The sequence below is a fragment of the Salvelinus namaycush genome, chromosome 9 (assembly GCF_016432855.1).
Source record: "Salvelinus namaycush isolate Seneca chromosome 9, SaNama_1.0, whole genome shotgun sequence".
Classification (NCBI taxonomy): domain Eukaryota; kingdom Metazoa; phylum Chordata; class Actinopteri; order Salmoniformes; family Salmonidae; genus Salvelinus; species Salvelinus namaycush.
Window position 1 is genome coordinate 48,331,134 of NC_052315.1, and position 144,179 is coordinate 48,475,312.

General features: G+C 44.0%; 2 protein-coding genes across 2 annotated transcripts; both read right to left on the reverse strand.

The window, feature by feature from the left end:
- Nucleotides 1-11,996: 11,996 nt before the first annotated feature.
- Nucleotides 11,997-96,643, reverse strand: met (MET proto-oncogene, receptor tyrosine kinase). The gene is made up of 21 exons (XM_039001589.1): nt 96,366-96,643; nt 91,276-92,518; nt 69,046-69,237; nt 64,789-64,950; nt 63,839-64,015; nt 62,593-62,753; nt 61,885-61,990; nt 61,469-61,605; nt 61,137-61,301; nt 59,682-59,784; nt 38,242-38,460; nt 35,538-35,687; nt 26,509-26,665; nt 25,942-26,082; nt 24,893-25,165; nt 22,190-22,270; nt 20,646-20,827; nt 20,294-20,403; nt 19,874-20,039; nt 16,432-16,568; nt 11,997-14,283 (listed from the first exon to the last, which is right to left on the reverse strand). Exons 2-21 carry the CDS (start codon nt 92,515-92,517, stop codon nt 14,046-14,048), a joined length of 4,299 nt encoding a protein of 1,432 aa, XP_038857517.1. The 5' UTR covers nt 92,518; nt 96,366-96,643; the 3' UTR covers nt 11,997-14,045.
- Nucleotides 96,644-120,588: 23,945 nt separating this feature from the next.
- On the reverse strand, nt 120,589-134,517 carry LOC120054156 (caveolin-1-like). Its single transcript, XM_039001590.1, has 3 exons — nt 134,412-134,517; nt 133,325-133,495; nt 120,589-122,602 (listed from the first exon to the last, which is right to left on the reverse strand). Exons 1-3 carry the CDS (start codon nt 134,445-134,447, stop codon nt 122,261-122,263), a joined length of 549 nt encoding a protein of 182 aa, XP_038857518.1. The 5' UTR covers nt 134,448-134,517; the 3' UTR covers nt 120,589-122,260.
- Between the last annotated feature and the right edge of the window lie 9,662 nt (nt 134,518-144,179).

The following is a 144,179-nucleotide window of genomic DNA, read 5'->3' on the forward strand; positions in this document are numbered from 1 at the left end:
TGGTTTGTCACTCCTCTTACCTCTCGGTAAGGACACCTTTCAGGAAGACGACAGGACAGACTGGGCACCCCTCCATGTCCTTCCTGTTGTCATGGGCTTGGATCTCCGGCGCCTGAGGACCCATGAAGTATGTCAGGAGACGTTGCTGGATAAAAGAGAAATAGAGAAGTGATGTGAGGTGTGTAAAGTGTGCAGGTGTATTGCTCCAGTAGAGCAGTGAAGCAGTAATCTGTTCCTCAGAGATGTTCTTCTGATCAGTGCACATCAGCTGGAATGACAAGATAACAAATGATACAGTATCTAGTTGAGAGGAGATGGCAAATTACAGTACAGTACATATAGATGACATAACAATATCCCCGCATTAGGTTTGCAAAATTAATGTTCCCGTAATTCCACGGTTTTTCAGAAATCCTGGTTGGAGGAAACAGGATTCGCTGCTTATTCCATCCTGATTCCGGGAGTCCTCCAACTTAGATTTCTGGAAAACCTGGGAATTTGGGGGAAGTTACCAGAATTTTGCAACCCTAGACTGTATTGTTTTACGCTTATTCTAATCAGTACAGGTCCTTCTCGACTGTATTTGTTTCTTTGTTGACATGAGAATGCCCGTTATTAAATAGCCTACCTACCATATTGATCTTTCTGTTATCCATTGGGATTTGACACTGAGTTGATTTGGTTACTTTTGTATTACTGATAGGAGAGCATGTGACATGTTTCATGCATGTTAACATTAGAAGCCTCCTCCCTAAGTTTGTTTTATTCACTGCTTTAGCACACTCTGCCAACCCGGATGTCCTAGCCGTGTCTGAATCCTGGCTTAGGAAGACCACCAAAAACCCTGAAATGTCCATCTCTAACTACAACATCTTCCGGCAAGATAGAACTGCCAAAGGGGGCGGTGTTGCAATCTACTGCAGAGATAGCCTGCAGAGTTCTGTCTTACTATCCAGGGCTGTACCCAAACAATTCGAGCTTCTACTTAAAAAAATCCACCTTTCCAGAAACAAGTCTCTCACCGTTGCCGCTTGCTATAGACCGCCCTCTGCCCTCAGCTGTGCCCTGGACACCATATGTGAATTGATTGTCCCCCATCTATCTTGGAGCGGCAGCGTAGCCCAGTGGTTAGAGCGTTGGACTAGTAACTGAAAGGTTGCAAGATTGAATCCCCGAGCTGACAAGGTACAAATCTGTCGTTCTGCCCCTGAACAAGGCAGTTAACCCACTGTTCCTAGGCCGTCATTGAAAATAAGAATTTGTTCTTAACTGACTTGCCTAGTTAAATTAAGGTAAACATTTTTATTTATTTTTTTACAAATCTTCAAAGCTCGTGCTGCTAGGTGACCTAAACTGGGACATGCTTAACACCCCGGCCATCCTACAATCTAAGCTTGATGCCCTCAATCTCACACAAATTATCAATGAACCCACCAGGTACAAATACACCTCTGCTGTTTTCAACCAAGATCTCAGCGATCATTGCCTGCATCCGTAATGGGTCTGCGGTCAAACGACCACCCCTAATCACTGTCAAACACTCCCTAAAACACTTCAGCGAGCAGGCCTTTCTAATCGACCTGGCCCGGGTATCCTGGAAGGATATTGATCTCATCCCGTCAGTAGAGGATGCCTGGTTATTCTTTAAAAGTGCCTTCCTCACCATCTTAAATAAGCATGCCCATTAAAAAAAATGTAGAACAAGGAACAGATATAGCCCTTGGTTCTCTCCAGACCTGACTGCCCTTGACGAGCACAAAAACATCCTGTGGCATTCTGCATTAGCATCGAATAGCCCCCGTGATATGCCACTTTTCAGGGAAGTTAGGAACCAATATACACAGGCAGTTAGGAAAGCTAAGGCTAGCTTTTTCAAGCAGAAATTTTCATCCTGTAGCACAAACTCAAAAAAGTTCTGGGACACTGTAAAGTCCATGGAGAATAAGAGCACCTCCTCCCAGCTGCCCACTGCACTGAGGATAGGAAACACTGTCACCACTATAATTGAGAATTTCAATAAGCATTTTTCTACGGCTGGCCATGCTTTCCACCTGGCTACCCCTACCCCGATCAACAGCCCTGCACCCCCCACAGCAACTCGCCCAAGCCTCCCCCATTTCTCCTTCACCCAAATCCAGATAGCTGATGTTCTGAAAGAGCTGCAAAATCTCAACCCCTACAAATCAGCCGGACTAGACAATCTGGACCCTCTTTTTCTAAAATGATCTGCCAAAATTGTTGCAACCCCTATTACTAGCCTGTTCAAACGCTCTTTCGTATCGTCTGAGATTCCCAAAGATTGGAAAGCTGCCTCGGTCATCCCCCTCTTCAAAGGGGGGGACACTCTTGACCCAAACTGCTACAGACCTATATCTATCCTACCCTGCCTTTCTAAGGTCTTCGAAAGCCAAGTTAACAAACAGATTACCGACCATTTCGAATCCCACCGTACCTTCTCCACTATGCAATCTCGTTTCAGAGCTGGTCATGGGTGCACCTCAGCCACGCTCAAGGTCCTAAACGATATCATAACCGCCATTGATAAGAGACATTACTGTGCAGCCGTATTCATCAACATGGCCAAGGCTTTCGACTCTGTCAATCCCCACATTCTTATCGGGAGACTCAACAGCCTTGGTTTCTGAAATGATTGCCTCGCCTGGTTCACCAACTACTTCTCTGATAGAGTTCAGTGTGTCAAATCGGAGGGCCTGTTGTCCGGACCTCTGGCAGTCTCTATGGGGGTGCCAAAGGGTTCAATTCTCGGGCCGACTCTCTTCTCTGTATACATCAATGATGTCGCTCTTGCTGCTGGTGATTCTCTGACCCACCTCTATGCAGACGACACCATTCTGTATACCTCAGGCCCTTCTTTGAACACTGTGTTAACTAACCTCCAGATGAGCATCAATGCCATAAAACTCTCCTTCCGTTGCCTCCAACTGCTCTTAAATGCAAGCAAAACTAAATGCATGCTCTTCAACTGATCGCTGCCCACACCTGCACGTCCAGCATCACTACTCTGGACGGTTCTGACTTAGAATATGTGGACAACTACAAATACCTAGGTGTCTGGTTAGACTGTAAACTCTCCTTCCAGACTCACACTAAGCAAAAAAATAATAATCTAGAATCAGCTTCCTATTTCGCAACAAAGCATCCTTCACTCATGCTGCCAAACATACCCTCGTAAAACTGACCATCTTACCGATCCTCAACTTTGGCGATGTCATTTACAAAATAGCCTCGAACACTCTACTCAACAAATTGGATGCAGTCTATCACAGTGCCATCCGTTTTGTCACCAAAGCCCCATATACTACCCACCACTGCGACCTGTACACTCTCGTTGGCTGGCCCTCGCTTCATACTTGCCGCCAAACCACTGGCTCCAGGTCATCTGCAAGTCTCTGCTAGGTAAACCCCGCCTTATCTCAGCTCACTAGACACCATAGCAGCACCCACCTGTAGCACACGCTCCAGCAGGTATATCTCACTGGTCACCCCAAAAGCCAATTCTTCCTTTGGCCGCCTCTCCTTCCAGTTCTCTGCTGCCAATGACTGGAATGAACTGCAAAAATCACTGAAGCTGGAGACTTATATCTCCCTCACTAGCTTTAAGCACCAGCTGTCAGAGCAGGTCACAGATCACTGCACCTATACATAGCCCATCTGTAAATAGCCCACCCAACTACCTCATCCCCATACTGTATTTATTTATTTATCTTGCTCCTTTGGACCCCAGTATCTCTACTTGCACATGCATCTTCTGCACATCTACCATTCCAGTGTTTAATTGCTATATTGTAATTACTTCACCACCATGGCCTATTTATTGCCTTACCTGCCTTATCCTACCTCATTTGCACACACTGTATATAGACTTTTTCTACTGTATTATTGACTGTATGTTTGTTTATTTCATGTGTAACTCTGTGTTGTTGTATGTGTCAAACTGCTTTGCTTTATCTTGGCCAGGTCGCAGTTGTAAATGAGAACTTGTTCTCAACTAGCCTACCTGGTTAAATAAAGGTGAAAATAAATAAATAAATAAATAAATGTTTCTCAGAATTTGTTTTTGTTTTTGTTGATCATGGATTTTAGAACACATGCTGATCTCTTATGACATACAAGAGAATGCTGTGCTTCACAATACCAACCAGACTTCTGAATTCCAGAGAATGGGTCAATTCTAAAATATGAGTGATTACTTTGCTACACCATGACAACCAGGACGCTACAGTCTAGTAGCATTATCATGGCAATGTGATGTAATCGTACTGTAATGTTTACATCATATGAGTTAGGCCTTTAAAATAACTTTATCCTTTATTAAACTTGTTTAGGCTACAGAACAAAAGTGATCAAATGAGATTTTAAAGTACATTTTTCAAAAGACAGCTCCCTAGCAAATACAACAGTTTGCTCAAGTTAGACTTTGGTCTACATTTTACCCAAGAAAAGTTATAGGAGTCTCTCTGGTGTCAATTCCTTCACTAGCCCGATGGCTACGCTACTCGATCGAACCTAAACGTCTGGATTAAGGCTTTGTAATGCGAGGATGCCGTCAATTATTGTTGGGCTACAGTTGAGTGATTCATGTTCTCTTGGTACATTTCTTTCCAGTGAAAACGCAGACAAATGACAGGAGTGGAATATTAGCTAAAAAGAATGGTACCCATGAGATGTGGTCCCCTGAGATATTCTGTCGTTTTATCAAACAAATTAAGAACTTTTTTCTCTTCACATGGGTATAGAATACGTTTTAGTACTAACACTAGAATGCACGTTCATGTCATGGTGTGTTGCGACAGTGTGAACTAGGGCATTCCAAGTGGGGTCTCCTGCATTTTCTAGTGTCAATTTGGGGTTGTATGCAGTAACATTTTGGGAAACCTTGGAATATGGATGTATCAGATGGTCTAAAACACACACGCACACACACGCACGCACGCACGCACGCACGCACGCACGCACGCACGCACGCACACACACACACACACACACACACACACACACATATACACACACACACACACACACTAGAGGCTTTAGAATGAATACCATGCAAGGAGAACATTACTTCTGACTTGAGCTGTTTTTGTTAACATGTTTTGCCTCATGTAATGTTGTGCCGGTAGAAGCCTTTGAAGTGAATGTTGTCTTCTACAGTACCATGTTGTCTTCTTCAGTACCATGTTGTCTTCTTCAGTACCATGTCTTCTTCAGTACCATGTTGTCTTCTACAGTACCGTGTTGTCTTCTTCAGTACCGTGTTGTCTTCTTCAGTACCGTGTTGTCTTCTTCAGTACCGTGTTGTCTTCTACAGTACCGTGTTGTCTTCTACAGTACCGTGTTGTCTTCTACAGTACCGTGTTGTCTTCTACAGTACCGTGTTGTCTTCTACAATACAGTGTTGTCTTCTACAGTACCATGTCTTCTTCAGTACCGTGTTGTCTTCTACAGTACCGTGTTGTCTTCTTCAGTACCGTGTTGTCTTCTACAGTACCGTGTTGTCTTCTACAGTACCGTGTTGTCTTCTACAGTACCGTGTTGTCTTCTACAGTACCGTGTTGTCTTCTACAGTACCGTGTTGCCTTCTACAGTACCGTGCTGTCTTCTACAGTACCGCGTTGTATTCTACAGTACCGTGTTGTCTTCTACAGTACCGTGTTGTCTTCTACAGTACCGTGTTGTCTTCTACAGTACCGTGTTGTCTTCTACAGTACCGTGTTGTCTTCTACAGTACCGTGTTGTCTTCTACAGTAGCGCGTTGTCTTCTACAGTAGCGCGTTGTCTTCTACAGTACCGCGTTGTCTTCTACAGTACCGCGTTGTATTCTACAGTACCGCGTTGTCTTCTACAGTACAGTGTTGTCTTCTTCAGTACCGTGTTGCCTTCTACAGTACCGTGTTGTCTTCTACAGTACCGTGTTGCCTCCTACAGTACCGTGTTGTCTTCTACAGTACCGTGTTGTCTTCTACAGTACCGTGTTGCCTTCTACAGTACCGTGTTGTCTTCTACAGTACCGTGTTGTCTTCTACAGTACCGAGCTGATTTTAATAATCCAGTCTGTCATTAACTGTCAAAGTGGATGGGCTGGGCACACCTTTAGACCTCCTAGCAAATCCCCCATTCTCAGTCGCTTATGGCAATCTAAGAGATCCCTCTTTGTGTGAATAATACCCCTAATCACACACCAGTCTACTTTGTATGCTCAGTTTACTGTTACGCCATTTCTTTTAAACCAAACAATAATGCCTAACATTAGTCAGTTACTTCAAACATGCCTTTTTAGATCTATGTTGATATGCTGCAAGGACCATACGGTCTACTCTACTGTATACAATAAAACAACATCACTATCTTGAATATGTATAGCCAGAGAGACAAGAGGGCTAGTGATCCCAGAGGTTCAAGTCCCAGATGAGGAACACATACTTGAGGATCAAAAGGGCATTTGAGGCCCCTATAATCTCTCCAGATGTTGAGTGCCCTCTGGGCCCTGGTCAAGACTAGTTCACTATATAGGGAATATGGTGCCATTTAGGACACAGCCTTAGTCTGCTGCCTGTGCCATTGTGTTGACATGCATGGGAGCTATCTGTGAGCTACTCATTACCTCCGTGACCAGAACTCAAAAGGCCTCTCTGTGACTCACCCTCAGTTACCCTTTAGTCACTCCAGATACCCATTACAAACACCTCGCTCAGATAATCATCAGTAGAAAAGCTCAGTAAACGTTTAAACAGGGAAGAAATCAAAGAAGTGCGAAGTATCAGGATAAAATGACAAGGAGTGGTTGAACTTTTGGATACAGTATCATTACAATATGCCAATTCTTCACAATTGTGTCCTTTTCCTTTCTCTTTACTCCTCCCTTCTTAGTATCACTGTGAGAAAAGTATTTTTGGCCCGGCATCAAAGTGTACATAGAGGCAGTGCCATCAGGGTAACTGAGATTATGTCCACACCTCTAGACTTCAATTCCTGGCGGCCCACTAGATAGCTGTTGTGTTAAAAGCTGTTTGAGGGAGGAGAGCAGTGGCCAGTCTGGATGTGCCTTGTGCCAATACTACAATGGTGGAAAAAGTACCCAGTTGTCATACTTGAGTAAAAGTAAAGATACCTTAATAGAAAATGACTCAAGTAAAAGTGAAAGTCACCCAGTAAAATCCTAAAAAAGTCTAAAAGTATTTTTTTTTAAATAAACTTAAGTATCAAAAGTAAATGTAATTGCTAAAATATACTTAAGTATCAAAAGTCAAAGTATAAATCATTTCAAATTCCTTATATTAAGCAAACCAGATGGCACCATTTTCTTGTTTTTTTAAATGTATTTACGGATAGCCAGGGGCACGCTCCAACACCCAGACATCATTTACAAACGAAGCATATGTTTAGTCCGCCAGATCAGAGGCAGTAGGGATTACCAGGGATGTTCTCCCCTCAGGGGTGTGTACTAAGTCCCCTCCTGTACTCCCTGTTCACCCACAACTGCGTGGCCAAACACGACTCCAACACCATCATTATGTTTGCAGAAAACACAACAGTGGTAGGCCTGATCACCGACAACGACAAGACAGCCTATAGGGAGGTCAGAGACCTGGCACTGTGGTGCCAAGACAACAACCTCTCCCTCAATGTGAGCAAGACAAAGGAGCTGATCGTGGACTCTAGGAAAAGGCGGGCCGAACAGGCCCCCATTAACATCGACGGTGGTAGAGTGGAGCAGGTCGAGAGTTTCAAGTTCCTTGGTGTCCACATCACCAATGAACAATCATGGTCCAATCACACCAAGACAGTCGTGAAGACGGCACGACAACACCTTTTCCCCCTCAGGAGACTGAAAAGATTTGGCATGGGTCCCCAGATCCTCAAAAAGTTCTACAGCTGCACCATCGAGAGCATCCTGACCGGTTGCATCACCGCCTGGTATGGTAACTGCTCGGCATCTGACCGTAAGGCGCTACAGAGGGTAGTGCGTACGGCCTAGTACATCACTGGTGCCAAGCTTCCTGCCATCCAGGCCCTAAATAATAGCCGGTGTCAGAGGAAAGCCCAAAAAATTGTCAGAGCCCTAGTCATAGACTGTTTTCTCTGCTACCGCATGGCAAGCGGTACCGGAGCGCCAAGGACCAAAAGGCTCCTTAATTGTTTCTACCCCCAAACCAATAGTCTGCTGAACAATTAAACAAATGGCCACCGGACTATTTACATTGACACCCCCCCCCCCCCCCCCATTTGTTTTGTACACTGCTGCTACTCGCTGTTTATTATCTATGCATAGTCACTTCATCCCTACCTACATGTACAAATTACCTCGACTAACCTGTACCCCCGCACATTGACTTCCTCAAGCATTTCTCATGAAGCTGGTTGAGAGAATGCCAAGAGTGTACAAAGCTGTCATCAAGGCAAAGGGTGGCTACTTTGAAGAATCTCAAATATAAAATATATTTTGATTTGTTTAACACTTTTTTTGTTACTACATGATTCCATATGTGTTATTTCATAGTTTTGGTGTCTTCACTATTATTCTACAATGTGGAAAATAATAAAAATCAAGAAAAATCCTTGAATTAGCAGGTGTGTCCAAACTTTTGACTGGTACTGTATGTCTGGCAGATCGAAGCCTGGAATATTCCGTAACAAATGGGTGCAAAGAGTGATACATCCACATGTGTACGTACCACTGCCAACCTAAACTCTGGAATACAGTTATATCCAACCCATCTTCTAATTAGTCTTGTTTACTTTATACCAGGGGCAGTCTGAGTCTGCGCCAAATGGCACCCTATTCCCTGTACAGTGCACTGCTTTTGACCAGAGCTCTATGGGGCCTGGTCAAAAGTAGTGCACCATATAGGAAATAGGGTGCCATTTGGGACATAGACGCTATTCGGCTCATGTCTGGGGTTGAGTTGGATGACCTTGATGCAGAATGTGTGTGGAGGGAGGAATGTTTGATGCAGGCCAAGATCCAACAGCCTGTAGGTATCACCTGAGATGTGTTCATCTACAGAGTGACAACCAAGTTCTTGAATTATAGATAAAGGTGTTGAAGTTCACCTAATCTCATCCAAATGTAGAACCTAGGAATTGTGAAATATATTGGGAAAATTGCCGGTGCTATAGAAGGCTTTCTTCTCTTATGAAAAGGGTCTTAGACAAAACGTGTGTGTGTGTTAATTCATTTCTACATTAGGTTGGCAAATCAGCAGAAAATAATAATGGCGCTTTAGCTGCAAGAGTGGCAGAGTACCAATAGGGGGCATCTATACCCCAAAAACTCACACCTCAAGCGAGTTGTTCTGTACTGATTTATCAGATTCAATAATCAGAATCATTTACATACCTCCAAAAGAAAAACAGCGAAAAGTATTACAACTATGCGCGATTGGTTGATAATGAATAGAAGGAGTTGTTGTGTACCTTTAAATATATCTCCTAAATCTCTCTCTTGCCAATGCTCTTTGCCAAAGCACATTAGTGGCTTAATGAGTGTGTGTTGACTCAGTAGGTCAGAATGGGTGCTGAGGAGAGGTTGGGATAGGTTCATTATCAGTTGGCATGGGGTTAGAGGAGGGGAGGGGGGGGGGGGGGGGGTACTAGTGCAGTGTGTCCAGCATTGCATTCCAAAGGTGATGAATCATCTTATGACATGCATACCTGAACTGACCTGTGCCAATCTAACACACACCTATTCTTTCTTTGTGTATCTGTGTCGAAAAGAGAAAGATGAAGAAATACAAAGGGAGAGAGAGAGAGAGTAAGAGAATGAGAGAAACAGGGTGCAGGCTCCAGCCTTTACAGAGCAACTGATTAGTACATAGCTGAAGAGCACTGGCACTCAGAGGTCCTCTCCTCTATCTGTCAACCATATGATGGCCTTTTAACTAAGACCAGTGTGGCATGATTAGGCTATAGGCAAAGACAGATCGTTCTCAAACAAGGTCTTGTTCAGTAAGCACGAATAGGAAGAAAGCGTCTTTAAACTGAGTGAAACGAGGAGGCTATATCTGAACTTGCCCAATTAGAAACATTTGTTTTTTGTTTTCCGTTGCTACGGTGTGCCGTCGTGAAAACAAACCAGATCCAGGGTCACCAAGCAACTCTGAGAGGATGACCTGTAATGAAAGCTTCGGTCACGGCCAGGCTATACAGAGGGAAACTCCAGGCTCGTCTAGACAGCAATACAAAAGGGGAGAGGGTAAAGAAAGGTGAGGGGTCAGAGGTCACCACTAGCCAATGAGAGCAGAGAAGGCTGAAGGAGTGAGAACAAAGCTAACAGGACAGAGACAAAAGGTAACGGGTCGTAAATGTATACTCCTACATGTTATCCAAACAGGAGTTCCAAACAGTCAAACTCAATGTCCACTACCATTCAAATGTTACTTTTTTGAAACACTTTGTTAACACAGGGTCATAAAACCCACACCTATAATTGTCCCCCCCCCCCCCCCCCCCCCCCCCCAACTCTCAGCAAGAACCTCCAGGTTTTTCTATGTTTCGGTTCTCTCCCTCAGGAGATGTCCTGGTTAAATAAATGAATTTGAAACTGAAGCCACTTGACTCCTTGGTGGACAGATATTAAGTAATCCACCCATCCACCCTGTGGATACTCTGAAGCTATCGGTAGGTAGATGAGGCAATGAGTAGAATGACTGAGGCAGCATATGTAACATACAGTGCCTTCGGAAAGTATTCAGACCCCTTGTCTTTTTCCAAATGTTGTTACGTTACAGGCTTATTCTAAAATGTATTAAATACATTTTTTAAACTGAAATATCACATGTACAAAGTACTTTGTTGAAGCACCTTTGGCAGCGATTACAGCATCGATTGTTCTTGGGTGTGACGCTACAAGCTCACCTGTATTTGGGGAGTTTCTCCCATTCTTCTCTGCAGATCCTCTCAAGCTCTGTCAGGTTGGATGGGGAGAGTTGCTGCATAGCTATTTTCAGGTCTCTCCAGAGATGTTAGATCGGGTTCAAGTCCAGGCTCTGGCTGGGCCGCTCAAGGACATTCAGAGACTTCTCCTGAAGCCACTCCTGCGTTGTATTGGTTGTGTGCTTACGGTTGTTGTCCTGTTGGAAGGTGAACCTTCACCCCAGTCTGAGGTCCTGAGCGCTCCGGAGCAGGTTTTCGTCAAGGATCTCTGTGTACTTTGCTCCATTCATCTTAGCCTCGATCCTGATTAGTCTCCCAGTCCCTGTCGCTGAAAAACATCCCCACAGCATGATGCTGCCACCACCATGCTTCACCGTAGGGATGTTGCCAGGTTTCTTCCAGACATGAGGCTTGGCATTCAGGCCAAAGAGTTCAATCTTGGCTTCATCAGACCAGAGAATCTTGTTTCTCCTGGTCTGAGAGTCTTTAGCTGCCTTTTGGCAAACTCCAAGCGGGTTGTCATGTGCCTCTGACTGAGGAGTGGCTTCCGTCTGGCCAATCTACCATAAAGGCCTGATTGGTGGAGTGCTGCAGAGATGGTTGTCCTTCTGAAAGGTTCTCCCATCCCCACAGAGGAAATCTAGAGCTCTGTCAGAGTGACCATCAGGTTCTTGGTCACCTTCAACTGTAGAACCTTATATAGACAGGTGTGTGCCTTTCCAAATCATGTCCAATCAAATTAATTTACCACAGGTTGACTCCAATCAAGTTGTAAAAACATCTCAACGATGATCGCTGGAAAAGCTCAAAAGCTCAAATTCGAGTCTCATTGCAAGGGTCTGAATACTTATATAAATAAGGTATTTCAGTTTTTTATTTATAATATATTTGCAAAAATACATTTTTTTTTTTTTACTTTGTCATTGTGGGCTATTGTGGGTAGACTGCTGAGGATTAAAAAAAAATGTAAACCATTTTAGAATACGTCTGTAATGTAACAAAATGTGGAAAAAGGCAAGGGTCTGAATACTGTGTGACATCATAAAAATGATCTTTGCCTGGTCAAATAAAGAATGTACAGACAATGATAAAAAGATACAGTATTTGACATGTCCACACTGATAATATAGTTTTATTACACTGAGTCAGTCAGATGACATAACATAGTAACAACATATGTACCGTCACTACTTTCATAGACGATCCCTAAACAGTGCTTCATATATATGCTCACACTGCACTGACAGTGAGATCAATGTCATATTAATGGACAAAAGTCATGGATTTACAAGCCATTTAGTTACCAATAGGAACATCTAGAACAGTCTAATAGTTAAGGACGTGAAATTGCTAGCCCCAGTTGTTCAATGACTGTACAGTATCTGTTGCTTGTACTGTGCTGTACCTACAACGATCACCTGTCATACAGTATACATACACACACATTTACCACAGTTAAATCCTACATATAGAACACACATCCACAGAGGTGTTAACCTTTATCCTTTTTGTACAGAAGGCAGTGGTTCATTCACTGAAGTTGATTGGTCGTTGTTGTGGCACCACTGCTCAGTTCGGGCATTATTCTATTGGGCCGACCATTTATTTAGGCTCATTTTCACAATAAAGGCATTATAAAAAATATAGTACAGTTCTTTTAACATTTATTTGAGCAAACATTCATATCTGTCCATTGCTGGCCTGATCATTTAAAACATAACAGCAGCCATAGTAAAAAAAAAAGACAAACGCTTCACAAAGGAGAGGCAAAATGGTCACGTTTTAACTTGAAGTGGTCTTTCAAAATGTCGACATAGCAGTATGTGACAACGCCGTGATGAAGTCATGATTGACAGTAAAAACACTTGTTCCAACTGACGTAGTACTATGATGCCAAAAACCATCAAATGTTCCAACGTGTCTCCACTTTCCCCCACTTTGACTCTCTGAAGTCTAAAACATGATTATGTCAGTTGTTTTCAGGCTGAGCTTGCATGAACTGTTATGACACACGCTATGTAGACATTATGACAGGCCGGTTCAAGTCAAAGTGTTACCAACCGAAAGGCAAAAAACACCTTTCAACTGGGAAACATCTGCAGATTCCTAGAAGGTGAGTCACTCACAGCAATGAAGCAGCGAGATGTTTTGAAAGAAGCACATCAAAAGAGAATCGTCAAAGATAATTACACACATAAAGAAGTATCCAGTGTAGCCTACTGCACACGGGCAGCAAATTGTTCCTTCTGCCAGCCAATCTGCACAGCCACCTCGGTTAGTGAGAGCATCACCTGGAAGCTGGAGCTGGGACTTTCTTCATTCAGCCCTAGTGCTTAGAGATGTATGCGAGGACGCATGCGAGGAGAGGTGGGAAGAGAGGGGAATTCAGTGGCAGTGCGGATGATGGTGTAAAGAATTTTATAGCGAGGGGGAAAAAAACCTTGAGCCCGGCCCTTCGCCATATCGCCATACACATGCCACCCATTAACAAGCGGAAATGTCTCCAAAAAAATAATCCGGTCCCTCTTTGGCACGGGAGTTGTTGAAATGTTCGGCGAGTCACTTGTACTTGATACACACAATGTGCTTCTATAGAATTCTATAGGCTTTGTTCATTGAAAAGGTTCCCCTATGTCTCCAAATTGTATGTGGTAGAGAGAGACGAGAAGCCTGACCTCCTGAAGTCAGGCTCCAAGGGCATACCAGGGTAAAAGGTCATGGGAGGGTCTAGAGCAAGTTCTAGGTTAAAGAGCAGAGGGAGGCCAAGATCGACCTAACAGTTCATACAGGCCTCAGGCGTACAGTGATGTTTGTTTGGTTGGACATTGGTCAGTATACATACATTACACACACGTGAAGTAGGCACGGCACGAGTCAGTGTCCTTAAACTGTCTTTTCTCAGCCAGCGTACACAGAGTTTGTCCAGTGTCTGTCTGTCAGTCACATACAGTTCCCAAGCGACCCAACGGCTTCGCCGCCTCAAGCCCACTCTTTTCTCTCTCTTTCTTACTCTGTCAAGCTCATTCTTTTCCTACCCTCCTTCCACCCCCTTGTCTTCAATCTCTCCCCATTCCCTCTCATTTTCTCCTTAACTATTTTTCTTTCATCTCTCCCTCTCTCTCTCTTTCTTTCTCTCCATCACTCCCTCTCTCTCAGGTGCAGCAGTCTCGCTCCAGGGGGTGGCCCTGAGGGGTGGAGCAGGAAGAGGAGGATGAGGAGATGAGGGAGGGGTAGGGGCTCATCTTGTCTATGTTGACATAGGTGGTGTTGAGAAGGATGTAGTGCTCTCCGCTGAAGCTGGAGAAGATGGCGTTGATAAGGGATACCAGCTCTGAGAAGGTGGGCCTCCTCTCCGGCTTGGGGTGCCAGCACTCGACCATCACGTTATACCTGGGGTGGGAGATAAGGGAGGGGAGGTGGTTAGGATTAAATGTTGATGCATGGATAAGCCTATATGCAGGTGAAATACAGTTATGTACATATGTTTTGCTCACTTAGATATTTAGTAACTACATTTATACTGAACAAAAATATAACGCCACATGCAACAATTTCAAACATTTTACTGCGTTACAGTTCATATAACATTTTGTTACACCCGCAACTACATGTGCTAAATATGTGTATGTGACCAATCAAATTTGATTTGATAAGGAAATCAGTCAATTGAAATAAATAAATTAGGCCCTACTCTGTGGATTTCACATGACTGTGCAGGGGCACAGCCATGGGTGGGCCTGGGAGGGCATAAGCCCACCCACTTGAGAGCCAGGACCGCCCACTGGGGAGCCAAGCCAAGCCAATCGGAATGAGTTTTTTCCCACAAAATTAGGCTTTATTACAGACAGAAATACTCCTCAGTTTTATCAGCTGTCCCGGTGGCTGGTCTCATATGATCCCGCAGGTGAAGAAGCCTGATTTGGAGGTCCTGGGCTGGTGTGGTTACACGTGGTCTGCGGTTGTGAGGCTGGTTGGACATACTGCCAAATTCTCTAAAACGATGTTGGAGGCGTCTTATCGTAGAGAATTGTGTTGTGTGACAAAACTGCACATGTTAGAGTGGTCTTTTTATTTTCCCCAGCACAAGGTGCACCTGTGTTATGATCATGCTGTTTAGTCAGCTTCTTGATAAGCCACATCTGTCAGGTGGATGGATTATCTTGGCAAAGGAGAAATGCATACTAACAGGGATGTAAACCAATTTGTGCACAAAATTTGACAGAAATACATTTTTTTGTGCATGTAGAACATCTCTGGGATATCTTATTTCAGCTCATGAAACATGGGACCAACACTTCACATGTTGCGTTTATATTTTTGTTCAGTGTAGTTTTGCCAGTTTTGCCACAGGGCCCCATTCATTCTGGGAATACTGTATGTCAGTGAATGTTCATGAATAAAGACTCATATGAACGGTTATGGATCATTCCGTTTTGCTCTCCGCTTGGCTGAATATATACTATGATTTACCCCTCACCTGAAATCTCCCCCTGACTTGCGGAGATTAATAGGGAGATAGTGTTTTATTTTCACTTATTTTCACGAAATAATCGTAGTTCGTACTTGGAAACGTGTTGTTTTACAGATTGGGGGAGATTAAGGAGGATCTCATGTCTGTAGTGACCTGATTGATTCAGTAGTTATATATGCTTTATAGTTTACACAACTCTCTCTCCCTCCCTCCCTCCCTCCCTCCCTCCCTCCCTCCCTCCCTCCCTCCCTCCCTCCCTCCCTCCCTCCCTCCCTCCCTCCCTCCCTCCCTCCCTCCCTCCCTCTGTCTGTCTGTCTGCATCCCTCCCTCCCTCCCTCCCTCCCTCCCTCCCTCCCTCCCTCCCTCCCTCCCTCCCTCCCTCCCTCCGTCCGTCCGTCTGTCTGTCTGTCTGTCTGTCTGTCTGTCTGTCTGGCTCCCTCCCTCCCTCCCTCCCTCCCGCTGTCTGGCTGTCTGCATCCCTCCCTCCGTGTCCCTCTGTCTGTCTGGCTGCATCCCTCCGTCTGTCTGTCTGTCTGTCTGTCTGTCTGTCTGTCTGTCTGTCTGTCTGTCTGTCTGTCTGTCTGTCTGTCTGTCTGTCTGCATATCTGTCCGTCTCAGTCTTTTTCTTCAAGCAGACCATGCAGTACGTAAGGGTAGTGTTAACAATGGGCCTCTGTTCATCTCAATGTCTCTGTCAAGGACAAGCACTACTGAGCCATCCCTATGTACATTGGTCAAGGTGAAAGACACAGGAGTGTGTGTGGGCGTATGTGTGCGCATGAATACACTTTTATTAATACTGAAAGCATCGGTCTGCACATTATATTTGGGAGTGGTTGGGTATAAGCTTGATGGGTGTAAGTATATATATGTGTGTTTGTTTATGAGTGTGTGTGTGTGTGTGTGACCAGTGTACACACACACACACACACTTTCCACTCACAGTGTGTGTGTGTGCACTGCCTGTGTGTTTGTGTGTGTGTCTGTGTGTGTGTGTACAAGCGTGCATACGTGACGTGTGTGCGCACTGTATATGTATGCGTGTTTGTGTGTGCGTGTTCACTCACAGTGGGTCAGGGCAGAACTCTGGCTGCAGCAGCCGTCTCCCTTGCAGTAGGAACACAGTGATGTCGAAAGAGTTGACGTCCGAATACGGCGGGGCTCCCCGGGTCATCAGTTCCCATAGCAACACGCCAAACGACCACTGAAACATTGAACACCAGATGGACCAATTACACATCAGATCACATCACAGTACATCACAGGCTGCATGTGAAATGGCACTCTGTTCCCTATGGGTGCTGGTCAAAAGAAGCGCACCATATAAGGAATAGGGTGTCATTTCGAACACAGGCCAAGTCAGTCCTGATGACATTATTTCCCTTCTGGCCTTCAGTGAAGAGAGCAGCCAGCCAGGAGGAGTGTTAAAATCAGCTAACCTTAGTGCTAACCTTCACAGACAGATACTGTAGCAGAGCGAGACAAGCTAAACCTATATACCTCAGCCAGAGATGGAACAGTACAGTGGTGGTTTGTTAAGGCAGAGTGGAGTTCGAGGGGTTGAGAGGACGGAGCTCTGATTAAGCTCCAAAGAATTAAGCTTGCTACTTATTTATCACGGGTTATCATCGTGTGTGTGTGTTGATTACGTAATACTGTAAGTGAATGAAGGGGTGACTAGTAGCGTATACACAGTACCAGTCAAAAGTTTGGACACACCTACTCATTCAAGCATTTTTTTCTTTATTTTTTACTCTTTTCTACAAGTGAAGACATCAAAACAATGAAACATAACACATATGGAATCATGTACTAACCAAAAAAGTGTTAAACTTTTTTAGATTTTAGATTCTTCAAAGTAGCCACCCTTTGCCTTGATGGCAGCTTTGCACACTCTTGGACTTCTCTCAACCAGCTTCACCTGGAATGCTTTTCCAACAGTCTTGAAGAAGTTCCCACATATGGTGAGCACTTGTTGGCTGCTTTTCCTTCATTCTGTGGTCCAACTCATCCCGAACTGTCTCAATTGGTTTGAGGTCGGGTGATTGTGGAGGCCAGGTCATCTGATGCAGCACTCCATCACTCTCCTTCTTGGTCAAATATCCCTTATACAGCCTGGAGGTGTGTTGTGTCATTGTCCTGCTGAAAAACAAATAGTCCCACTAACGGCAAACCAGATGGGATGGCGAATCACTGCAGAATGCTGTGGTAGCCATGCTGGTTAAGTGTGCCTTTAATTCTGGTGACACCCTCACACCCACACCCTTACACCTCCTCCTCCATGCTTCACGGTGGGAACCACACATAGGAGATAATCCGTTCACCTACTCTGCGTCTCACAAAGACACAGAGGTTGGAACCAAAAATCTCAAATTTGGACTCATCAGACCAAAAGACAGATTTTTTTAATGTACATTGCTCGTGTTTCTTGGCCCAAGCAAGTCTCTTCTTATTGGTGTCCTTTAGTAGTGGTTTCTTTGCAGAAATTCGACCATGAAGGCCTGGTTCACACATTCTCCTCTGAACAGTTGATGTTGAGATGTGTCTGTTACTTGAACTCGGTGAAGCATTTATTTGGGCTGCAATCTGAGGTGCAGTTAACTCTCATGAATTTATCCTCTGCAGCAGAGGTAATTCTGGGTCTTCCTTTCCTGTGGCGGTCCTCATGAGCACCAGTTTCATCGTTGCGCTTGATGTTTTTTTTTTTTTTGCAACTGTTCTTGATGGTTTTTGCAAAAGTTCTTGAAATGTTCTTGATTGACTGACCTTCATGTCTTAAAGTAATGATCGACTGTCATTTCTCTTTGCTTATTTGAGCTGTTCTTTCCATAATACGGACATGGCCTTTTACCAAATAGAGCTAATAAGTGGGTTACTACATGATTTATTATATGTTATTTCATAATTTTGATGTCTTCACTATTATTCTACAATGAAGAAAATAGTAAAAATAAAGAAAAACATTGAATGAGTAGGTGTGTCCAAACTTTTGACTGGTACGGTACATGCATGTGTGTGCCTGTGTGTGTGTGCATGACTATCGCCTCGTAGCACTCACCTCTGTCATCATGAATTGCTTTGAGAGGCTATTTAAGGATCATATCACCTCTACCTTACCTGACACCCTAGACCCACTTCAATTTGCTTACCGCCCCAATAGCTCCACAGACGATGCAATCGCCATTGCACTGCACACTGCCCTATCCCACCTGGACAAGAGGAATACCTAGGTAAGAATGCTGTTCATTGACTATAGCTCAACCTTCAACACCATAGTACCCTTTAAGGTAATCATCAAGCTCGGGGCCCTGGGTCTGAACCTCGTCCTTTGCAACTGGGTCTTGGACTTCCTGACGGGCCGCCCCCCAGGTGGTGAAGGTAGGCAACAACACCTCCACTACGCTGATCCTCAACACTGGGCCCCACAAGGTTGCGTACTCAGCCCCCTGTTCACCCATGACTGCGTGGCCACACACACCTCCAACTCAATTGTCAAGTTTGCAGACGACACAACTATAGTAGGCCTGATTACCAACAATGGCGAGACAGCCTACAGGCAGGAGGTGAGGGCCCTGGCGGAGTGGTGCCAGGAAAATAACCTCTCCCTCAACGTCAACAAAACGAAGGAGCTGATCGTGGACATTAAAAAGCAGAGGGAGCACGCCCCCATCCACATCGACGGGCCGCAGTGGAGAAGATGGAAAGCTTCAAGTTCCTCTGCATACACATCACTGAGGATCTGAAATGGTCCACCCACACAGACAGTGGGGTGAAGAAGGCGCAACAGCGCCTTTTCAACCTCAGGAGGCTGAAGAAATTTGTCTTGGCCCCTAAGACCCTCACAAACTTTTACAGATGCACAATTGAGAGCATCCTGTTGGGCTGCATCACCGCCTGGTACGGCAACTGCACCGCCCACAACTGCAGGGCTCTCCAGAGGGTGGTGCGATCTGCCCAACGCATCACCAACTACCTGCCCTTCAGGACACCTACAGCACCCGATGTCACAGGAAGGCCAAAAAGATCATCAAGGACATCAACCACCCAAGTCACGGCCTGTTCACCCTGCTAACATCCAGAAGGCAAGGTCAGTACAGCTGCATCAAAGCTGGGACCGAGAGACTGAAAAACAGCTTCTATCTCAAGGCCATCAGACTGTTAAATAGCCTTCACTAGCCGGCTACCACCCGGTTACTCAACCCTGCACCTTAGAGGCTGCTGCCCTATATACATAGACATGGAATCACTGGCCACTTTAATAATGGAACACTAGTCACTTTAATAATGTTTACATACTGCTTTACTCATTTCATATGTATATACTGCAATATATTCTACTGTAATTTAGTCATTGCACATCCTAATATTTATATATTTCTTAATTCCATTATTTTACTTTTGGATTTGTGTGTATTTCGCCACACCCTCAATAACATCTGCTAAATATGTGTATGTGACCAATAACATTTGATTTTTGATTTTGATGTGTGTGCTTGGGTAGTCTCTCACCACATCTGACTTTGGGGTGAACTTGTGTGTCTGCAGGCTCTCCAGGGCCATCCACTTGACAGGTAGTTTGACTCCACTCTTGTTGTGGATGCTGTAGTACTCCTTATCATACACATCCCTGGCCAGGCCAAAGTCTGCCACCTTCACTGTGTAGCTTTCATCCAGCCTAGGAGAGAGAGAGAGAGGGGGATGGGGTCAACAACAGCTTTACAGTGTACAAACAGCGCTAGGGAAACTGACAGCCATGTTGGATCCGAACATTATTATATTATCTTGTAATGGTTGGAGCCAAAATGGCGTCTTTTACAATGCGGAATCTCAAAGTATGCATGACTGTATGCTTCTCTCACTACAAAGATGGGTACACTTTCACACACTGACTGTTTGAGATTGCATTTGACAGTTGGTTCCAGATCTTACATGCAGTTCCTTGCGGCTAGGTCTCTGTGTACAAACTTCTTGCTGGCCAGATACTCCATACCCTGGGCCACCTGCAGACCAAAGCCCATCAGGTCCTTCACTGTGGGGTTCTAAAGAAACAAGGAAGAGGGTGGAGGTGAGATACACATCCCAAATGTATCCACTGGTGCTGGGGGGAAAAATACTTAATATAGGAAGTAAAGCACACAAATATAGAAAGAAAAGCTCACACATGGAAAATGCTGCTTCTGTGCTTTATTCCTGTACCTACATATACAATGTTTCAGCTGCAATGGACTTTGTCTGACATTATTTCATGTATGACCAGAGTTTGTGTGTGTGTGTGTCTTACATGTGTCTCGTCCCGTATGAAGTTCCTGAGGTCTCCGTGCTTCATGTATGGCAGCACCACCAGAGGAGAGCCCTCAGTGGGCAGACAGATCCCTAGTAGAGACAACACGTTGGGGTGGCTGAAGTCCTTCATGATGATCCCCTCCTTCAGGAACTGAGACACCTCCTCCAGGTCAGTGATCCCTGACAACAGGCAAGATATTACAAAATGACTTGTTTACTTATTGCCTTTATTTAACCAAGTCCTGACATTAAAGTCTGTATTATAATCATGCATTGCTTGATGGGCCACCACCAAAAACGCAAACAAAACAGGCCCTGAAGCCATAAACCTAAATCTCTTTAGCGTGCCATCTAAACCTTAGTTATGTACCACTGTTAGCAGCCCATGAGGAGCCAGTCTTCAGGCTGTCTGAGCATTGGGACTGTGACCCTAAACCAAACCTATAGGCAACCGCTACGCAACACTCCCATTACCCAATCGAATCAGTGCTCCTGGTGTCACTGCTCTTTCCCCCTCCCCTCTCTTCTAATCTCGTTTAAAACGGAATCTCATTTAGCTAAGATAAAACAGCTGATTGCCCTTTCACTGGAACTACCAGATGACGACACACTCAAACGGAAAAAGAAGACTTGCCATTTAATGCTGAGTTTTAAAAAAAAGAGGACAATAAGGCTGTTAAACCACACTTTTCTGTATTGCAGAAACAACATGGTGACATCACCTACAATATTCACCAAAAACACTGTGTCTTTGCCATGACAGTGACAAAGTTCCCTAGGGAACTTCATTTTCTTTAAAGTTCCCTGGGGAACTTTAGGTCACTGTAAACTCAATGAGAAGGCCAAGGCTCGGAGAACAATGTCTAAACGAAAGGCAGAGGGAACTCTATCGCTATGGGTTACCAGCCGAGTGCCCTCCATCGCTATGGGTTACCACCAGTCCAGCGGCAGATCTCACCAAAGCCTTATCTAGGACATTAATCTCTCAGGGTAAAGTGACAGGTTACACGATTAGAGACAGGGGGACCCTAATGTCATCCTCGTCGCCAGGAGCCCATTCATCTCAATCATCCTTTTACAGGCCACACCGCTGCGGCTGTGTGTGTCATTGTGTGTGTGTGTGTGTGTGTGTGTGTTGTGTGTCAAGAGCCCAGCTGGAATGAGAAGGCCCTCTAATGTTATTGTGGCATTGCGTTGTTGCTATGATATCATATCACATCATAGCTATGAAATGTGAATGAATGAATAGGGGATGACTGAGGTTGGATTCTGCTTAGATGGTTGAATTGTGGACATGGTTAGTCAGGTGTGTTTCAAATGGAATCCACGGTGTAGGTACGGTAGCTCCTCTTAGCATTATTATTGTATCTTCGGCCATGTTCCAAATAAAGATCTGGCCTTTCCTGTTTTTGATCATCCAACCACGTCCAAGTCGGAACCCCGTAGCTTCAAAAGGTTTTCTCTCATTTCGTGTCTGAACACAACCCTGGTCAAGTGACTATGGGATGTGGTTCTTTTGGTCATGCTGTGGTCTGTACTCACGGTTGAGGGACTTGATGGCACAGTGCTGTTTCTGACCGTCGGCCTCTAACAAGGTCCCATGGAACACACAGCCAAAGTGACCTGTGAAGAAAAAAGAGAGAGAAACACAAGAATAGATGAAGCTCAAATGGGTGTCAAAATAAGCTAGAAACAGAGTGTCTGCTGTTAGAGGAATGCTTGATGCTGAAACCCTTGTTAATTTATGGACATATTTCTTTACACCAGTACGTCAATGGAGCTAGCGTCCCGCATATCCCAGAGAGGTTAAGAACAAATTCTTGTTTACAATGACGGCCTAGGAACACTGCCTTGTTCAGGGGAGTCAGGCAGACTGAAAAGCTAGATTCCCCTTTGTTGAAGTCTAGATTACTTCTTTAAACCTCTACTTGAAGCGCCCATTCATTCCCTTCAGTTTAGTTCAGTAGGGTTCATTAGAAGCTATATCTCCCCATATCTGAGTTACTGTGACCTTTATTATATGTGGTCTGGAGGGCTCAGTGCAGCTTTGCAGGGGTGTTGGGCTATTAAAGCTAGGGAGTGTAGAGAACTCTGAGGTGTTCTCCCATCACGATCCTTGCAGATGCACTGAGGGCTCGGGTTACACCACACGGATAAACAATGGTGCTCGGAATTCTACCCGGGAATAAATCATCCCACGCCACCCCATAATCCTGCTTCGGAATCTCCAGGCTTCCCTGAGGGCCGAGTCAAGGGGGAGGGGGAATTTTTGGGGGAGCATTGTCCCTGAACATTGTGCGGATGTTAAGAACAGAGAAAGGCCTTTCTCCTTTTTTCAGTTTTTATATCTGAATGTCAAAACTGTTGGTTTGATAATGTTGGTCAATAAGCTCTAACATGGTGAATACTGTATTTATCCCCGGTGGGGATGGATTCTGATATTACCATGGTTGAGACCTACAGATCACCTAAAGTCTTTATAAGTGTGTCTGAGTATGTGGACGCCAGCGTGTCGAACATCTCATTCCAAAATCATGGGCATTTGGAGTTGGTTCGCCCCTTTGCTGCTATAACAGCCTCTCCTCTTCTGGGAAGGCTTTCCACTAGATGTTGGAACAGTGCTACAGGGACTTGCTTCCATTCGGCTACAAGAGCATTAGTGAGGTCCGGCACTGATGTTGGGCGATTAGACCTGGCACACAGTCGGTGTTCCAATTCATCCCAAAGGTGTTCGATGGGGTTGAGATCAGGGCTCTGTTCCGGCCAGTCAAGTTCTTCCACACAGATCTCGACATACCATTTCTGTATGGACCTCGCTTTGTGCACAGGGGCATTGTCCTGCTGAAACAGGAAACGGCCTTCCTCAAACTGTTGCCACAAAGTTGGAAGAACAGAATCGTCTAGAATGTCATTGTATGCTGAAGTGTTTAGATTTCCCTTCACTGGAACTAAGGGGCCTAGCCTGAACCATGAAAAACATTATTCCTCCTCCATCAAATTTTACGGTTGGCACTATGCATTCAGGCAGGTAGCGTTCTACTGGCATCCGCCAAACCCAGATTTTTTAGTCGGACTGCCAGATGGTGAAGCGTGATTCATCCCTCCAGAGAACGCGTTTCCACTGCTCCAGAGTCCAATGGCGGCGAGCTTTACACCACTCCAACCGACGCTTGGCATTGCGCATGGTGATCTTAGGCTTGTGTGGGGCTGCTCGGCCATGGAAACACATTTCATGAAGCTTCCGACGAACAGTTCTTGTGCTGACGTTGCTTCCTTAGGCAGTTTGGAACTCGATAGTGAGTGTTGCAACCTAGGACAAACAGATTTTTACACGCTATGATCTTCAGCGCTCAGTGGACCCATTCTGTGAGCTTGTGTGGCCTACAACTTCGCGGCTGAGCCGTTGTTGTTCCTAGACGTTTCCACTTCACAATAACAGCACTTACAGTTGACCGGTGCAGCTCTAGCAGGGCAGAAATTTGATTTGACAAACTGACTTGTTGGAAAGTTGGCATCCTATGACGGTGCCACGTTGAAAGTCACTGAGCTCTCCAGTAAGGCCACTCTGCTGCCAATGTTTGTCTATGGAGATTGCATGGCTGTGTGCTCTATTTTATACACGTGTCAGCAACGAGTGTGGCTAAAATAGCCGAATCCACTCATTTGAAGGGTTGTCCACATACTTTTGTATATCTAGTGTACTTTGACTTAAACTATGACTTATTGACTTAAATTGTTGGGCAACATCATGGGTAAGCTCGGGGAATCTTTCAGCTGAAAACATACTTTTGGCCATTTGGTGTACGTTAAGGTAATGTGTGTGTAGGTGTGTGTGTTCATGGATGTGACCGTCTTTTCATGTATCAAAAGTATGTATAGTAGACACAGTTCCAACCCCTTCATCAAGTTCGCTGACGACATGACAGTAGTAGGCCTGATTACCAAAAATGATGACATGCCTACAGGGAAGCGGTAGGACCCCGCCACCTGAGCCATGGCCTGTTCTCCCCATTTCCATCACCCAGACGTGGGCAGTATAGGACAATCATGACAAAAACTGTCAGAAAGGCCAATAGCTTCTACCCCCAGACCATCAGGCTGCTGAAGAGCCACCACTAGGCAGCTACCTGCTCCCCCTGTCCCCCTCCTGCCCCCTGGACTATCCATCCATCCATCCATCCATCCATCTATCCCTGTACATGTCTATCCATGTATCCCACACACATGTATGATCATCCCACTTACCTCTGCCTATGACCTGGTTTATGTGTAACAGCAGGTGTTCCTTGGCGATGACCACATGTTGAACCTCCTTCAGCAGGTCAGGGTGCAGCTGGGACGTGTCGATGTGGACCGAGGCCGACAGGAGAGGGGACACCAGCTCCCCCTCCACCCCCAGACCTATCCCCATCCCCATCCCCATGCCACCCAGCCCCAGCCTGGGGGACAGGAGTTCCCCATGGCCCCCGTAGATGGGGGGAGCCCCCCTGCACGACTCTGGCCTCTCCACGCCCTGGTCTGAAACAATATAGCCAAAGGTCAATTACTACAGGGGTCAGGGTTAGAGGTCAACGTTAGGTCATATGATCACAGAGTGATGCCAGAGAGAGTCATGGTTACAGAACGAAAGAGGTAGAACTTGAGCCCTGCCCATTACATGCAGAGGAAAGTGAGAAAGGTAGTTACGTTACTTTTTTTCCTTTATGTCAGTGTTGCCCGAATGAGTGGAAACAGTTAGGGTTATATTGAAAGAGGTTCATGCAGGGATGGACAACTCTAGTCCTTAGAAGTTGCAGCCCATCTCTGGGTTGTGAACTTATGAGTTAGAAGCAGTTGCCACATCCATTTTTTTTGTTAGAAATGAATGATATGTACCCATTGATTCTTGAAGAATATAATGTATAAATGCTTCATAAGCTTAGCTCAACTGTCAAAACCCAAAATATAAACTTGTTTTACTCCAATGTTTATAAGCAAAGTAAATGTAAACAAACACTGTACAGCCTCAAAACATGGTTACATCTGTAACGTTGATATCATGGATGGTCTGTCAATGCCTCCATAGCTCTGACTATGAATTTGAGAGTCGTTACATTCCTCCAGCCCCATTCCTCAACTTTTTACCGAAACAATGGCAGTCGAGTACAATTTGTAATTGTTTCAAATACAAATTGCCACTTTAAGTTTAGGAAAGGAAAGCGAGCATTGTTAGTACAGGGTTATAAGGTCAGTGTTAGTGTTAGGACAGGGTTAGTGTTAGGATTAGGGCCATGGTATTGTGTCAGGAAACGTACCCTCCAGCAGGGTGGTTCTATAGTCCACCGACTCGTGGGACACCATTTCGTTAGTAGGGCTGACGCTTCGGGCGTTTGCCAACATGTCCAAGTGCTGAATGTGAGCCCGGCCATCATACCAAACCTTACCCTCAGCCAGATCTAGAGACCAGGGAGATGGACAGGGGGAGAAGAGGGGGGAGGGGAGGGAGGTAGGTAGAGGATTGGATGTAGGGAATGTGATGGGATGTAGGGAAGAGAGGGGTGGCAGAGAGAGGTGAGAGATAGAGAAAGATGGGGTAAAGGTAGAGGGAGAAGGTAGGACCAGAGAAAGGGAGAGATGGAGTGGTGGAGGGAGAGAGAGAACACAGTCATTGAAGGAGAAGGACAGAGCGCTCCACCATTTCTCCCATCATGACCAGCCAGTCAGCACAACATCTCCAACAACCCCACAGCCATCCCAACCCCAAAGCCCAACACAGCTAGTAGGAGGTGGACACACATGCAAACGTACACACGCACACAAAACCCACACAAACAAAAACATAGTAAATCCTGTACATCACATTTATATAATAACACACGTACCGTCAATGTGCTTGTTCCTCCTTTTCCAGATGAATAGAGCGAGCAGCAGAAGAAGTAACAGGCTGACACACACACAGCCAGCTGTCAGACCTCTGTAATCTTGTTCATGGGCCAACATCACTCTTCCCAGACTCACTGAAGACGATGCCTGACGCCACTACACACATAATACACACACACAGAAAGGAGAGGAGAACAGTGAGTGAGATGTACAACTACTTACTAGATAATCTTTTTTTTTTTTTTTCCCCCTAGGGGAAATACTGATGCGCGCACACAATTCTAGTTGTTTCAACTAAATTATTATTAATTAACTGGTTCCACAGCCTTTTTAAGTTTACTCAACTTTTTGATCAAAGTGTTACCTGAACTTAACGTTTTTACTGGGCCCAAACTTAGCTCCGACTTGAAACTTTAAATGATGTGCCCGCTCTTCTTCTGGCTGCAAGACGCAAGTCGCATTTCGCATTTCGCTCCGCAGGTAGTATTACATTTCATTACAGTACAACGGTTTGACTTGTCTGATCTTAGCTAGCTACATAGCCGTCTTTGTATCAAAGATAATTGTGTAGTTTAGAGTAATTATCGTAATTACCGAGGTTAGCTAGTCAGCTATTTTCATCCTAGTCAACACTGCTAGCTAGCTAGCAGCTAGCTAGCTAGCCAACGTCTACCGTCTACCGAATAGCAGCACTGTTGGAGCGAGTGGTCGCATTTCGCTCCGCAGGTAGTATTACATTTCATTACAGTACAACGGTTTGACTTGTCTGATCTTAGCTAGCTACATAGCCGTCTTTGTATCAAAGATAATTGTGTAGTTTAGAGTAATTATCGTAATTACCGAGGTTAGCTAGTCAGCTATTTTCGTCCTAGTCCTAGTCAACACTGCTAGCTAGCCAGCAGCTAGCAGCTAGCCAACGTCTACCGTCTACCGAATAGCAGCACTGTAGAAACTATTACATTAGTTTCTACATTACAACGGAACGACTTGATTAGTGTAGTGTTAGCTAGCTACATAGTTGTCGTTGCTGTCTTTGTATCCAAGGTAATTGTGTAGTTTAGAGTAATTATCGTAATTACCGAGGTTAGCTAGCCAGCTATTTTCGTCCTAACGTAGGCAACACTGCTAGCAAGCCAGCAGCTAGCCAACGTCTACCGTCTACCGAATTGCAGCACTGTAGAAACTATTACATTACAACGGAACGACTTGATTAGTGTAGTGTTAGCTAGCTACATAGTTGTCTTTGCTGTCTTTGTATCCAAGATAATTGTGTAGTTTAGAGTAATTGTCAAGGTTACCTAGCCAGTTACCGAGGCTACCTAGCCAGCTACACTTTCAAACTAAGTCAACAACGCAGCCACTGCTAGCTAGCCTACTTCACCAGTCAGCAGTACTGTATCATTTTAGTCAATAAGATTTTTTTGCAACGTAAGCTTAACTTTCTGAACATTCGAGACGTGTAGTCCACTTGTCATTCCAATCTCCTTTGCATTAGCGTAGCCTCTTCTGTAGCCTGTCAACTATGTGTCTGTCTATCCCTCTTCTCTCCTCTCTGCACAGACCATACAAACGCTTCACACCGCGTGGCCGCCGCCACTCTAACCTGGTGGTCCCAGCGCGCACGACCCACGTGGAGTTCCAGGTCTCCGGCAGCCTCTGGAACTGCCGATCTGCGGCCAACAAGGCAGAGTTCATCTCAGCCTATGCTTCCCTCCAGTCCCTCGACTTCTTGGCACTGACGGAAACATGGATTACCACAGATAACACTGCTACTCCTACTGCTCTCTCCTCGTCTGCCCACGTGTTCTCGCACACCCCGAGAGCTTCTGGTCAGCGGGGTGGTGGCACTGGGATCCTCATCTCTCCCAAGTGGACATTCTCTCTTTCTCCCCTGACCCATCTGTCTATCGCCTCCTTTGAATTCCATGCTGTCACAGTTACCAGCCCTTTCAAGCTTAACATCCTTATCATTTATCGCCCCCCAGGTTCCCTTGGAGAGTTCATCAATGAGCTTGACGCCTTGATAAGTTCCTTTCCTGAGGATGGCTCACCTCTCACAGTTCTGGGTGACTTTAACCTCCCCACGTCTACCTTTGACTCATTCCTCTCTGCCTCCTTCTTTCCACTCCTCTCCTCTTTTGACCTCACCCTCTCACCTTCCCCCCCTACTCACAAGGCAGGCAATACGCTTGACCTCATCTTTACTAGATGCTGTTCTTCCACTAATCTCATTGCAACTCCCCTCCAAGTCTCCGACCACTACCTTGTATCCTTTTCCCTCTCGCTCTCATCCAACACTTCCCACACTGCCCCTACTCGGATGGTATCGCGCCGTCCCAACCTTCGCTCTCTCTCCCCCGCTACTCTCTCCTCTTCCATCCTATCATCTCTTCCCTCTGCTCAAACCTTCTCCAACCTATCTCCTGATTCTGCCTCCTCAACCCTCCTCTCCTCCCTTTCTGCATCCTTTAACTCTCTATGTCCCCTATCCTCCAGGCCGGCTCGGTCCTCCCCTCCTGCTCCGTGGCTCGACGACTCATTGCGAGCTCACAGAACAGGGCTCCGGGCAGCCGAGCGGAAATGGAGGAAAACTCGCCTCCCTGCGGACCTGGCATCCTTTCACTCCCTCCTCTCTACATTCTCCTCTTCTGTCTCTGCTGCTAAAGCCACTTTCTACCACTCTAAATTCCAAGCATCTGCCTCTAACCCTAGGAAGCTCTTTGCCACCTTCTCCTCCCTCCTGAATCCTCCTCCCCCTCCCCCCTCCTCCTCCCTCTCTGCGGATGACTTCGTCAACCATTTTGAAAAGAAGGTCGACGACATCCGATCCTCGTTTGCTAAGTCAAACGACACCGCTGGTTCTGCTCACACTGCCCTACCCTGTGCTTTGACCTCTTTCTCCCCTCTCTCTCCAGATGAAATCTCGCGTCTTGTGACGGCCGGCCGCCCAACAACCTGCCCGCTTGACCCTATCCCCTCCTCTCTTCTCCAGGCCATTTCCGGAGACCTTCTCCCTTACCTCACCTCGCTCATCAACTCATCCTTGACCGCTGGCTACGTCCCTTCCGCCTTCAAGAGAGCGAGAGTTGCACCCCTGCTGAAAAAACCTACACTCGATCCCTCCGATGTCAACAACTACAGACCAGTATCCCTTCTTTCTTTTCTCTCCAAAACTCTTGAACGTGCCGTCCTTGGCCAGCTCTCCTGCTATCTCTCTCAGAATGACCTTCTTGATCCAAATCAGTCAGGTTTCAAGACTAGTCATTCAACTGAGACTGCTCTTCTCTGTGTCACGGAGGCGCTCCGCACTGCTAAAGCTAACTCTCTCTCCTCTGCTCTCATCCTTCTAGACCTATCGGCTGCCTTTGATACAGTGAACCATCAGATCCTCCTCTCCACCCTCTCCGAGTTGGGCATCTCCGGCGCGGCCCACGCTTGGATTGCGTCCTACCTGACAGGTCGCTCCTACCAGGTGGCGTGGCGAGAATCTGTCTCCGCACCACGTGCTCTCACCACTGGTGTCCCCCAGGGCTCTGTTCTAGGCCCTCTCCTATTCTCGCTATACACCAAGTCACTTGGCTCTGTCATATCCTCACATGGTCTCTCCTATCATTGCTATGCAGACGACACACAATTAATCTTCTCCTTTCCCCCTTCTGATAACCAGGTGGCGAATCGCATCTCTGCATGTCTGGCAGACATATCAGTGTGGATGACGGATCACCACCTCAAGCTGAACCTCGGCAAGACGGAGCTGCTCTTCCTCCCGGGGAAGGACTGCCCGTTCCATGATCTCGCCATCACGGTTGACAACTCCATTGTGTCCTCCTCCCAGAGTGCTAAGAACCTTGGCGTGATCCTGGACAACACGCTGTCGTTCTCAACTAACATCAAGGCGGTGACCCGTTCCTGTAGGTTCATGCTCTACAACATTCGCAGAGTACGACCCTGCCTCACACAGGAAGCGGCGCAGGTCCTAATCCAGGCACTTGTCATCTCCCGTCTGGACTACTGCAACTCGCTGTTGGCTGGGCTCCCTGCCTGTGCCATTAAACCCCTACAACTCATCCAGAACGCCGCAGCCCGTCTGGTGTTCAACCTTCCCAAGTTCTCTCACGTCACCCCGCTCCTCCGCTCTCTCCACTGGCTTCCAGTTGAAGCTCGCATCCGCTACAAGACCATGGTGCTTGCCTACGGAGCTGTGAGGGGAACGGCACCTCCGTACCTTCAGGCTCTGATCAGGCCCTACACCCAAACAAGGGCACTGCGTTCATCCACCTCTGGCCTGCTCGCCTCCCTACCTCTGAGGAAGTACAGCTCCCGCTCAGCCCAGTCAAAACTGTTCGCTGCTCTGGCACCCCAATGGTGGAACAAACTCCCCCACGACGCCAGGTCAGCGGAGTCAATCACCACCTTCCGGAAACACCTGAAACACCACCTCTTTAAGGAATACCTAGGATAGGATAAAGTAATCCTTCTAACCCCCCCCCCCCCTTAAAAGAGTTAGATGCACTATTGTAAAGTGGTTGTTCCACTGGATATCATAAGGTGAATGCACCAACTTGTAAGTCGCTCTGGATAAGAGCGTCTGCTAAATGACTTAAATGTTAAATGTTAACTTGTGTCACGGATCCCTCCGGAACTTTCATCACGCACACCTGTCCCCTATTCCCACTGATTAGTATTTGGATATATGTGCCCTTTGGTTTCCATTGGGCTGCCGATTATTGTTACTATGTCCGTTGGTGCGTGTGAGTACCTGTGCTGTGTGTTTTGGCTTTCGTGCTCTTGTGGATTGCGCAGATGATTACGGGTCTCGTCCCGTGTGTTAATCATTGTACGCGTGTTATTTATTCGAGGTACTCCTCGCTCTTTTGTTTGGGTTTCAACCCTGTGTTTTTGTTACGTGTTTGTTTGGTCTTCGTCCACGTGCCTTTACACGGCACGCCGTAATTTGGGGTATAATAAAAAACCCTATTACGCATTCCTGCGCCTGTCTCCCGATCCTTCATATCAGCGTGACAGAATAATCGACCATTAAGGGAGACAGCGGGAATGGCCCGTACGACAACGCTGCGACTTGTCCGTCCGGCGCCGCCGCAACTTCTGCTGTGTGTTTTGGGCTTTCGTGCCCTTGTGGATTGCGCAGATGATTACGGGTCTCGTCCCGTGTGTTAATCATTGTGCGCGTGTGTACAGTTGAAGTCGGAAGTTTACATACACTTATGTTGGAGTCATTAAAACTCGTTTTTCAACCACTCCACAAATTTCTTGTTAACAAACTAGGACATCTACTTTGTGCATGACACAAGTAAGGTGTACCTGTGGATGTATTTCAAGCCCTACCTTCAAACTCAGTGCCTCTTTGCTTGACATCATGGGAAAATCAAAAGAAATCTTGTAGACCTCCACAAGTCTGGTTCATCCTTGGGAGCAATTTCCAAATGCCTGAAGGTACCACGTTCATCTGTACAAACAATAGTACGCAAGTATAAACACCATGGGACCATGCAGCCATCATACCGCTCAGGAAGGAGATGCGTTCTGTCTCCTAGAGATGAACGTATGTTGGTGCGAAAAGTGCAAATCAATCCCAGAACAACAGCAAAGGACCTTGTGAAGATGCTGGAGGAAACAGGTACAAAAGTATCTATATCCACAGTAAAACGAGTCCTATATCGACATAACCTGAAAGGCCACTCAGCAAGGAAGAAGCCACTGCTCCAAAACCACCATAAAAAAGCCAGACTACGGTTTGCAACTGCACATGGGGACAAAGATCGTACTTTTTGGAGAAATGTCCTCTGGTCTGATGAAACAAAAACAGAACTTTTTGGCCATAATGACCATCATTATGTTTGGAGGAAAAAGGGGGAGGCTTGCAAGCCTAAGAGCATCATGTTGTGGGGGTGCTTTGCTGCAGGAGGGACTGGTGCACTTCACAAAATAGATGGCATCATGAGGATGGAAAATTATGTGGATATATTGAAGCAACATCTCAAGACAACAGTCAGGAAGTTAAAGCTTGGTCGCAAATGGGTCTTCCAAATGGACAATGACCCCAAGCATACTTCCAAAGTTGTGGCAAAATGGCTTAAGGACAACAAAGTCAAGGTATTGGAGTGGCCATCCCAAAGCCCTGACCTCAATCCTATAGAAGATTTGTGGGCAGAACTGAAAAGCGTGTGCAAGCAAGGAGGCCTACAAACCTGACTCTGACACCAGCTCTGTCAGGAGGAATGGGTCAAAATTCATCCAACTTATTGTGGGAAGCTTGTGAAAGGCTACCCGAAACGTTTGACTCAAGTTAAACAATTTAAAGGCAATGCTACCAAATACTAATTGAGTGTATGTAAACTTCTGACCCACTGGGAATGTGATGAAAGAAATAAAAGCTGAAATAAATAATTCTCTCTACTATTATTCTGACATTTCACATTCTTAAAATAAAGTGGTGATCCTAACTGACCTAAGACAGGGAATTTTTACTCTGATTAAATGTCAGGAATTGTGAAAAACTGAGTTTAAATGTATTTGGCTAAGATGTATTTAAACTTCCGACTTCAACTGTATTTATTCGAGGGACTCCTCACTCTTGTTTGGGTTTCTACCCTGTGTTTTGTATACGTGTTTGTTTGGTCTTCGATCCCGTGCCTTTACACGGCACGCCGTAAATTGGGCTGAATAAAACCCCTATTACGCATTCCTGCGCCTGTCTCCCGAATCATTTATACCAGCGTGACAACTTGTTTCAGACAGTAAGTTAATTCAACTAGAAATTATTATTTGGGCATCTTACCTAAAAAGGGCTCTGCAACTGGTTACACACAAACAGTGCTTTTAACATACAATGTTTCCAAACGATGTATTTAACACATGTTGACCTATATGATTACATTGTGCATGTTCATTAGTATGTAATACGCTAGTATGGGTATTCGGCCACGGCCACTGTCTCCTCTCCAGGGGCCTCATTTATAAGTGTTGTGTAATTTTAACATGAAATATCTGCACAAAAGTATTTCGATTTATAAACTTGGTGAATGCCATACATGTTTCCCATTATAAATCAGACCTGTCGTAAAACTGTGCACACGTGAACAACCATTATAACTCGTCCTGAAAAACACCCATTCACCTTTTATGGTGATAATAACACCCTTATTTTCTGTCAAGTTTGGAAGTATTGGAATTAGGCTAAGACGGTATCTAAAGGAAATAGCAATGGCGAACTTGATCAAATGTCTTTGGAGGAGATGGCAGAATGGTTTCTTTTGCAGTGACATTTGCGGTATCTGACCGTTTCTGAAAGACAACAACAATTGAAAATTGTTGTGGACCTGTAAACAGTTAGTTTGAATGTAATAATGTTTTGCATTCACCTTTTCCCTAACCTAAATATGCTGCGCGCCCGCACATTCTGAAACATTGTCTACTACATTGAAACTACAGTCGGCCTTCTCAAAGTGGTAGCCTACACACTTCAATGCAAAAGATGAACTGTATGTTACAAACCGCACACCCTGTCAATGCATAAAGCAGAAACGAGAAATGATTAATAGTCCCAATTAATTGAGAGATGCGCATGGTAATTTGGTGTATGGCTACTACGGGGATATAAACTCATCATGGCCAGGAAAGGTGAGGAATTGTATTCTGCAATGGTTATGATATATGTAGTATGTTTCTCAATGAAATATTGTCTACGTGAGAAATTTCACATTGCAGTACTCAGACGTAGCCGAAAAACGGCAATGGAAAAGGTGAGCATAGAGCAAAATAGGCTACTTGGAATAGCTCATCTATTTACTAATGTGAAGTGGGTCATATTAAATGAGAGATGGGACGAATGGTAGACAGTCCAAACTTGTTGTAGGCCTATAGGCTATTTCACGAGTAGCCTATCAAACCATCACAGTCAGAGAAGGTGAGGAATTTATTCTGCAATGATAATGGAATACTGATAATAACAGGAAATATATGCCTATTTCTAATTATTTTCGAATGCAAAGATAAGAAACCCCCCAAAATGTGCTCTTATCACTAACGGCAAATGTTTGCATCTTGTTATTATATTTAACTAGGCTACCTGTTTTTATTATGAATGATACATGAGTCATATACTACCCATTTGCACAAAGCTACTACTACAAGACTTCAACCACTAGAAACTGTTAGTGTGTACACAATGTTTACAAATGAGGCCCCAGCTCAATGTTCCTGTAACGTTTTAAGGGTTAAATCATGTGGAAAGTCAAACGTTTATGGTTAACAATCTATTGTTATTACATTCATAAGCATTTTATATGTCAAATAAATACTATTTAAGTGAGACCACTTTTTGTGAGATATTGGAAGTGTGAGTTGAACATTCCAGTAAAAGTTGAGAGGTGTTGATGGAATGCCAGGAGGAATGCAGAGATATCCGTGGATTTACCCGCCTAGTGGTAATAAAATGCCAGACAGCAGAACGATAAAAATTACTGTATCATCTATCAAAGCAGGCATCTATCAAAGCAGGGACTGTCAATACAAACACTCAGGATGCACACACGACACACACACATGCTTCAAGCACACACGCTTGCATGCAAGCACGTGCACACACACAACGCCATCGTCATGGACACATACACAAATGCACGCACGCACGCACCACACACAGAGCCCTCTATATGGATGCAGTGGCAGCCCAACAAGGCCTTTATTGAGCTGTGGGGGGGGGGGGGGGGGGTCTGTAGTGGTCTGAAGTGGTCTCTGTAGACAAGGGGCTGTTTCAAGTGAAGGGCTGAAGTGGAGGGCTCAGAGATCCAAGGCAAGGTAGGGTGGTCTCACTAATGTTTAACTAGGGGTGATGATGGGACTCCGTAGAAACCTAATGGAGGCAGTTTGGAAATGTTCACTGAGAGTTTAGCTGGAAGGGAGTGTGTTTTGGTCCATGTGTCTGTACTAGGTCTCTCTCTCTCTCTCTCTCTCTTGTCTCTCTATGTCTGTGTGTGTGTGTGTGTGTGTGTGTGTCTGTCCTCACCTCCACCTCCAGTTCATTGGTGGCATCCCGTAACTCCATGGGGACAGTACACTCCAGGGTGTTCCCCACCACAGTCACACTCTCACAGGTCCTGTTAGACACCTTCAGCACCTCCCCCTTCATGGCCTCCACATCCACACGGCCTGGCACCTGGAGATATGGAGATTTAGTAAGAAGGGGAACGGGATAAATGGAGTCAGTATAAAATCCTACGTACTACATCATCCTCAGTGAGTCCTACAATATCCACACAGAGACATGCATGCAGGCTTGCTCGAGAACTGGTTCCAGTGGAAGTGACTGAGGCACTGGTTGTGGTGTCACTACTGTTTTCGTGGCCCCTCTCTCCAGGACAGAGACAACAGCCTCTCTGGGTCTGCATACAAACTAACTAACCCTTTTGTCGATGAGGGCTCTTCAGACGGGAAGAGAGGATTTTTGAAGGAAGGAATCTCACCCTCACTGCCTTGGCTACATGCTCTGCCACTCCTTCACACACATTTCACTTGGCTCTAGGACTGTAAAATGGTCTGGTTCCTTCAGTCTCTAATGTTACTGTCTCAACTTCAACACTGTCGCCTGATGGTTTATTCTCAAACTGCTTGGTTGACGCACGCACGCACGCACGCACGCACGCACGCACGCACGCACCTACGCACGCACGCACGCACACACACACACACACACACACACACACCTCTCACTCTGCCTGGTTGTGCTGTATGAGTATAGCAGAAGGCAATAAAAAGAATGATCACATTCCTCGCGTGACAGCCTGGGATTTTCAGATTTGACACAGAGTGGAGGGCCGCACCTGTTCCCAAACCTCACTGTGTAACTGTATGCGTCAACTAGTGCAGTGCATGTGAACACACACACACACACACACACACACACACACACACACACACACACACACACACACACACACACGTGTTATTTTATCCTCGTGGGGACATAAAATGTATTTCCATTCAAAATCCTATTTTCTCTAACCCTTAACCCTAAACTTAACCCTTACTATAACCTTAACCCGTAACCAAAACCCTAAACCTAACTCCTAACCCTAACCCTAACCCCAACCACTAACCCTTACCCTAACCCTAATACTAAACTTAAAATAGCCTTTGTCCTCATGGGGATGTGGGAAATGTCCCCACGAGGGAGAAGGTCCTTGTTTCACAATCCCCCCGCATACGCATACACGGATACTGAGACAATAACAAACTCTAATATCAACAGTATTTTAACATATACAAAGCATATTGGATAACATGTACAATCTCTCATCTCATCTCAACACGTGTCATCTCATGTCTGTACTCTTGAGGTTGTGTGTAACATTTAATGTGTGGTTACGAGTCATTGAAAGCAACATATCCCATAAAGAGAATAACTATACAATTTCTGCCAGGCATCAAACAGTCTATCCAAACAAACAGAGTGTGTGGTGCTAATCTGGGCTAAGATGCTTGTTACCCTCCCATGGAACGATCTGTAGAGATAAGAGCTCTACACCAGCCCACCCAAGACTAATAACATTATCAGTAGCCTTTACTGATTGGCGGACATTTTGGGGCAAAGATATCAGATGGCCCCAAATGTACCCTATAACAGTGCAACCCAGGGCCTTGGGTGTCCCTGGGGTAATGGGGGCTCATGGGAGCTCATCTGGGACCTAGATGGGGGTTGGGAGGTTACTGAGAGGGAAAGGAGGGGCAGGGGCTGGATTAAGCCATGGGTCCAAGGTCATGCCTGGGAAAAAAGCCGACCCAGGATCCTGTGAGACCTGTTCCACACAGCTGTCACTAACCATCGGGCCGCCTCAGTAAAAAAAAAAAAAAGCTATAATTGTTTTCATTGTAAAAAAAAAAGATATGTTTTTCTACCCAGAAAAATTAGGTTGCACATTTGAAACACGCCATTAATATGTCAAGGGCTTTGACCTCGGGAACCTGAGACAATGCAGTGAGTTGGAGAGAATACACAGAGGAGAGGGATCGGAGGAGTGAGTGAGGGAAATGTAGGGGGTGAGCGATGGGAAACGGACTCCTTTTCCTGTTTGCTTTCAGTATACAACCCCCCCCGCCCCCAGTATTGTTTCCTTCCCACCTCAGACGGGCGAGGGTGAGTCAGTGGAAGGGTGTCGAGGAGAGCAAAGTACAACAAGCTACAATCAGGGTTCAATTCCATTTCAATTCAAGAGATCAACTGAAACTCTCTTCCAGAAGAGAAACTGTAAGCGCCATTTGTTTTACATGAGGAATTCTCCAATTTTAATTCATTTTCTGAATGGATGCATTAGTAATTGCACTGACCCCAGCCTTAATCATTATTTTCATGGCAGGGCTTTACAGTGCGACCCTTTTACTTGCAAATGCGCCTTCATAGTCTTCTGTGCTTTATTACCTCAAATATTTTTCATTGTGCTCTTACATTTCTGTGTGTGCAACTGCTGTACATTTTTCAACTTAGGCGCACACGTGTTCCTTGTCAAAAAGGTAAATATAGAGCCCTGCATGGAGAGGTGGTGGTGGGGAAAGGGATGAGGGGGAATGGGGATGTGGGAGAAAGGACCTCACATGTCACACCTTAATATTGTCAGAGTCAATTCCCCTTAAATTCAGACAATTCAGGAGGTCAATTGAAACCCAGTTAGGGCATAAAAAGGTGTCATGACTTTTAATGATCTGACATGTCTCACCTTAATCTCCAGTATGCTCTTGTTGCCTTTGGATGTGACGGTGGGTCTCTGGAAGTCCTCGAAGCGAGGGTCCTCTACATAGAGCAGGTCAAACTGGGGCACGGTGAACCCATCCAGGACGAACGCCACCTTGGTGACCACAGGAGGCTGCAGGCCCAGGTCCTTCAGGGAGGGAGTGGTACACAGGATGGCCAGCCTGTCCTCACTCTGCGTACAGCTCTGGAGAGAGAGCGCACACATAGCGTAAGTAACACACACACACACACAATACATTGTCCTTTACTGCATTAACGATGGCAGTTACAACGTGCACACACATGTACGTATGTACACATGCACGCACACACCGCAATTGTGTTTTAAGGAGAAACAGTCCTTACAAATTCCTCCAGCATTTCCCTTGTTCCCCGGTCACATAACAAGGACACATTTCTTCCCAGGGCTAATTACACGCTTTCTAATTGTACACACTATCTATTTATTTCTCCATACAGCTTCAGTGGGGTTTAAGTGTCTTGCTCCGGGCACAACAGCAGTGTGTGTATACCACCCTGGAGTCAAACTAAAAAGCCACCATAAGTGCTATTGAGCTAGACGCCGACTTGAGAAACACATAAGAGAAGGCCTTATACGAGTCTCTTTTCACCTTTTATTTTTGAAATGTATTATTAAAAAAAATATATATATATCCAGCACCTGCTCAGAGACAATGAATGTGCATATGTAATCATTTCCTGAAACATTCCCTTCCATGCAGATGATTAGTTCCAGTTTCCAGCAGGTTATAATAAAGCCAAAGTAATGACAGAACATCAAATACTGTATAGAATCCAAACCAGCATCTGCTGCAATACCAGTGCCTGATACTATTATATTGACTGTTTCAAATGTAAGAGTCTATCCAGTAAGATATACCGGCGTGCTGAGTGGAACAAACTATACTTTGATTTTAAAAAGAATGTCAAAAGCTGACTGATGACTGAACCATATAACCAATTTCAAGTCTGAATCTCCACTGAACAAAAATGTAAAACGCAACATGAAACAATTTCAATGATTTTACTGAGTTACAATTCATATAAGGAAATTAGTCAATTGAAATAAATAAATTAGGCCCTAATCTAAGGAATTCACATGATTGGTTAGGGGCGCAGTCATGGGTGGGCCTGAGAGGGCATAGGTCCACCCACTTGGGAGCCAGGTCCACCCACTGGGGAGCTAGGCCCAGCCATTCAGAATGAGTTTTCCCCCACAAAAGAGCTTTAAGGTACACAGAAATACTCCTCAGTTTCATCAGCTGTCCGGGTGGCTGGTCTTAGATGATCCCACAAATGAAGAAGCCGGATGTGGAGGACCTGGGATGGCGTGGTTACATGTGGTCTGCGGTTGTGAGGCCAGTTGGACATACTGCCAAATTCTCTAAAACAACTTTGGAGGTGGCATATGGTAGAGAAATTAACATTACATTTTCTGGCAACAGCTCTGGTGGACATTCCAGCAGTCAGCATGCCAATTGCACGCTCCATCAAATCTTGAGAATTGTGTTGTGTAACAAAACTGCACATTTTAGAGTGGCCTTTTATTGTCCCCAGCACAATGTGCACCTGTGTAATGATCATGCTGTTTAATCAGCTTCTTGATATGCCACACCTGTCTGTAACGATCCTCTTTGTCTGATGAAGAGTAGTCAAGATCGGACCAAAACGCAGCGTGGTAAGTGTTCATAGTAAATGTAATCAAATAAACTGAACACTGAATGACAAAAAACAACAAAGAGAGTGAACGACACGAAACAGTCCTGTAAGGTGAAAAAAACACAAAACAGGAAACAACTACCCACAAACACAGGTGGGAACAGGCTACCTAAGTATGGTTCTCAATCAGAGACAACGATAGACAGCTGCCTCTGATTGAGAACCACACACGGCCAAACACAAAGAAAAGGACAACATAGAACAAAACATAGAATGCCCACCCCAACTCATGCCCTGACCAAACCAAAATAGAGACATAAAAAGGATCTCTAAGGTCAGGGCGTGACACCGTCAGCTGGATGGATTATCTTGGCAAAGGAGAAATACTTACTAACAGGGATGTAAACAAATTTGTGCACAACATTTGAGAGAAATGAGCTTTTTGTGCGTATGGAACGTTTCTGGGATCTTTTATTTCAGCTCATGAAACATGGGACCAACACTTTACATTATTTTTGTTCAGTATATGTAATGTATTGCAACATGCACTTTAAGGAAGTACCAGTGATACGCTCAATTCGGAAGTGGTCAGATGAAGTGGATGCTAAGCTACAGGACTTTTCTGCTAGCACAGACTGGAATATGTTCCGGGATTCATCCGATGGCATTGAGGAGTTTACCACATCTGTCACCGGCTTCATTAATAAGTGCATCGACGTCGTCATCCCCACAGTGCTCGTACATTTCCCAACCAGAAGCAACATCCGCACTGAGCTAAAGGCTAGAGCTTTCGCTTTCAAGATGCAGGACACTAACCTGGACACTTATAACAAATCCCACTACGCCCTCTGACGAACCATCAAACAGGCAAAGCATCAAAACAGGACTATGATCGAATCCTATTACACCAGCTCTGACGCTCGTCAGATGTGGCAGGTCTAGCAAACTATCACTGTTTACAAAAGCTAGCCAGGAAACCCAGCCACAAGCTGCCCAGTGACACAAGCCTACCAGACAAGCTAAATGCCTTCTATGCTCGCTTCGAGGCAAGCAACACTGAACCATGCGTGAGAGCACCAGCTATTCCTGGACGACTGTGTGATCACGCTCTCCGTAGCCGAAGTGAGTAAGACCTTTAAACAGGTTAACATTCACAAGACCGCAAGACCAGACGGATTACCAGGACTCCTACTCAGAGCATGCGCTGATTAGCTGTCAAGTGTCTTCACTGACATTTTCAACCTCTCCCTGACCCACTCTGTAATACCTAGATGTTTCAACCAGACCAGCTCGCCCTGTAGCACTCACATCTGTTGCCATGAAATGCTTTGAAAGGCTGGTCATGGCTCACATCAACACAATCATCCTAGACACCCTGGACCCATTCCAATTTGCATACCACCCCAACAGATCCACAGATTACGCAATCTCTATTGCACTCCACACTGCCCTTTCTCACTTGGACAAAAGGAACACCTACGTGAGAATGCTGTTCATTGACTTCAGCTCAACGTTCAACACCATAGTGCCCTTGAAGCTCATCACTAAGCTAAGGTCCCTGGGACTGAACACCTGCCTCTGCAACTGGATCCTGGACTTCTTGACGGGATGCCACCAGGTGGTGAGGGTAGGCAACAACATATCCGCAATGCTGACCTTCAACCCAGGAGCCCCTCAGGGGTGTGTGCTTAGTCCCCTCCAGTACTCCCTGTTCACCCACGACTGCATGGCTGCACATGTCTCCAACACCACCATTAAGTTTGCAGACGACACGACGGTGGTAGGCCTGATCACCTACGACGATGAGACAGCCTATAGGGAGGAGGTCAGTGACCTGGCAGTGTGGTGGCAGGACAACAACCTCTCCCTCAACGTCAGTAAGACAAAGGAGCTGATCGTTGACTACGGGAAACGAAGGGCCGAGCACGCCCCCATTCACATCAACATGTCACGGTTTTCTAAAGTAGAACCCAGAAGCAGACCAGGACAAGGAGAGTAGGATGAAGGTGAGTATTTATTTACAAGTTTAAACGTAGAGGTAGAAAGATCCAGGTGGCGGAGCGGGCAGCGGAGGTGAGTTGATGGGAGTGAATAGGCAGATCCAAGGGAGTAACAGAAGCCACCGACGACCAGGCAGGGATGGGGTGAGTGTTCCGGGTGAATGACTGTAGACAGAACAAACGGAGGTAAGTTCAAGGCAAGCAAGACGTACAAAACAACAAAACAAACTCTATCAAACTGGAGGATGATACGCTGGCACAACATACTGTTCATGGCTAACGATCCGGCAGGGAATGGATGTCAGGTCAGAGCTTATGAAGTGGAGGGGTGATGATCAGGACCAGGTGTGCAGATAGCTGATGGGATACAGGTGCGGGTAATCAGAGATCTCCCAACTAGCTACGTCGCCCGGCAACCAGACAGGGTGCGTTCCAGGACACCGGAAAAATACTCCAGGACAGAACACAGGCAAAAACAGACTCAGGAAGCGGGATTCGTGACAATACCCCCCCTCCGACGAACGCCACCGGGCGGACTACCCGGAGCGCCAGGGTGGAGGCGGTAGAAGTCACGAAGCAGGTCAGCATCAAGGATCTGACGCCGAGGAATCCAACTCCTCTCCTCTGGGCCATAACCTTCCCAATCCACGAGATACTGGAACCCTCGACCCCGCCGTCTGGAGTCCATGATGCGGCGCACCGTGTAGGCAGGACCACCTCCGATCATCCGAGGAGGAGGAGGACGAGGAGGAGGGGGCAGCAGAGGACTGAGGAGAACCGGCTTGAGGCAGGAGACATGAAAGGTGGGGTGTACTCTAAGCGTTGCAGGCAACTTGAGTCGAACCACAACAGGATTAATGATTCTCTCCACCACAAATGGACCAATGAACTTCTGTGACAGTTTCTTCGACTCAGTCCGTAGAGGAAGATCCCGTGTAGCCAACCAAACCTTATCTCCGACGGTATAAGCGGGGGCAGGAATACGGCAACGATTCGCCTGGATCTGATACCGGTCAGAAACTCTAAGGAGGGCCTTCCTGGCCCGATGCCAGGTCCGGTGGCAACGACGAATGTGGGCCTGGACAGAGGGAACCGAGAGATCCCTCTCCTGAGAAGGAAACAAGGGAGGTTGGTAGCCGTACAGGCACTGGAAGGGAGACATCCCAGTGGCAGATGAAGGGAGAGTATTATGGGCATACTCGACCCAGGGTAACTGAGAGGACCAAGAGGTGGGATCAGAGGAGACAAGGCAGCGCAGCGTGGACTCCATCTTCTGGTTGGCTCTCGCCGCCTGACCATTAGATTGGGGGTGAAATCCAGATGTGAGACTGACTGTAGCTCCAATGGCCAAACAGAAGGATCTCCAGACAGCAGAGGTAAACTGAGGACCACGGTCAGAAACAATGTCACTGGGCAACCCGTGGACCCTGAAAACCTCCCTAACAAGGATCTTGGACGTCTCAGTGGCAGATGGAAGCTTGGAGATGGGGACAAAGTGAGCGAACTTGCTGAATCTGTCCACAATGGTCAGAATGACCGTGTTCCCAACAGAAGAGGGCAACCCCGTGACAAAGTCCAGGGCCAGATGCGACCAAGGTCGCCGGGGAATAGGTAGGGGGTGAAGAAGCCCAGAGCTGGGCCGATTGGTACTCTTATTCTGCGCACAAACAGGACAAGTGGCAACAAACCTCCGGGTATCTTCTCCCATGGCAGGCCACCAAAATCGTCTGCGCAGTAGCGCCATAGTCCGAGCAACGCCAGGGTGACAAGCTATCTTGCTGGCGTGGGACCACTGAAGGACAGCAGAACGGACCGACTCAGGCACGAACAACCGACCGGGTGGACCGGTACCGGGGCCGGGCTGCGTCCGAAGGGCCGCCATCACATCCTCCTCAATCCTCCATGTAACGGCTCCCACGACAAAGTTCTGGGGAAGAATCGTCTCAGTCTTGGCCCCACTCTCCTCCGTCTTGGAGAACATCCGGGACAAGGCGTCCGCCTTGCCGTTCTTCGACCCAGGTCGGAACGTCAGGGAAAAATTGAAGCGTCCAAAAAACAAAGCCCACCTGGCCTGACGGGAGTTGAGACGTCTAGCCGATTGCACGTAAGCCAGATTCTTGTGGTCAGTCCAGACCACAAACGGTTGCTCCGCTCCCTCCAACCAGTGGCGCCACTCCTCCAAGGCAAGCTTCACAGCGAGAAGCTCCCGGTTACCCACATCGTAGTTTCTCTCTGCTGGTGAAAGACGACAAGAGTAGAAGGCGCAGGGATGGAGTTTACCATCAGTGGAGCTACGCTGGGACAGGATGGCGCCCACCCCCACATCAGACGCGTCCACCTCAACAACAAACTGACGGGAAGTGTCAGGTTGAGAGAGAATCGGGGCGTTGGTGAATCGGCTCTTCAAGTTCAGAAATGCTCGGTCTGCCTCAGGAGTCCAACAGAAAGTTCTGGTGCAAGACGTCAGGGCAGTTAAAGGGGCGGCCACCCGGCTGTAATCACGGATAAACCTCCGATAGAAGTTCGCAAACCCCAGGAATCTCTGGAGTTGCAATCTCGTACCGGGCTGGGCCCAATCCCGAACCACCCGAACCTTCTCTTGGTCCATCTTGATCTCTCCCCTGGAGATGATGTACCCGAGGAAGGACGTAGTGTGGGCGTGAAAATCACACTTTTCAGCCTTCACGAACAGGCGGTTCTCCAATAACCGCTGCAGGACCTGCTTGACATGCTGGACGTGGCTGGAAAGCTCCCTCGAGAAGATGAGGATATCATCCAGGTAAACGAACACAAAAATACCAATCATATCTCTCAGCACGTCATTCACCATACTTTGGAACACAGCAGGAGCGTTGGTCAGTCCAAACGGCATCACCTGGTACTCGAAATGTCCCATAGGTGTATTGAACCCAGTCAACCACTCGTCCCCCTCTCTGATCCGAACCAGATGATAAGCATTGCGTAGGTCAAGCTTCGTAAACACCGTAGCACCCTGTAAAGAGTCGAAGGCAGAGCTCATCAAGGGCAGGGGATACTTGTTCTTGACCGTAATATCATTCAACCCCCGATAATCAATACACGGTCGAAGAGAGCCATCCTTCTTGCTCACAAAAAATAATCCTGCTCCCAGGGGTGATGACGAGGGGCGAATGAGACCTGCAGCTAGAGACTCCTTGATGTAGGTCTCCAAGGCTTCACGCTCAGGTCGAGAGATACTGTATAACCGTCCCTTGGGAAAGGCAGCTCCAGGGAACAGATTAATCGCACAGTCATAAGGTCGGTGGGGAGGAAGTGACAGAGCCTTCTGCTTACTGAACACTTCACCCAAATCGTGATAGGTTTCTGGAACCAGGGACAAATCAGGGGGAGCAGACTCACTGACCTGACTGGGAACAGCATGAGAACAGGCAGTCCTAAGGCAGTTAGCATGACACTCAATGCTCCAACTAGTTACCTTACCCGTCACCCAATCAAACGAGGGATTGTGTTCTCTCAGCCAGGGGTAACCAAGAACCAGAGGAACATGGGGCGAAGGCAGAATGAAGAAGGAGATAACCTCTGAATGATTCCCCGACAACAACATCTTAACCGGTTCAGTCCTCATAGTGATCCGTGCCAGACTACTGCCGTTCAGAGTGGTTGCTTCAATGGCTTCCGGCAATTGCTCCTTGGAAAGCCCCAGCTGTTCCACCAAGTCGGCATCAATAAAGCTGCCATCGGCACCTGAATCGATAAAAGCGTTCATCGCTAAACTCTGATTCTTATTCATGAGGGTCGCAGGAAAACGGGGTCTGACAGGGTTCTTGGGAGGTTGAAACTGGCTCGCTAAAAGTCCTCCCAAACTTAGCGAGCCGGGCAGTTTAACGGGCGCTGAGGACAAGCGGAGATGTAATGTCCCGAGCTACCACAGTAGAGGCAGCTGTTGGTCTCACGTCTACGTTGGCGCTCCTCCTTAGTTAACCCGTGCCGCCCCACTTGCATGGGTTCAGGATCTGGCGGCAAGACACCTCCACTAATCCCGTGTGGGGAATAATGATCAACACGTTCTGGTCCACTTCCTGACCCGAATGGTAACCGAGTTGCTGATTGATTGGACGAGCCCCACTGCTTCTCCCTCCTTCTCTCTCGGACTCTATTATCCACCCGAATAGATAATGTGACCAAACTGTCCAGGTCACTAGGCTCTGTATAGGAGATCAGCTCGTCCTTGAGTTGCTCCGACAACCCCTGGTAAAAAGCCGCTTGTAGTGACTCCTCATTCCAACCACTCTCCACAGCCAATGTCCTGAATTCGATCACAAAGTCTGCCACACTGCGAGCTCCTTGGCGAAGAGAGAACAAACGCTTAGCTGCGTCCTTACCTCGGACTGGATGGTCAAAAAGCTTTCTCATCTCTGCCGTGAACTCCTGGTATGACGCCATGCAGGTGTCCTGTCGTTCCCAAACGGCTGAAGCCCATTCCAGAGCTCTACCACGCAGCAGTTCAATAACAAAAGCTATCCTAGCCTTATCTGTGGCGTAAGAGTAGGGCTGCAGATCAAAAACTAAACCACACTGCATAAGAAATGAACGGCATCTTCCCAAATCCCCTTCGTACTTATCAGGCGTCGGAACCTTGGGCTCACGGAAGGAAACCGCTCCAGAAGCGGCAGGTGAGAGGGGTGAAACAGGTGGTGGATGATCCGCCGGCAAACTGAGCTGATCCTGGATACTCGTCAAGCTAGCAGAGAAGTTCCGGACTGAAAACGCTATCTCCTGTAGCGCCGTGCTGTGTTGTCCCAATATCTTCTCCTGATGGGTAATGGCATGGCAAACGGAGTCCAGGTCCGCTGGGTTCATCCTTGGCCGGATCGTTCTGTCACGGTTTTCTAAAGTAGAACCCAGAAGCAGACCAGGACAAGGAGAGTAGGACGAAGGTGAGTATTTATTTACAAGTTTAAACGTAGAGGTAGAAAGATCCAGGTGGCGGAGCGGGCAGCGGAGGTGAGTTGATGGGAGTGAATAGGCAGATCCAAGGGAGTAACAGAAGCCACCGACGACCAGGCAGGGATGGGGTGAGTGTTCCGGGTGAATGACTGTAGACAGAACAAACGGAGGTAAGTTCAAGGCAAGCAAGACGTACAAAACAACAAAACAAACTCTATCAAACTGGAGGATGATACGCTGGCACAACATACTGTTCATGGCTAACGATCCGGCAGGGAATGGATGTCAGGTCAGAGCTTATGAAGTGGAGGGGTGATGATCAGGACCAGGTGTGCAGATAGCTGATGGGATACAGGTGCGGGTAATCAGAGATCTCCCAACTAGCTACGTCGCCCGGCAACCAGACAGGGTGCGTTCCAGGACACCGGAAAAACACTCCAGGACAGAACACAGGCAAAAACAGACTCAGGAAGCGGGATTCGTGACACAACAGGGCTGTAGTGGAGTGGGTTGAGAGCTTCAAGTTCCTCGGTGTCCACATTACCAAGGAACAATCATGGTCCAAACACAGATTACTGCACCTGTACATAGCCCATCTATAATTTAGCCCAAACAACTACCTCTTCCACTACTGTATTTATTTATTTTGCTCCTTTGCACCCCATTATTTCTATTTCTACTTTGTACATTCTTCCACTGCAAATCTACCATTCCAGTGTTTTACTTGCTATATTGTATTTACTTTGCCACCATGGCCTTTTTTTGCCTTTACCTCCCTTATCTCATCTCATTTGCTCACATTGTATATATACTTACTTTTCTACAATATTATTGACTGTATGTTTGTTTTACTCCATGTGTAACTCTGTGTTGTTGTATGTGTCGAACTGCTTTGCTTTATCTTGGCCAGGTCGCAATTGTAAATTAGAACTTGTTCTCAACTTGCTTACCTGGTTAAATAAAGGTTAAATAAATAAATAAATAAAAATAAATAACTTGTCCTGCTGGAAGGTGACTGAAACAGGTTTCCCTCAAGAATTTCAGTGTATTAAGCGCCATCCATCATTCCTTCAATTCTTATCAGTTTCCCAGTCCCTGCCAATGAAAAACATCCCCACAGCATGATACTGCCACAACCATGCTTCACTGTGGGGATGGTATTCTCGGGGTGATGAGAGGTGTTGGATTTGCGCCAGACATAGCGTTTTCCTTTATGGCCAAAAATCTAAATTTTAGTCTCATCTGACCAGAGTACCTTCTTCCATATGTTTGGGGAGTCTCGCACATTCCTTTTGGCGAATACCAAACGTGTTTGCTTATTTTTTTCTTTAAGCAATGGCTTTTTTTCTGGCCACTCTTCCATAAAGCCCAGCTTTGTGGAGTGTACGGCTTAAAGTGGTCCTATGGACAGATACTCCAATCTCCGCTGTGGAGCTTTGCAGCTCCTTCAGGGTTATCTTTGGTCTCTTTGTTGACTCTCTGATTAATGCCCTCCTTGCCTGGTCCGTGAGTTTTGGTGGGTGGCCCTCTCTTGGCAGGTTTGTTGTGGTGCCATATTCTTTCCATTTTTAATAATGGATTTAATGGTGCTCCGTGGGATGTTCAAAGTTTCGTATATTTTTTTATAACCCAACCCTGATCTGTACTTCTCCACAACTTTGTCCCTGACCTGTTTGGCGAGCTCCTTGGTCTTCATGGCGCTGCTTGCTTGGTGGTGCCCCTTGCTTAGTGGTGTTGCAGACTCTGGGGCCTTTCAGAACACGTATATATACTGAGATCATGTGACAGATCATGTGACACTTAGATTGCACACAGGTGGACTTCATTTAACCAATTATGTGACTTTTGAAGGTAATTGGTTGCAACAGATCTTATTTAGGGGCTTCATAGCAAAGGGGGTGAATACATATGCACGCACCACTTTTCTGTTTTATATTTGTTCGAATTTTTTGAAACAAGATCTCTTTTGCATTTCACTTCACCAATTTGGACTATTTTGTGTATGTCCATTACGTGAAATCCAAATAAAAATCCATTTAAATTACAGGTTGTAAGAAAAACGCCAAGGGGGATGAATACTTTCGCAAGGCACTGTATCCAACCCATTAGTGAATATGGTACAAAGGATGGTAGAGTGACAGCTTTACACTATTCCATACTGAGAGATTACATTTTTGTCCAGCCAACTCATGATAGCTCAACCAGTCTGTGAAGGCAGGGTCAGGTGCAACACCTGTAACTTTCCCCCCCTGTAATTTCTCCATTTGTTTGTTATACAATATCGGATTTCATGGCACATCCCTTTCACATGTTGAGCTTAAATTTCACACGTGAAACTATATTTTCACATGTATACATTTTGAGTTCACACAACCTTTTCACATGTGAGAAGAATAACATGTTTTCACCTCACGTGTGAATTGCATTTTCACGTGTGCAATTTGCGGTTTCACATGTTAAAAACTTTGACATGTGAAAATCACATTTGCCGTTTCACATTTAAGAAAACTCCACATGTGAAAATCTCATTTAAACATGTCGAATTGCAAGTTAACTTGTGAAAAACAATCACGTGAAAATGAAATTAGCAGTTTCACATGTAAGAAAACACCAACTTTAAAAATGTCACTTTCACATGTGGAATTGCAGATTCAAATGTGGGGTTGAAATGATGTTAATGGTTTACGTTCAAATGGCGACACACTGTAGTTCTGCTGTATGAAGGTCGCTGCCTGTTAAAGGTGCAATCCTTAGTTGCTACATCCATTTTTGGACTTGTAAATGAATGATATGTGTTTATTATGAAGAACATAATGTATAAATGTCTCATGAGCTTAATTCAACTGTCGTACCCCATCAGGACCCAAAATATAATCTTGTTTTACTCCAATGTTTGTAAAAAAAAGTAAATAGGAACAACCACATGGTTAAAACTATCATTTTGATATCATGGATGGTCAGTCCTTGCATCCAGCGTTGTCTATAGATTTGAGAGTGGTTGCATTTCTCCAGCCCCATCCCTCAGCTCTTTACTGAAACTGTGGCAGGGAATAATAGTGTAAGAGAGTAATAGTGTAGTATGTGTTGTAATCCTCTAGTGAGTGAGGTACTTTTGTGCCATAAATATCAAGAAAAACGTCTGACGTCAAGAACAAAATTGTTAGTATTGCAAACAAAAAGAATAATAATGATACTGAAAGCAAAACATAAACCCAAAAGTATTGAAAGCAAAACCAAATATTGCAAGGAAATAATTTCAAAATGTTTTTTTTTTTTTTTGTGAAACATTTATGATAAATAAAACGCCTCCTCCTTTGCTTTCGCTGCCTTTTTGGAACATTTATTCAAGCAACATACTGTAGCACCCTGCATCCCACTGCTAGTTTGCCTCTGAAGCCTCTGAAGCTAAGCAGGGATGGGATGGGAGACCAGACGTAGATTAAAAATAAACATGTTAAAAATAAACATGTCCGAAAACCAGATGTGTTTCTTTTCACATGTTATTTTGTAAGGGTACCACTACCCTAAAAACAAACTTAGATACATTCACACACTCAATCACTTTTATGGTAATGCATCCTCCATCTTTTCTAGTCTGACATAATGGTAAACAGAGAGACAAGAAGGTGCTGCGTTCTAGTAGGAGTGAAACAAGGGCCCTCATCCAGAACAGAAGAATAAAGGCAAAGTCCCAAATGACACCCTATTCCCTATCTACTGTAGTGCACTACATTTGACCAGGGCCCATAGTGCACTATATAGGTGTAACAGCTCTGCTTTCCGTCCCTCTCCTCGCCCCTACCTGGGCTCAAACCAGGGACCCTCTGCACACATTGACAACAGTCACCCTCGAAGCACCGTTACCCATCAGTCCACAGAAGCCACGGCCCTTGCAGAGCAAGGGAAACAACTACTTCAAGGTCTCAAAGCAAGTGACGTCACCGATTGAAACGCTATTAGCACACACCCCGCTAACTAGCTAGCCATTTCACACCAGTTACACTCACCCCCCTTTTGACCTCCTCCTTTTCCACAGCAACCAGTGATCTGGGTCAACAGCATCAATGTAACAGTATAGCTTCCGTCCCTTTCCTCACCCCTACCTGGGCTCGAACCAGGGACCCTCTGCAAACATTGACAACAGTCACCCTCAAAGCACCATCACCTATCGCTCCACAAAAGAAAACACTGATTCAAGGTCTCAGAGCAAGTGAAGTCACCAATTGAAGCGCTATTAGCGTGCACCCAGCTAAACATTTCACACCAGTTACATAGAGAATAGGGTGCCAGGTGGGACACAGTCTATAAGCTAAAGTGGTGGAAGTTAGTTCAGGTATTTTAATTGTTTTTACATTTAACAAGGCAAGTCAATTAAGAACAAATTCTTATTTACAATGACAGCCTACCGGGGAACAGTGGGTTAACTGCCTTGTTCAGGGACAGATTTTTACCTTGTCAGCTCGGGGATTCAATCCAGCAACCTTTCGATTACTGGCCCAACACTCTAACCACTTGGCTACCTGCCGTCCCTGTATCCTCCGGCATCTCTTCTTTTTCTCTCCTCTTTCCCCTCTCGGCATCGACATGGCACTTCTGTCCTCTAACACGACTAGCGTGGAGAAAAACTGGCCCAGATTTCTGCTATGGTCGTCATTTCCGTCTCTTCACGTCTAACTGGAGATTTGGGAAGTGGTGCGGACGAGTTCTCGAAGTGTTTCTTGATGTGATAATGGAGTCGCAGGGAGTTATTGTCAGTCAGTCCCCATGCTTCCTATATATAGCAATCTGGTGTTCCTTATGGAACTTTTTGTGTGTTTTCAACAAAGGCCTCCTGAAGGTGCTTCGAAGTCTCCTGGTGCACACACAGCTGTGGCATGGACAAAACCAGTTCAACTCTGCCCAGAGTTGACAGTCAAGTGTAAATGTCTGTCGCGTGGTTAGGGGCCATTGATATTGTATATTTATCTTGTTGGCCACTAAAGCAAACACGTCCTTGAGTAAAGACATCCTACACAGACAAACATCAAGCCCAAAGTACCCATGGCCCCGAAAATGACCCCAAACACATATTTCTAGTGGCCTTTCTGCACCACAGTCACATGTCCTTTCTGCTAAAACATTTTATTAGGTGGCAGGTTTTTACATATCACGGCAGGAGTGGAATATATATATATCAATCAATCAATCAAATGTATTCATAAAGCCCATTTTACATCGGCAGTTTCAAGTGGTATTAGTTGTATGTACGGGGGTACACATGGAATACATCGTACAGTTGTCACAACGTGCATTTACAGTAACCTGGTCTGGACCCCGAAGGGCAAGCAGGAGCAGAGGCAGACGCACAGTGGCCAGACTATTTTGCTCCACGCTCAACTCTCCGGAACCTGGAAGTGTTTTAATAAACCTTTCAATGACTCGTTAGTACTTTGGCTCTAACAAAGTGATTGAACTCCAATTCCCATGAGCATCATTGTTGCTAATCACAGTAGCCATGGGTGGAATAGCAGGGCTGGTTTTAAGTGTTACAGAAACTTCCTGTTAGCAGTTCAGTTCCCCTGGACAGACTTCCAAACTCTAGTCGGTGTTGAGCAATAACCCAGATGGAGTGCAAACACACACACACTCTGGCCCTGCAGGCCTCGTTTACACACACACACACACACACACACACACACACACACACACACACACACACACACACACACACACACACACACACACACACACACACACACACACACACACACACACACACACACACACACACTCTCTCTGACCCTGCAGGCCTTATTTACACACACACACACACACACACACACACACACACACACACACACACACACACACACACACACACACACACACACACACACACACACACACACACACACACACACACTCTCTCTGACCCTGCAGGCCTTGTTTACACACACACACGCACGCAAGCATGCACACACACACAAATGCACGTACGCATGCAGTCATGCACACACAGGCACACACATACACACACACACACACACACACGGGCCCTGTTCACTCACACACAACCTGCACTTGATGATCGAACAAAAGCAAGCAATCACAATTGAGTCTGGCGAGTGTGTGTGTGTGTGTGTGTTCACTTTTCGACAGGGAGCAACTACACGGGTCTAGAAGGTAAAATGGTCCCCTGGAGAGTTTAGACAAATATCCTGTGAATTAGGGGAAACCTCAGTCAACCACTACTCATTATATGGAAAAGATTCATTGTTTCATAAATGTCTCCTCTCGCTTGGCCTGTGTTGGTAGACTGATCTGAATGACTGTGGGTTGGGAGGGAGCAACTGTGAATACAATTACTTGTTAGTTGATATTGTAGCAGCAGAGGTGGGTAGTTAGCTCTGATTATCACTGAACTGGCAACCCTGTACTCCCAAGATGGAGACAGCAACCATAGTGCAATTGTAAACTCTCTGGAACGTGTTCAGTATCCTGACCAAGGGCTAACGATGCCAAACAAAGCTGTCATATAAGATACTAAGTGTTACCAAGAAGCTAAGGACTCAAGCTGTACATACATGTTAGCTAAGATAGAAAGATAACACCGACAAGTGTAGCTGTATTGGGTCACAAAAAAATCTTTAACTAGCCAGGTGGAAACGGAAGGCCTCATTCTTGCCCCTCTCAGGCATCCCCTCAAGCTGGGCTTTGGCCATGCTGCTAAAAGGGTAAGAGATGGGAAAGGCAGACCAGACTAGGTCTTCAGTTGACATGGAGCACCCCCATGTATGAATTCCTCCAACATGTGTCTGGCTGGTTAAGGGATCGGTCACACTTTCTATGAGGCGCACACACATAACGCCGTAGTGTATTTATAATGATACTTACGATACACGTATAGTGCATTATAACACAGGGGATGGGAAAGGCAGACCTGGGCTGTGTTGACATGGAACTTTATGATTCCTTACCAACCGGTGTCTGGCTAGTCTAGTGGATCCTCTAGTGAAGCGAACCCTGTCCAACCGCAAACGCCACTTCCCCATCAACCTCTCCCGACAAACCCTTGGCAATCTCACTCTGCTCCCTGGCCCCCTTCACTGGATGTGAATGGGCCCTGGGCGTAGTAATGTGAAAATTCACACTAACTCAGATCTATTGCTCCATCCCTCTTTTTTCTCGGCTCCTTTGGTTTTCTGACCGTGCCAGCTTTTCCCTGCAGATCGTAAAAGAAAAAAAAACATTCCTTTCATGTTTGTGGGAAAGCTGAGATTACTTGAGCCTCGGCTTTACTCCAGATCTGAGAAACAGATATCAAGTCAATGCTGGACATTTTTCTTTCCTTCTCTGTCTCCTTTCTCTCATGCCGTTGTCGAGGCCCCAGATCTCATTGTTGGTCTATGGAAGAGTTGTTTATCTCCTCTTCTAGACCTTGTTGGTATGAAATCTATGGAAAGAGGATCACGAGTGTGTGTGTTTGTACTGTACGTGCCTGCAAGTGTGTGGTTGTGCATGTGTGCACGTCAGCATGCGTACTGTATGTGTACAGTATACTGCATATGTGGAGTATATTATGGACTCCTATTTCAACCACAGTCCTACTATATTTTACGGGCTGACAGTCAGCTATGGGTCTGTGCAGTCAGGCTACCCAAAGTCAGGAGATGAAATTGTACACGGATCAAAGTTTTATTTTCCTCTTTCCCTTTTCTCTACTGAACAAACACAGAGCTGCTGTGGTGGTGAATGATGACAGGCCCGCTCAAATTACTGTTCAGGCATTCATATATCCAGGGGTGTTCTCTTTGGAAACAGTGATCCCTCTCTCTCTATCTCCCTCTCTTCTCCGGCGACCCCATGTTGTGGGTCAAAATAATACCGTGTCTCATACTGTCTCTTCCTAGAGAATGCCTCATCTCATCCTGGTTACTGTAAAGAATTTAAGAGGCAACAGCTGGAGCATTAGGGGACTAGAGCATTATCCCCTATACTAAATCATTAGAAATTATACCCCATGTTGTTAAACACAGTACAAGTCCCTGTCTTGTCTTGCCTGGTGCACTGTCATCCAGTCAGTCTTCTCTGGGGCTTTAGGTATTAGATTAGTGGTTGGAATGGAAAGGAAATAAGATTGTTTGAAAAGGGACAAACTCAGTGCATGCGTTGAGCCACGCTTATTTGATCCATAGTTGTACCAAGATTGATCCCATTTCTATTCAAGTCTATTGAGAAAATTCGCTGAAATTCTAAGCACTATAAATTCCACAAAACATTTTCAAAGTCTCCAAATCGAAACTTTCAAATCAGAAATGTATAACAACAATGTTATTGGTAGTTGACATGATATTGAGGCATATTATGAGGACACCATCTACCTGTGTCCTTTTTCCTTCCTCATCCCTCACGCCGATCTGATCCCTCCTCTCCTGTTGTCTCTTCTGACCCTAGCCCTCCCTGAGGTTGTATAGAGCACCAACCTCATCACAGGTCACACCAGGAGGGGGTCAGTGAAAGGGAAACTGAAAGGCGAGATGGTGTGTGTGTGCGTCGTGCGCTTGATGTCAGGGGGTGGGGGTTGGTTGTAGCTTAGCTGATACAGATACAGTGGTCTGGTGTAGAGGGGGTTGAGAGGGATAGAGAGGGATTTTGTTTGGTTGAGATTTGAGATAAAGTGTTAGAGCAGTGTATGTGTGTGTTTTGCTTGAGTGTGCATTTCTCCTAAGGGAGTCATGACTAAACCTGTGTGCCTTGCTACCTACGTTGAAAGATAACACCATAACAAAGCACTACCTGTCCACATAACATCAGAGGCCACTTGTGTGTAAAACGGATTTGTTGTGGTTCATAGAGATGGCAAGATGGCGCCGATAGAGATGGAAGCTTCGCTTCAAGTCCTTAGGAAACTGTGCAGTATTTAGTTTTTTTAATGTATTATTTCTTACATTGTTAGCCCAGAAAACCTTAAGTGTTATTACATACAGCCGGGAAGAACTATTGGATATCAGAGAGACGTCAACTTACCAGGAAACCAGCACTACGACCAGGAATACGACTTTCCCAAAGCGGATACTTTGTCTGCACCTCCCAGGGCATTTGAACTGATTCCAGAGGGCGACCCAAAACAACGCCGCCGGAGGAGAGGGTGCCGGAGCGGTCTTCTAGTGAGGCTTCGGATACGCGCACACCACCCACCGCTCCCGAGTATATTACTCGCTAATTTCCAGTCCCTAGTTAACAAAGTCAACAAAATTAGGGCAAGAGTTGCTTTCCAAAGAGATATCCGGGATTGTAACATACTCTGTTTCACAGAGACATGGCTAGCTGGGGACATGCTGTCGGAATCCGTACAGCCAACCGGATTTTCAGTGCATCGCGCCGACAGGAACAAACATCGCTCTGTTAAGAAGATGGGCGGGGGTGTATGTTTCTTGATTAACGATTCATGGTGTAATTGTAACAACATACAAGAACTCAAGTCCTTTTGTTCACCTGACCTAGAATTCCTCACAATCAAATGCCGACCGTATTATCTCCCAAGGGAACTATCCTCGGTTATTGTCACAGCCGTGTGTATCCCCCCCGGAAGCGGATACCAAGACGGCCATCAAGGTATCTTTATGCACACTGAAAACCATATATCCTGAGGCTGCATTATTTTAGCTAGGGATTTTAACTAAGCTAATCTGAGAACAAGGCTACCTCAATTCTATCAGCATATCGATTGCAGTACACGAGCGAGTAACACACTCGACCACTGCTACTCTAACTTCCGCGATGCATACAAGGCCCTCCCCCACCTTCCTTTAGGCAAATCTGACCATGAGTACATCTTGTTGCTCGCCTCCTATAGGCAGAAACTAAAACAGGAAGCGCCCGTGCTTAGGTCTATCTAACGCTGGTCTGGCCAATCAGATTCCACGCTTTAAGATTGCTTCGACCAAGTGGACTGGGATATGTTCCGGGTAGCCTCAGACAATAACATTGACATATACGCTGACTCAGTGAGCAAGTTTATAAGGAAGTGTATAGGAGATGTTGTACCTACTGTGACTATTAAAACCTTCCCTAACCAGAAACCGTGGATTGATGGCAGCATTCGCGCAAAACTGAAAGCACGTACCACTGCATTTAATCATGGCAAGGTGACTGGAAACATGACCAAATACAAACAGTGGAGCTATTCCCTCTGCAAGGCAATCAAACAAGCAAAGTGTCAGTGTAGAGACAAAGTGGAATCGCAAATCAACGGCTCAAACACGAGACGTATGTGGCAGGGTCTACAGACAATCACGGATTACAAAAAGAAAACCAGCCCCATCGCGAACATTGACGCCTTGGTCCCAGACAAATTAAACAACTTCTTTGCATTCTCTGGGGACAATACAGTGCCACCGACACAGCACGCTACCAAAGACTGTGGGCTCTCCTTCTCCATGGCTGACGTGAGTAAAACATTTAAACGTGTTAACCCTTGCAAGGCTGCCCGGCCCAGACGGCATCCCTAGCCGCATCCTCAGAGCATGCGCAGACCAGCTGGCTGGTGTGTTTACAGACATATTCAATCAATCCCTATTCCAGTCTGCTGTCCCCACATGCTTCAAGATGGCCACCATTGATCCTGTCCCAAGAAAGCTAAGGTAACTGAACAAAATGACTATCGCCCTGTAGCACTCACTTCTGTCATCATGAAGTGCTTTGAGAGACTAGTCCAGGATCCTATCACCACCACCCTACCTGTTAACCTAGACCCACTTAAATTTGCTTACAGCCCCAATAGGTCCACAGATGATGCAATCGCCATCACACTGCCCTATCCCACCTGGACAAGAGGAATACCTATGTAAGAATGTTGTTCATTGACTACAGCTCAGTATTCAACACCATAGTACCCTCCAAACTCATCATTAAGCTTGAGACCCTGGGTCTTGACCCCGCCCTGTGCAACTGGGTCCTGGACTTCCTGACGGGCCGCCCCCAAGTGGTGAAGGTATGAAACAACATCTCCACTCCGCTGATCCTCAACACTGAGGCCCCACAAGGGTGCGTTCTCAGCCCTTTCCTGTACTCCCTGTTCACTCATGACTGAGTGGCCATGCATGCCTCCAACTCAATCATCAAGTTTGCAGACGACACTACAGTGGTAGGCTTGATTATCAACAATGAGGAGACAGCCTACAGGGAGGAGGTGAGGGCCCTCGGAGTGTGGTGTCAGGAAAATAACCTCTCACTCAATGTCAGCAAAACAAAAGAGATGATCGTGGACTTCAGGAAACAGCAAAGGGAGCACCCCCCTATCCACATCGACGGGACAGCAGTGTAGAAGGTGGAATGTTTTAAGTTCCTCTGTGTACATATCACCGACAAACTGAAAATGGTCCACCCACCTCAGGAGGCTGAAACAATTTGGCTTGTCACCAAAACCCTCACAAATGTTTACAGGTGCACAATTGAGAGCATCCTGTCGGGCTGTATCACCGCCTGGTACGGCAACTGCACCACCCATAACCGCAGGGCTCTCCAGAGGGTGGTACGACAACGCATCTTCGGGGGCAAACTACCTGCCCTCCAGGACACCTATAACACCCGATGTCACAGGAAGGCCAAAAAGATCTCAAGGACATCAGATTGCTAAACAGCCATCACTAGCACAGAGAGGCGGCTGCCTACCTACAGACTTGATATCATTGGCCACTTTAATAAATGGAACCCTAGTCACTTTAATAATGCCACTTTAAGAATGTTTACATATCTCCCATTACTCATCTCATATGTGTATACTGTATACTGTATCCTTCACTATCTATTCTTTACTATCTATTGCATCTTAGCCGCTCTGTCACTGCTCATCCATATATTTTATACTTATATATTCTCATCCCATTCCTTTACTAGATTGTGTCTGTTTTAGGTTTTGTTGTGGAATTGTTAGATACTATATTACCTGTTACATACTGCTGCACCGTCGGACCTGGAAGCATAAGCATATCTCTACACTCGCAATAACATCTGCTAACCATGTGTATGTGACCAATAACATCTGATTTGAGAACAACATGTCACAATGTGGGCCAACTCCAAGTCAGCCAACCATCAACCCGCAACACTAAGGTGTACCAGTTTGTTTCAAGACAGAGGGTAACATTAAAAACAACAGCAATGAAACCTACATTTCTATCTAGTTATCAGGGTTCCTTATAAAAGTGGAACGCACAGAGAGTCAGGTCAGGGATTCTTTAGTGCTGTGGTAACTGTGGTAACCATGATAGTGCCTGAATACATGTGTACGCACCACAGCTTTCTTAGAATACGGAGAATCAACACAGATCGAAGAGATTGAGGCCATGGTTGTGTCCCAAATGGCACCCTATTCCCTTTGCAGTGCATAATAAACCATGGTTGTGTCCCGTAGGGTTTTGGTCAAAGGTAGTGCACTATATAGGGATTATGGTGCTGTTTGGGATGCAGAAGATAATCAACCCAGATTGAGCAGATTGAAGCCAGATAATAAACCAAGTCAGCTACTGTAACATTACTGTGTGACTCAGAGGTGATGCCTCTATCGCATATGGAGCGTAGATTTTCCATTCCCCTCCATCCATTCGTACAAATCTATCTAGCACCGTTACCCTAATATTTCACTTATTTTCTCCTCTTTTCAGGGGGGCTTAATGAGAATAACAGCCACACGGTTTGTTTGACGGGGGCCTGGAGGTATTTTGTTTTTGCACAGGCTGGAAGATCTCCGGTTGGTCGCCTCAACAGACGGACAGACACTCAATGGGAAAGAGGTCTTCCTAAACCTCAATCCTAGTTCAATAAAGGTTAAGACACTGACCACAGTGAAGACCTTGCCGTCCTGGGCTGTGGGGATGAGCACCATCTGAGGCGGGGAAGCCGAGTGAAGGTAGAAGCCCTGGGCCACCACAGTGCTGCCTCCGCTATTGGGGACACAGAGAGAGTAGCCATGAATAAAGACACAGTGTGATCTCCATGGAGAAAATGGTTGTTCGTGATTAGTCACTCGCGTGCCGTATTCAAGGGATTGTTAAATAAACGTCAACTGTCCTGCAAAAATCATCACCTCTTGAAGAACATAGGCATAATTACAAATGCATTATTATTCCATGCAGAACAATTGCGCACATTTAGCTCTATCATCAGAGTCGTACAGCAAGTAACTGCATGCTTACAGCGATCATTAAAAATCAAGTCATCCAGTAATATTGGCCACCATTAATTGGATATTTGAGTGATACACAGTCAAATGAAAGTGAACTACTGTATAAGTGACAAGTAGGCTATGAGTGGTTTACGTTCATTTCCCATCCTTTGTGAGATCTGCCTGTCAAGCAGCAGAAGGGCGTATCTGACGATATAAACTGTAAAGGTTGGCCTTCCTAGCGAAGTTCGATCCCCTTTTCAACGTTGTTTTCAAGAGGGTTTAATCACGATTGCTGCTGACAGACATGATAGGCTCCATTTATTGACGGACCACGTCAAATTGGCTAGCTAGCTAATAACAGTTAACAAAGCTCGAAGGCTACATCCAAATATCGTTTGATTTGCTTGCCATCTATAGAGGTGAGGACGGTAATCCGACTGGCAATGTTACCAAGTCAAAGAAATGCCGATGTCAAGTTCTTTACAAAAGTCTAATCTCTGAGGGAGCCAAATGACACATGTTGTTCGCTTAGCTAGCTACATGCCAAATCGATAGGCTACCCTCACCCATCTGAAAATACATGCTCAATCAATGCTTTCTGGTCATTAAAAGCATGCGTTACTTGCTGTATAACTCTGATGATTGATGTGGAATAATGGGAAAGGTGTAGTTCTGACTATGCTCTTCGAGAGGTGATGACATTCCAACCAAATAGTTATAACATTTATTTAACAATCCCTTGAAAACGGCACATGGTTGCCAATGGTTTTAGCGGAGCTGGGGGTCTCCTTGCCCACCAGCAGCCGAATAGATTTGTATTTCATGTGTCCCTCTTCACCCACTTATCCTTTATGAATGTCTCTCTCACTTTCTCTTCTCCTCTATATACCCCACACTGCTACTTGTTCTTTCTCTCTGTGACTTCTCTGTTTTCATAAACTCCCCCCTACAATCTCTCATTCCCTCTCTGACACCTGTATCCTATGGAACCTCTTCCTATGGATAAAAAAATAGCTATATCTCTTTCCCTAGCTGCCTCTGTCGACACCTACTTATTACCCCTGCTATTGCTCTGCGGCCTGCCTTCCTCCTTACTAACGGACGAACTAGCAAACTAATATCGAGTACCTGATGAAGGATCGTGTGGGCTGGATGCTGGAGATGAGAGGGTCCTCGTTGTAGGTGAAGAGTACAGGAGCCTCTCGGACCACAAAGTCCACCCTCACATACACCGCCTGGAGGGACGGGGCCGACTGGGGAGGGGTTTTGCACATCACCATGGTAACTGACACACTGGAGAAAGAGACAAAATACACATCGGCATATTCGTAAGAGTACACACACAACACAATTCCTCACATTTGGATAATAACCCAAACCTGTTAAATACAGTGTATATTTGTCCGCATGTACACACACACAAGCATTTTTACTCGAAGCAGAAACATGATGTTACTCACCTCAGGATCTCACAGGTTGCGTTCCCAACAGTGACCTGTCTGGTGTTGCCACTGTCTAAGAAAGAGCCTCTGATGGTGAGCACGGTGCCTCCTGACTTAGGACCGAATGCAGGGAAGATCTCCCTGATTACTGGGTTCTGTGCGAGACGGGAGGGGAGTAGACACCACTTCAAACCCAACAACAACCACAATTACAGTTCATTTGCAAATCAGTCAGTGACTGCAAGTAATCAATCCGTCCATCCATCTGACACACTGTACCTACAGTGTCTATGACAGTGGGCACCAACTGTAGTCGTGGAGAGCTAGAGAGAGAACCAACGCCTGCATTTTTAACTCTCCAGGACCAGGGTTAATGACTGCTGTCTACTGAGTTCACATTGTGATTGTGAGTGGAGACCGCATTCAGTTCTTACCACAAAGGTGAATCCCTGTGTTTGGGACATCTCCTTGCCACTGTGGACCTTCACCACACTACTAGCCAGAGACGAGTTCACAGGAGACGCCGGAACACACACCAACCTACACACACAGAGACGTGTACACACACACACGATTCAATAAAACATGATTTATCCCGCAAGAGAGGCACAAGGACACCAACAACAAACATTGTGTGCTCACTCTTGTTGGGGTAAGCAAGCAGTTAACCTAATTTGATGATGACTTTACTACGCTGCAGAAAAGCACAAAGAGGCCATCTTTCGGGGGTTCAATCTTCTACACAATGAGTTGACTATCAGAGGGGGGGGATGTTTGGTAACATGGGCTTTTGAGTTAAACGCTGTTGTCTGGCATGGCCTCTTGGATTGGAAAGAGTGAAATTCTGTACGCAGCCATTCTCCCACCAATTTAACACTTAGTGAAGTCATGAGCAGAATGCAATGCAATGTGGGAATGCGCTCCGGCACTTGGAGTCCTCATTCTATGGTGCCATTTCCTTAACATTCTTCATTCAACTGTTTACCCTCACCCTTATCCCAACGCATGATTTAACAGTACACACACAAACACAACCCCACACCACCCACCCACTGACTCATCCACAAGCATGCATGCACTACCCCCCCCCCCCCCCCTCCCCGCCTACACACACACCCCAATCCCCGTCCGTCCTCCCTCACCTGTTGCTGTTGCTCTCTCGTTTCAGTAGTTTACAGGGTGCTCCGGCCACGTCCAGGCTGATGAGCGTGTGGTCAAACCTCTCCGTCTTGTTGAAGCCAAAGTTCCTCCCACACACCGTCACCTTGGTGCTCCCTCCCAGGGGGCCGTTGGCTGGGGAGATCTACACAAACACAATAACAACCCAAGGACAACCTTTAAACATCCTTCAAACAACCTCCAAACAATCAGATGACAAAGAAAGAGAAAACCCTCTACTTCTAGATCCAGGTGCTGGTTTTAGCAGAGACAACTGGTATCCAAAAACAAGTGTAAAAACCACACACTAGAAACGACAAGCGACCAGGCAGACAACCTTTAAACAACAATGGAGGAGTCGCTTACAAGCTCTCCAGTAAAGACATGACTAGCTTGTTCACAGCCAAATCCCACTGTGTCACTGTGTAATGTATCCAGGTTACTAGTGGGAGCTTTGTTTCCATACTTACCAAAAGGGTATATGGCATATAGTATACTGTACAATTAGCTACAGGTAACTGCCAAAATAATTTAAAAAATGTGAGTAAATGAGGGATACAAAGTATATTGAAAGTAGGTGCTTCCACACAGGTGTGGTTCCTGAGTTAATTAAGCAAGTAACATCCCATAATGCTTCGGGTCATGTCTAAAAACGCTGCGTAGGCCATTATTTTGGGCATTATTTTGGCTACCATGGCTATGCCCCCATAGGATGACAATGCGCCCATCCACAGGGTCACTGAATGGTTAGATTAGCATGAAAACGATGTGAACCATATGCCAAGGCTGTCTCAGTCACCAGATCTCAACCAAATTGAACACTTAGAGATTCCGAAGCGGTGCCTCAGACAGCGTTTTCTACCACCATCAACAATACACCAAATTATGGAATTTATTATTGAAGAATGGTGTTGCATCCCTCCAATAGAGTTCCAGACACTTGTAGAATCAATGCCAAGGTGCATTAAAGCTGTTCTGGCTCGTGGTGGCCCAACGCCCTATTAAGACACTTTATGTTGGTGTTTCCTTTATTTTGGCAGTTACCTGTATGGCCTCAGATGACACTAGTCACTAGCAGCTTGTCTTTGTTTATGTAGGCACTCTCACAATAAAGACCAAAACAACAACAATAGTCCCAGTGTTTTGGTCAGAGGGAGTGACATAGGGGGTGTTGTGAAATGTTGTGCTTGTGGACAACAAAGCTTTTTTTAACTTGAACTGGCTAGTTACCGTGGTGATGACGGGAGGGCAGGAGTCCTGGGTCCAGAGGGACGCTGGGTGACACTGGGCTGCCCTGGTGCAGCGGCCGTCACACCAGCCACATCCCATAAAACCTGGCGCCAGCAGGCAGGAACTACACATCCACTGTTGCTCACAGCCAGGACCAATCAGAGGGACCTTGGTGATCTGGGCGTACACACGACAGCCAGTCAGAATACAGACTAAGCAAAAACAAGTTTGTTTGGTACATATGAATGCTGTGGGTTTGATTCCTGCATTGGTCACATAACTATATGACACTTTGGATAAAAGCATCTGCTAAGCTAAAATACCATATCATTACTATTATAATATTATATAGTTATGCATTACTTCATTGTAAAAACATCATACTGTACAGTGCCTTCAGGAACTATTCATACCCTTGACTTATTCCACATTTTGTTGTGTTACAGCCTGAATTCAACAGTGATTAAGTCTTTTTTTCTCACCTATCCACACACTATACCACAATGACAAAGTGAAAACATTTGTAAAACCTTTGAAAAAAAGAGAATTCCACTTTCACATTATGGGGTATTGTACGTAGGCCATTGACAATAAAAAAATAAAAAACATTTCTCTGATCAATGTGGGCATACGGGGAAAACATTTATTTTCAACTGTTGGCTGAACTGTTGTAGAACATTGATGTCAAGCTTTCAGGACATTGTTTCCAACAATCTGTTGGCTCTGGTCAATGTTGAACACTGTGTCTTAGTGCCAGGGGGCTGGTGTTTCCATCAAACCAGTAATGTAAAGAATGTCTGTTATGAATATAAAGTATGTGTGTGTCGATACAGTGCGCGCGTGTGTGTGTGTGTCTTTGAGTGTATCATTACACACTGTGTGTCTTTGTGTGTGTGTGTGTTTCTTCATGTCTTCTGATACTCCCTCCCCTGTGTCTACTGTCTACCCACCTTATTTCCTGTCACCAACAATAGTGAGCCGTCCTGGCTGCGCTGGGGGGAGCCGTGGTGGCGCTGGGGGGACAGGAGAGCCACCTCGGGGGACACGGGGCGCGAGTCATCCAGACGGAAGTCCACATGGGGCGTGCTGCGTTTGGAACGGGAAACCACCACCTGGGGAAGACAGAGGCCAGGCCAGCTCAGTTAAACACAGAGTTATATCATTTAATAATGAAAAACACCCCTGTCTACCGGAGATGCCACACATACCTCAGTTATTAATAAAGCAATGTAATAATGTAGAAAGGCACTGTCGGTGCTGTACTTGGGCAGACTGCCTAAGCGCTTCTTCAGGTTGCGTAAGTCCATACAGTGTAGAAATACATTTTCGGGAAAAACTCTTTCAGTGTAAACTTAAACAGCTAAAACCAAATATAAAGTATGTAGAAAAGATAATGGACCTATATATTTTTGAAGGTCCAACGCAGCAGTTTTTATCTCAATATCAAATAATTTCTGGGTAACACTGAAGTACCTTACTGTGATTGTTTTCAATTAAAATGGTCAAAAATAAACAAACATAGCTTCTTAGCAAAGAGCAATTTTGAAAGCAAGAATTTTGATAGGACTGTCTGGGACTGGTCTGAGTGGGGAGGGGAAAACTGAAAACTAGCTGTTATTGGGAAAGGTTTGGAACTCTCTTTCTTATTGGTCAATTTACTAATTTACCACCTGGTGATGTCCCCAGGCAGGCTAAAACTCCATCCCACCAAAACAGGCAGACATTTCAGGTGGACTTTTTAAACAGCTCTTTTTTTTTAACGATTTCACAGTATTATTCCAACCTCATAGTGTGGAAATATATAAAAAACACTGCAAAATCTAGTTTTTGACTGCACTGGGCCTTTAAATAATATAATCTTTGATAACTAACAGGCACCAAAATAAAAGCTAGACAGTCAGGGAACATTGACAATTACCAAAACAATGAATTTAGCAGTATAGATTTTGTTATTATGTTTGAGCAAAATAACACAGCATTAGCCATGGCAAAATGCATAGAGTTACTGGAAATTAGCTTTAAAAGTTTAAAAGTGGAAAAAATTGATCTCAGCTCCATGGGAGAATAAATAGAATCACAGGAAATGTGCTTTAAAAGGGCAACATTTTCTCTCAGCAGCACGGCAGAATGTGTAGAATTGCAGGAAATTAGCTTTCAAACTGCAAACATTTCACTCAGCTCCATGGAGAAATTAGTAAAAATGCAGGAAATTGGCTTAAAAATTCGAAAATGTCTCTACACCACCAAGATAACAGCCTCTAAAATGTTATCTGAAATTCAGCCAGGCCGCCAGGCCGACCGCGCCCCTACCACAGACCCTACCACGGCCCCTTCCAAGCCTTTTTGATCCAGAAAAAAAACTTGACATGAACTTGGGCATGGAGATTTCGTAGGACTGTTCAGTGCTGAGTCAATCTTCTGCTGTTTCTACTAATCGGGTGGCGTACAAGATTGAAGGTTGCAATAGAATAGAATACGGTAACAAAGAGGTAACGTCATGGAATCTTGTGGTGCAGACCAGGTTATCTAGTTGTGAGGGCCTATTAACACAGTAACACTGAACTATATTTCACTTCACATGCAAAGTGTGTGTTTTTTTCCATTGGCATTGTATGGGCCCGGCGAGCCACTCCCACTACTGTGTGGAGGGTAATAATGCTGCTATATTGAGAGTGAGATGACAGATTGGCAGATTAGCGCTTCACCACCATGGAGATGGAGGGAGCTACAGTGAGACGGAGGGACAAAAGACATTGCCCGAAGGCAAGAGAGCAGCAAGAGCGCATCTTGTACCTGGACATGTCGTGAGGTGTTTCAGAAGTCTTATTCACACACACACACGCACATGCACACGCACGCACGCCGACGTAGGCACGCCTTCATACACACACACACACACACGCCCGTATGCACACACACACACACATACACACACATAAACGCATGCACGGACATACACACTCCTACACACAGATGCAGTGCAGCGCACACCTGGAGTGACATCATCGGTGGTTACGCTGCAATTACAGGCTTGGAGCTCAGAACTGGTTGGGTTGGAGTGAAACATAACAGTGGGCTGTAATAGAGTGTGGTTATGTCCTGGTTGACATAGGAACACTTTGGTTATATCATCCACTGTATCACCCGCCCACCCCTCCTCTCCTTCTATCTCCAGCTTATCTCTTGATTGACTATGGCCCTCCGCCAGGTGTGTGACTGCAAGGTGTGCACGTGCGTGTCAGCTTTGCTCACTTTAAATGACCGTTGCATTTCAGTAAAGATTATGAGGAGGGGCTGCTACCCTCTTAGTCTTAAGTCATGTCAGATAGTCAGATGTGGACACTAACGCCTGTTTTCAAGGTCCTTTGTTGACAAGGCACCTTGGAGCATTGAAACGCTGCAGCTGAAAACCAATGTCTTCTTTGTGAGAGACTTCAGCCAGTCAATGAATGGCATGTCTCCTTTCTCACAGGGAACACTATTTCCTGCTCCACTCTTCAGCTACAACCAAAGACTGAATGGCCTAGTCTCTTTCTCCAGAGGTAATAGTGGTGTGAATTACAGCTTATTGTATTAGACAGGGGAATTTAGCCTATAAACACAGCCACTGTGCTATTTTCACAGTGATATTGAACCATAGGGAGAGATTTCCTGAGCCAGAATGGAGAGACCACGGGCACACAGCACAACACAGCACAGCGTTCTCTTTCTTTCTCCTATCCTCTCTCTTTTGTTCTCTCCATTGGTGCTAAGAGCATTTTTCCTTGGGAACAAAGGGTAAACAGAAAGAAAGGCAGTTGACAGAGGCCTTTCCTAGGATTCTAATAAGAATCGTTCAACCTTACAACCTCTCTCCCTCCCTCTTTTTTCTACACTCGGACCCATATTTCTCTCTCGTACTACAACTCTTCCATTCTACCAATCTTTCCCTACCTTCACCTCGTCTCTTAAAGTCCCCCCCCCCCCCCCCCATGAGGTCCACTGCATCCCTCTCTCAGGACAGCTGGTCTCCTGCTCTCTCCTTCCCAGACCCCCATCCCGAGACAATGAGGTTAGAAATTTCACCAACAACAAAAAAAAGAGTGAGAAAAAAAACATGCCAACAGCTGCGGGGACTCGGTGGAGAGAGAGAGAGAAATGCTGTGCGAGGGAACGTGTCATCGAAGCTCGGCGCTTGCCATTAACGGGCAGTTCGGCTCATAACCCTGCTTCCGCGCAGCTGTCGTCGCCTTTTCGCCCATTCCCATCCTTCTTCCGTGACTTTTTTAAACACAGTTTTTCTGAAAGTACTCATAAAACATCAGAGAGAGTTTGAGGCCAAACAGAGCTTCCTTTACAGGGGCATGCAAGACAGAGCAACACTCAAAAGCTCTTATCCGCCAGTGTTCCACTTCCACCTGACCTGACTCAACCTAGCCTGGTCCAAGATCGGTTATGCATTATGCATGTAAATGGGCAGGATGTTGGCTGATCTGGGACCAGGCTAGACTGAGCCATCTCCTGAGTAAATCCTGTCTCTATAGGAGACAGTGAGACCGCTGCTGAGGGCCTACAAACACAAATGGGAAGCGGAAAGTGAAATCCACCAATGGCTGTACTTAATAGTCAAAACCAGACGTGGTTTGTTTGCTCAGATGGTACATACGACGGAACGCAGCAGGAGGGTTTGTGGAAGCATGGCGAGGCAAGGTCAGGGGTCATGTGTTGAGCAAATAGGAAGGAAGCCGCCCTCCTCCCAGCTGTGGTGTTTCCTAACCTGCCCCTGTACTGGCTGCCACCTGTGTGTCGGCCCCTTGTGTTCCCAAAATGTCAGGTTTCACTGGTCACGTACCAACATCCTGCCCCATTTACATGCACAATAAGAAAGGGAGACTGTGCTGCCTGGCCACGGCACCAACAGGCAGTTTTGCAGGTTTGAGCCTTCTGTATACACTCAGGAGCTCAATTGACTTTTTGTTTATGAATAATTCAAAGTTAGCTTTGGGTTCTTCCCCTTCCTTTTTCTTGGGTAAGCAGGTTACAGCACCAACTCTTTGCTGTTCATGGACATTTTTGGACTAAAAGGGCTCATTCATGCTGCCTCCTTTCCATTGAGTGAGTGTGTGATTTCACACTCTCACTGCTTTCACTCTCGTAAGGCTGTTTAAGTAAAGTGTTACAGTTCCCCTCTCTTTGCCAGTACTCCCTCTTGCCCCCTGTCCCCCTACCTGTATGAGGCGTCCGTCTGCGGTGCCCAGGCTGGCCACGGTCTGCTCCTGTGCGGTCGCCACGGCAATGGAGGTGAGCAGGACGTTGCTGAACTGACCGCTGAAGTAGTCTAGTCTGGCCATGGTACTGGTCACCTCCAGACGGTAGCCCTCCTCATGCTTCCCACAGCCAAACGAGTCGTCTGACGAACTCTACACGGGGAGGAAAACACATACAACATAAGATACGTGGATCACATACGGTTGCATGAAATATGTCATGTACAGCCAGTGGTTTTTAACTAGTTACATTCAGAGTGTCTCAACTGATGAGCCACAGCACTTCCCAAGACCCCTAACCTCCCCCCCATGCCCCTGTCAGATGAGGGTAAATGGGAGGGAGAGGGATGGAGAGCAGGGCTCCCTAAGCCTCCTCATCTGCTCTTTCATCGGACCCTGCTCGTAATGGAGAGTTGTGGCTGGCACAGTGTGTGTGTGTTTGTGTGCGTGGCAGGAATTCATGGGAAACACATTGGGAATGCGTGCCGGTGCGGCTGCCATGACGTTACACACGCTCACTGCTCTCTCTCTCTCTCTCCTTTTGCTTTCCCCCTCCCTATTTGTCTCCCTCTCTCTAGCTCGCCCCAAAAGGCATGCAAGAGTCTTCTCCATTAGTAATAGAGTAAAAGTCTACTCTGTAAGTGTGTTTGCGCCTGGCCTGTTTTCACTAGGCCACAATCCAGAACCACTGTCTGGCAAAGGCAACCCTGTGCAGGTTTTCACTTGGCCACCCTACTCTCTGCTTTGAAAGTAACCTAAGTCGTCATCATTAAACCATTAGAAGAGGTCACCAGTCATTAAAGTGGAGAAAGCTTGGGGTAGGGCGAGGGGGGGTGGTGTGGTCAAGCTAGACAAGCTCTCAGGTCAAGGACCCCCCCCCCCCCCCCCGTCGGTCATCAATAGTTTATGAAACCCGAGGCTGGCAGGCGGGGGCCGTGACTAAACAGGCGGGGCCAGCTACAGAGTTTAGGGTGCTAGCTACAGACTACAGAGGCAGAGGGTTACTGATTAAGAGATCCAGGCTGGGGCCCCTAACACCAACTCCACTTGGCCCGGCCTGGCAGCATCTACTGTTTCACTGTACGCTCCAAAGGGCCCAGACACAACACTCAGTAAGGAACACAACACTGGCCCAAAACCCATATGGGAGGAGAGGGAGAGGAAGAGAGAGAGAATGAGAGAGAGAGAGAGAGAGAGAGAGAGAGAGAGAGAGAGAGAGAGAGAGAGAGAGAAAGAGAGAGAGAGAGAGAGAAAGAGAGAGAAAGAGAGAGAGAGAGTAGTGTATACAGTGATGCAGGTCAAGTGGGTCATTTATTTTCAAATGATCTTAAAACCCAGTTGGAATTAGTATCAACTCACTCACCACACTGACTGATGGTACCTGTGCATCAGCGAGGGATAGCCAACTAACTAAGCACCCAAAGAGAGACTCTCTGTAAATGAAGTACTACATATGAGGACTATGTCAGGGTGACTTGCTTGCGATGTGTAACACTGAAATGTCTGGGGTAAACCTCAAAGGCGAGCTTTGAAGCTGAGGAGAACAATGGGAGAGTAATAAATCAAGCGAGCAGCTTGTCTCCAGCAGTCATTACAGACAAAGTAGAGTAGGCCATTACAGGCGAGTTTAGCTCCAAGGTGAAAAGACAGTCCTGGCTGGTAGACAAACAAACAACAGTACAGCTTCAAAGCTACGGTATACCTGAATCCATCATAAGCCAAACCAGGTTGGACTGGCTACAACTAGCTCCAAGGCTATAGCAAGGACAGAATAGATAGAGAGACAACTACAGAGGGAAATCCAGGGTAAAAAAAAAAGACAATCCTCAAGGCTCAGGCTGGCTAACATCTCTGGATGTACATAATGCCAAAAGCCACAGCTGTACTGCAGAGGGCCAGCGGTGCTGAGCTGTCAGGCCGGAGTTGATTCACTCTACAAGAACCTCATCTTTCTTTCAGAAGAGAAGAATAATATCTGACGTCTGAGAAGGAGAGGACTGACTACCTAGAGTGAAAATAGATCAGGTGGGTAAGGTATAATGTGCGTGTGTGTGTGAGGGGGGGGGGGGCAGATGACGGATGGACCGTCTTTCATGTGTCTACAGTGTGTGTGTGTGTGTGTGTGTGTGTGTGTTTACTTTTGCCCGGAATTTCCAGGCCAACAACTTTGATCCATCATAACTCCCGCTGTCCGCACCTCTAGATACGAGTCTCACGCAAGTAAACCACATGAGATACAGTCCATGGGAAGTGGTCCGAAGTCTGGGACCTCTCTCTCTCTCTCTTACTACTCCCAGAGATTGAGATGTCATCAAGCCAGGATACTACGGAGATCACCACAGAACCGCTCCGAAAACAGGACCAGGGGAGATTATTTTGATAGCAAACAAACAGGGTCCTATGGAGTGTTTGTAAAAGCAACGCTGAGCGGTAGGAGGGAGAGACGAAGAAAGAGAAAGGGTTCCGGAGCATTCCACGGAACTCTGTGAAGGTAACGCTGAGGATCAAGGGGACGTAATTGGACAGTGGAAGGGTGTTTTGACAAGTTGTGTTTGAAGCCCCATTGCTATTATCCGAGAGACCTAGGGATTTTCTTTGGCACACAGTAAGACAGTCTTGAAGAATAGTCACGCTCTTGTCATGGCAAACGATTTCCTTAGCGAGGTTAACTATGTTCTCTACTCTCTCTCTCTAACTCTCAATTTTTTGTTGTTGCTCTGATTTGAAATTGAAAGAGACATTTTAAGGCAAAGAAAGGTGAACTCCCAACTGGTTTTTGGTCTCCAAACCTTTCCCAAGTTTGAGGAAGATGTTTTTGTCCAGTAAAACAGAAGCCGGGGGGATATGTGAGACACTGTACACCTTTTTCCCCGACACCGGCCATTGTCTGCAACACAACGGCCAGGCGATAGGGTTACTATGGCAGCAGCGGCTCAGTGTTTAGCTGCTCCGCGGGGCCCGCTAGCGACCCATGTGAGTGTGTGTGTGTCTACATGAGTGTGTATGTGTGTGTGAGGCCTGCCAGAGTCAAGAGGGGTGTGTAATCCGCGTGCTGGGTACAGACAAGGTGCAGAGAGAGGTCTAATGTCCTTTTCATACTCCTACTCTGACCCTCGGGCCAGGCTCCCTTAGAGTAGACACACCAGTGGCTCTAGCGACACACAAAACCACTGGGCTTGGGCTGTGTTACTATTTATTATTTTATTTATAATTATTTATTTTTGTATCCCCTTTTTCGTCATATCCAATTGGTAGTTACAGTCTTGTCTCACCGCCGCAACTCCCGTAGGTACTCGGGAAAGGCGAAGGTCGAGAGCCGATCGTCCTCTGAAACACAACCCCGCCAAGCCGCACTGCTTCTTGACACAATGCACGCTTAACCCGGAAGCACTAATGTGTCGGAGGAAACACCGTACACCTGTCGACCGTGTCAGCGATGGGACAAGGACATCCTGGCCGGGCAAACCCTCCCCTAACCCGGAAGACGCTGGGTCAATTGTGCGTCGCCTCATGGGTCTCCCTAACGCGGCCGGCTGCGACATAGCCCGGTATCGAACCAGGATCTGTAGTAATGCAGCAAGTACATCGATGCAGTGCCTCAGACCGCTGCGCCACTCGGGAGGCCCGGGGCTGTGTTACTATTAATAGTAGACACACACCTACACACTCACTTCACTCAGTCATTAAAATACACTGGGGGCTACTGCTTAGAGTAGACAGAGACATATATATATATATACATACACACACACACACACACACACACACACACACACACACACACACACACACACACACACACACACACACACACACACACACACACACACACACACACACACACACACACACACACACACACACACACACACACACACACACTTTGTTATTGCTGATGTCTTGAGTGGGGCAGCAAAGCTCTCCACAAAGTCAGCTGGTCTTTTAGTAGAATAACACAACTCTGCCCCCTGACAGCTTGCACTGACTGTTGTTTGTGTGTGTACTTATTAATGAGCAAGTGTGGTTGGGTTGTAATGGGGTGTGTGTATATGTATGTTTTGTAGAGTCTGGAAGGGGTGTTGATGGGTTGTGTGTGAGTAATTACGCATGTACGTATACGAGTGTTTGTTTGTGTGTGGAGGCCCCCCACACAATATACGTAGCTTGCGTATATTATATGTGTATGCATGGTTCATTAATGTGTACATGTGTGTGTGCATGTGTTGTTAGGGGGGTAGGGACACATAATTATGTTCTGAGAGTCCCACGGGTGACACTTGGGCTAAGGGAAGGCACGTGTGTGTGTTTGTGTATGTGTGTATGGGTATGTGTGTGTGTGTGTGTCAGGGGAATTAGAGAAGCTGACAATAATGTTGGATTAGACCCTGGCGCTCCGAGGGCAGCTGGTCTGGGGCGATGCGTGCCCTCCGGATGCCAGGCAGAGTTAGGGGTTAGTGTGTGAGTGTGTGTGTATGGTTTAGGTATGGTGACCCAGGGTGGCATGGGTGCATTGAGCACGGACAGAGAACAGCTTCACACATCATATAAACAGACGCCAGAGGAACTCAGTCAGGCTGAATAATATTCATTTCTGTTTTGGAGTGTTAAACCCACCCCTCGTTGGGAACGAGCGTTTCAGTTCATTGAGGGAGAAAAGTACAGGGTCTAAAAGCCCCTGTTGGTGATGGGGCCCACTCTAAACTTCTCTCTAACCCTCCTCTCCCTTTACCCTGTATTCCCATTGTTTCTTCTTCCCCTCTCGCTCCCTGTCCACACTCTTCTCCACCTGTCCCTTCTCTCTCTCCTCTCTCTCCTCTCATTCCTCTCACTCACTCACTCACTCACTCACTCACTCACTCACTCACTCACTCACTCACTCACTCACTCACTCACTCACTCACTCACTCACTCACTCACTCACTCACTCACTCACTCACTCACTCACTCACTCACTCACTCACTCACTCACTCACTCACTCACTCACTCACTCACTCACCCTTCTCTCTTTCCTTCTCTCTCTTTCGCTTCCTCTCTCTATCTCTCTGTCACCGAGGCACAACTTGGTGTCCGTGGCTCATTTGAATAGTCAAATGATCTGTCAACGCAGACCGGGGGGCTGTGGGGGCCTTTGTGAATCCTGCTGGGGAACAATGCAGCTACCCTTGGGTACCACACTCTATATAGTCACACACACACACACACACACTGGCTGAATGAATGATGAGTGAATGATGACCCAGCACCTCTCTCTCGCTCTCCCTAAGCTGCAGAATGCAGTTACTAATAATTTGCTCCTTAAGCTTGGTCTCGTGTAGCAAGAGGAGTGCAGTGTCGAGATGTAGAGAGTTTGGGCCAAAGATATTATTTGTGGTCGTACTGTGATGAACTTCTATCCTCAGAGCTCTTCTTCCAGCACGTAGCGGCGCTCCGTCATCTAAACAATGACTGATATCTGGCGATGGGAGGGAAACAGGGAACATCATGGACCTATAGAACATTCTTCACTAGCCCAAGACTTTCTCTTTTCTGTGACCGATAGTCCAGCCAGTCCATACAGCATATTTACTGTTACATGGCAGGCAGCCGCCAGCCTAGCATGTTAATTCAATTAGACCAAACAGACCAATGCAAATTGAGGATAATTTAGTGTTGGGGCAGCGGGACGTGCGGAGTTAGAGCCCATCATTTACCCGCCATGCATTATTAGCATTAGCGCTTATCCACTCGTATTCATTACCAACCACCGACAGACAGAAGGGGCTTCGAGGGGGAATCCTTTCCACCATGAACCACCCCCCTGTCTCCTACTACTGCATTACAGTAATGGACTCTGGTATAAGGAAAAGGAACTGCCCAGAGCAGAGTGCACTGGAGAGGAGTTGTCAATGGCCAATGCTCCCTGATGAGTAATAAGGAAACGTATCCAACTTGGAATAGGGAACATGCACGATTCCAAAGGAGCGTAACTGCTTTTCAAAGATCCAAGATCCAAACTGACATGCTTTAAAGCGCTTTCCTGCCAAACTCATTGAAATGGAATTCCTGGTTCTCAGTCAGTAGTAGTCTGGACTAATCAATTCCACCCGGCCAGCGAGCAGCAAAACATTTAGCAGAGCCTTTTTACTGACGGACTTCACGGTGAGTGAAGTTACAAGTCTGAAAGCCTGCTCCTTCCTTCAGGTCATCCCGCTACCACTTGCATGGTGTGTTTAGGGCTCTCAGTGTGTGCGTGTGTCTGTCTGTCTGGTCTCTCTCACTCACTCTTTTTATTTTTTGGAGGACCAACGCAGAGCAAAGGGAGAAGGATTTACACTGAACCATTCAGACCTTAGCTAACTGTACATGAGACAAGGTGGGGAAACACAGAAGGACCACAGCACCAGTAGCAGTAGGGACTTTAAGATGAACCAGATAACCAAGAGTTGTAAACAGGGTCAGGAAACTATACACTGTATCTTGGCTCTGGGTCTGACAGCAGGGCCTGGGGAGCACTGGGGCACTGGGGAGCATCAATATTCTGTGTGTATGCCTAATTTATTTATCTTAAAGGCCCAGTGGGCTCAAAAACATGTTTTTCCACACTATGGGGTTGGAATAATACTGTGAAATTATAAAAATTATGAAAATGGCCTTTTAGTGTAAGAGCTGTTTGAAAAGAATGCCTGACATTTCAGGCTGTTTTGGTGGGATGGAGTTTGGCCTTCCATGGTGACATCACCATGCAATACATTAGCTAATAGACCAATAAGAATGAGTTTGAAACCTCTCTGCTAATAACAGCCAATAAATGTTTTTTCTGCTCCCCACTCAGACCACTCCCAGACAGTCCTAACAAAATTCTTGCTTGAGAAATTGCTCTTAGATAAGAAGCTATTTTTGTTTATAATTTTACCATTTTAATTGAAAACAATCACAGTAAGGTACTTAGTTGTTACCCAGAAATGATTTGATATTGAGATAAAAAAAACATCTGCATTGGACCTTTAAAGTATTATTTTTTCCCCAGCATTGGTTATCTTATCTTAAGTATGGGATGTGCATATCACCTTTGCTTTCTTAATTGACACAGGATCTGAACATAGCTACTTCTTCCCTTCTTTCGTCTGTCGTACTGCCAGATGGTGAAATGTGATTCATCACTCCATAGAACGCGTTTCCACTGCTCCAGCGTCCAGTTGTGGCGAGCTTTGCACCACTCTAGCATACACTTGGCATTGTGCATGGTGACCTTAAGCTTGTGTGTGGCTGCTTGACCATGGAAACCCCTTTCATGAAACTCCAGATGAATAGTTCTTGTGCTGACGTTGCTTCCTGAGGCAGTTTGGAACTCGGTAGTGAGTGTTGCAACCGAGGACAGACGATTTTTATGCGCTACGTGCTTCAGCACTCGGCGGTCCCCTTCTGTGAGCTTGTGTGGCCTACCACATTGCGGCTGAGCCAGTGTTACTCCTAGATGTTTCCACTTCACAATAACAGCACTTACGGTTGACTGGGGCAGCTCTAGCAGGGCAGAAATTGGACAAACTGACTTGTTGGAAAGGTGACATCCAATGACAGTGCCACTTTGAAAGTCACTGAGCTCTTCAGTAAGACTGCCAATGTTTGTCTATGGAGATTGCATGGTTGTGTGCTCGATTTTATACACCTGTCAGCAACGGGTGTGGCTGAAATAGCCCGAATCCACTCATTTGAAGGGGTGTCCACATACTTTTGTATATATAGTGTACTTTTGCTTTAACGAGAACGCAGGTTTAAAAATCAACACAAACTTGGAGAGAACAAACACAACCTTATCATACGTATGCTATTCCGATTTATTTCATGACAACTTGCAGGTGGTGGTGGCTTTTAGTATTTTCTTTTGTAACTATTTCTGCACCAGCTGAATACTATAATGTCTGTAAAACAAAAAACACACAACAAAAGGCAAACTAACAATGGGCAAAGCCCCAGTTCAGAGAAATGGGCGGCAGTGCAACAATGCATCATTGTACTGCCTTTTCACACTCATAAACTCCTGGAAGTTGGCATCTCCACACACACACACACACACACACACACACACACACACACACACACACACACACACACACACACACACACACACACACACACACACACACACACACACACACACACACACACACACACACACACACACACACACACAGATTATGTGAGAATAATTCATGATGATCTAAATACTGTACATCTGGTTGGTTTCTCAAGGGCACAGATCCAGGAACACTGTTAATGCTGATCTAGGATCAGTTTAGCCTTGAATCATAATGAATAAGGGGGGACGTGATCCTAAATCAGCACTCCTCTGGGACACTTTGTGAATACCGGCCCAGTACTGTTAATGCTGATCTAGGATCAGTTTAGCCTTGAATCATAATGAATAAGGGGGGACGTGATCCTAAATCAGCACTCCTCTGGGACACTTCGTGAATACCGGCCCAGTACTGTTAATGCTGATCTAGGATCAGTTTAGCCTTGAATCATAATGAATAAGGGGGGACGTGATCCTAAATCAGCACTCCTCTGGGACACTTTGTGAATACCGGCCCAGTACTGTTAATGCCAGAGAAGAAATCTTCAAACAGGATAGGTTTTTGTATTTGACTGTAAATGTATTATAGCAACATATAAACAGGAAGTTGTGTGTAATGCATCACCTACCTTCTTACTCTTCTTCTGAAACATGACTGAACATTGTCACGGTAACCGTATGACGACTGCCAAAACAACCTCAAGGGATGATTGCTGGAGTCTATTGTAGGATACATCAAACCAGTAATTGCTGGTTGTTTTATTTTTTATTTAACCTTTATTTAACTAGGCAAGTCTTTTAAGAACAAATTCTTATTTACAACGACGGTCTACCCCGGCCAAACCCTAACCCGGGAGCCCAACTTTAAAAACAAAATCTTTCTCTTTTGACACAATCCCTGATGCACAAAGACAAAGTTTTCTTGGAAGTGAATTGGGATAGTCCATTAGATGCATGGCCAAATACTGGGCTTTCTGACCGTAAAATACACCATTCAATTCCAAGAAAAACAGTTCATGCTCACTCAGGTGTGAGCATGCCCTCCCTTCCTTTTCCTCCTTTGACAGCAATATGATTCATCCAGAGATCACCAATCCCCAGTGGGGTGGATAACATCAAAGCCTCCTGCCCCAATCTGAATGGTGTCCTGGGGATTTGGCTAGATAGCCTAGGTCTCTGTTTGTTGGTGCATTGTATGGGAGCGCGACAGGGTGATAAAACCCACACAAGCGTTGAGAGGATAGGGATTGAGAGGTTGGAGTAGGAGGGTGGGGGGTGTCTTTCTATTCTATCCCCTCCATACTTGAGTAGACATTCAGACACAATCTCTTGGCTCCATTGTGTGTGGCTTAGTATAGCTGAATGGAATGACTGGGGGTTTAGCATCAGCTGATGCCAGAGTCAGAGCATGCTTTGGCCCGGAAGGACATTAAATCCCCTTCCATTTCAGCAAGTTATCTTAACCAAGGTTTAGATGTACTCAAGGTTCATCTGAACCTAACCCTGAAACATAAAATCTCTCACATTCTGTCAATGTATCATCAGTTCACTGTTGACCGGCGCATGGACACTTCTGTCCATGTATCCGCTGCATGGTGGACTGGCTCAAGGCCTGCTTTTGTCCATATGGCTAATGGCAGGACCAACTATACGGACATATGGGTGACACTTTATATTAAGGGTCCATAATAAACCTTTTATAAGGCATTTATAATGCATTTACAAACAGTTTGCTCACCATTTATTATTCCTTATTCCCATATTTGTAAATGTTAGTAAGCTATTTATTTACAACAGGTATAAATATTTTAGTGATGGGGGAAAAAAACAATACGGTTACATATTGCAATATTATTTTGGATGATGTCACAGTGCCTTCAGAAAGTATTCACACCCCTTGACTTTTTGTTGTGGTACAGTCTGCATTTAAAATGTATTAAATTGAGATTTTGTGTCACTGGCCAACACACAAATCCCATAAAGTGGAATTATGTTTTTAGAAATGTTTACAAATGAATAAAAAATGTAAAGCTGAAATGTCTTGAGTCAATAAGTGTCACGACTTCCGCCGAAGTTGGTCCCTCTCCTTGTTCGGGCGGCGTTCGGAGGTCGAAGTCGTCGACCTTCTAGCCATCGCTGATCCTCTTTTCCTTTTCCTTTGGTTTTGTCTTGTCTTCCATCACACCTGGTTCCAATCCCATCAATTACATGTTGTGTATTTAACCCTCTGTTCCCCCTCATTGTCCTTGTCGGTGATTGTTTGCTTGTAAGCTATGTGCAAGATATGTTCTGGTGTGTGACGGGTTTTGTACCCACTTGTATTATTTTTTATATTTTGGTTTTCAGAGTTTTTGAGCACTTATTAAACTGCTCTGTTTTATACCAAGTTCAATCTCCTGCGCCTGACTTCCCTGCCACCAGGGGGGTCACATAATATGTTGAATGGACAATCTGTGCAATAATACCGTTTAACATATACAGTTATCTGTATGGTCCCTCAGTCGAGCAGTGAATTTCAAACACAGATTCAACCACAAAGACCAGGGAGGTTTTCCAATGCCTAGCAAAGAAGGGCACCTATAGGTAGATGGCTAAAAATGTTAAAAGCAGACATTGAATATCCCTTTGAGTCTAGTGAAGTTATTAATTACCCTTTGGATGGTGTATCAATACACCTAGTCGCTACAAAGATAGAGGGGTCCTTTCTAACTCAGTTGCTGGAGAGGAAGGAAACCATTTAGGGATTTCATCATGAGGCCACTGCTGACTTTAAAATAGTTACAGATCGTCTTTAATATCTATGATTGAGGATAGATCAACAACATTGTAGTTACTCCACAATACTAACCTGAATGACAGAGTGAAAAGAAGGAAGCCTTTACAGAATAATAAAAAAAAAAAACATGCATATTGTTTGCAATAAGGCACTAAAGTAAAACTGCAAAGAATGTGGCAAATAAATTAACTTTATGTCCTGAATACAAAGAGTTATGATTGGGGAAAATCCAACACAACACATTACTGAGTACCACTCCTCATATTTTCAAGCATAGTGGTGGCTGCATCATGTTATGGGTATGCTTGCCATCGGCAAGGACTAGGGACTTTTTTTTTAAATAAAAATAAACTGAATAGAGCTAAGTACAGGAAAAATCCTAGAGGAAAACCTGGTTCAGTTTGCTTTCCAACAGACACTAGGAGACAAATTCAACTTTCAGCAGGACAATAACCTAAAACACAAGTGTCAGCTCTGATCTGTTTCACCTGTCCTTGTGCTTGTCTCCACCCCCTCCAGGTGTTGCCCATCTTCCCCACTTATCCTCTGGGTATTTATACCTGTGTTTTCTGTCTGTCGGTGCCAGTTCGTCTTGTTTGTCAAGCTTACCAGGGTTTGTCATGTCAGCTCTTTTCCCAGTCTCTCTTTTTCTCATCCTCCTGGTTTTTGACCCTTGCCTGTCCTGACCCTGTACCCGCCCATCTGACCACTCTGCCTGACCCTGAGCCTGCCTGCCGTCCTGTACCTTTGCTCCACCTCTGGATTACTGAACTCTGCCTGTCCCTGACCCTGAGCCTGCCTGCCGTCCTGTACCTTTGCTCCACCTCTGGATTACTGAACTCTGCCTGTCCCTGACCCTGAGCCTGCCTGCCGTCCTGTACCTTAGCTCCTACTCTGGATTATCGACCCCTGCCTGCCTTGACCTGACGTTTGCCTGCCCCTGTTGTTACATTAAAACATTGTTACTTCACATGGTCTGCACTTGAGTCTTACCTTGATTCCTGATAAAGGCCAGATCTACACTGGAGTTGCTTACCACAACGACATTGAATGTTCTTTGTGGTAAGAGGCCTACTTACAGTTTTGACTTAAATCGGCTTGAAAATAAATGGCAAGACTTGAAAACGTCTGTCTAGCAATGATCAACAACCAACTTGACAGAGCTTGGAGAATAAAACAATAAAAAAATAGCAAACACTGTACAATCCAGGTGTGTAAAAGCTTAGAGACACCCAGAAAGATTCACAGCTGTAATCGCTGCCAAAGGTGATTCTAACATGTATTGACTCAGGGGTGTGAATACTTATGTAAATAAGATATTTCATTTTCAAAAGAAATTGAACAAAACAAAAAACCATGTTTTCACTGTCATTATGGGATATTGTGTGTGGATGGGTGACATCTATTTAATTCCATTTTGAATTCAGGCTGTAACACAATCTGTCAAAGAGTATGAATACTTTCTTAAGGCACTGGATATTGATACCTTGACTGTAGTATAGATTTGGTAGCGCTTTCCTGCAGTCCAATGTTAGGTTTTGTATGGTTACATAAGAAAGATGGTTACTTAAGGCAAAAACAACAACAAAAAGTAGGGTGGTTGGTTGAAATGCTGAGACCAGGTTGCATAACTATGTGTGTGAGGTGTATACATTTGTTTCTAAGTAAATGTATTTAAGACGACCATGAAACACTCTGTGTGACCCAGATTTAGCCCGACTGCAGTAAAAGGTTAAAAAAAAAAAAAATTTGTTGCGTTAGGTAGCGTTAGCTAGCGCTAGTCGGCTGTACGTGCGCCAAAACTCTGGTATTGTTCATCCTATAGCTTGTTCTCCATCTTCTTTTTAAATAGTTAGCCAACATATTTCTCTGTAGCAGACATTTCTTCTCTCTCTGGAGCAGACATATAGTGAGAAATATTTTTGGAACATGAAATCGCAATAAAAACCGAGTATCGATTCACAATACATGTAGAATTGTGAGAATCGCAATACATATTGTATTGGCTCCTAAGTATTGTGATAATATCGTATCAGGAGGTCCCTGGCAATTCCCAGAACATAATATATTTCCACATACTGTGTGGCATGCTTATTCTTTTACCAGGTATGGCTTGAATGTCTACCAATGGCATGCCCATCTTTTATCTGTTCACTCAAAACATTTATAAAGTATAAATAGTGCTCACTTTGGACTAGGGACTGCAAAAAGACTTAGTGAATGTTTTTTAAACTTGGGAGTAATTATTAATAAATGGTGAACAAATAATTTATAACTGCCTTTATAAATGGTTTATTACGGACCCCTAAAATCAAGTGCTAGAGACATATGCAACTGCATGGCGAAGTCCAGAAGTCCATAGGTCTGTAGAGTCCACCATGTTAGTCTGTCTGAGGTCCATGCTGGGGCGCTGGCCTGGGCTCCCGTGCCCACAGGGTGGAGTAGACCGGCTGGCCTAACACAGAGGGTTGTTTCTGCTCCACTGCTCCTCCCCTACACTGACCTTGGTGTTTAAAACCTGGGCCATCCATGAAGCCAGCTCAGACTGGTAGTGAGACAACGCTTTAAGAAGAGATGAGGGGGAAGGGGTTTGAGGTAAGGGCACTGGCCAGGAGGGTGCCTCGTGTATGTGCGTGCATGCCGAAAGACGAGTGTGTACACATAGCACCTATTCCACCAGGAAGCAGGATATCACTGTGTGGAGGTAGAGGCGGAGAAGTAAAGGAGTAGGAGGAACGGCAGGTGACTGATTAGAAAACAGCTCTGGGCCCTTGACTCATAACTAAGCTCAACTGAGCAAAGCTCCTTCACTCCACATCACACACTAAACAAGTGTATCATGTGGAGCCTTAGGGACTATTGGCAAAGACCTCTTAGAAACAATAAAGTAGCCAAGTTTTTGCAAAATCCCTGCTTAGATGTGTGGAGGACAAAATGGAAGATATGTGATTTGAAGAGAATGTATATAATTTGTAACGGCATGTCGAAAAGAGAAATTGACGAGGACAAGAGCGGTGGACAGCAGAGATCCGTGTCAGGGCAATTCCAGTATGTGCTTTCCCTCTGGGAGACAGACAGGTTGCAAGTGGAGGGAGACGTTTCCACTAGTTACTGCTCATAGATAAGGTAAGGTGTGCACACAATTCCAACCTCACAAACAGACAAGAAGCACACACCTATACTACGCAATGTTGTTTTTCCCAAACAAGTCACAGAGAACTGGGACTGGAGACCGCTCACTAATGATTAACTTAATGCAAAATATAAACTAACATTTACCACAGAAAGCAACCCGATTATTACCAGGAAATACCTGCATATGTAAACTGAGAAAACACACCAGCCCTGGAGAATTTCTAACAAACAGCAAACACACCAGCCCTGGCAAATTTTGAACAAACAGCCAGAGGTGGCTCGCCCATTAGGGAGTTAGGGGCAGCGCCACACTTGTGATTGGTCCAAAAAATACCTTACATGGATTATGTTTTAAATGCTCATAAAAATGCGGTAAATGTGTAGTTTGTCTGTTTCAAAAATATATTGTTAAAAACAAGATGTTCAGTTACTTGCCCCACAGTGACTGCCAACATTGTGCGAACATTGCTTGGATTGTGTTGCCAGCTATTTTCTATGAGGGGGAACAGCCCCAATGAAATAGGAGGATTTCATAGCATAGATTATAACAGCACAAAGTAAATAGACCGTCTTGGGGTGCTCAAATGTGCGTCCATTCAGTCAGATCTTCTGGGTCTGCTCTAGTCTCCTCCTCCCAAAAAGTATCTTGCGCCAGACAGCTTACTTCCGCAGGTGAGACTACAGTAGAACTTCTCTATCAGGTACAGATGGCTCTAAAGCAAAAAGCTAATTGTAATTGACTTGCAAATAAATGATCATAACAGTCACAGGAGCCTACATCCAACAAGAGTTGAAGGACAGAGGGATACACTAGCTAGAACCTTCTCATCGCGGATCTGGTAGGCCAAAAAAGCGTGGGCAATTTGATTGTTTGCCCCTAATGTTGTTTATCAGGTTCTATTGTAGGTGACAGGGCGACATGTTGTGTGGACTAAAACAGCATAAAACCGGGTGTATCACAAAGCATGATCAAATTATTTAGCCAGGTACAGTAATTTTGAGAAACATTGATAAATAGATTGGTACATTTTTAGCTAAAACGAACCAGTTATCTACCTTTTGATATAGCTAGCTGGTAGCTTGCTAGCTAGTTATCTCCCATGCAAATTTCAAGTCTTTCTAAACTCATATCTGACTTACTCGGAAATATGAAGTTATTTCAGGATGAACGTTTACTAGCCAGCACATCATACTTTGTCACATTATGTTAGCCAGCTATCCTCAGTTAGATAATGTGTTTTCACTTATTGCATTTGTATGCTTGTTGCATTATTCCTGGTGCACTTGAGTATAATCTGATCTGCTCAAAACAGTGGCAGCATGTGCAGCATTGGTCATTCGGTTTTTGACATGCAAAAGTGAAAAAGGTGTATTTATGCTGTTGTTCAAATGCACAGATCGCTTTATATATCTTCTCAGAGAAACTACCGGTAGTTTCTGTCATCCTGCTTTGTTGACAACTCCAACCACCTCACGCCCCAGGTATTCACCAATCAACGGCCACTACTGCAAACAGCAAACACACCAGCCTTGGAGAATTTCTAACCAACAGAAAACCTACCCGCCTTGAAGAATGTCTGAAATAAACAGCTTTTTAAACATATCTGTTTTCATTCATTGAGAATCAAAGTCCAGTTTGATAATGTCATCATCGATTGACCAAAAGGACAATCTTACGTAACCACGACTCGGTCGCAGAATATTGACCCACTGCTCTTCTCTGTATATTGCACAGTTAGTGTTGGTCAATGCAAGTTTATAAGCCTACAGCCTGGTAAAGTAAGTAAGGTTTTCCATGACTTTCTATGGGCAAGGACTTAATACATCATGTGAAATAGTGAACTGTGCCATTATGACATAGTGTTTATATGACATGGGGTTTCTATAATTTTGTTCTCTATTTCTATAATATTTATTCTACCCCACAGACAGGTGCTGAAGGCAATCAGTTAGCAGCTGGATGCCAGGTGGCCAGCGTGCCAGTCAGTCTCTGGTGCCTGGTGGTATCTAGCTGCTGTTGCTCAGCCTTTCCTCAAGCACGGAGCCTGTCTGGGCACGGACAAGTCATGACACACTGTACTGGTCTGAGCTCATACTGGGATGGAGTCACTGAGTTGAGGGGGTGGAGGTGGAGGTGCCTGAGAGAGTATGCAGCTGCAGGGTCTCTCACCCAACTCTTACCACATGTTCATAGGGGCTAGGCTGGTGAGTGTGTGTGGTTTTGTGAAACAGATGCAGGTTGAGGAAAACAAACACAAAATCTCAAGCTGAACCTCACACAGTTCTTGACTTATCTGGTACCTTTCTCAGTTCCTCTTGCTTTCACTTATACGTGCACACTCACACATACACCAGGCATACACACCTATCCTACCTTATCAAAACCCAATATTATGGGATTATTATGGATTTGAACAGGACAGGGCAGGAACGATCCTGTATTTTCATGATTTTGTTCATTTCACCAGTGAAGTGATGTTGAGCCTCTCCCTCCCACCAGGCGAGCTGTGACCTAAACCACCGGGGCATATTCAGTAGTTAAATGGAAAACATTTTGCAACAAAAACTAGAGATTTGCAACAAAAACTAGAAATTCTTATTGGACAATTTCGGTTAGTCCCTCAATGTTTTGGTCCGTTTTCTTCTGTTTGGTGTCTGGTGAATACAACCCTGGGTTGGTTCTACCACAACATCCTAGTGACAGCAGGCAGGCAGGGCACCAGCATGCTCAGGCATGTGGGACCATTGAGATCCTATTAAATTAAATACAGTTTATACAGGTTTAATATACATTAACTGTATAAATAGCCTATAAATATACAGACCATAAATGTCCAAATGTTGGTTTTCTTGGAAAGCTGTGAGTGCTATTGTAACCAGGTAAAAAAATTGCGACCTACGAAGAGCCCTAGCTTAATGGCTATTTGGCGTGGGAGAGTGAGAAATTGTGGAGAGCCGGTGTCCAAGTAGGGTACTTGGAGGGTACTTAGTTGAAGTCGGAAGTTTATATACACTTATGTTGGAGTCATTAAAACTCGTTTTTCAACCACTCCACAAATTTCTTGTTAACAATCTATAGTTTTGGCAAGTTGGTTAGGACATCTACTTTGTGCATGACACAAGTAATTTTTCCAACAATTGTTTACAGACAGATTATTTCACTTATAATTCACTGTATCACAATTCCAGTGAGTCAGAAGTTTACATAAACTAAGTTGACTGTGCCTTTAAACAGCTTGAAAAATTCCAGAAAATTATGTTATGGTTTCAGAAGCTTCTGATAAGTTAATTGACATCATTTGAGTCAATTGGAGGTGTACCTGTGGATGTCTGGTTCATCCTTGGGAGCAAATTCCAAATGCCTGAAGGTACCACGTTCATCTGTACAAACAATAGTACGCAAGTATCAACACCATGGTACCACGCAGCCGTCATACCGCTCAGGAAGGAGACGTGTTCTGTCTCCTAGAGATGAACGTACTCTGGTACAAAAAGTGAAAATCAATCCCAGAACAACAGCTAAGGACCTTGTGAAGATGCTGCAGGAAACAGGTACAAAAGTATCCATAACCTGAAAGGCCGCTCAGCAAGGAAGAAGCCACTGCTCCGAAACCGCCATAAAAAAGCCAGACTACGGTTTGCAACTGCACATGGGGACAAAGATCGTACTTTTTGGAGAAATGTCCTCTGGTCTGATGAAACAAAAATATAACTGTTTGGCCATAATGACCATCATTATGTTTGGAGGAAAAAGGGGGAGGCTTGCAAGCCGAAGAACACCATCCCAACCGTGAAGCACGGGGGTGGCAGCATCATGTTGTGGGGGTGCTTTGCTGCAGAAGGGACTGGTGCACTTCACAAAATAGATGGCATCATGAGGAGGAAAATTATGTGGATATATTGAAGCAACATCTCAAGACATCAGTCAAGAAGTTAAAGCTTGGTCGCAAATGGGTCTTCCAAATGGACAATGACCCCAAGCACTTCCAAAGTTGTGGCAAAATGGCTTAAGGACAACAAAGTCAAGGTATTGGAGTGGCCATCACAAAGCCCTGACCTCAATCCTATAGAAGATTTGTGGGCAGAACTGAAAAAGCGTGTGCGAGCAAGGAGGCCTACAAACCTGACTCAGTTACACCAGCTCTGTCAGGAGGAATGGGCCAAAATTCACCCAACTTATTGTGGGAAGCTTGTGGAAGGCTTTTTACTATGATTCAATGTTTGGAATTGTGACAAACGGAATTTAAATGTATTTGGCTAAGGTGTATGTAAACTTCCGACTTCAACTGTATGTGTGTGTGGAACACATTTTACATGTGCCTCCTCAAAAATATAATTAGAATCTATAACAAAGACTACGATATTTTGGGGTTTGAATTGGAGTATGTATTAAGTGTAAAAATGTAGAGGTGAGGTAGCAACTTTTGACAGACTGGTTTCGTCCGGACAAACAAAAAAATGGTTGTGGAGAGAAAAAAGTCCCCAAATGTGCATAATCGTTGTGATTGGAGGATAGCTGTGAGGGTGATCGAATAAGGATCAAATCCACTATTATCCTCAAGCACGTTAATGATAGAATGTTCATATTTGAAGAGGAAAGGCCAGTCTCTTTGGCACATGACATGGAGTACATGGAGTGGATTAGCTAAAGAGACTGGTACCCAGGCTAACAAACATACAGTTCAGATAAATTCTTCAAATTCATTATTTTACACAATATCTTATGACAGCACTGGCAAACAATGGTTGACCAACTCCCTGAACAAAATGGCTGACCTTTATACAATCATAAGAAGGTTAATGTCCATTCTAGCATTCTAATTCCAAATTCTATGTGTGGAAACACAGTGCGTGCATCTCAAACAGCAGCAGTAGCCCCTTACTGTAGATCTTACTCAACTGTTGAATGGACACTTTTTAAAAGTATATAGTGATGTGTTCGATGCTGGATATATAAGGACATATATCTTTGTTGCATTTCATAATCAGAAATTATTATTTATTTTTTGTTCTTAAGGCCACCCTTTAAAACCTGTTCATTTAAACAGTACTGCTAATTACAATGACTGTCAATCAAAAGCCTCTTCCATTGGAATTATTTTACATACGTACAATCAATCAGGCTTCAGATTCAATTTAAAAGCAATCAGCGTCGGGTGGGTTTTCACAGATCAATGGTAATCTAATAATAATTTTGACTTTAAATGTGGCCGTTTGTTATTTTTAGAGCCCAATTGTCCCCCTTGCCTCTCTCTCTCTCTCTCTTTCTCTCTCTCTCTCTTTCTCTCGACTCAACTTATGATAATGGCCACAAAGCCTGTTGGTGACATTCCAAGTCTGAACCATCTCTCACTCTCTTCCTTTACCATTACACAGCAAAACGTGTAGTGTTTCTTTTTGTTGCCAATAACATTGTCAAGCCAAAATCTCCTGTCTAATCCGATCAATAGCTTCAAGAGGCTCGTTGAACTTTGTGTGTATACAGTAAGTCTTTTGAGGGGACAAGTTATTAGTCTTTCATTAGTATTCTAGATGATTTGTGTTTCTGGTAACTAACAAACGGCCCCCATGAGACCCACAATAAGCCTGCAGTGAGAGAGGCAATGAGCAGCTACTGAAAAGAGACTGGCTCTAGCCTATAGCACATGAACAAGACGACAGAGACACCATTGTATCATTTATCATATCTGGCTCCCTACACTACTTGGGCACATCCTAAATGGCCCCCTATGCCCTACATAGCCCACTACTTTTGACCAGAGCCCTATGGGCCCATAGCCAGGAGTTAAGAGGCTCGGTGGAATTGACAACCACCATTTACATCATCAAACATGCTCTTGCATCGGCTCACTTCTCCAACCCTCCTTTAAATTCCTATTCCAGGTCAACGACAGGAGTTTAGTTGACCAGATGATAAAGAATTATGTAAAGTGCACTAAAGCATGCCTCATACGTTTACAACTTTTTACTGTTTTATGGCCTAGATTATCTGGTTCTCTTACTATGCGATAAGAGAGAGGGCCTACTTGCCATATGCCACTGAATACGACCCATACATTCATTAGACAACAACTGGGATGAGATCCTTCTTCAGGCTTTAAAACAAAAACAGGGCAAAACATTGGGACGGTTGGTCAGTTATTGTACGTTCATACTCATTAGTTCTTTACTGCCTTTCCCGAGTAAAAAAAAATGTGGTGCTTTAAAGTTTAAATTACTCGTTGTTTAGACTCGAAAGCACAACGTGTGCTTTCAAATATGTTTGAATGACTGTTAAAGTCATACGTACAAAGAGAAACCCTGTTAGCGTTTACCTGTCGCGTAACGTTAAAAGCTCTTTTGGCTGCAGCAAATCAACACAACATTTGATAATCGACAAGATGGATTCAACTGTATGACATTGTCTGAAGCAGATATACCCACAAAACCAAAATATTTGAAATAGCAGATTTGAGTGATGAATGTTTGAGAGTGTTCAGAGTCGGTGAAAGAGAGACTGAGAACAAGAACAGGAGAGACTGTACACCACTAAACCCAAAACAATAATAATGGGGTTTCTGACACGCAACAGCTGCCAAGAAAGATGATGTAGGCTATAAAAACGTAGCCTACTTCTGACTGTGGAATTATTAAAAGGTGTTACAGATTATTACACTTTATAAGTGTAGAGAACCCTGCACCTCAAGGCATCTGACGTCGCTCTCTTGTCTGTCAAGTAGTGTAATTAGTCAAGGAAAAATAATCTCTGATAAGATTGTGCACCGCAGTGCTAGCTGCGTTACTACAGATCCTGGTTCGATTCCGGGCTATGTCGCAGCCGGCTGAGACCGGGAGACCCATGAGGCGACGCACAATTGGCCAGAGTCGTCCAGGGGCCGGGAAGTCCTTGTCTCATCGCGCTCTAGCGACTCCTGTGGCAGGCCGGACGCATGCACGCTGACACGGTCGCCAGGTGTACTGTGTTTCCTCCGACACATTGGTGCGGCTGGCTTCCGGGTTAAGCGTGCATTGTGTCAAGAAGCAGTGCGGCTTGGCGGGGTTGTGTTTCAGCGTAGAATAGAATAGATATAGAACTTTAGAAGTAGCTTGATGTGCACTGTTATTGGTTGGCTTAATGCTATATTTAGACTAAAACAGTTTTCTCTTTCCCACAGATGGAATCAGATGTAGGTGGGCATGTAGAGGGAAAGCAGAGAGATAACATTGACCATCAGTAGTCCAGAGTTCTGATTCTCTATTTTAAGACACTTGGGGGTATCACAGAAAAATAGATACAATCCTTGTGATGGAGAGGAAATTGTCCCTCGTGCAAAACTATTTTCAAGAGGGAGTGAGAGAAAGAGAGAGAGAGAGATTCTCATTAGATGCCTCTGCTCTGACGGGCATAGGGATGGGATCATCTTCCTCCCAGCAGCTGCTGAGTCCCTGTTATTCTACCACAGATTCATCGTGGCTCGCTAAGAGTCAGAAACGCATTCCATGATTCCATTTGTCCCCTCTGCATTCTTCTCTGCAGCCCCCTCCCCTGCTCTCCTCCCTCGGTATCTGTACTGTAGCTACATAACCGTTAAAACCTATTAATTAACATCCTTATTCTGTGGGAGTGCACCTGAGTTATATACTGACGTAACATTACATGGTGACCAGACCTATAAGTTATATGGCTGCAGGTTAGGTAATGATTCAGTCAGGCCTACCTGGAATCAAATACTACTTGAAATCTTTCAAATATACTGTACATTGAGTGTTTGCTTAAGCAATTCTTTTAAATTGTATTTGAACCCAGGTATTGATGAAGTCAAGGGAGGATTTTTAGTGCTGCTACAGATATTGACAGGACTATTGACAGGACCTCTGGAGAGGTCGTCAGCAGTTAAACTCATGTCACTATTGATCAGATGATTTAACCGATTGATCCCATCAATGATGATGGATGGATGGAGAAGACAGAGAAGAGGAGTGGCGTGAGGCCAGTGAGGCAAGACAGTTGACTCCCTCCCATAATGATTTATCACTGAATCCTTGTGCCTCGCTAGATCTCCTTAATCCATGTTAAATTCAAGTCAACTACATACCATATTTACTGCAGTAGCTAATTCTCGAACTCTAAAATCCCGAAAATAACCTAATAACCGTAATACCCTTGAAGAGTACTCTCACTACATCTACAGTGCAGTCTATTCTATAACACATAACTTTTATAGTGCATTGTTGTTCAGTTCTTACCCCGTTGTAGCAGCGCTTCTCCTCGGAGCCGGTGAAGTGGTACGGCTGCTTGGTGTGGCACTTCTGGATGAAGTCCTTGAAGAAGTTGTTGACATCTGCCAGTGAGATGACGCAGACAGCCGAGCTTGTACTGGGTTCCGGAGAGTCTGGCTTGGACCGGGCAAAGGCGGCGAACAGCACGTCCTCCCCTTCCTTCAGCCCCATCTCCTGCCTCAGCTCGCGGCCCGCCTTGGCCACATGGGCTGCCTGGAGGACATTAAACACCTCGATGCTGGCTGAGCGCCGCCGCCTCCTCCTCTCCGTCAGGATGCACTCGAATGGCATCTCCACATAGCGCCGCAGCTCCGGGTCCGTGCCGCACATGCGGACGATGCGGGTGTGGTAAACCTGCGAGCTGTGGCTCTCGCGCTGCACGGTGAGGAAGTAGGCGTGGTAGCCGCTCTGGAAGGAATAGACATACTGGAGGTGGTGGTCGCCGCGGAGGGCCGGGGCCAAATTCATGTAGGACTGGTCGGAGAAGAAGCGGAAACCATCTTGGGTTTCTTTCATCTGACGCACTGAGATGGTGTGGTGTTGTGGCTGCTGGGCCTGGGGGCTGGAGATCATCCGGGATGGGCTTCCAGGGATCTCCGAGTTTCCTACGAAGAATCGCACCACGCCTCCGCTCTCCACGTTGAGCACACGGGACCCCAGGGGGCTAGTCACGCAGTCGGGGCAGCCGTGCCGTCCTCCATTATCTGTCTTGGGTGAATACATGCACTGTACCTCCCCGTCCACCTTCTTTCTCTCCTCCAGCAGGTGGCGACGGCAGACACCGGCGTCCGCTGAGCCGCAGCTGAACAGCTCATCATCATAATAACGCTCCACCAGCAGGGCCATGTTATAGTTGTCCACCACAGCGTTGGTCTTACCACAGGCTCCATCCTGACAACTAGGACCACACCGCCTTCTGACAGCGCCTTCAGACACGGGCCCGGTCCGGTACTCTGACAGCTTGGTCAGGTTCTCTGACAGCGCGTAGATTCGGTTCACGGCACCAATGTAGACGGTCCCCTCGAAGGTTACCAGGTTCTGAATGGCGGAGTTGGCCTCAAAGCTGGGCAGGTCGTAGGTCACAGACAGGTTGAGCTTGGAGTTCTCAGCTGCCTCATTACACTGACCCATCACCACGGACCCAGAGAAACACAGAGCCCAGCGGATGATCACAATGTGAGCGATGTCCAACAAGCAGATATTCTTCATCCTGTTCCAAAAATAAGTTTAAAAAAATGAGTTAAAAATGAGGAATTACTTATTCAGAACAGTCACTAACACAAAGAAAACACCATCCATTTTTTAAATGTCTTCCTCGATTGCCTTCACTTGATCAGACAGAGCTACAGTTGAGGTCGATAGTTTACATACACTTAGGTTGGAGTCATTCAAACTCGTTTTTCAACCACTCCACAAATTTCTCGTTAACAAACTATAGTTTTGGCAAGTCGGTTAGGACGTCTACTTTGTGCATGGCACAAGTAGTTTTTCCAACAATTGTTGACAGACAGATTACTTCACTTATAATTCACTGTATCACAATTCCAGTGGGTCAGAAGTTTACATACACTAAGTTGACTGTGCCTTTAAACAGCTTGGAAAATTCCAGAAAATGATGTCATTGCTTTAGAAGCTTCTGATGGGCTAATTGACATCATTTGAGTCAATTGGAGGTGTACCTGTGGATGTATTTCAAGGACTACCTTCAAACTCAGTGCCTCTTTGCTTGACATCATGGGAAAATCTAAACAAATCAGCCAAGACCTCAGAAAAAAAAGTCTGGTTCATCCTTGGGAGCAATTTCCAAACACCTGAAGGTACCACGTTCATCTGTACAAACAATAGTACTCAAGGATCAACACCATGGGACCACGCAGCCGTCATACTGCTCAGGAAGGAGATTCGTTCTGTCTCCTAGAGATGAACGTACTCTGGTGCTAAAAGTGCAAATCAATCCCAGAACAACAGCAAAGGACCTTGTGAAGATGCTGGAGGAAACAGGTACAAAAGTATCTATTTCCACAGTAAAACGAGTCCTATATCAACATAACCTGAAAGGCCGCTCAACAAGGAAGAAGCCACTGCTCCAAATCTGCCATAGAAAAGCCAGACTACGTACTGCAACTGCACATCGTGACGAATATCGTACTTTTTGGAGAAATGTCCTCTGGTCTGATGAAACAAAAATAGAACTGTTTGGCCATGATGACCATCGTTATGTTTGAAGGAAAACGGGGGAGGCTTGCAAGTCGAAGAACATCATCCCAACCGTGAAGCACAGGGTGGCAGCATCATGTTGTGGGGGTGCTTTGCTGCAGGAGGGACTGATGCACTTCACCAAATAGATGGCATCACAAGGATGGAAAATTATGTGGATATATTGAAGCAACATCTCAAGACATCAGTCAGGAAGTTTGGTCGCAAATGGGTCTTCCAAATGGACAATGACCCCAAGCATACTTCCCAAGTTGTGGCAAAATGGCTTAAGGACAACAAAGTCAAGGTATTGGAGTGGCAATCACAAAGCCCTGATCTCAATCCTATAGAAGATTTGTGGGTAGAACTGAAAAAGCGTGTGCGAGCAAGGAGGCCTACAAACCTGACTCAGTTACACCAGCTCTGTCAGGAGGAATGGGCCAAAATTCACCCAACTTATTGTGGGAAGTTTGTGGAAGGCTACCTGAAAAGTTTGACCCAAGCTAAACAATTTAAAGGCAATGTTACCAAATACTAATTGAGTGTATGTAAACTTCTGACCCACTGGGAATGTGATGAAATAAATAAAAGCTGAAATAAATTATTCTCTGTACTATTATTCTGACATTTCACATTATTAAAATAAAGTGGTGATCCTAACTGACCTAAGACAGGGATTTTTTACTTGGATTAAATGTCAGGAATTGTGAAAAACTGAGTTTAAATGTGTTTGGCGAAGGTGTATGTCAACTTCCGACTTCAACTGTATATGGAGAAAAAGGTGCCTTCTCTTGCTAAAAATAGAGACCATTAGAAACACAAGAGAGAGGGACAAATTGCTTGTCAGCTCGGCACACACATGGAACTGTGTGTTGGGGTTTAAAGCCATGGTTTACTCATTCCACCACAGCATCACGTCAGTAATATCACTGTTGCTGAAAGCTGATATGGGAGCATTATAGAGCCCCACTTCAATATCAAACACATCAGCACTTCTACTATGACTCGTTATTATTGTGAACGACCTATTCAGTGACACTCATGAGGGACTGGAGTACTGTTGCTGATGTGCTGACTGAGGGACAATAAAGTTGTAGGCTATTGACGTATCGTGCTGCTGTGTTGACCGAGCACCACCAAACACCATTGAGCACCACTTCTGTGGTTCCAAATTCCATCCACAGTGCGACCCAACATGGTGAATCATGGTGGAGTCGTGGACACGGCAGCCCTCCCTCTCTGCAGGGCGATGCAACCAACCACGGCGCTAAGTTAAGAAAATGTCTCCAAGGGAGTGGTAGATAGAACTCCATTAAAACAATGCAGGGGGACTGTGAGTGGTGCGCTGTACAAAATGATAAATAGTTGGTGCAGGCCACTTAAATGGCAATCGACTGGGGAATGCTTTTAGGGTCTGTCAGAGTGTCAGAGAAAGAGGGAGTGTGGAATAGAGAGAGAGAAATAGAGAGAGATTTTAGACCCCATGCATGATAGTCATCAGATCATTTGCAAGTATGATCCATATCAGGACGATCTGAGATGGTGGTTCAGCACATTTTTAACAAGACAACAAAAACTGCAGGAGAGAAAGCCCAACACAACCCCTTAGCATTCACTTAATGTCCTTAGAGTACTTTTTTTTTTAGCTTATATTGTCGATTCTCAGAAAACCTAATAAATGTGACTGGTATAGGAAGTTATGTTTTTGATATTTTCAGACCATTGATCCAACTCATTATCGTATAAAATGGTTGATTCCCCAGCCATCATGTAATGGGCTATGGAAATTATGTTTCTATTATATAATGAATGATACAGTATGTGCTTAATTACTGCAAACAAGTTATTGATTAACCCTCTGGGATTTCTTTAGGATATTAACTGCCCTAAAACATGGAATCATGACAAGATTGTAACAAACTAAAGAATAATAATGTTTTCTTGTCACATACACCAGATAGGTGCAGTGAAATATGTTGTTTTACAGGGTCAGCCATAGTCGTGCAAATTACAATCTAAATAAATCAGTGGAAAGTGCATAATTAAGCAATTAACATGGACCATCACCAGTCCAGTTCTGACTACTATACTATTTTCAAGGATGGATGGGAGCCAAAGTGGCAGGTGTGCATACTGGTCAAGTGACTAGTTTGTTTTTTACTTAAAATTATGAGTAAGAGTGAGGAACAAAAACACATTTTCTTGACTCCACATTCTACCACGCACCTGCTCCAGTCCCGAAACAATTCATCCCCTATAAGATGTGTTATTGCAAGGAACAATGACGTATCCTAAGTAAATATAGCTTTGAGAAACAGAATATTTGACGATATATTGTGATTTAAAGAGAGGGAAATGACTCATGGGAGAAATTGCTCTGTGAGGGAAACACGCGGACATTTCTGTGAGACTATTCTGGAGATTTTGGTTAGTGTAGGCTATAAATTCTTAGCATATTATAATGCATGTATTGCAAAACTTAGGCTATTTGGACAATCTTATTTTCTTTAACCATTGAAAGTATTCAGTAATGGCCATTGTGCTCAACTGTTTTGTTTTTGCGTGTAATAATCTGACATTTGTAGGTCTGACTATGCTCTTCAAGAGGTGGTGATATTTCAACCAAATAGTTAACATTTATTTATCAATCCCTTGAAAACGGCACGCAGTTGTCAATGGTATTAGCGGAGCTGTGGGTCTTGCCCCAAAGAAGGCAAATCGAACGCTCTACACCTTATTGTGACGTTGTATTGAAAACGACCTATAAAGCATTGACGAGTGCTTCGTGGATGAGTCAAAGGCTACAAAGTCATTCAAAGTAAAGCAAACATAAATAATGGAAAGGCAAAAATAGAACTTACCTGTCTCAGTTATGTTTTGGTTTCTTCTTTCAAATCATAGTAGCCTACAAAACTCAGGATTCCTCACGCATGCATCAACGTTTGACGGCTAAAGAACAAATTGATGCGCAGAAGATGTTTGACTTTGAATACTCTTATCAGACGTTTTCCCTTTCTTTTCACAAAGAACACAACCGTTTCCCCGTTTCTTAGACAAAGTTCGACTCTTTCTGACTCCGATTCGCAAGCTGCGGACCTGTGTGACTCAGGGGATAATGTAGATGTGTAGGTCACACACACTGGCTTTCAAACCCCCTGCGTATTTTGTCCGCTTTAGCGCGCAGCGCTCCTCCTCTCGACTACTGTACTGCGGGAGGTTGGAAGGCGCGCGATTACACTCAGGTGAGTTTTCAGGTTATATCGTTAGCAACGCTAACTTTTCTCAGTATTGTTCAGTCGTTCGCTTTGTACCCACATTGTATGTTAATTAATAATGATATGTGTCATAACAAGTAAATACAATTGCCTATACCTCGCTATAGAAGCACCGTTCCTTCACACTAGAAAAACTATCCAACGTTCCACCTGACTTTCCCCAAGAAAGACCACTGTCTCAGTATATTCTTAATTATTGGTTGTCAAGGTAAAAAGGCTCCCTTAGCCATAAATAAAGAGGCAAGTTCTGGCAACAGCTCTGGTGGACATTCCTGCAGTCAGCATGCCAATTGCACACTCCTTCAAAACTTGAGACATCTGTAGCATTGTGTTGTGTGACAAAACTGCACATTTTAGAGTGGCCTTTTATTGTCCTCAGCACAAGGTGCACCTGTGTAATGACCATGCTGTTTAATCAGCTTCTTGATGTGTCACACCTGTCAGGTGGATGAATAATTTTGGCAAAGGAGAAATGCTCACTAACTGGGATGTAAAGAAATTTGTGCACAAAATTTGAGAGAAATACGCTTTTGTGTGTATGGAACATTTCTTGGGATCCTTTATTTCGGCTCATTAAACATGGGACCAACACTTTACATGTTGTGTTTATATTTTTGTTCAGTATATATACACACACAGTACAAATATGTTTTAAAGTGACTGGGATGGGACAATAAAGTTGGGGACTTATTTCCATTGTGGTCTCATTTTTTTTTTTACATAAATAGATTTATGATTACATAGATAGACACATTACATAGATACAGACACATTACATAGATACAGACACATTACATAGATACAGACACATTACAGAGATATAGACACATTACAGAGATACAGACACATTACATAAATACAGACACATTACATAGATACAGACACATTACATAGATACAGACACATTACAGAGATATAGACACATTACAGAGATACAGACACATTACATAAATACAGACACATACTGTAGATACAGACACATTACATAGATAGACACATTACAGAGATACAGACACATTACAGAGATACAGACACATTACAGAGATACAGACACATTACATAGATACAGACACATACTGTAGATACAGACACATTACATAGATTCAGACACATACTGCAGATACAGACACATTACAGAGATACAGACACATTACATAGATACAGACACATACTGTAGATACAGACACATTACATAGATACAGACACATTACAGAGATACAGACACATTACATAGATACAGTCACATACTGTAGATACAGACACATTACAGAGATACAGACACATACTGCAGATACAGACACATTACAGAGATACAGACACATTACATAGATACAGACACATTACATACATACAGACACATTACAGAGATACAGACACATTACAAAGATACAGACACATTACAGAGATACAGACACACTACAGAGATACAGACACATTACATAGATACAGACATTTTACATAGATACAGACACATTACATAGATACAGACACATTACAGAGATACAGACACATTACAAACATACAGACACATTACAAAGATACAGACCCATTACAAAGATACAGACACAGTACAGAGATACAGACACATTACATAGATACAGACACATTACATACATACAGACACATTACAAAGATACAGACCCATTACATAGATACAGACACAGTACAGAGATACAGACACATTACATAGATACAGACACATTACAGAGATACCGACACATTACAGAGATACAGACACATTACATAGATACAGACACATTACATAGATACAGACACATTACAGAGATACAGACACATTACATACATACAGACACATTACAAAGATACAGACCCATTACATAGATACAGACACAGTACAGAGATACAGACACATTACATAGATACAGACACATTACAGAGATACAGACACATTACAGCGATACAGACACATTACAGAGATACAGACACATTACATACATACAGACACATTAGAGAGACACAGACAAAAAGTTATACTGTTCACACATTAGCCAGCTTTTGCCATTCTTTAAAAAGTGGTTATGGCTGGTATGGCTTTGAATTGCTGTGGTAGTTTGTTCCACTCAACAGCGCCGGGATATACAGTACCAGTTAAAAGGTTGTATACACCTACTCATTCAAGGGTTTTTCTTTATTTTTACTATTTTCTACATTGTAGAAAAATAGTGAAGACATCAAAACTATGAAATAACACAAATGGAATCATGTAGTAACCAAACAAGTGTTAAACAAATCAAAATATATTTTATGTTTGAGATTCTTCAAAGTAGCCACCCTTTGCCTTGACGACAGCTTTGCACACTCTTGGCATTCTTGGATAGGTTGTTGGATAGGTACCTGGGGGCTGAGTCTGTGGTAATTCTGTGGACCAGACTAAGTTGAATTAGTATGACTATTTTTTCCACAGATAGCCAAGCTAGCTGCTTAAAATGCTCCACCTCTAGACGAGTATGAGGTATGAGGGGGGAAATTTAAGTACAATTCTTATAAACTGATCTGTAGCTTATTCTTTCGATGCTTTGGGCTGCTGGTGAACCATGATGTGCAGCATAATCAAAGTGACACTGGACTAGCGCACTTGCCAGAGTCCTTAGGGTGTCTATATCTAGGTCTCCATCCAATTGCCAGATTTTCATGCAAATATAAAAATCTGCATAAAAACAAAATGCGCATTTTCCCATCAGAGTTGTGTTTCCATCAAATTGACTTGTTGCAGATACAATTCTGTGGGTAAAATACGTACATACATAGTTAAATGGGTTTCCATTCATTTTCAACTCTTGGCCTACTGATGGTTTTGTCACAAAAAACATTTGCTAGGCATAGCGAATTAGTGCATTCCGGTATTGGCACTTGCGCTCCAGCCAAAAGCTTGCAGATGCAGTGCAGGTATAGCCTACACGATGAGATTATTATGGACAAAAGTGAGAGATTATTTTTCTTTGTCAAACGGCAGTCAAGCATTGTTCACCATGTCACCAGAACAAGACCCTCAGTATTTATTGAAACGAGCATCAAGCTCATCACTGTGCACTTTCACCACCCTGTGAAGTTCATCATAACATATTTAATCTGGCCTAATAAAGTACATGCTTTGCCATGATGTCATGTCATTTTTTCCCCCCAACATGTACTTACCTCGCATAAAAAGGTCGGGTGGAAACCTGGTTAACGTCAAGCCATTTTGAGGATGCTGGAATTATATTTTCGACAAACGTGCGCATGCCTACAGGAGACTTTCGAAGTAGCCTAATCAGGTTAAAACATTGTGCCTGGTTGTGTCTGTGCAACATATGAAAGGTAGTACATTTTAAAAGTTAAATGACAAATATTTAGGCTATATTGAAGCGTTCCTTACCGCTTGGATTGGAGAGGAGGCAGAGCGTGTTAAGCTTCCCTGAGTAACTGGGCCTGCCGAGAGCGTATGTGGCTACATTATTATAGGACGATTTGGGAGAATGATCAAATGCAACAGAAAGCGCATCTCAGTATCAGACGTAAAAATACAGCCAGACTCGCCTGCTACTGTGCCTTTCTGGACCTTATAAACTATCTAGAGTAGACCCACAACTGATCCAAATAGAATGAAACATTCAAATCACAGGGCGTTTGCGCCATCATTCAAATGACATTTTCACTGCAGCCTAGGATAGAATGTTGTACTCACTTGAAAACAATAATGCAATGATTCATTCCATTGTGGTGTTGTAAGCTAGTCAAGGTAGGATAATTCTATTGTCCCTAAATAAGATCAACGGGGGAGTTTTTTAAACTGAGTGTCTCATGTTTTCACTGTTCTTTCATGAGCAATGATGCACCTGGCTTCTCTGCTGCCTATCAGCCCGTCCTATTGGTTCTTGTGGATTCATATTGAAAATGAATGCTCATTTGAATGGTTTTATGTGTGATATGATTCTTAGTTAGCCTATTGCAGATCTGTACAAACGATCCACCTTACCGCTACTGTCACTATGAATGGCGGATAGAGGACAGGTTAGACAGTTAGACGGGTAGACTGTACTATATACCTGTGGTATAGTTAGCACATGGAAAAGCGTAGTGCGTAAGGGAAGTAACAACACACATTTATAATGGGGAGGCACATTCAAGCAGTTGAGGAAATGTGGCTAGAATGAAAGAAATGATATAGTAAAACCTGCAAAAGAGCAAATGTAAACCAGGGATAAAACGTACTACCCTCCCCTGTGTCCAATAAAACACCACACAACTCTCCCCTATTTTGGACTCCCTCCCCACCACAGTACATTTCAAACGGGTCCTAACCCAGCTGAGTGTGTCACCTATGAATCACAGTGGACAGCACAATAATCACCTTGTCCCAATTCCTGAAACCAGGCTATTGAAGTGAAAGGGAGTTGGAAATCAAGATAATAGTGTAACGTTGGAGAACATAAAATGAGCAGGCACGCTGGTCAGTAGGAGACTATTCACTTTCTACAGTGACTGCAAAAGTGACTGTAACCTTTGAATTCTGAGGGAGGCAGACTTCTTTGAGTCTGTTGAGTGAGTCGGAACAAGTGAGAACAAGTAACATAAGTGCCCTTCGTATGACTTCGTTCTAGTGACTGGTGAACTGGTGAATGCAACATGTGCACCCTTACCATAGTAACCCACTTGGCAACAGTGGTTGTAATAATCTGTCACAAGAGACATTATCTGGTTGCAGCCTATTTGAGAGTGTTCTGTTCAAGTGCACATACATCCTGCTGATGTTTCTGTGAGTCAACGCTCTACCCTTATTCTGTCAACAACAGCTACGTAGTGTGGAGTATCCTCGCCTGCTACTCCTCCTTTGTTTGGTTTTACAGTGCGTGTCTCATGTCTGTTTGCTGTGTTTTGCAGTACCTCAGGGCATGTACAGTATGTCTGATGCAGTAACCAAGGGGTGTGTCTGCCCTGACAGAACGGTGTGTGTGTGTGTGTGTGTGTGTGTGTGTGCCAGAAGGGTGGAGGTGGTGGCTCGTGGCTCCTGTGGCGACGGTGGACTCCATTCCAACTGGGGCATTTTCCCTCAACAGCAGCTGAGGAGGAAAAGTTCAGTTGGGTGGATGGTCGGGGTGGTTAACCTTACATGTTCACGCTGTAGTCACTGTTGCTGTTGGTATGTGAAACACTCACTGTGTGACACGCGCGACAAGAATGATCTTCATCCACCACCGCACCACAGTTCTGATAAACAGAGATATTTGTAGTGCCGTCCTGTGTGTATAGCAAGGATCCGATTAACACAGATTTCATGGGTTGCGGCCTAAACATTTTACGTTCATTGAACATAACGTGTCCCAAAAGTAACTCGGACCAGCGTAGGCTTGACTGTTCCATGAATGTTCTATAACTGTTGTTGCCATCTAGTGGAGAAGAGTTTGAACACCTAGGCACTGTGTCCTCCTGGAACTTGAGCAGAGATCGTGGCAGTCAGAATAAACAGAGGCTAATGAACGACAGGCGGAAAAGAGAAAGGCAAAGCCAAAAAATGGGGAGAAACAAACAGAGAGAGTGACTTACTTGACTTAATCCTCTGAGCCACCGTGACTCTGTTTTGACCTCACAGAGAACCCCCCTGTCAAGAGGAAGAAAGTGGAACAGTAATAATCCTCATCTCCTCAATCTTCATTTTGCAGTCACCAAGTCATCCAGCAGTGGTAAGTCCAGTAGAGATACTGCATTTATCACCTGGCAGGTCAATAGAAACCTGAAGTAACCGCTGACCATAGAGATCTATCCGCCATTCTGTTACTGTAAACTCTGATTGATGCTTGACCCTGCTGTGGCCCTGACCCTGCTGTGGCCTGGGCTGGGCTGGGGGAGGGAGGGGGGGAGGGGTCGCTCCATAAGTTGATCACTGTAACAGACAGACAGATAGACAGGGATTTAGTGATCCCCTCTCCTCTCGATCAATCAGTCACTAACCACATATCCTCATTGACTTGGATGGAGATGGAGGCCTGTAGGCCAGTGAACGAGAGTAATGTCCAATAATAAAGCATCTTGGCGATAAAAACACAATGTTTGGTTGGTAACAACAAGAGAGACATAAATGTGTCATATCACAAGATGGAGGTCAGAGGAAGAGTACATTGTGTCAAGATGAGTGAGGGTCAGGTGGACGTACTCGTCTCAGAGACAGTCTGTCTGTAGCGTCATAAGCGTGGTCGTAATACAATAGGAAATCAAAAGATCCCAATCTGGGAGTTGTCCAATAAGATAACTACATCTGAGAGTGAAAAAGTGTCAATCAATAAGACTCTGGCATCCTCTAATCTCTCCTTGTGTGGCCATTATCGGACGAAATCTCATTGTCATCGTTCATATTTGCGGCACAGCGTCTGTAATAAAAGTAATATGAAATAAAATGGTGTCATCTGTGGAATATTGGAAACATGAACTGAATCCAAATTCAGAAAGGTATACTATAACATTTAGCTGTGGTAGATACATCCTCACTTAGCGTTACAATAAAACCTTCTCTTAAACGATTCTTGAATTTGTTTCAAGGGGGAGCAGTAGATCCTGATTCCCATTCTCAAAACAACCGTCCCAAAATAAAACATTTACCACAATATGTTGAATTTTAAATTTCAATTTTGATCTCTCTCAGTCTCTAGCGGAATGCTCTCAGGTCTAGTTAAAATGTTTACATGGTTTCTTGAAAGAGCTATGAAAAATCCACTCGGCTTGTTTACCCGAGGAAACGGACACAAAACAAATCACGCTCAAGTGGAGCCAGGTTCTTCAGACTCAGAGGAGCTCTAGTACTATTCTACCGGCTCACTTGCCCATCTGGGAGAAGCCAGGTCATGGTTCGGGAATACAGGGCGGCTAGAGGGGACTGGGCACGACCGTAACAATTCAGGGCCTGCCTGCCATGAGAATTTCATATTTGTAAGAAATGGATCGTCTTCCTCCTTCCTGTCTGGCTTCTTTCCCCAAGCTGTGGATTAACAACATGTACGTTACAGAGAGGAGGACTGTTCTGTTTAATGGATGACAAATCCAGACATACAGTGTGTACAATTGAACATGTGGACATCAGTACTTCTCTGAATATCTTTCCCGACTCATTTCCCACCATGCAGTAAAATTGTGTTGTCAAAAAGACGACAACAAAGCAGTCAAAACTGGAACGCTTAAAGACAAATAGCTACAGTGGGGCAAAAAAGTATTTAGTCAGCCACCAATTGTGCAAGTTCTCCCACTGAAAAAGATGAGAGAGGCCTGTAATTTTCATCATAGGTACACTTCAACTATGACAGACAAAATGAGAAAAAAAAATCCAGAAAATCACATTGTAGGATTTTTAATGAATTTATTTGCAAATTATGGTGGAAAATAAGTATTTGGTCACCTACAAACAAGCAAGATTTCTGGCTCTCACAAACCTGTAACTTCTTCTTTAAGAGGCTCCTCTGTCCTCCACTCGTTACCTGTTTGAACTTGTTATCAGTATAAAAGACACCTGTCCACAACCTCAAACAGTCAGACTCCAAACTCCACAAAAAAAAAGAGAGAGAGAGAGAGAAAGAGAGAATAAAATGGAAACAGGTCGATGTCACCTTACCTTATCTTTCCATTGTGTGTGATGACTAATCCATCATTGGATGAATCATCCCAGGGAGAAGGAAGAACACCTCCAAGGCACCAATTTATTGTCTTGTTCAATGAAATGAGGACGTAACAAGTCATTTTCTTCCCAGAAATGAAATATGTCATTGAGTTGAGTGGATTTACTCAGAAACCATTTGTTGCCTAGGAGAGATGTGTGTACTCTATGCGGGTTTAATCTGTTATCACCTGATGGCGCCACTGTACTGTTTCATTGGTAGGCTACATGACCAATCACCTAACAGTCACTCCAACAGAAAAATGTGTTTAATGTCACATTTTCTTAACTTTATCCAAACTCTAGTACTAGATGTCTGATTCTCGATGTATGCCAGAGGGCTATGGCGTGAGGACTGTTGGTCATTGTGGCAAGGTAACACTGATGTCTTTGTGTTCTGTCATCCTCCTGTTATGTCTGCTTTGGGCTCGCTGTGTGAAGCTCTGGATGGAAATTTCCCTCCTGGAGGAATCTGAGAGGTTTTCTCCCTCACTACTGTAACCTATCCTGCGGCTGGGAGTCGGACTGACGGAAGCCTTCTCTACCTCTCCACCGCTCTAGTAGTAGTTTTCTGGGTCGTGTATTCATAAGGTCACACCGTAGCAAGACGTAACAAAACGTTTTGCAATGGAAATGGAAAATGAGCATTTCTTATTGGACATGTTCAAGTAGTTCCTCCCGGTTTCATTCAGTTGTCTTCCGTTTGGTGCCTAGTGAAAATGACAGTGTTGCGCTTAATGGACCATGGTCCAGTCAGGCCTGGCCTGCTGTGTTTACGCTGTGTGTGCTTCAGTGGTTCCACACCCTCTCTGGAAGGTCCAGGGAGGTCCGTTGGCCTGTCCCGGCCATAGAATTAGAATCGCTAGAAGGGACGAACCACACTATCACAGAACGTTGCATTGAATGTGAATGTCTGTGTGTTCTAGTCATTCTAATGGTTGCTTAGCGGATTTGGCAACTAACAGACAATAAGCATGATGGACAATGTGAAAGAGGAAGCTAGCCTTAGTGCAATTTTAAATCCCTTTAAACTGTAATTAGGCTACTGATATTGAGGCAGTGAATCAAGATATTGTTTAAGCAGATACACCACATGATCAAAAGTATGTGGACACCTGCTCGTCAAACATCTAATTCCAAAATCATGGGCATTAATATGTAGTTGGTCCCCTCCCACTATGCTACTATAACAGCCTCCACTCTTCTGGGAAGGCTCTCCATTAGATGTTGGAACATTGCTCCATTCAGCCACAAGAGCATTAGTGAGGTCAGGCACTGATGTTGGAGAATTAGGCCTGGCTCGCAGTCGGCGTTCCAATTCATCCCAAAGGTGTTCGATGGGGTTGAGGTCAGTGCTTTGTTCAGACCAGTCAAGTTCTTCCACACCGATCTCGACAAACCATTTCTGTATGGACTTCGCTTTGAGCACAGGGGCATTGTCATGTTGAAACAGGAAAGGGCCTTCCCCAAATTGTTGCCACGAAGTTGGAAGCACAGAATCGTCTAGAATGTCATTGTATGCTGTAGCATTAAGACTTCCCTTCACTGGAACTAAGGTGCCTAGCCAGAACCAAGAAAAACAACCCCTGACCATTATTCCTCCTCCACATAGGGGTGTCCACATACTTTTGTATATATAGTGCGTATGGAGTTGCTTGCCTCAACCTGTACTTACTGTAAGTTACGTGTTTTTTGTATAAATCAAGACTGAGATAGGTCCTGTTTTCTCAAACATTGTAGTGTATTACTCAACTGTTTGTTTCACTGTTTCTGGTTACCATGGTGATGTTGTGCAACCTACAGGGGAAAAATAAGCAACATTGAAGAGATGGGCATAAGGCCTCATTGATAAATAACGCTTGTAATATAGTATGACTCTGCTTACCACATTCAAGTCAGAGTGGAGACAGATGGCACTGTGGCAAAAATGTTTACTCTCCTGTCTACTCTCGTTAAATAGTAGAATGGAATTCCCTTAGCTTTTCTTATTATTTAACATTTTACTGCAGTGGGCTAAATCAGGGTCACACAGAGTGTTTCTTGGTAGTCTTAAACAAATCTACTTTGAAACAAAAGTATACACCTCACATTTTCAGCTTGGACACCATGAATAGGAAGGATTCTAATAATGGCGCCGGAGGAGATGGCTGCCGTTTTACAGTCCCCTAACCAATTGTGCTATTGTGTGTGTTTCTTTGCATTATAGATATTAGGACAGCGATTGCTCATCCCATACTGGAAGAAGATTTTTCTTTAACAAGTTGGACGCGAAGGATTTACTCCAGACACCCGACAAGGCCCTCATCCCCGTCATTCGTAGGAGAAAGAGACGGAGATATCAGGGATGTAGGTCTGGGTGCCTTGTAAGGATCCGACGGCGAGTGGGTATTCTGCCTTTACCATCGGTCCTATTAGCCAACGTGCAATCATTGGATAATAAAATAGACGAACTATGAGCACGTATATCCTACCAACGAACATTAAAAACTGTAATATCTTATGTTTCACAGAGTCGTGGCTGAACGACGACATAAATAATATACTGTACAGCTGGCGGGATTTACACTTTTTCGGCAGGATAGAACCCCTCTGGTAAGACAAGGGGTGGCGGTCTATGTATATTTGTAAACAAAAGCTGGTGCACGAAATCTAAGGAAGTTTCGAGGTTTTGCTCGCCTGGTGTAGAGTATCTCATGATAAGCTGTAGACCACACTATTTACCAAGAGAGTTTACATCTATATTCTTCATAGCTGTCTATTTACCACCACAAACCGATGCTGGCACTAAGACCGCACTCATTGAGCTGTATACAGCCATAAGCAAACAGGAAGACGCTCATCCAGAGGCACCGCTCCTAGGGGCTGGAAACTTTAATGCAGGGAAACTAATTTCTACCAGAGTGTTAAATGTGCAACCAGAGGGAAATAAACTCTAGACCACCTTTACTCCACACACAGACACGTACAAAGCTCTCCCTCACCCTCCATTTGGCAAATCTGACCATAACTCTATCCTCTTGATTCCTGCTTACAAGCAAAAACTAAAGCAGGAAGCACCAGTGACTCGGTCAAAAAAAAGTGGTCAGATGAAGCAGATGCTAAGCTACAGGACTATTTTGCTAGCACAGACTGGAATATGTTCCCGGGATTCATCCGATGGCATTGAGGAGTATATACCATCAGTCACTGGCTTCATCAATAAGTGCATCGATGGCGTCATCCTCACAGTGACCGTACGAACATACCCCAACCAGAAGCCATGGATTACAGGCAACATCCACACTGAGCTAAAGGGTAGAGCTGCCACTTTCCCGGAAGCTTATAAGAAATCCCGCTATGCCCTCCGACAAACCATCAAACAGGCAAAGTGTCAATACAGGACAAAGATTGAATCGTACTGTCACGACTTTCGCCCGAAGTCGATTCCTTCTCCTTGTTCGTGCGGTGTTCGGCGGTCGAAGTCGCCGGTCTTCTAGCCATAACCGATCCATTATTCATTTTCCATTTGTTTTGTCTCGTTTTTCCACACACCTGGTTCTCATTTCCCTTATTATGTGTTGTGTATTTAACCCTCTGTTTTTCCCTATGTCTTTGTGTGGTATTGTTTATCCGTTCATGTATGCGCACATTAGTCTGGTTAAGCTGGGTTATGTTAAACCCTTATTTGTATTTCGTGTTAGTTTGTGCCGTGTGCTTTTGGGTCGCCAAATAAAAGGCTCTGTTTTGCTACCAACTATCTGCTCTCCTGCGCCTGACTTCCTACAGCCCTTCACGCATACCCTGACACGTACTATACGGGCTCCGACGCCTGTCAGATGTGGCAGGGCTTGCAAACTATTACAGACTACACAGGGAAGCACAGCCGCGAGCTGCCCAGTGACACAAGCCTACCAGACGAGCTAAATTACTTCTATGCTTGCTTCCAGGCAAGTAACACTGAAACATGCATGAGAGCCTCAGCTGTTCCGGACGACTGTGTGATCACTCTCTCCGTAGCCGATGTAAGACCTTTAAACAGGTCAACATTCACAGAAGGCTAGTATCCCGTTGTCGCCTCTTCACTATTGACGTTGAGACTGGTGTTTTGCGGGTACTATTTAACGAAGCTGCCAGTTGAGGACCTGTGAGGACTTGCCATTTCCAGCTACAATAGTAATTTACAACATTAACAATGTCTACACTGTATATCTGATTAATTTGATGTTATTTTAATTGACATAAAATGTGCTTTTCTTTCAAAACAAGGACATTTCTAAGTGACCCCAAACTTTTGATCGGTAGTGTACATCACAGAACACTGAAATATAGCAAAACCATTTGACAGAAGCACCAGATTTTCTGCACGTTTTTGGTAATTTCACTGCAGGAAAGGGCTACTGCTTTATTGTGAAGGATTGAAAGGTGGAGCTAGATCAGAGAGAGAGATCAGAGAGAAAGAGAGAGAGGCAGAATTCTTTGAGTGCATAATGACCCCAGCACATAGCTACTATACTTAAACAGCTCTAGGCCCAGTACTTTCCTGTCCAATATGGCTGAGTTGTATCAGAGAGAGAGCCAGGAACAGTTCAGCATGTATATGTATCTTGTTCAATTAGTCTCTGGCATCCAGTCATTTGAAGTGTACCTCTGTATGCGTTGTTCTCGACCATTTCTGATTCCTTAGTAATGTCAGTGTAGTTCCTAGAACTGTCAGTGGTTACATAGGATGTAAGCAGTGTAGGCCAGCCCCAATATGAATTGCTTTGCCGTGATTATTATGAATAGATATCTGAAGTCATAGTTCTGAAAAGCATGGTATGTCTTTGAATGCAAACAAACTGAAGGAGGACGGTTCATGTCTGGAAAAAAATGTATTACAATGATGATGAAAACTAAATATCAGGGTTCTTTGTGAGTAAAATCTTGTAATGGGGAATTATTTGATTAATAACCTCCCCTGTAATGTCTGCCCATGTTGAATGTTATGGTTAAAGTTTGACGCCACACTGAGCCGAGGGCACGGTGATAATGTATCCGTGACACTGTGTGATTATGTAACCGACCGAGGATGGTATGTCCTCCTCCCAGCCTCTCGGGCTGGTTTTTACTGCTCTGCTCTTTTGTTCACCTGAAAATCCCCTTCACAGTTTGGCGACGAGGATAGGATGCTTAGGTTTTCAGCCGTGTTCGTTGAGCGAAGCTTCAGCATCATCTCTCTGGAGGTGAGGCAAACAAAACGTGTGTACTCCTCTGTTGTGGAGCCGTCTGTGGTTTCTCTCACTGAGAGGTTGCCTTCCCTTGGTATCTAAAGATTACCACGTATTTTGGTGAAAGGAGCCTCGCTGTATTGTCAATAGATCCATCTTGGTTGCATTGTGGTCAACGTAATAAAATGGGATACTAGTATATGCCACTCCTGAGGCCGTACAACAGCCTGGCCTGTGAATATGGTACCTGCGGGGTGGGAAAAGCATGTCTCTCAGGGAGAGTCAAGTCAGCTGTGTGTGTGGTCCATATTTTGAGAGGCGCTAACTGTGCATTCGGGCGAGTCTGCCTGTAAGGGATCTGCAGAGTGTCAGGCACTTGTAAAGCTGTACAGCAGGGTAGTCGGTCGGTACGGGGTCTGCAGAGTATCAGGTACTTGTAAAGCTGTACGACAGCATAGTTGTGGCACGTGTGTGCTCCCAGTTAAGACCATATAAAATCTAATCTCGAGTGGCATCTGCTTCGGCGGTTTTGGCCAAGTGGAAAAGTAACCTGGCCGACACCGGGCCAGTGTAATAAGTAAATTGTATAACTTACCACACAATTGTGGGAGCTCTCCGGAACCAGGGATTAGCAACCCATTTCTAATATTTTTTTGTTTGTTGCTATACCAGTGTGTAGCAGGGTAGTGAAGTCTTGTTCAGATTAGTTTGAACAAGTAAGGTATAAACCTCTGGTGGGTCGAGCCTTTGTTGAGTGTCATGTTGTTGGTTCACTTTGTGACTAAGGTTTAGAAGCCCCGGGGCGGCGCGACCACTCGATCTGGTTCTGTGAAACCAGACGAGGGGGAGCACCAGCGCTGAGCAAGGTAGAATTGTGATTACCAACAAGTAATTTACATCTCTAGAGCTGGAATCTCTGCTGGGTTCTTTCTCTAATCTCATGATTGAGGGTCACAATTGGGAATTCGGTGACTTTCGCTCTCCGGGACCAGGGATTACCAACCCCGGGTCTTCTTTTTGATGCCACTATATAGTGGTAGTGTTACTGTGTGTATTGTATAGTGTTACTGTGTGTATTGTGTATAGCAGGGTGGTGAAAACTTGTTCAGATTGAACAAGTCAGGAATAACCTCTGGTGGGTAGAGCCTGTGTTGTGTTTGTTCATGTTGTCCTCATTTGTGCCTGTGTCATGTTTTTGTTGGTCTGTCTATTTTTGGAACTATGGTACTATATTTGTGAATTGCCTCTCACTCTTCCGTATTAGATGTCTGCTCCTTTTGGCACGGTAGAACAATGCGACTTTCACATGTGCCAAAATGGAGAAAGGACAGTGGGATGTGAATGGCCAGCTGGGCGAATGGCTGGAGCTTATGGCCCAAAAAATAAGAAGGCATCCTGTTGATATATGACATTTATTTGACAGCTCAATACTCTTGGCTGTTTTTAATGTGAAGCTCTTGAGTTGTCTGACAAATTGCATGACTGTGATTGGTTTTGAAAAGTTATATGGAGTAGTTCAAGCAATACAGTTACTATGTTTTCATTTCGTGATCATTGGTATAAGGCACATGTATTTCATAATTTGGACACATTACATATTAATCTTAAAATAATAGACATTAACGAGTGTAAAGCAAGTTAAGAATATCCAACAGAGATTGGTAATATATATAGTACAACTTTAGAGTAAGACTAAAATACAAATGATGCCTTCCAATAAGGAGAAAGTATCATTTTTGTTTAAAAAAATCTAATAACAATTTGGGGGAGCCACACTTGGGGCTCCCCATTATAGAATAAATAAAAATAGGAGTATGTGTAATTTGAAACACTGATTGGATACTCCTGGGGTACGGAATGTTTAATTTTTAAGAATATCGATAATTAAATCAAAGTAGCCTACAGGTCTGATCAAGTTTGGAAACATATCAAAGCCAAGATTGTAGATAATACTTTTTGTTTGGTAAAATACAGATGACAGCTCAGTGCTGCATACTTAAAGGGTAATATATGGTCTATAGTGTAATCCTGAAGTAGATATACAAATACAACATTTAATGAAAAGGGGGTTAAGGCTGGTTCTAAATCATGGGGAAAAAATTAAGGCTGGTTCTAAATCATGGGAAAAAGCTAATCAATAATATCAAACGTAGAGATAAGATACAACAGCTGTGAAATGGTCTCCTTTCTTTAGCCTAGGTTGATTAAAAAAAGACTAAGGCATATAGCCCAGAAAAATGTCTAGCTAAATGTTTTTATAGAGACGTGTCACGACTTCCTCCGAAGTCGGTCCCTCTCCTTGTTCGGGCAACGTTCGGCGGTCGACGTCACCGGTCTTCTAGCCATCGCTGATCCACCTTTCATTTTCCATTTGTTTTGTCTTGTCTTCCCACACACCTGGTTTCAATCCCATCAATTACATGTTGTGTATATAACCCTCTGTTCCCCCCATGTCCTTGTCCGGTATCGTTTATTGTAAGTGCTTGTGCACGTTATGTCTGGTGTGCGTCAGGTTATGTACCTATTTATTGATTGTTCTGTTTTCCGGTGGGTTTTTATTATTAAACTGCGTCGCTGGAAACACAGTTTTTGCTCTCCTGCGTCTGACTTCTCTGCCGCCAGTACGCACCCCTTACAAGACGTGATTCAAGGTACTCATTGTCCATCAGTTGACGTTTTGAAAATAGACTTTGGAAGTTTAGTTAATAATTGCTAACCCCAAAACTTTTGTCAAGAGTGTTGACGGTAGAGTTCTTAATACAAATATGATATATCTTTAAATGGGTTTCTTGATAAATAATTTATGAAAATAAACAGTTCGATATTGCTGTGGAAGGACTCTACTTTAAAAGTACAAATGGATTACATACCAAGGGAAATTACTTTTTTCAGAGAAGTCTCTACTTTTAAAAGGTAAACCATTCTGGAGCCAAGCAAACGCTTGTAAAATAATTGAAATACATAGAGCTCTCGACTCTATGTGTGCGCGACAAATCGATGGTCTAAATAATGCATTCCTTAGTAATTTGAAACTAACGTTTAAAATGTGGTCACACAATGAGTGTGAGAGTTGAACCGAGGTAAAGACAGTTTCAGGTTGGATATTCAACGGATATTCGCCTGTAGTTTTCCTTACGTCCACCAACAACAGTTAGGGACCGTCAACATAGTGACAAATCACATTTTTCAAATGTCAATAGCTCTTTAACCATTACTCCTAACACTATCAAAACTGGTTCTAGCTAACCCGATGGCAGACACACATTGCACACACTTTTTTTTGTCGATTTACATCTCGCACTATATTAAATTATTATTTTGAATTTCAATAGCTCCTTGGTCATGTGACCCACTGACTTCAAACAAGGTTCAGAACGTACACTCAGTGGCCCTACACATTGAACACCCTTTAGTGTGTCCATTTTCATATCACACGTTTTTACATTCATTTTTCAAACTTTCAAAATTCAATAGCTCCTTGGTAATGTAACGTACTCGCTTCAAACAAGGTTCAGGCCTACACATTGCACAACCTTCAGTTTGTCCATTTTCATCTCACGCAATTTTACATTAATTTTCTATGTTTTTCAATGTTTCTAATTTCAATAGCTCCTTGGTCATGTGACCTACTGACCTCAAACAAGGCTCAGAATGTCCACTGACTAGCCTATATTGCACACCCTTTAGTTTGTCCATTTTCATCACACGTTTTTTTTATTTTTATTTTTTTAAATTTTACCCCCTTTTCGCCCCAATTTTCGTGGTATCCAATCGCTAGTAATTACTATCTTGTCTCATCGCTACAACTCCCGTACGGGCTCGGGAGAGACGAAGGTCGAAAGCCATGCGTCCTCAGAAGCACAACCCAACCAAGCCGCACTGCTTCTTAACACAGCGCGCCTCCAACCCGGAAGCCAGCCGCACCAATGTGTCGGAGGAAACACCGTGTACCTGGCCCCCTTGGTTAGCGCGCACTGCGCCCGGCCCGCCACAGGAGTCGCTGGAGCGCGATGAGACAAGGATATCCCTACCGGTCAAACCCTCCCTAACCCGGACGACGCTATGCCAATTGTGCGTCGCCCCACGGACCTCCCGGTCGCGGCCGGCTGCGACAGAGCCTGGGCGCGAACCCAGAGACTCTGGTGGCGCAGCTAGCACTGCGATGCAGTGCCCTAGACCACTGCGCCACCCGGGAGGCCCCCCATCACACGTTTTTACATACATTTTTTTTACTTTCCAATTTCAATAGCTCCTTGGTCATGTGAACTACTGACCTCAAACTACTTTCAGAATGTCCACGGACTGGCAGAGAAGGGCGCCGCGAGGCATCCAGTGCGGTAACGCGACCGATCCCGGAGAAGTTAGCGGGAGCCCCGGGGAGAGTTCTCTTGTCTTTGTGAAGGGCAGGGTACCCTGGAATGGGTTCGCACCGAGGGGCCCAAGCCCTGGAAAGCGTTACCGTTTCGACGACGTCCGGTGAGCTCTCCTTGGCCCTTGAAAATTCAGGGGAGATGGTGTAAATCTCACGCCGAGCCGTACCCATATCTGCAGCAGGTCTCCAAGGTGAACAGCCTCTGCCATGTTATAACAATGTAGGTAAAGGAAAACGGCAAAAAAAGAACTTCGGCATAAGGATTGGCTCTAAGGGCTGGGTTGGTCGGGCTGGGGTGCGAAGCGAGGCTGGGCTCGAGCCGCGGCTAGGGGAGCAGTCGCTCTGTCTCCATCCTCTCGCCACCATTGGAAGTTTGTTGTGCGGGGCCCATCTCGCGGTCTCTCGTGTGTGGTCTCGCAAGGGGCTGCGTGCGGGGGTTCGTTGGGGTGGTGTCCATCGGCGGGCCGAAGGCGGACCGGTGGGGGGTTGGGTCCGGCGGTTGGCGGCGGAAACTCTGGACACATGCCAGGCCCTTCTCACGGATCTCCCCAGCTACGGCGCTCGCCGGCCCACACATTGTAGGTGGGGAGGTCTCCTCTATGCTCACTAGACTTTAGGCGGAGACTAAACCCATTGTCCCCGCAGGGATAGGGCATTGCATGGATCTGGCTCATGCCTTATGAAGTGGGGAGAGGTTGTCTGGGGAGGGAGGCCTACATCTAATGTGGGTAGTACCATCCACGCCCATTGATTTGCTGTGGAACCATAAAAGGGACGGAAGAAGTCTAGATTCCCACGGGGCACGGATCACTGAATGTCAACTTGATGAAATTCAAAGGAGTGTAGGTTAGTAGTGGCAACTGATGTCCAGTTTGTAAGACAGAAAAGCCTCTGATGATACCACCGGGCGTGACTCAGGGGCTGGGGGCAGCACTCAGGCTGTGGAGGTTGGGTTGGGGACCTAGTCTCTGAGCGGATAAAAGCGGATGAGTCACCAGGTGCACAGAGCTTGTTTCAGGTTACCAGGTGCACAAGGAGGCCATCAAGGCGGGGGGGGGCACTCCGACTCCAAGCAGGGGTGGCCGGACGCGGGGGCTGGGGGCAGTACTCAGGCCATGGAGGTTGGAGTGGGCGGGTTACCAGGTGCACAGAGCCTATTTCGAATTACTACGTGCACAGAGCCTGTTACGGGTTACCAGGTGCAGCGGGACTATAGACGTCTTAGTAATTCCAGGGAGTAAGCTATACTCTACTCACCAGGTCAATGGGGGCCTGCCATTTGTATAAATAGGGGTGCTACTTTGTCCCAAAATGTTAAATAGAATTCTATGGGAAAGCCATCTATTTCTGGTGCCTTTCTCCGTGCTAATGTTTTAACAGTGTCTGACATTTATTTTTTGGTGATCTCTTTTTTTAGTTATTCTTTTTTATCTGCTGATACTTGCTTCAGGGTTGATAATTGCAACTGTTGTTTTCATAGAAGACGCTTTTAAAATGGTCATTCATTGCGTTGTTGTTTCTAATTAACGCATTTGTGTCTTTATCTTAAAAAAATTATAACTGTTTTGACGTGTATTAATTTTGTGAGGACTGACAGTGTCTGACATTTATTTTTTGGTGATCTCTTTTTTTAGTTATTCTTTTTTATCTGCTGATACTTGCTTCAGGGTTGATAATTGCAACTGTTGTTTTCATAGAAGACGCTTTTAAAATGGTCATTCATTGCGTTGTTGTTTCTAATTAACGCATTTGTGTCTTTATCTTTAAAAAATTATAACTGTTTTGACGTGTATTAATTTTGTGAGGACTGCGAGATGTTTACCAGGTTTATTTACCATTAAGTAGTATGCTTTAGTTGAGTTGAACCTGTATTTGTTGGCTCTTCAAAAGTAAAATATCATATTCCTTCTTAAATTCAGGAATTGTATTTTCTTCTTAACCTTATAAAGATTTTTTATTTTTTTATTATAAATAAATACAAATAAATCACTAACTTAGATTTAACTTTTGCTGAGTATGAGATTATCATTCCCCTTAAAAGAATCCCAAATCATATCGGGGTTGGCTTTTCTCTGTCTTCTATGTCTATGTGACGCACACAAATACTGTATGTATGGTCAATTTTTTGTTTTATTTCATTTGTTATTTTATGGAGCTCCCATTTTCTAGGCCTCCCAGGTATTTGCATTGAAAGTAATGTATATGATTACTGCCGCTAGGGGGAGCTGTGACGTCAATGGGGAGTGTTAGTGGGACCGTGAGGTCTTGGATGTTGCTTCTTCAATCTTGGAGAATGCCTAATACTGAACCCTACTAGCTGAAATTTTCTCCATCTCATCATTCCACCCTGTTAATTCAAGTATGTAATATGCAAAAGTGCAATATGACTCACGAAATATTGAGATAACATGGTTAACTACATAGTACATGAGTTTGGTGATGTTTGAAGGCAATCGAAGGGAATTTTAACCGTGTGAAAAACTGGGTGGTATTTTCCCCATTATAAGTAATGGAGGTTTGCTAGGTTGCTAATGGTTTATATGTAAGATAAGAGAATAAGATGGCATCCAAACATTTTGTACTTTTTTTTCAACAATGTTTTTAGATCCTATTAGTTGATTTGGGCTTGCCATTTTTAAAAAACGGTGTCTTATACCTTTTTTAAACGGTCTACACACTGCAATTTGTAGTAATCTTAGATTTTAAAATGCATAGATACTTGGTCATTTGCATGCCACTTTTGATGGGGATGTCAAATAACCAAAATGAGGTACTGTAATAGGGAATTATTTGATTGATTCCTCTCCTGTATTTGATTTACTGTAACTCAGTACTGATGTTCCTACCTTTGATGTATTTAATTGCCAGCATCAATGTCTGCCCGTGTGGAATGTTATGGTTAAAGTTTGACGCCACACTGAGCCGAAGCCATGCTGATAATGCATCTGTGACACTGTGTGATTCTGTAACCGGACGCTGATGTTGTGTCTTCTCCCAGCCTCTCGGACTGGTCTTTACAGAACATTAGGTACTGTCGGATTACAATATAAAGGGCCTGTATCCAAGAGGCCTGCTAGACATTTTTCTATGCTTCTGTGTGAGAGGTGTCTCCCTGTTTGCAAACTTGTTTTAAACCGAATTGATGTATGACTGACTAACATCCTCTTTACAAAACATATCTGTCAATGCAAAGGTCAGTAAATGGCCAAATACAGCAGCTTTTTGAAAGGTATTGTCAACACAAGTGGGGTGATGGAGTGTAAGTCTGTGTGTATATTTTATTCATAAACACTTCTCAATGTTACAGTACAGGTGAAGAATTATGTTGTAGCCAGGCTACAACAGCACTGGAGGCCCCAGGCAGAGGCCAGTCTGTGTACTTAGTGTGCAGCCCTTGGTCTGAGCTGATTCCCAATTTCACTGGGTTATGGTTTTGGGTCATCATGGCAATGCGGATAAACGCCTCCCCATCTTGCTGGAAGTACTCCCTCCATGCATCCCTTGTATTATTTAAAAAATCATGCCCAGTTCATGAGGCCCCTGATGATGTGAGACCTAAGATGGTAAGTCTGCCACTGGTAGCCTCAACATCCATTGTTTTTACCTTAGGGATAGTCTTCTGACCCAGACAAAGCTCCTCTTTGGAACAGTCTGCAAGTTTGAGCAGCAAGGAGGCCTACATAAAATGGTTGTCTTTTTAAAAGTACCCGCAAAACACCTGTCTCAACGTCAACAGTGAAGAGGCGACTCCGGGATGCTGGCCTTCTAGGCAGAGCTGCAAAAAAAAAGCCATATCTCAGACAGACACTGGACAGAGGAACTCTGCCTAGAAGGCCAGCATCCCGGAGTCGCCTCTTCACTGTTGACATTGAGACTGGTGTTTTGCGGATACTATTTAATGAAGCTGCCAGTTGAGGACTTGTGATGCGTCGGTTTCTCAAACTAGACACTAATGTACTTGTCCTCTTGCTCAGTTGTGCACCGGGGCCTCCCACTCCTCTTTCTATTCTGGTTCGAGCCACTTTGCGCTGTTCTGTGAAGAGAGTAGTACACAGCGTTGTATGAGATCTTCAGTTTCTTGGCAATTTCTCGCTTGGAATAGCTTTCATTTCTCAGAACAAGAATAGACTGACGAGTTTCAGAAGAAAGGTCTTTGTTTCTGGCCATTTTGAGCCTGTTATCGAACCCACAAATTATGATGCTCCAGATACTCAACTAGTCTGAAGAAGTCCAGTTTTATTGCTTCTTTAAATCAGAACAACAGTTTTCAGCTGTGCTAACATAATTGTAAAAGGGTTTTCTAATGATCAATTAGTCTTTTAAAATGATAAACTTGGATTAGCTCACACAACGTTCCATTGGAACACAGGAGTGATGGTTGATGATAATAGGCCTCTGTACGCCTATGTAGATATTCCATAAAAAAATCATCCCTTTCCAGCTACAATAGTCATTTACAACATTAACAATGTCTACACTATATTTCTGATAAATTTGATGTTATTTTAATGGACAAAATGTGCTTTTCTTTAAAAAACAAGAACATTTCTAAGTGACACAACTTTTGAACGGTAGTGTAGGTGTATTTGCACAATGTAGTCTAAATATCACATTCTATCTATGGACAAACGAAGGTCAGAGTCATATAACAACAAATCACCTCTCCCCAATGAGAGACTGATTTACAAAACAAAACAAACCTAACAAGCAAGCATCACTAGCAGATGGGATTATATTACATTTTAATGTGCACAGCGTGATGTGAGATTGTACAGTAAAAGCAAGGGAAGGAAAATGTCATTTTAATATAAAAATACATATGACCTTTTTCATTCAATCAAGCAACGTGCTAATATTTACCATCCTCACAGAGAGCAGGTAGGAAAAAGGTGACAGTCAAATTGTGCTTCCCAAAAGGCACGCTATTCCTTATACAGTATAATGCACTATATAGGGAATAGGGGGCATTTGGGACGCAGACAAAGTGTGCTTCGTGTCAGTATATTAAAAAACATGCCCCCATTCGCTATCAAACAGCAGTGATTTCAGGGGTGGGAGATCTACAGTGCATTCGGAAAGTATTCAGACCACTTGACTTTTAACACATTTTGTTATTGTTACAGCGTTATTATAAGATGTATTAAAGCGTTTTCCCCCCTCATCAATCTACACAAAATACACCCATAATGACCAAGCAAAAACTGTTTTTTAGAAATATTTGCTAATTTATATATATAAAAATAAAAATAATGAATTATCACATTCACATAAGTATTCAGACACTTTACTCAGATCTTTGATGAAGCACCTTTGGCAGTGATTACAGTGTCGAGTCTTCTTGGGTATGTCGCTACAAGCTCGGCACACCTGTATTCGGGGAGATCCTCCCATTCTTCTCTGCAGATCCTCAAGATCTGTCAGGTTGGATGGGGAGCGTCGCTGCACAGCTATTTTCAGGTTTCTCCAGAGATGTTCGTTTGGGTACTGGAAGTGGGTGGCTCTGACTGGGCCACTCAAGGACATCCAAAGACTTGTCCCAAAGCCACTTATGCATTGTCTTGGCTGTGTGCTTAGGGTCGTTGTCCTGTTGGAAGGTGAACCTTCGCCCCATTCTGAGGTCCTGAGCGCTCTGGAGCAGAATTTCATCAAGGATCTCTCTGTACTTTGCTCCATTCATCTTTCCATCAATCCTGACTAGTCTCCCAGTCCCTGTTGCTGAAAAACATCCCCACAGCATGATGCTGCCACCACCATGCTTCACCATAGGGATGGTGACCAGGCTTCTTCCAGATGTGACGCTTGGCATTCAGGCCAAAGAGTTCAATCTTGCTTTCATCAGACTAGAGAATCTTGTTTGGTCTGAGAGTATTTAGGTGCCTTTTGGCAAACTCCAAGAGGGCGGTCATGTGCCTTTTACTGAGGAGTGGCTTCCATCTGGCCACTCTACCATAAAGGCCTGATAGGTGGAGTGCTGCAGAGATGGTTGTCCTTCTGTAAGGTTCTCCCATCTCCACAGTGGAACTCTGGAGCTCTGTCAGAGTGACGATCGGGTTCTTGGTCACCTCGCTGACCAAGACCCTTCTCCCCCGATTGCTCAGTTTGGCTGGGCGGCCAGCTCTGGGAAGAGTCTTGGTGGTTCCAAACTTCTTCCATTTAAGAATGATGGAGGTCACTGTGTTCTTGGTGACCTTCAATGCTGTAGAAATGATTTGGTACCCTTCCCCAGATCTGTGCCTCGACACAATCCTGTCTCAGAGCTCTAAGGACAATTCCTTCAACCTCACGGCTTGGTTTTTACTCTGACATGCACTGTCAACTTTGGGAACTTATATATGCAGGTGTGTGCCTTTCCAAATCATGTCCAATCAATTGAATTTACCACAGAATTTACCACAGGACTCCAATCAAGTTGTAGAAACATCTCAAGGATGATCAATGGAAACAGGATGCAACTGATCTCAATTTTGAGTCTCATAGCAAAGGGTCTGAATACTTATATAAATAAGGTGTTTCTGTTTTATATTTTGAATACATTTGCAAAAATTTCAAACAACCTGTTTTTGCTTTGTCCTTATGGGGTATTGTGTGTAGATTGATGAGGACATTCTGATGATTGATGAGGTTTTTAAAATAATTTAATCAATTTTAGAATAATGCTGTAATGTAACAAAATGTGGAAAAAGTGAAGAGGTCTGAATACTTCCCGAGGGGACTGTATTAGCTGATAGTCCTTGGTTGGAGCTGCCGACAGCACAGGTGGCTGGTGGCACTTTAATTAGGGAGGACGGGCTCATAGTAATAGCTGGAACGGATTAAATGGTATCGAACACATCCAGCCATTATGAGCTGTCCTCGCCTCAGCAGCCTCCTGTGGTCGACAGTCAATAAGCAGAAGTCTACACCAGACCATACTATTCAATCAGGGAATACTCTCAAAACTCATCGTGGAGTAAAAAAAATAAAAAGACAACGCATCTCAAAAGTTGCATACGTTGGGCAAACAAAGCTCAAAACGAAAGTTCTTCATCTTCAAGAAGTGTAGAAAAAGCATGGTTATTTAGCTACGGCTACAGCAAACGTGCATCGACATTGAAAGTTCAACCCTCCCTCTACAGAGAAGAGACCTCAAACGGTTTCAAAGAAGATCCCTAGGTGTGAATGTAATGAAACAAAGTTCAAGTGATATTTTTTGGAGATTCAAAGACAAACATAAAAAAAACATTCTCTGTCACATAGAAAAATGGTATATACCACGAAGGCTGTTTCGTTCGGAGACTTCGTTGTTGTCATAGAATTTCATCTCTCTTGCTTGGATTGGAGCTGGAACAAAACAAGAGTGTTGATGGAGAGAGTGATTATGATGTCATTGTGTGGTTGTCTTATACCTGTGTGTCTGCCTGTCTGTCTGTCAGGGCATGCAGACTGACAGCAGTGTGTTGGTTGGCTCGGTGGCTTTGTAGAGGTGCTGGTGAATGCAGAAACAAGGGCAGGTTCAGTGTTTCAGACTAGGAGTCATGGCAGGCATAGCGGGGTGGAGGGTGTGTGAGGGGGTCAGGTGGGGGTAGTGGGACTGAGAGAAGGGTGTTGAGAGGGTTTTGGCTCTAGGATTTTGTGCTGTGTCAGGTGGGATTTGTCAACTCTCTCCAAACAACGCAATGGGACAGGCACAGGGATATCCCTTCCCCGCACCCAAAGCATTACCCTCCCAAAAATAGTAACACAAACCCAGCAGAGAACACCAACATCCATCATATGAGAGTATCAATCAATTAACTAACTAATCAATCAATCAATAATTCAATCAATCATACCCTTCATTCAACAAGCTATAATCAGAGAGAGGATCACACAACATTTCGGAATAATGTTAGGAATAATGGAGTGAGGGGGGGGGGGGGGGGGGCTAGCGTGGTGGTGCTCCTGCAATGATAAACAACACTAACAAAAACAAAATAAAAACCCCAAGGAATGACTTGACATAATCATGTGCCCCTGTTGGTTAAACCAGCACTGGAGAGAGAAACGATAGTCATCGAGGGAGACGGAGAAAGAGAGGCGGGGCAAGGTACTCTCTGTCTCCGCCCCCTCACCGCCAACATCCCGCCCACAGCTCTAGAAATGTCTCACCTCTTCTTTTATCAAAAAAGGTTGCTTCCTCTCTTTTCTTTCAGTTTCTTCAGGTGTCTTCTCTCCCTTTACAATCTGTTATGGTTTCCAGCCCTCACCTCATTCCCACCATCCTCCCCTCATCCTCCATTCATTTTCCTCTTCTTCCCCCTCTTTTCTACACCCCCTTGGTGGTGCTGATGCGGACGCTGCTGAAGCACTTGCCCATGGCTTCAAACAGAGGATCGCAGAAGGTGTGGATGCAGATGGAGTAAACACGGCTGACACAGTGGATCTCGATCAGATAGCTCTTGACGCACGGCACCACCGCCCAGATGTGGATGAAGGACAGGATGGCGAAGAAGATGCCCCAGACCAGCGCCAGCGGGATGCCCACCAGGGCGGTAAGGAGACGGTAGCACCAGTACTTGGTCACCGTGAAGGTGGTGAAGCTAGCCTTCCACACGCCGTCGAAGCTGTATGTCCCTGGAGGCTCCGCGATCACATCCTCGAACTCCACCTGACGGGAGAAGAGAACCACTGAATTAATAACGGTTCATTAGACAGCCACTGTCAAAGCAACTAACATAGATAAAGAATATAACCTATTTCTAAAAATGTGCAGAAAAGTATTACAAGAGATTTATGACTCCTCATAGTGACTGGTATGGAAGGTCAAACCAGGTCCCCCCCCCCCCTCCCCACAACAAACATTTTTGTGATGCCCTCCTTACCCTCTGTACTTTCTCTACCCTCCTAAACCATCTTTTCACAATTCCTGACAGACAGAGCTGATACAAAAGACAGAGCCACAGTGCCAGAATTGTCTGAGTCAGAGGGCAAATAAGCAGCACCATATTCCCAAGATGGTGCAACACTAACCAGTTTCTCAAAGCAGGAAAATAATAACAGGAAATGTGAATTATTGTGTGGATTACAAATCATGGACATTTTTTGAAGGGGTTGATCATTTTTTTGTTAGGTCAAATCAAATCAGGAAATTTCCTGCAACAACAGGGTGATCAAATGAAGATCCTACTTTTTTACATGAAGACTAGTCAAGAGTAGCCGTTTGGGCCCCAGGTAAACCATGAAAGGTATTTATTTTCAGTGTAAAAAGACTTCTCAGGTGATCGACGGGTTTGCTACGTGCCTCCCAAGTACCCATGACCACATAGGCATTTTAGTGCAGACTGAAGTGGAAAAACACACGCATGCTAGCACACTTGCTCTCTCTCGCTACCTCACTACCTCTCTTTCCCTTTCACTCTCCCATTCGCTACCAGGCCCACGATAGAGCAAATATTTATTTTACAGTTATTTAATTGCGTGTGTGTTTTGTCTGCGAGAGACGTGTTGCTGTCAGAGGGTTTAACAACACCTGTATCTAGTGCAGAGTAAAAGTGCATTTTTTTATATCAAATTGAAGGTTTTATTCAGAAGACATTCCTACCAGCTCTTTCTGTGTACACAAAGGGGTTCCTAAACTGAACATGCTAAACTTATAGCATAAAATAAAAGTTGATGGTACAGCCCTGTAATATAAATCATATTATTATTTTAAGCCACAAAACCCAGCAGCGTCCATTTAATTATCCAGAGGCGTACATCTTGAGTACAGTACTGTATGTACCCTTACAAAAAAAATTGAAATTTGCAGTTTCACATGTGAAATGGTTGTTTTCAAAAAGGTTACTTAGACTACCTGAGTATGATAATTCAAGTGTGTTAAAAATAATGTATTATTTATGAGCCATCCACTCCATTATTATGGTGTTGCATTGATATATATGCATACTTAGCGCTACCACTAGGTGGAGGCATTCAGAGTGTTACTGCTGCAGACGCGTGCCTCTCGTCTTTGTATGCCGCTCCGTGACTGTTGGAAGAAGCCCATTGAAAAGAACAGAGAAGCTAGCTCTCTATGTCTCCTTAATTTTATATTTTTTTCCCAGGTTGTACGCATGGTTACGTTTTCAAAATCTAGATATAACAATTTAACAAAACTGTTTTGTTCTTGGGTTATTTTGATGTATAATTTAATTGTTTTGAATGAGTGAAAAACAAGTGAGATTTTCCCATTTACATGACTGTATCCAAGCTAAGTATACAAGTCAATGAGAACAAGATGGTGTTTTGGAAGATAAAAAAAAAAAAATCCGTTATAAGTGTTTTGGCTATTAAATAGTTTTATTTTTTACAAACGACGCCTTATATTGAGTGTATTTACAAGTAGATATGAACCACACTAATGATATGTATTTGCTAAATCGCTAGCTAGCTTAATGATAGGCGATAGCTAGCCTTCCATTTTGTCCTAGCTACAGTGGGGCAAAAAAGTATTTAGTCAGCCACCAATTGTGCAATAGTAAAAAGATGAGAGAGGCCTGTAATTTTCATCATAGGTACACTTCAACTATGACAGACAAAATGAGAAAAAAAAATCCAGAAAATCACATTGTAGGATTTTTAATGAATTTACTTGCAAATTATGGTGGAAAATAAGTATTTGGTCAATAACAAAAGTTTCTCAATACTTTGTTATATACCCTTTGTTGGCAATGACAGAGGTAAAACGTTTTCTGTAAGTCTTCACAAGGCTTTCACACACTGTTGCTGGTATTTTGGCCCATTCCTCCATGCAGATCTCCTCTAGAGCAGTGATGTTTTGGGGCTGTTGCTGGGCAACTCGGACTTTCAACTCCCTCAAAAGATTTTCTATGGGGTTGAGATCTGGAGACTGGCTAGGCCACTCCAGGACCTTGAAATGCTTCTTACGAAGCCACTCCTTCGTTGCCCGGGCTGTGTGTTTGGGATCATTGTCATGCTGAAAGACCCAGCCACGTTTCATCTTCAATGCCCTTGCTGATGGTAGGCTTTGTTATTTTGGTCCCAGCTCTCTGCAGGTCATTCACTAGGTCCCCCCGTGTGGTTCTGGGATTTTTGCTCACCGTTCTTGTGATCATTTTGACCCCACGGGGTGAGATCTTGCGTGGAGCCCCAGATCGAGGGAGATTATCAGTGGTCTTGTATGTCTTCCATTTCCTAATAATTGCTCCCACAGTTGATTTCTTCAAACCAAGCTGCTTACCTATTGCAGATTCAGTCTTCCCAGCCTGGTGCAGGTCTACAATTTTATTTCTGGTGTCCTTTGACAGCTCTTTGGTCTTGGCCATAGTGGAGTTTGGAGTGTGACTGTTTGAGGTTGTGGACAGGTGTCTTTTATACTGATAACAAGTTCAAACAGGTGCCATTAATACAGGTAACGAGTGGATGACAGAGGAGCCTCTTAAAGAAGAAGTTACAGGTCTGTGAGAGCCAGAAATCTTGCTTGTTTGTAGGTGACCAAATACTTATTTTCCACCATAATTTGCAAATAAATTAATTAAAAATCCTACAATGTGATTTTCTGGATTTTTTCCCCTCATTTTGTCTGTCATAGTTGAAGTGTACCTATGATGAAAATTACAGGCCTCTCTCATCTTTTTAAGTGGGAGAACTTGCACAATTGGTGGCTGACTAAATACTTTTTTGCCCCACTGTATTGAAGCAACATCTCAAGACATCAGTCAAGAAGTTAAAGCTTGGTCGCAAATGGGTCTTCCAAATGGACAATGACCCCAAGCACTTCCAAAGTTGTGGCAAAATGGCTTAAGGACAACAAAGTCAAGGTATTGGAGTGGCCATCACAAAGCCCTGACCTCAATCCTATAGAAAATTTGTGGGCAGAACTGAAAAAGCGTGTGCGAGCAAGGAGGCCTAGAAACCTGACTCAGTTACACCAGCTCTGTCAGGAGGAATGGGCCAAAATTCACCCAACTTATTGTGGGAAGCTTGTGGAAGGCTACCCGAACCGTTTGACCCAAGTTAATCAATTTAAAGGCAATGTTACCAAATACTAATTGAGTGTATGTAAACTTCTGACCCACTGGGAATGTGATGAAAGAAATAAAAGCTCAAATAAATAATTCTCTCTACTATTATTCTGACATTTCACATTCTTAAAATTAAGTGGTGATCCTAACTGACCTAAGACAGGGAATGTTTACTAGAATTAAATGTCAGGAATTGTGAAAAACGGAGTTTAAATGTATTTGGCTAATGTGTATGTTAACTTCCGACTTCAACTGTATGTCTCAGTACCTGTCGCCCCTAAGGGGTTTCATGTGTCTTTAATTTATTTAATTGAATTTGTTGCTTAATAAATCATGTTGATTTGGGCCCCTTGTTTGCACCCCGCCTGGAAAATCTAAGGGAATCCCTGCCTCAGCTACTCCATTGAGCCTAAACATATTCCTTTCCAACTATAATGTGCCTCCCGCCTCCCAGGATACTGGAGCATTTGGCAGGGAGATGTTAGCTAGCGGCTAATTAGCGAGCCGATCAATGCTGTGATGCCCGTGCGGCGTGGCTGTGGGTGTGTCTACTCTGCCCAGTTTAGCCCCATTGTGGTTTAACAGAAGGCTGCGTGGCTTTGGAGCCACTCCACTGACTGGGCTATATAAAGAACTCAGCTTTACGAGAGGAAAATATATTCACAAGGCAAACTCTGCATGGATGTTGATTCTTTGATGTGTCCAATTGAGTACAGCTGTTGAAATTCTAACTATAAGATCACTGCTGAAGAAAGTCAACAGTCTACTGATCTGCAGGAGGAGAGGAGTAGGAGAGATAGTAGTGTGCGTTGTTTGTGTGTGTTGCGTGTGTTTGTGACTGCATGTATGTCTGTATGTATGCGGGTCTGGTGTGTGTCTGTGTCCCTTACAAAAAAAACATGTGAAATAGCTGTTTTCACATGTTGAGCTTAACTTTCACACATGAAACCCTATTTTCACATGTATTTAATTTAGAATGACCATGTTAACGTCACCTTTTACGTGAGCAGAATAACATGTTTTCAGTTCACATGTGAATTGCAGTTTCACAAATTTGCGGTTTCACATGTGAAAAACTTTGAAAATCAATCATGTGAAAATCTAATTTGCAGGTTCACATGTAAGAAAAGTCCATGGTTGGAATAATGTTATTCTCCTCACATGAATTAGGTTCCCTGTTATAATATTTTCATATGATTCTATTTTCATATGACTGAACCCATTGTAATAAAATAGAAAATACTGCACACAAGGCATAAGACTAGTAGGATTGCCCTGGAACTACTCATGGCTGCAAACATCTTGGATTGTTAACTCAAAGAAACGTAGCTACTGAAACTCTTAAAAAATTTTTTTTGACTATTTAACTTGTTTGTCATGTTGCTTCAGATATAAAACAAAACCGTGAATGATGATGATGAGTACTTTGTCAGTATGCGTTTAAGCTTTTGTTTATTTATATATATTTTTGATTTGATTTATTAGGATCCCCATTAGCCGACGCCAATAGCAACATATAGTCTTACTGGGGTCCGACACATAACGAAAAAGACATTACAGACAAAAGACTTTACAATTGACATACATTTAAAAACATGAACATGCGTGTGTGTGGTGCTCAGAGTGTGCAAAGCTGTCATCAAGGCAAAGGGTGGCTACTTGAAGAATCTCAAATATAAAATATATTTTGATTTGTTTAACACTTTTGTTTACTACATGATTCCATATGTGTTATTTCATAGTTTTGATGTCTTCACTATTATTGATGTCTTCACTATTATTCTACAATGTAGAATATAGTAAAAAAAATTATGAAAAAACAACAACTCTTGAATGAGTAGGTGTTCTAAAACTTTTGACCGGTAGTGTACATGTCAGTTCTTACACACAACAAGTAGGTCAACTGGGGGAGAGGGTTTGTGCTGTGAGGTGTTGCTTTATTTGTTTTTTGAAACCAGGTTTGTTGTTCACTTGTGCTATATAAGATGGAAGGGAGATCCATGCACTCATGGCTGTGTATAATACTATACTTCCTTGAAGTGGTTCTGGACCTGGGGACTGTGAAAAGACCCTTGGTGGCATGTCTGGTTGGTTAAGTGTGTGTGTGTGTGTGTGTGTTAGTGCTGTGTGTAAGTTGACTATGCAAACAATTGTTGGGAACTTCCAACACATGAATGTTTCTTATCTTGTTGTGACATTGTGTATGGGCTTTGTGGGTCGGTAGCTGTAACATTTCTTGTTTGGTCTTAAGCACACGAGCGACTGTTGTACCTCGGTGGAAAAAGGGATCCACCATCCTGATCGTCCCAAGGAGGCGGTCCATCTGGTTCACTGAGATTCCCCTTTGAATTGATTCCCCTTTAAATTGAACACATGTGCAAAGCAAGCTATCTGTGGCCCCAGTCCAGCATCTATCACTTCATTTACTTGGCATTATCTGTGGCGGTTGGGATATTGCTATTGGGCCTCTAGCTTCCACTCTGCTACTGCTCCTAGCAGTACCTGCGCCAGATTTGTGCCTGTGTGACTCTCATAGGGGGGGCGTGTCTGTAGCACCGAACTTCGCATCTCCCACTCCTCTGGTGTAGTGAGCAGTCACAGTCACGTAGCTTTCCGTTGCCCTGGAGGTCCACCCGTATGTGGTGAGGGCAACAGAGGATGGCTTGGATAATTAGTCGACAATTTGGATCTTTTCCTCTTCATAAAGATCTGGCACGACCTTCATACTGAAGTGGTGCGCGAGCGGATTTTGTAGCGTGAGGCCATACTCCACAACAGAGTATCGCCTCATGTCTGCAGCGATAAACATCCCAATAGATTTGGTGATGGCTTTAGCCCGGTCTGATTCTGCAGCAAAGGGCTGCTTAAATGCCGCCGTGAGAAGTTCTTGTCTCTTGGCTGAGTTGGCTCCCGTCACTGACACACCAGGGTGATGACGTTTTAAATGCGTGGCCATGCTCGATGTATTTCCATGATGATACGGATTTCTTGTGGCACAATGCCTACACACGGTAATGGTGTTGTCCACCACCCTTCTTCCGTCATCATATTTGACAGGGAAGCCAAAATGCTCCCATACATGAGACTTAAATGAAGCGGGAGGCTTTTCCAGTTCTTCAGCCTCCGCTAGCCATGGCTGTCACTGCTCTTTTTTTCTTCTTTGCTTTTTGCAACGCGAGCATCCAGGATTGATTCAACATGCCACGTTCACGTGAACAGTACACACACAACTGCTTCAAAAAAATAATCAAATCAACCTTCAGGCTTCAGAGTAAAACACAGCATCTGTCTTGTCTTTATCTTTTCACTGCAACTCTGCATAGAGATGTAGGGAACTATTACTTTAAAAAGTAACAGCGGCATTAAAACTGTATTTCACTCTATGATGGTTAAACTTTACAATTGATCCACGATTCACATGCGTGCCGAACCATGGGGGGGTGTTTCTTACGGATCACGGATCAACTACGGTCCATTACACCACTATTAGCTGTGGTTGCTGATGCGTATATGGTTGAATCATGCTTTGTTTAATGCCAGCGGCAGGTCATTGGTAAAAATAGAAAAGAGTAGAGGGCCTAGAGATCTGCCCTACGGTACACCACACTTTACATGTTTGACATTAGAGAAGCTTCCATTCAAGAAAACCCTTTGAGTTCTATTAGATAGATTGCCATATCATGGATTCAGAGCTGAGGTTGAAAAGCCATAACGCATAAGATCTCAACAACAGGTTATGGTCAATAATATCAAAGGCTGCACTGAAATCTAACAGTACAGTTCCCATCTTCTTATTATCAATTTCTTTCAACCAATCATCAGTCATTTGTGTCAGTGCAGTACAATACATGTTGAGTTCCCTTCTCTATAAGCATGCTGAAAATCCCTCAGCTCTAGAAGATCCCTAACCTATGTGGATGTTTTCATGTTTTATGAATCAAAGTTCACTACTATCCAAAATGGCACCTTATTCCCTATTTAGTGCACTACTTTTGACCAGGACCATTGGGAATAGGGTGCCATTTGGGAAGCAGCCTATGTCTTTGTGGCAGCTGCTGTTCTGTTCCCACCACACACGACAGGTGGTTTTCACTATAGCCTACATCAGCGCTCTTTCAGCCAAGCTTTCTCTCAACAAACTAATCTTTTACATACAGTGCCTTCACAAAATAGTCATACCCCTTGACTTACTGCCTGAATTCATAATGGATTAAATAGATTTTGTCTCTCATCCATCTACATACAATACCCCCAAATGACAAAGTGAAAAAAATGTTTTTAGAAATGTTTGCATATTTATTGAAAATTCAATACAGAAATATGTAATTTACATAAGTATTCACACCCCTGAGTCAATACATCAGGGCTCTTTCAGCCAAGCTTTCTCTCAACAAACTAATCTTTTACATACAGTGCCTTCACAAAATAGTCATACCCCTTGACTTACTGCCTGAATTCATAATGGATTAAATAGATTTTTTCTCTCATCCATCTACATACAATACCCCCAAATGACAAAGTGAAAAAAATGTTTTTAGAAATGTTTGCATATTTATTGAAAATTCAATACAGAAATATGTAATTTACATAAGTATTCACACCCCTGAGTCAATACAAATGTCAAATGTCAAGTGCTTTGACAATTATTTTGCTGTATTACTTTAGTGCCTTGTTGCAAACAGGATGCATATTTTAGAATATTTTATTCTGTACAGGCTTCCTTCTTTTAACTCTGTCAATTAGGTTAGTATTGTGGAGTAACTGCAATGTTGTTTATCCATCCTCAGTTCTCCTATCACAGCCCACAAACTCTGTAACTGTTTTAAAGTCACCATTGGCCTCATGGTGAAATCGCTGAGGGGTTTCCTTCCTCTCCGGCAACTGAGTTAGGAAGGACGCCTGTGTCTTTATAGTGACTGGGTGCTTTGATAAACCATCCAAAGTGCAATTAACAACTTACCCATGCTCAAAGGTATATTCAATGTGTGTTTTTTTTTTTTTTACCCTTCTACCAATAGGTTCCCTTTGCGAGTCATTTGAAAACCTCCCTGGTCTTTGTGGTTGAATCTGTGTTTGAAATTCACTTGCCTACTGAAAGACCTTACAGATTATTGTCTGTGGGATACAGAGATGAGATAGGCATAAAAAAATAATGTTAAATACTGTAATTGCAAACATAGTGAGTCCATGCAACGTATTATGTAGCTTTTCAAGTACATTTTTACTCCTGAACTTATTTAGGCTTGCTATAACAAATGGGTTGGATACTTATTGACTCAATACATTTCAGCATATCATTTTTTATTCATTTGTAAACGTTTTGAAAAACATAATTCCACTTTGATATTATGTGGTAGTGTATGTAGGCCAGTGACACAAAATCTCAATGTAATCTATTAAAAATCAGGCTGTAACACCACAAAATGTGGAAAAAGTCAACGGGTGTGAATACTTTCTGAACATAACTTAATGGTGTCATTTTTAAAGGTTTTGAGGATTCATTCATTTTACTTTGAAATGGTGAATTCCCCTGTCATAGCAAGTCAAATTGAGGCATTTCATTTCAAGTTGTCTTCAACGGTAAATATCTGCATTTGTTTGTTTTTATACTGAATTATGTGATATCTTATATATTGTACCTGTACTAGAAAATTGTGTAGATTAATTTGCAAAATTGTATATTTGTGTATTATAGAAGAAAATCTGTGGATTCAAATAAGGAGATTTGTAAGTACACAAAATGGGCACAGTGTGGTTTGTGTCTACTTTGAAAATAATTATTCTCACTCACTAATTTAATAACAGATGCTGTGTAACTATAAAACAAGGACTGTGAGAAATGTTTTGTTCCAACAACAGGATATGAGTAATATTTCCTCTGTTCCAACATCGGAGCAAGGATGTTCCACTCTGTTCTAATGACAGCAGCCGCAGCAACATGGGCCCTCAGATCCTCAAAAAGTTATACAGCTGCACCATTGCGAGCAAGGCACTATAGAGGATGGTGAGTACAGCCCAGTACATCACTGGGGCCGAGCTCCCTGCCACTCAGGACCTCTATACCAAGCAGTGACAAAGGAAGGCCCCCCAAAATTGTCAAAGACTACTGCCATCCAATCCATAGAATTTTCTCTCGTAACAGCAAGGCAAGTAGTGCCAGTGCACCATCTGGAAACAACATAATCAACGCCCAAGCCATAAGACTGCTAAATAGCTAATCAAATTTTTTACCTGCATTGACCCTTTTTTGCACTAACCCTCTTGCACGGACTCTATGAGCACACACTGGACTCTACCCACACACTCACACCCCAACACACACATACACATCTCCACACTCACACTTTCTTGCAATGTATTTCTGTCTGTAATAAAGCCCTTTTGTGGGGAAAAACTCATTCTGATTGACTGGGCCTGGCTCCCCAGTGGGTCGGCCTGGCTCCCATGTGGGTGGGCCTATGCCCTCCTAGGCCCACCAACGGCTGTGCCCCTTCCCAGTCATGTGAAGGGCCTAATTTATTGATTTCAATTGACTGATTTCCTTATATGAACTGTAACTCAAAGTTTTATATTTTTGTTCAGTAAGCATAGCTACCTCAATTACCTCATTCCCATGCACATCTACTATGTACTGGTGCTCCCTGTATATAGCCATGTTATTTTTAGTCGTTATTGTTATTCCCTATTCACTGTGTATTTATTACTCATGTCGCTATTTATATAATATATTTTTTAATTGTTTTTAGCTTTATCTTTCGCTCTGCATTGTTGCTAAATGACCCATAAGTAAGCATTTCACTGTTGTTTATGAAGCATGTGACAAATACATTTTATTAAGAATATGCTCTGCTGCTGTTACAACTTTTACGCACGTGTTGAGCCCCTTCACAAACCTATTGTAAAACATTGTAAACTGGGGTCATGAACCCGAAAAAGCTCAAACTGACGTATAGTATAGGTTACACGTGTGAATGCTATGCGACTCACCACCCACTTCGCATATTGTTTGATAAATGTTTATCCTATTTTTCAATCATTGAGTTTTTTAAATATTATTTTATTCACTTAATTAGGCTACGTTTCTATTGTTGTTGCATTTGTCGAGAGGTGAACCTGCAAGTAAGCATTTTGTTGCATTGTGTACTGCACGTATATCATGTGTATCTGACTAATATCTGACTAACGTGAACTTGAACACACGCAGTAGGCTACTTTGGGTCACCCTTGACAGTTTACTGTGCACATTTGTCTGCTTCTACTCAAACATCGTGCAAGTGACAATTTCCAGTCCTCATAGGTATATTATAATGGTAACATGCATAATAATACAAAATCCCATATACGGACTGGTTCGGATTTGAACTCACCTTGACAACGTCGTCGTTTAAGTACTTGGGGTCCCGGTTCACCAGGTCGATCTCTTTCGTGTGGACGTCCTGCATCGTCTTCATCCCGCTCATACTGTCGTTATCCATTTCTTTGTTATTTGGTTTGTATATGTTCCCTTGTTTCCTGATGAACTGCGAGTGCAGAAATCCCTTGTAGTCCGGAGGGAAAGAAGAGAAGCGGGGGATAAATGAGTGGAGAGACGGGTAGAGAGCAGAGGATAGACGGACTGAGCGCACCAGAGTTAGCAGCCTACCCCAGACTGAGATGGTTTTAAGAGAGAGCACCACACCCCTCTATAGCAGATATCCGTCTCTCGCCGCAAGGGGTCGTCACCAAGAACTCACACAATGCGTGTTAACGATGGTTATTAGGATGCTCTGTACACTGAGAACCTGTTTCACATAAGGCATCGCAAGCATATTTTCCAATCATGTAACTGTCGTCAAGTTTTACTGGAATGTGCATTTTTCGATTGGCTTAGCTAGTGTAATAGAATTAACATTCTAAAACAAACACAACTTTGACTGGCTTTGTGCGCATAATTATCTATGTGGATTAAATCATAAATAATGCTCAGAATGTAAGAAGTGTAGTTTATTTATTTATAGGGGACAATGCACATTAATCAACATCAATATTACAATAATGCAACATCCATGTAAATGTGCCGGGGTTACGCAAAATATAATTTGCACCCAACGTCCCAGGGTAGGTAAGGGCAATTACACAGCCACAGTACAAATACTCACTAAAACAATAGAAAATACAAGTGAATAAATAACTGTAAATGTCTCATGTCATTGCTAATGGATAGAGGGGGCTTGCACATTCGCCCAGTAGGAGTGGGAGTAACGTTCACAACTAGGTGCCAAAAAAGATAACTATTGGCAAATAGGCTTTGGAGTTTAAAAGTTTCCCAATTTTCCAAGGGCATTTTCGATAAATGTCAGAATGAGAATGAGCCAAATAAACTTTATTGCTCTCAGATGATGAAATATCTTCTAAAAACGTACAAATGTTTACAAATATGGACAGCAGTGTCCAGAACAGAACCGAGAACCATACCTCGTCAGTTTCGCCGTCCTTGAGTCCACCAGTCATGCTGTCCCGCGCCTGAAGTGCGAACAGACCAGTGTGTCGTTGAAGCAAGACAATATCAGTTTAACAGAGGAAGTAAAGCAATAACAGGAGGCGTGTGGAATATGGTGACGACTTGGAGGGCTCCTCCGGGGATATTACCAAATCCTGTCGCCTTATCTTTAAGTTGCGCACATTGGAAGCACAGTTAGTTAAGCAGCTGAAGAGAACTAAGAGTAAATCTCGGCGCGCATCTGCATGGACTGAATGAATGTGTTTCATATTCGCTGAGCAGTCGCCTGTGTACACTGTAAAACAGTTCCTGTTGTTTTTAACTTACCATAAAAAATGTACAGTATGTTACTGTACCATATTTTACAGTATCCAATAATGTTACTGTGATCTTTTTTGCTGTTTTTATGGTAATTTACAAGCAACTGTCTGCCTGTACCTTACACAAAACAACAGTATTACATAGCATTACTGTACTAATTTTATGGTAATTGTAAATAATGAATGAATGGACAGATTAATTAATTCCATTTATTGAGGAGATGGGGTTTGCATTTTACAGTATTTTACCATAATTGCATGGGATTGGTGCAAGCAGGTTGGCCTCTAGTTATTATGTTTACATATTACAGCAAATCAATGAATACCAGTTTGGAAGTCTTTGTTAAGGCCTCTAGAAGTGCAAGTGATATAAAATCCCACACTTAAGTATTTTATAATTGCACTTCTAGAGGCCTTAAAGGTCCCACACATTCATCCTATTTCCCAAGTAAAAATAGCATTTGAATGACCAAAACATCACCCATTATATCTTTATGCTATTAAAATGCTCAGAATTGAATGCATTTGACCTTTTCTCTCATCTCTAACTATCAGGAAGCTTGAAAGAACCAGCTGAGTGGGCAGGGAGCTTATATTCATCAGCTCACCTTGACTGACAGCTCTTTAAAACACCCTTGTAGTCGTTGCCAGGTAACATGCTAAACAGTGGGCCACATGTCATTGATGACAGGGTAAACAATAGACTACTCATTCTGAGCTTAAATAGTATGCCTCAACCCATTTTCTCTGCAAAAGGCTTTAGTGGTCAACAGCTGAAAATGGACTGTTGGACGTCAGACAAACAGCATTACAGAATTCAGTTACTTCAATAATATACTTCACAAGAATTAGTCAATTTAGAAGCTTAGACACAAGGGAAAGTATATGAAAACAGCATACAATAAGTGTACTGGACAAGTTATTGGTGCCTCTGCATTAGCATTATAAATGACAATATGTTCAGATGTGTATTTATTGATCAGACATTCATTTGATCATTTACAATATGCCAGCATAGCCAAAATATTTATCAACATGAACACTCATAAGAAATAAAAGGTGAGAAATAATGGAGACATCATTTGACATAAAAATAAAATAGAGCCATAAGCCTAATATAGGCACCCGGCCGCCCTACATTGTGCAGGACCCATTGACTTGTACAATCTCCCGTCCGAATGCTTGAAAAAAAACTATACAATGAAACAAAGTGTGAGATCATATCACGTAAAAGCGAATTACTTAGGCTTCAGGAAATGCAACCAACTGCATATATTGATGGGGAGTGGAGCAGGAGAGGAGGGGGTGCCACGTGTCCTGTTTCAATCAAGCAGGCTTCAGTCACCCCCAAGATTGAAGCGGGAGACAAATCCAGCTATGGCCTCCTCCTTGTCAGGCCTGTCACACTGGGCAGACTCCTACGGCGCTGGATCAAAGGTGACCTTGTCGAATAGGAGATCCAGGAGCCTGTCTACGTAGCCTGTAATGTTTTTGAAAAGGTAAATATTTCTAAAATGGGTAGTTAATTTAGTTTCTTTTCATTTACTGTTGTAACGTTCGTTGTTTGAAGGAGACCAAGGCGCAGCGTAATTTGTAGTCATCATATTTATTTAAATGAGAACCAGCAACAAAATGAAACCAAAACGAACATTCCGTAGGCTACACGAGCTGTACAAAAACAAGATCCCACAACATAGGTGGGAAAAAAGGCTACCTAAGTATGATTCCCAATCAGAGACAACGATAGACAGCTGCCTCTGATTGGGAACCACGCTCGGCCAAACACAAAGAAATACAAAACATAGAATGCCCACCCCACATCACACCCTGACCTCACCAAATAGAGAAATAAAACGTCGGGCGTGACAACTGTTCTGAGTTATTATGCTATCAATTCATTTATCTAGTGATCTACTCATACAACAATTTTGTTTTCTGGTGTTTTTGAAGTACTCAATTTTAAATATGCAATATTTGGTTGTGCACTTTTTTGTGAAACTTTTGAATGTTTGTATTTGGAAATGTTGGTGTGCCTGAAATGCTCAATTGGTGCAGATTTGAAATGAATACCTATGACTAACAGTATGTTGGGTCTGTCTTCACAGGCTTCACAGCATATCCTGCCTTCTTGTCAAGGGTTATTAAAGTGTTGTGGTTGCAGGTTCACCTGACACATCTAAAAACCTTTTTATTTTGGGGTGTTTCTATAGGCCACCAAGTGCTAACAGTCAGTATCTAAATAATATGTGTAAAATGCTTGATAGTGTAAGTGATGTAAACAGAGAGAGATCTACTTTCTTGGGGACCTGAATATTGACTGGTTTTCATCAAGCTGTCTGCTCAAGAGGAAGCTTCTCACTGTAACCAGTGCCTGTAATCTGGTTCAGGTTATTAATCAACCTACCAGGGTGTTTACAAACACTACAGGAACAAGATCATCCACATTTTTACTAATACTGTAGAATTGTAACATTCGTCGTCGGAATGAGACCAAAGCGCAGCGTGGAAAGTGTTCATGATTTAATGTTCACAAAAAACACTCAAACAAAATGACAAACGGAGAAAACGAAAGCGCACAGTTCTGTCAGGGAAACAACCTAAACAGAAAACAACACCCCACAAAACCCAAACGGAAAATGACAACTTATATATGATCCCCAATCAGAGACAACGATAGACAGCTGCCTCTGATTGGGAACCACACATGGCAAAACAACAAAGAAATAGAAAACATAGATTTTCCCACCCAAGTCACACCCTGACCTAACCAAACATAGAGAATAAATAAGGATCTCCAAGGTCAGGGCGTGACAAGAATGTTGTTTAAAAGCTTTTTCCGTACTCATTGAATGCAGTGATCACAATATAGTGGCTATATCCAGGAAAGCCAAAGTTCCAAAGCTGGACCTAAAATAGTGTATAAGAGATCATACTAAATATTTCTTATGTGGATGATGATAAAACAATTTGTTGGTCTGATGTGATTAATAAGGATCATCTTTCAGACACTGCACTTGATGAATTTATGAAATTGCTTCTTCCAATTATTGATAAACATGCACATGTTATGAAACTGACTGTTATAACTGTTAAAGCTCCATGGATTGATGAGGAATTGACCATAACCTGTTGTTGAGAACACTTATGAAATGGCTTTTCAACCTTATTGTGGATTCAGAGATATCTATCCAATAGAACTCAGAGGCTTCTCTAATGTGAGAAATGTAAAGTGTGGTGTACCTCAGGGCAGATCTCTAGGCCCTTTTCTATTCTTCTATGACCTTTTCTATTTTTACCAATGACCTGTCACTGGCATTAAACAAAGCATGTGTGTCCATCTATGCTGATGACTCCACCATATACGCATCAGCAACCATAGCTATTTAAGTCACTAAAACCCTTAACAAATAGTTGCAGTCTTTTTTGGAATGGGTGGCCAGTAATAAACAACTGAACAACTCCTGAACAACTCTAAAACTAAGAGCATTGTATTTGGTACAAATAATTTCCTAAATTCTAGACTTCAGCTAAATCTGGTAATGAATGGTGTGGCTGAAAGTTGTGGAGACTAAATTACTTGGTGTTACCTTAGATCGTAAACTGTCATGGTCAAAACATATGAATTAAATAATTGTAAAGATGGGGAGAGGTCTGTCCGTAATAAAGAGATGCTTTCGCTTTTTTGACACCACACTCCACAAAGCAAGTCAAATCAAATCAAATCAAATGTATTTATATAGCCCTTCTTACATCAGCTAATATCTCAAAGTGCTGTACAGAAACCCAGCCTAAAACCCCAAACAGCAAGCAATGCAGGTGTAGAAGCACGGTGTCTAGGAAAAACTCCTTAGAAAGGCCAAAACCTAGGAAGAAACCTAGAGAGGAACCAGGCTATGAGGGCCAGGGTAACAAAGGCTTCTAAACTAGCAGTGACTATAGGGTAAAACAGACCTAAGGACGTACCATGCAACCACTAGTGGTCAAAAGGTTTTCGGCGCTCCAGAAATACAGTACGCTAGTGTATTCTGTAGGGTGGAATTACAGTACCATTCGAAATACAGCAATTATTTCCCTGCCCACAACATTTTCCCACAATGCACCACAATTTACAGTATGCTGCAGTATAATGCTTCACAGTATTTTACTGTCGATAAATGTACACATTTACAAATAAATCAATGTTTTTCATTACAGTGGAATATTTCTAAATCATATAAATGTTGTACACACCTTGTTTGGTTGGTTCACTTCAGACCTTGATGTCTCTCAATCCTATCACTCAGAATTGTTTGAAAAAGCTGCAAGTTGCCAACCCAACAATGCTGTGAGGTTACAGTAATGTACTGTTAAACCAAAGTATCTTTGGAATTTGCAGTATAAGTTTCTGTTTACGCTTAGTCACCCTGAGTGCATTGCCATTTACAGCAATTTACTATAAATAATGAATACAGTACTTTACTGTTAGTTTTTATTGTTAATACTGTACAAACAACAACGTTTTACAGTGTAGACAAGCAGCGCAGCAGGATGAAACAGTAACTCGTCATTAACCTGCCACGACACATTATGCAGCAGCTATGGAGAAATTGACGTGATCTGTTCAACTACTAGATGGTGTTTTCAAGTTGGCCTGTGTGTGTGTGTGTGTGTGTGTGTGTGTGTGTGTGCGTGCACACGTGTTTGCGTGCGTGCATGCTTGTGTGTAGGTTACCTGTGTCATTTCTGTTGGAAACAGTATGACTTTCCTGAGTAAAATATAGATTTTTCCCCAGCCCAATGCTCTGTCAGGATTAGGAACCTGCTCAGAGGGGTATACCACCAAGCAAGCTAGATCTACTCAGGCTTTTAGCTAGCCTGCTTCAGTTAGATTTACATTCCAGCCCAGGCTTCATCCGTACTACAATGGTGGATATTGCTTGTCCGCATGCCGCTAACTATAGGAGGCTTGTAAATGCTCGTGCATGTCGCAAGTGCCTAGTCGAATGTCGAACTCTTCATTGAGACAATGCTGAAACATCAATCCATGGGCGAGTCAGTGCCACATTGGAATTTTTGCCGAAATCAACATGAAATAAAAGTTATCTTGCAGATTCAGCATGATATGGTGTGACATAGGCTTTTATTACTTATCGTTAATGCCGTCTTTGATGCTTATAAATGCACAAGGCACCTTTTTCCTACTCCTATTGATAAAATACTTGTATAAAGTCATACAAGAGTTTTACAGTGCATGAACTTCCAAATGCATTGTCACGACTTCTGCCGAAGTCGTTGCCTCTCCTTGTTCGGGCGGTGTTCGGCGGTCGACGTCACCGGTCTTCTAGCCATCATCGATCCATTTTTCATTTTCCATTGCTTTTGTCTTGTCTTCCCACACACCTGTTTTCAATCCCATCCATTACCTCTTGTGTATTTAACCCTCTGTTTCCCCTCATGTCTTTGTCAGGGATTGTTTTATGTCAACTGTTGTTTATTGGTGTATAGGTGCGCGACGGGTCCTCGTACCCATGTTTATTTTATGTATGTACATTTTCGTGTTTGGAGCATGTTAAGTGGACATTTATTAAAAGTCTCCATTTACACTCAGTTTAACTCTCCTGCGCCTGACTTCCCTGCCACCTATACACACGGCTCTGACATGCATCCTGTCATTATACTGAAATTGGGGACTGTGAAGAGACCCCTGGTGGCATGTCTTGTGGGTTATGTATGGGTGTCTGAGCTGAATGTTATTTGATTATGCAGACAATCTGGAATTTTCATTACAGTAACATAGGTTAAAAGAAAACTAGAAGAGAAGCAGTTCATCTCTTGTCAACCCTCAACGAGGAAAGACTGGTATGCATGTTGTTAATGTTAGTTCTGTATGTGCAGTTTAGGGCACGGGGCTGCTCTGTTCTGCTCTGTATGTGCAGTTTAGGGCTGCTCTGTTCTGAGCCAGCTAAAGCTTTGCTAGGTCCTTCTTTGCTGCACTTAACCATATTAACGGACAGTAATCGAGATGGAACTTGTAAAGATAATCGTCTGGAGAAGGAGAGGAGGACCAAAGTTCAGCGTGGTACGTATCCATAACTTTTAATCAAGATGAATACACGAACAAAAACAACAAAAACGACCAACGAACAGTTCTGACAGGTGCAACAAACACTAACCAGAAAATAACCACCCACAAACACAGGTGGGAACAGGCTACCTAAGTATGATTCTCAAGCAGAGACAACGATTAGACAGCTGCCTCTGATTGAGAACCACACACGGCCAAACACAAAGAAATAGACAACATAGAACACCAGACATAGAATGCCCACCCAAACTCACGCCCTGACCAACCAAAATAGAGACATAAAAAGGATCTCTACGGTCAGGGCGTGACAGAACTGAACAACTAGTAAAGTTGATTTTTGTATAAAAAAAAAAGAAAAAAAAGACACAGTACCGGTCAAAGGTTTGGACACACCTACTCATTCAAGGGTTTTTCTTTATTTTTACTATTTTCTACATTGTAGAATAATAGTGAAGACATCAAAACTATGAAATAACACATATGGAATCATGTAGTAACCAAAACTTTGTTCAACAAATCAAAATATACTGTATTTTATATTTGAGATTCTTCAACTAGCCACCATTTGCCTTGATGACAGCTTTGCACACATCTTCACAACAACTTTGTCAATGTGACTTAACCATAATAGTTGACCATCCAATATTATACCTGGGAGTTTAGCTTCCTGAGCTTGCTCAATGGTCACACCCTTTATACACAACTCCTGTCGAGGTTTAGGTCTTAGAGAATGTTTTGAACCAAATACAAAGCTTTTAGTTTGAGATATCTAAGACCAATGTATTATTAATAACTCATTCTGATACTGAGTGTAACTCCTCATTTAGAATTTCCGTTAGCTCACTGGCTTTGGGTGCTGACATATAGAGTGTTGAATCATCTGCACACATAGTCCTTCTAGCTTTATGTATGACCAGTGGCAAATCATTTGTAAAAATAGAGAAGACTAACTGCCCTGAGATACACCACACTGTACATATCTGATGTGAGAGAAGATTCCATTGAATAACAATACATCACCAACCATGTGACGGCAGGTGATGTAAAGCCATCGTATGTGAGCTTCTTCAATAACAATGTATGATCGATAACAGCAAAGACTGTGCTGAACTCTAACAATACAGCTTCAACTTTCATCTTATTATCCATTTATTTGAACCAATCACCTGTCATTTGAGCCAGTGCTGTGCAAGTTGAGTGCCCATCTCTATGTGCATGCTGAAAGTCAGTAGTTAACCTGTTCTCTGAAAAATAGCATTTTATTTGGTCAAACACATTTCTCTCCATCAGATTACAAAGAGCAGGCAGCAAACTGACTGGGCAGCTGTTAGAGCCAGCAAAGGGTGTTTTACTATTTTTAGGCAGTGGAATTACTTCAGCTTCCGTCCACGCCTGTGGACACACACACTCCTTTAGGCTTTAGTTAAAGATATAGCACATAGGGGTGGTAATACAGTCTGCTACCATTCTCAATAGTTTCCCATTATGGTTGTCTATACCTGGTGGGTATCATTATAGATGGATAAGAATCGGTTTTCGAACTCTCCTACACTAACTTGCCCAAATTGAAAATGGCAATCCTTCTCTTTCATTATTATGTGTTTTATCCGAAAATGTGATGGTTCACTGTTCAATGTTGTCATTTCACATCTGAGTTTTTCTAGTGAAATAGTCACTATCGAACGTTTTTGGCAATATCGAACGTTTTTGTTTTATATGACCCTGTCATGTTCCTGACCTGTTTTCTGTTATTTTTGTATGTGTTTAGTTGGTCAGGGCGTGAGTTGGGGTGGGCATTCTATGTTTTGTGTTTCTATGTTTAGGTCACTTGTAATTAGCCTTATATGGTTCTCAATCAGGGACAGGTGTTTGACGTTTCCTCTGATTGAGAACCATATAAAGGTAGGCTGTTCACACTGTTTGTTTGTGGGTGATTGTCTTCCGTGTCTGTGTATGTTGCACCATACGGGACTGTTTCGGTTTGTTCGTTCGTTTGATGTAGTCTGTTCCTGTTCGTGAGTTCTTCGTCATTTTGTAAGTTCTCATAGTTCAGGTCTGTCTACGTTCGTTTGTTATTTTGTAGTTTGTTGAAGTGTTTTCGGGTTTTCGTCTTTTCTTTAATAAACTTCATTATGTCAAATTATCACGCTGCGCTTTGGTCCAATCCCTACTCCTCCTCTTCATCCGAAGAGGAGGAGGACAGCCGTTACAGACCCATCAACGATGGAGATGAATTAGGTTTTCTGACCATTATATAATTTATTAAGGTACTCCAAAGTCTTTTGGTTTATAATTTCTCTTGGTTTGGTAACATCATTTATTTTTTATTTTTGTTAAGTTTAGTCACAATATTATGAATTTACAGTATGTCAACCAATCAGCTGAGCAGCATGACTTGTTTACCACCTCTTCTGCATAATTTCTTTGAACCATACAAACGTTCAATTCATCATCAATCCAGAGTGCTCTAACAGTTCTCACAGTTCATTTCTTACCAGGTGCATGCTTGTCAACAATTTGCATGAATCATTTTACAAATACTTCCAGTGCTGCGTCTGTATTCACTTCTTCATACACATCAGACCAACATAAATGTTTTACATCTTCAACAAAAGAGTCCTGAGAAAACATACCTTTGTTTGGTTTCCATGTGCCATATATTTTTCAATTGCGCTGTGATGTTTTACATTCATTTTTTTAATATACATGTTTTACGTACATACATTTACATACATACAACCTTTCTAACTGTATAGAATCCACAGATTGTGGGCTAAAGATGAAAACCTTTCCTACAAGTATTATTATTTTATTTATTGACTGACTATGGCTTTCCAAATCGCTTAACACTGCTATTTGTAAGGTTCATTTTAAGTAAGTGTTGTGATTTTGTAACCATTCCTGAACCCCTGACCAGAAACAAGTTACATAGGGGAATTACCAGAATAAATGATCTAGTGATTCTGTCTCTTTGCAGCAAAACTTACAGAGCTGAGATTGTTCTATGCCCGAAATATATAGCATTCTGTTGGTGGCAAAAATTGTCTATAATCATTTAAATTGAAAAACTTGAAGTGTTGAATCAAGTATAAACCATGTGCCATGGAATCGGTACATCGAAAATCTCTTCCCATTTATTTTGCAACCTGTATGGCGCAGCTGTTAACATTTTTGTCCTCAAATGAAACTGGTATAGTTTAATATTTATGACAATTCCTTTCAGCCAATTTGTATCTTTAATATTTAGTAGGCAAACAAGCTCCCTACCTTCTCTCTTTTCCACTTGCCTCCTCCATTTTTGTGGTAATGCTGCAATCAGTTGGTTGTAAATTTGGATTAAGCAGACATGACCATATATT

What these genes read in the sequence shown, in the direction of transcription:
- met (XM_039001589.1), bottom strand. Translation starts at nt 92,517, where the DNA reads ATGAAGAATATCTGCTTGTTGGACATCGCTCACATTGTGATCATCCGC. An exon ending in AGAAGCGCTGCTACAACGGG is followed by an intron (nt 69,238 to 91,275) that starts GTAAGAACTGAA and finishes CTCCCCGTGTAG; the next exon opens with AGTTCGTCAGACGACTCGTT. An exon ending in TCACCCCAAAGTCAGATGTG is followed by an intron (nt 16,569 to 19,873) that starts GTGAGAGACTAC and finishes TCAATGTTTCAG; the next exon opens with TGGTCGTTTGGCGTGTTGCT.
- LOC120054156 (XM_039001590.1), bottom strand. Translation starts at nt 134,447, where the DNA reads ATGACTGGTGGACTCAAGGACGGCGAAACTGACGAG. An exon ending in AGGACGGCGAAACTGACGAG is followed by an intron (nt 133,496 to 134,411) that starts GTATGGTTCTCG and finishes CCGGACTACAAG; the next exon opens with GGATTTCTGCACTCGCAGTT. An exon ending in TAAACGACGACGTTGTCAAG is followed by an intron (nt 122,603 to 133,324) that starts GTGAGTTCAAAT and finishes TTCTCCCGTCAG; the next exon opens with GTGGAGTTCGAGGATGTGAT.